The sequence below is a fragment of the Mustela putorius genome, unplaced genomic scaffold (assembly GCF_011764305.1).
Source record: "Mustela putorius furo isolate JIRA1106 unplaced genomic scaffold, ASM1176430v1.1 tig00003845_pilon_pilon_pilon, whole genome shotgun sequence".
Taxonomy (NCBI): domain Eukaryota; kingdom Metazoa; phylum Chordata; class Mammalia; order Carnivora; family Mustelidae; genus Mustela; species Mustela putorius.
The window spans coordinates 92,019,607-92,163,785 of NW_025421998.1; the positions used below are offsets into that span (position 1 = coordinate 92,019,607).

Here is a 144,179-nt window from a genome sequence, read left to right on the forward strand (position 1 = left end):
GTAATTATATTCAAAGCTGAAATTGGTTTCTAATGGAATTTTTAAGGAATTTTCCTTGTCAGTGTTAAGAATAGCACCTACTTAACTCACAGAATTAATGTGGGACCGTGCCATAAGTCTCATTTTTCTAAAAAGAACTTTAATTTTTTATTACACATTGTAGAAAAGGTAGGATATACAGAGAACCAAAGTTGTAAATATTAAAATTATCTGTAATCTCACTTGCCCAAAACAGACATTGTTAGCATTAGACTATAAGCTCTCCCAGGCATTTTTTTTTTTAAAGTATTTATTTATTTGTCAGAGAGAGTAAGAAAGAGCACAAGCTGGGTGAGTGGCAGGCAGAAGGAGAAGCAGGCTGAGCAAGGAGCCCTATGTGGGACTCAATCCCACAATTCATGACCTGAGTTGAAGTCACAGTCTTAACCCACTGAGCCCCCCAGGCATCCCTCTTCCAGGCATTTTAAATGCATAAATGCATACATACACATACCTACATATAATGCTGATAAAAAGTTGGGATCAGACTGTACCTAACATTTTGTTGCACTCAACAATATATTATGAACATCTTTTCACCTTAATAAATAATACTCTCAAAACATCATTTTTAATGGTGGCATTGTATTCCAAGATCTAACCCTATCGTAAGTTGTTCAGCAAATTCCTATTACCCTATGGTTCATCATATACCCTTCTCCACCATGCTGTTTGCTTCAAGAAGCTGACCTTTGCAAGACTGCCTCCGTGGGCTCCTTCCCCCTCTGGCTTCCAGTGCCTTTGGCCAATATGGAAGGGGGGTCGTGGAGAACACCAGCAAGAAAACTGGTAATGGAAAAAAAGGAAGGCAAGGGTATGTATTGCCCCAGTCCTCACCCTGAAAAGACTACTTGTTGGCTGTGTCCTCCAACATGAGACCTTGAATGCATCTGGTGGGAGGTTCTCTCATGTGGTCACTTCCCCTGGGTTCCTGTAATCCCCACCCCTTATACCTTCATGCCTATCATGGAATGGTGTCCCCATCACTGCTAGCCTGGGTTACAACCCCAACCTTCATCGGCTTCCCTTAACCCTGCCCATTTCTTCAGAGATAGTCCTTCATTAAATTCCCTCCATTTATCCTTTTAAGTGTTTCTTAACATGTTTCTTGACAGGACCTAGCCAACAGACACAATTTTATAAGTAAATCCCTCTATACATCTTTTATTATTATATGATAAATTTCTCAGACTGGAATTTTTTGATCAAAAAGCATGTATATTTTTAAGACCTTTCACGATACTGCCAACCTGTCTTCCAAGAGACCAATCCTCCAGCAGTGCACGAGAGCATCTGCCCTCAGACCCTGGGTCCAGCTGGATGTTGTAACTTCACATCATCTTTTGCTGCATTCGTAAGCACTGAGACACGACAGAGATCATCTCATCTATGAAATTCTGTGCTGGGACCAGATTACCCAGTAATCATCGCAGTCTGTTTGTTTCAGTTATTCTTGCATAACTTCCTTGGTGTTTTCTTCTGCTATTAACTTTCACAAATTGACATGTTAACCAATATCTGGCTTTTGAGATTTCATTAAAAATACACCCGACATCATCTTATCCATTTGTAAGGGGACCATCTCTCCCCCAGGTTCTGTCAAAGTATGTCTGTGTCACACCTTTCTATACAGAACCTTGTCACTCCTTGGAATTCAGTGAATTGGACTTATGACCTGTCTCTTTTGGGCTTGAGAAAAGTTACAGTTTTATAGGTTATCTGGTTTTTCTTGCAGTTTTCTACATCCTCAGCTGAAGTCTAACTCCTCAATTGATTTTTTTGAAAATGTAACTAAATCAAGACTATTTTTGTAAGGGACATAAAACCGTATGTCCCATACCACATTCGATGTGCACATTCTTGCTAATGGAAGAAATTGAATCCTGTCTCTCACATGGAAAACTGCTTCTGTGTAAATATTAAAGAATAATATCAATTGTTTAATGGTACAAAAATATTCCCCCACTCCTGTGTGTACTTGCAGCAAATACTATACAATTTGTGGGTACCCCCAGAGCTACTGATTAGGAGACAAAGAGGAGGGAAAATGCACGCTGGAAACCACTGGGAAAGATATTTCATTTTGTAAGAATCTATTATGTCCACACTCTCCAAAAGATAGGCCTTGACAAGTTAATTTGTTTTTGCTTACCCACTTGTTTCCACCACAGAAACCCTCCACGAAGTCCAAAACTGTATCTGTTTCCAGCGATGACAGTATTTCAAACCACAGACCTGCACAGGGTTCAGAAGCAATCAGGTTTTACGCCCTGAGGATATAGGATAAGAGAGGCGGAGAAGCATTTACCTGAGGTCTGACTGGTGTAAATCATGAGCAGAGAAAACCTTTTAAAGCAGAGGCCCAAGTTAGGCCCCTCTTGCGTAGGTCAAGGCAGTACTGATTTATTTCACCTCTGTTCTGATGACGAAACAAGGTAGTGTGTTTAAAGAATTCAGAACAATACTACACAATGGTATTATAGGGAATTACTACTACTTTCTGAATACATTCCTGTATTTTCCCAAATTTCCACAATGATGTGTTATTTTATTTTCCAAAAAAAAAAAAAAAAAAAAAAATATATATATATATATATATATGTCTCTTTTGGAAAAAATATTCCTAAATAAGAATAGAGAAATTCAAGGATATAGTAATACATTTTTTTAAAGATTTTATTTATTTATTTGACAGACAGAGATCACAAGTAGGCAGAGAGAGAGAGGAGGAAGCAGGCTCTCAACTGAGCAGAGAGCCCGATGTGGGGCTCGATCCCAGGACTCTGGGATCATGACCTGAGTGAAGGCAGAGGCTTTAACCCACTGAGCCACCCAGGTGCCCCAGTAATACATTTTTTTAAAGATTTTATTTGTTTGAGAGAGAAAGAGTGCACAAGCAGGGGAAGGGCAGAAGGGAAGGGAGAAGTAGGCTCCCCGCTGAGCAAGGACCACCCCCCCCAATGTGGGGCTTGATCCCAGGTCCCTGGGATCATGACCTGTGCTGAAGGCAGATGCTTAACTGACTGAGCCACCCAGGTGCTCCAAGTAAACATTACTTTAAAAATAAAAATGGGGGCGCCTGGGTGGCTCAGAGGGTTGGGCCTCTGCCTTCGGCTCAGGTCATGGTCTCAGGGTCCTGGGATCAAGCCCCGCATCGGGCTCTCTGCTTGGTGGGGAGCCTGCTTTCTCCTCTCTCTCTCTGCCTGCCTCTCTGCCTACTTGTGATCTCTCTTTCTCTGTGTCAAATAAATAAATAAATCTTTAAAAAAAATAAAATAAAAATAAAAATGAATATAAGGTGATAGACATGTTAACTAAACTTACTGTGGGAATCATTTCACATGATATACATGTATCAAATCATCACCTTATCGACCTTAAACTTACACAATGTTATATGTCAAATAATACCTCCATAAATCTTGGGAAAAAAATGTAAGACAATAATGACACTATAATCAATTTGTAAAACTCAGAACAGGATTTAGAATAAAATGTATACTTTGTGCATATAGCAATACAAATAAAAAGGAAATTACTACATACACATATAAAATATAAATGAATTTTATTTATTAATGTATTGATGCACATAATTGTAATAAAAATTACCAAAAAAGGGAAAAGCAATACATTGAAAGAGTATATGCCATAGTCAAGTAGAGTTACTCAGAATTTAAAATGTTTTAATATAGTAAAACCAGTAATATAATCACATTAGGTGATTTAAGTGATAAAAATTACATGATTATGCAAAAGATACCATCGTTACTAAAAGCTTCTAACAAACAATAAATGTAATTTCCCTTATTAAGTAGAGAACATTTGTTTAAAATGAACAATTAACTTGATATTTAATGAAGAAGTATCAAAAAATATCTTTTCACCACAATTTTATTTAACACAAGACAAAATAGAAATCCATAAGAATAGCCAAATCTTTTTGCAGCTATGATTTTATATTTAGAAGAAACATAAAGGCCGTCTAACACTGTTAGGACAAAGATAATTCAACAAAAGACAAATATTTTAAAAATCAATAGAATTCTAAAGACAGAGATTCCCATACAGAGTAGCAATACAGATGTATGTAGTCAAGAAAAAAAATCAATATAATGAGGGATATAGAAGGCTAGACAAAAATAAGAACAAATTATAATGAAAGAAATCAAGGAACCCATCAGCAATGAAGAGACTTAATTCCTTGATGGAAAGATTAGTATCAAGAGCATAAGTCTTAAACAGTTAATTTTAGATCTAGATGATTCAAACTGAAGTACCAAAAAGATGTTTACTTTAAATAACACATTCCTTAGGGGAAAAAGACTTTTTGAAAATGGAAAATATCAATGTGGGGAGAAGAACCATGAAGACCAATATGATACTGATTCCATGGATTCACAAAGTTTGATTCGTTATATGCCAAAAAAAATTCTTTTTGGAGACTTGTCCAAAAAGAAGAAATAATGGTTTTGTTTTTGCTCAAGGCTAGGGAACAGAAGCAGAAAGCATGGCAGAGTAAGTGTTGGGCTAGAACGCTGAGAACACTAAGAGAACCACCCTTCCTGGGGGCAGAAAAGACTAACTTAGCATTTTCAAAGAATCTGATTTTGCCAGGTTTTGAGGCAGGAAGAGGGAAGGAGTGGCACTTACTGGGAACATCATTTACAAGCACAGAGAGTCATACAATAAAATGGCACATTCCAAAAACTGCAAATAGGTCAGCACACACAATATTGGTCTGCATTTTTAAAAGTCAGTCAAAAGCCAGTATTTAAAAATCTGAAAATGTATCAGAAAATCTGGATCTGGCTTCCTTCGACTAACTGAGAAACATGACAAAAATGGGCTCACACCCCCACATGAGCACAAGAGGCAGGGGCCCCACTCAGATGGGACAAATTGTTATGACACTTGCTCTTTTCCCCCATTTCTTCTACATCCGGCTCACATCGTCCTGGTCAGCTCCCCCTTCTCATCCAAGAAGGCGTCTGAGTTTATGCCTCCTACTTGCCTTATGGGGACCCATGAAGGTTATGGCAGAACAAAGCAATGTGATCAGGTCTGCATTTCGAAAGATCCACCAGGCACAGGACGGAAGGCAGGGAGGTAGAAGGGTGGCAAGAGATCAACGAAATCCATAAAAAGCCCATTTGACGAAAAATTTAAAACGGGACTGCCATCACGGAAGGAGAGCAGGGGGCCACCTAGCACGTCCTATAAAAATACTCTCACGAGACACGACTGGAAAACCAGTGAATCGTCCATCTGTGCAACAGATGCAAGAGGCGAAGGGGGTTAGAAAGAAGGCGGTGTGTCCCGGAGGGAGAGAAAGAGGCAGAGGAGGATACAAATTTGAGATTCTTTGAAGGGAAACTAATCTCCAACCCTGAGTAATGGGTTTGACCCCAGGAACCAGGAGAAAGAAGAGGACAGGGCACTTGGCAGAGTTTTGGGTTAAGTCCTAGGTGGTGACAACTCCGAAATAAAGCAACCAAAGGAGGAACAAGACTGTAGGAAAGGTCATCATTTCCCGTAGGGTATGTTGGACCTGCGGAGCCCACAGATGCGCAGCTTCACCTGCGAAGCCTTGATAAATGACCAAAGAAAACCACCTCCCCCAATTCCAATGTGAAACCATTCGAACAGCTGAATCATGAGATGAAAGAGGGTCAAGCAGGGTTATATGAAATATCTTTACAGAATGCATACTAACAGAACTAAGCTTTAAATGGACTATTAGAGAACTGAAGAAAACATTGCAACAAAAATTACAGAGGGTCGTTTTCATGCATATAAAAGCATAGTAATAAGATACATAACAAGAACACAAGCCTGTAAAAGTCCACCAAGTCTCCTAATGTCCAGGATATACATGTGTACCCTATCTGTTCCCATTAAGAACTAAACATGGCTTACAGAAAAAATACACATGGTAAAAGAATAAAATGTGAATAACAATAAAATATTAAAATAATTTTTTAAAAGATTTTTATTTATGTGACAGATCACAAGTAGGCAGAGAGGCAGGCAGAGAGAGAGGAGGAAGCAGGCTCTCTGCTGAGCAGAGAGCCTGATGCGGGACTCGATCCCAGGACCCTGGGATCATGACCTGAGTCAAAGGCAGAGGCTTTAACCCACTGAGCCACCCAGGTGCCCCGTCAAAATAATTTAAAAAAAAAAAAAAATTAGCACCAGGAGAAATCAGAACTAGGAAAAAGGAAACAAAGTATGCAAAACCTAAGGGCTTTCAGAAATACTGTTGTGGATGGCAAAGGTGAAAAGGTTCACAGAAGCAGCATGATCTTACTGCCCGTAGGAGAAAACACAGCAATTTCTCACTTTGCAAAGGATATTTTGGCCCACCTCCCCCCAGCAGGGAAGATAGCATTTCGTGATAAAATATGGTTCTACGCTAAATTAATTCAGCTTTATGCAAAACTCACTCCCTCGTTCCTATTTCTCAGATATTGTGTTATTGCAGGAAAGTCAAAATGTAAAAAAAAAAAAAAAAACCACTTTACACATCAACATTTGGGAATATCACAAAAGCAAACACAGAAAAAGATGTCATAATGCAGCTTCTCTGCGGTACCCTTGGTTGAAAACAAAGAACCAAACATCCAAGTGTAGCTGGATGAAGAGAGCCAGGTGGCGGGGACAGAGAGAAGGAAGGAAAGTCAACATGAGACAGACAAGGTCTACAGGTTTCTGATAGTCCCCCCAGATCCGCAGAAAGAATGGATACAACTTTGAGAAATGGATGAACGACCCTATCACAAGGGGGGTGTTGGCGAAAATTTTAATAAGAAATGCAGAGTAGACACAGTGAGGTAGAAATCTTTGGTGAGCACTCGACAGTTACACACTTTGTGGTGCGGCTGAGGGATGTACTCAGGAGAGCTGGGTATCATGTGAGCACGGTACGACTCATATCCTTTCATGAAAATTAAGGAACCTAATTAAATGCCATCCCACATCAGCCCCAGGAGGGCAGGCACAAAATGCACACACACACACACACACAGAAAGCACACATCCTGGAAAAAAATTCCCTTGCATATACTTAAAGAAATGCAATCACTTGATCTTAGCCAAAAGGCAATATCATTTAGCACCAACAAGCTAAGCAAAAGAATACATTTAAAAATTCAATATTGCGAGGATTTGAGGAAGAGAGTTCCATTCAAAATTGGTTAGAAAGAACAGAAACATCCAGAATAAGGGAAGTCGTTAAGTAAATGACTGTATGTTAGTGTATCTGTGCATAAAAATGATTATATACGATAAAATGTGAATAGGGAAAGAGGCTTATGAAATGTTAAGAACAAGAGGACTAAGTGTCCATATATGGTCTCTGACAACCACTATGTAAACCGTGTATGTGGGTGCAGAAAAACACTGGCCGGGTCATGGAACAAGGCAGCCAAAACCCGCTCCTCTTGGAGCTCCCGCCAGCCTAGGGGACCTGACAGGGACTACAGGCAGAATCTGCCATCTTCAGAGTTAGCCCTGGACTGACCCCAACCGTACTCACGTCCTCCCCTCTCTGCCTGCTCCACGTCCCACCACACCCCAACCACCCATCCCCAATGTCATCCACGCAACCTGATGCTCTCCCCTTCTCCGTCATCTTTAATCTTTATAGCAACGTGTGAGGTAGGTATTACTATGACTGTTATTGATAAGTGATTACACGAAGGAACTTAGAAATAAAGCTCAACAGAAGCTTTGTTTTCAGACCTTCTGACTGGACAAGCGTCTTATTTCACGGACATCCTTTCCGGTTTCCCTGTGTGTGGCTTCTTGGCTGACGGAGCAGGGATAGGAGCCACAGGACCAGCCTCTGCAGCACCAGCCATATGTCCGCCTGGCTTCTGGAGGCCCTGGGAATACTCAGCAGGAGAAGCGGCATTACCTAAAAAGAAGAGGAGAGAGATGAGCTTTCCTGAGACACCCTTTTTAGAGCTCTCAATTTCATTTTATGTCAGCAGCATCAGCCCTGCTAATCAGATCTCAGACAAAAGTCCCAACACTGTGAATTTAGAGAGTTTTGTGTCCTCTGGATTTATTTGACACACACACACACACAGAGCAGAAAGTCACTATTTCAGTGACTTCAGCTAAAAGAGACTTCAGTTATGAGAGACTCACTAAAGAAGACCAGAGGAAGGTAATGACAGGCCCTGTGCCAGTATAGATAATTCCTGCCACCATTTGGGGTCCTCTAGACAGCTGCCTGTACTCCCTCCAGACCACCTGTGCAGGAAGTCAGCCACTACCATCCCAACATAAGAAAACTCCATATTGAGGGGCGCCTGGGTGGCTCCGTCGGTTAAGCATCTGCCTTCGGCTCAGGTCATGATCCCAGGGTCCTAGGATGGAGCCCCGCATCAGGTTCCCTGCTCAGCGGGGAGTCTGCTTCTCCTTCTTTCTCTGCCTGCAGCTCCCCCTGCTTGTGCTCCCTCTCTCTCTCAATCTGTCAAATAAATAAATAAAATCTTTAAAAAAAAAAAAAAAAAAAGGTAAAATAAAACATATCAAAAGCTTAGAGATATTGGCTTTCCTGATTTGGTTTTCCCATCAACAATTCCCCTAAGCCTACCTGCCACTGAAACGGATTTTGAGCTATAAGCAAATCTAATAAGTTAAGCAACCTGAATGCACTGTAATTAAAAGTACACCAGACCACAGTCAGCAGACCTTAAAAAATGAGAGACTATGTAGCAATATGGGAAGATGTTTATGAAGTGGTATAAAGTGAAAATTTAGATACGAATGCATACTGCAACCACAAATGGACCAATATTTGTAGAGTAACAGGAGGGAAGGGCCTGACGTTAAACGGTACTTATGATTATGGATAGAGAGAGTGGAATCATAGGCAATTTATATCTCTACTCTCTTATTTTCCAAATTTTTCTGTCACATGGTTAAAATTTCTTAACAACTGAAAAAGAAAATACTTTTTTTTTTTTTTTTAAGATTTATTTATTTATTCCAGCGAGAGAGTGAGCCTGAACACAGAGCTGGACCCCATGGCCCTGAGATCACCACCTAGTCAGAACCAGACGCTCAGCCAACTGCACCATCCAGGTGCCCCCAAAGAAAATAACTTTCTTAAAAGTTCTCATTATAAGAAAAACTGTGTAACGATGGACGATGACAGATGTTAGCTCAACTTAGTGCCATCACTTCGCCATGTATACAAATATCGAACCATGCTGTACATCTGAAACTTACATAATGTTATATGTTAATTATCTCAAGAAAAACAAAGAAGAAGAGAATGCTTTAATTCAAATTTAATAAAAGAAAGCTATTCCTATGTCTTCCTTCCCTTCTTGTCCACTGGCCCACCCCCCTTCTCTTTCTTCCCAACAAAGCCGTGAGGACAATTGTATCTACTTCCTGGCCCCCAGCTTAGCAAGGAGCAACACTGTTCAAACCCTTGGGCAGGTGCTATTGGCTGTCAGCACTGAAAACAAACTCTATCCCGTCCCTCCTTTGGTTAGAAGCACAGTTTTCTATCATAAAATGTTGGTGGTTCTGCTTCCCCAAGGACAGAGCATGAGCTGCCACCCCCTAGACTGACTTCCAGGTCAAAACGACATGTGCTAGTGCTCTGTCTCCCTCTGATGGTCTCACCTTGACTTTCAAGCATCTTGTGCAGCTTCATGTGCTTGTAGGTAGAGATGATCTGAAAATTTACGACGCTTGGAATATTCAGTCCTTGGTCCTGCAGCAGCTGCAGCGATGTGGCATGAATGAGCTGATGGGACCGTTTGCATTTCTGAAGTCTGCACTCCCCTCTGACAAAGGATTTGCACACGTGAAACTTGTTGCATTTATCCTTGAGGTTGCAGTAGCCATAAAGTGCTTCACCTTTGTTGTACAGTAAACAGACCTGGTCCAGAAATGAAGCAAGACTTAACACATTTGTTTTCACTACATTTCTTAAGGCAATTGATTGGAGAAAAATTTTTTTTGTTTTAAGTCATCTTTACAACCAGCGCGGGATTCAAACTCACAACCCTGAGACTGAGTTGCATGTTACACCCACTGAGCCAACCAGGCACCCCAAGAAATAATTTTGAAAAAGAAGTGTAATGGGCACAGAATCTTGTACCATCATATATTATAATACTTAAACTACATATATTAAAACTACTTAAACAGTAGGATACTGATTTCAGAATGCATAGGAGATCAAGAAGAGGAGAACCCTAGACCTAGTCCCCAAATCAAAATAATCCTTTCCTTAAAGATTTCATAGAGTTCAACAATAAAACTATATGAGCCTAATGTTTTCTTGTAGAAGACATTTAACTAATACTCTAGTTTTGGGGTGTTTTAAAATTTTCATCTTAATGCTTCTGTTGTTCAAAAATAAAGACTATTCTGGCTTTCTACTTTTTTCTTGAATCAGTTTGGGATTTTTTAAAGATTTTTAAAAGATTTTTATTTGACAAAGAAAGAGCACAGGCTGGAGAGGCGGAGCAGCAGGCAGAGGGAGAGGGAGAAGCAGGCTTCCCACTGAGCAAGGAGCCTAATGCAAGGCTCAATCCCCAGATCATGACCTGAGCCAAAGACAAATGCTTAACCAATAAGCCACCCAGGCCTACCTTCACTCAGTCTTGACGGGCTATATTTTTTCTAGAAATGTGTCCATTTCATTGAAGTTTTCAAATGTATCTGTATCACATTGTACGTATTTCCAATGTGTGTTTCTTTCAACACCACCAAGTAATTCTCAGTGGACAATGACCAGGTGTCTCATAAATTTTAATTCAATCTTAATATTGTCTACCTGGAGATAAAGTCAGATCCCATAGGCTAAGGGCTCAGGCCAACCAGGCTGCCCCCATTTGAGATGCCCATCGCGGGTCGAGGCTGCCATCCGCCACTGGCTGAACTGCTACAAAGGTTCTCCCCACCTCCTCCTCTGTTAGATTAATGTGCTAGAACAGTTCACAGAACTCAGAGAAACAGTTTACCTACTAGATGACCAGTTTATTATAAAAGGATATAACTCAGGAACACGCAGATGGGGGAGATGTACAGAGGAAGGTAAGGGGGGAAAGGTGTGGAGCTTCCGTGACCTCTCCTGGGATCCCACTCTCCCAGCACCCCCAAGTGCTCACCAACCTAGAAGCTCTCTGAAAGTCTATCCTTTTGGGGTTTTATGGAAGCTTCATAACATATCCATGATAGGTTAAATCACACTGGCCACTGACGAATGAGCTCAATCCCCAGCCCCTCTGCACTCCCAGGAGATGGGAGAGTGGGGGGCAGAGGGATAAAAGTGACAACTGTCTAATCACAAAATTGGTTCTCCTGACAACCAGCTCCCATCCTTAGGTTACCTAGGGGCTTTCCAAAAACTCACTATTGACTTAACAACAAGACACTATTACGGCCCTCATCGTTTAGGAAATTCCAAGGGTTTGGGGAATTCTTTGCCAGGAATGGGAATGAAGACCAAATATGTTATATTTCTCATTATAAGTCACAAGATCACAGTGTCTGTCCCTACTGTCTTTTTACTAAGTGGTATATCTGTATTACATACTGTGTCTTTTGGAGGGTGATGAGAAAGGGTCATGGGGCATTTTCATACCGGAGATGTGAGGCACCATTCCTGCCTCATTCACTGTGCTTGTCCACGGTCTCTGCTACCTAAGCGGCCATGCTGCGTGCCACATGACATACACCTCTCCAGTCCTGGGTGACGGGACCAGGAGTGGGCTCCTGCCGTAAATACAGCCAACCCACTGGCTGCTCACAGAACACGGCGGTGGGCTGACATGACAAGATGAGGCTGAACCCAGACAGGAGGGAGAAGCCATAAAGAAAAGCGTTCAGTAAGTTAAACAACGTAATGATGTTAAACTTCTGCAAGTTAAATAATATCTTAAAAACTAAAAGGTTGTAACTACTAGAAGTGTCACTGCCCCTTCTCTCTGAGAGATGAAGGACCGGACCCCGCTGCAGCCTTTCTCCTCTTTCTTCCTGCCAATAACTTGCTCCGGATGCTGCTCGGAGTCCTTTTGGCAGTATGGCTGGAATGTATCGGTTTATGATAACCATGACTGACCAAGCCTGGCTTCAAAGTCTGAAGAATGAGAAAAGACATGGGTGTCAAGAACAAAGCTCTTAGCTCTTAAGGCTGACTCCGGTGCCGCCTTCTGTATATGGATTCTGCTGTCCTGCTGCCCTCTGACCCTAAGGCTCCAGCTCATTCCTCCAGCCTTGTGACTCCGTTCCCTTCCAGGGCCTGAAATACCTTAGCATTAACAGGGGCCACAGTCACAAACTACCCTCGATTTTCCCAACAGCCTCCCTTCTTCCCACTGCTCTCCTGGCAACTTGAGTGTCTGAGACAGCATCACTGTGCTAGAGCAGAAGATTCGTTCAGCTGGTGGGCTCCTGTAATATTGTCTTCTGGGATTCCTACTATTTTGCTTTTAAAAGTTCTTCGTGTAGGGACACCTGGGTGGCTCAGTCGGTTGTGCATCCAATTCTTGGTTTTGGCTCAAGTCCTGATCTCAGGTTGTGAGAACGAGCTCCATGTTGGACTTTGGGCTCAGTGCAGAGTCTGCTTGAGATGCTCTCTCCCTCTCCGTCCACCCCTCCCCCTGCTCTAAAATGAATAAATAAATCTTTAAAGAAAATTCTTTTTGTGTGCAGCTAAACAGATACAAACATGCTAATTTCACCAGGATAGCAATTCTAATAGGCACTTGTGAAGCATGTGGAGCTAAATCATTTCAAAACAATTAAAACTAATATCTAAGGCCCCAAAAAAGTAAATGGGGGGACATACTTACAACAAATGTGACCACAAAAGGGATTGGTATCATTAAAGACATCTTATAAATAGAAAAAGACAAATGCCTCAACATCGGCAAAAGCATACAGGGGCAATTTGCAAAACATCGGTTTCACAGACAGACCTAAATTCAAATCTGCCATGTACTTTGTGACCTGGGGCAATTTAATGCATCTGAACCTCAGTTTCCTCACCTGTAAAATGGGGACACATTATTAACGAGCTGAGGTATATGGATGGCTTAGCATTCAGTAAACAATAAAAAAACCAACAGCTATTACCATCATTTCTTTATCACATGTGTCCATTACTCCCTGCGTATCAAACCCTGGTAAAATCACTGGTAAAATGACCCCACAGAGGTCGACCCTGCACCATTACCTCCACCTAAACACCTGCTGCCCTCTGTAAACAGACCTCTGATGTTCTCCAGTGAGTTCTTCCACTGGGCAGACAACATGAGGGCAAACTCTTGGTAACTCACCTCTGGTAAAAGGCACGGGTCATTCTGTAAAAGCAGGATCCGAAGCTGGGCCTCATTGAGGCCAAAAAGCCCATGGTTTTTCAGTACTTGGATGTTGACAGGTGTGTGGATGTCATGGGAAAGGGTGCAGGTAGACCTAGGAGAACACAGAGCTCTGGCTCAGGGGCCCAGATGAAGAAGGGACTGGTCCCCCAAATTCCTTGCCTCTGGTTGCTTTCAATTCACATGGAAGTTAAACAAGTTTCCATGACCCCACAGATACTATATCCTAATAAGTAAACATGGATACTAAGGCAGCTCAGTTGAAGCATCTCTTCTCCCAAGGTCATTTTCATTTTAAGTTCGGATACTTTAAAGCCAAAGGTACCCCCTCCTCCAGGCACCGACCTTGCGGGGCAGAGGATGCCATCTGTTGTTCTGAAGGGTGGTGCACTTGCCTTCTCCCCCCCAACAACTGCCCACCCCACTGTCCACCCACGTTAGGAGGAAAGCGGGCCCACACCCCGGCTTTGGGGAGCTTGAGTAAAACCAAGGAAGCCTAGAGAGACAGGAGGCGGCCTTACAACACCTCGCCCAAACCACCCAGCCCTCAGGTTCCTGGGGGATGGTTCTAGATCGGGCTTTCTAAACCTGGAGCGCACAGACTCGCTGCGGTAAAACTTTGAGGTTACGCGTGGAAAGAAAGGGCACCCTCCATAAAGGGCCCACGGACCTCATGGGTCCGCAGGAAGCCCCCAGTGGGACCCCTGGAGTAACTGAACTCCAAAGCCGCGGTCCTGATTTCCCCGCCGAGGTGCGGAGGACCCGCAGGGGCTGAAATCCGAGGGCGAGCCGCGGTGGAGAAATCCGGACTGCGACGGCTCTGGGCCTCGCTCCGGGCCTCGCTCGCTAGGGGAGCTGGAAGCTCCGGGGAGGCCTCGCCTGGAGGACCCTCGCGGCCCCTTCGCGAGGCTTCCCTGCCGCCCTCGGTGGGGGCGGCGGGGGGCTGCGGGGGAGCGTGCAGCCCCGACCCAACCAGCCCTGTTCTCACTTCTCGGGGAACCCGCTTCCCGCCGGGCGCGTCAGGCCCGCGGCCCCTCGCGCGGTGACCGCCCCGCGCCGCCGCCCCCGCCGCGCGCCCCGCCGCCCGCCTCACCAGCAGTCGCGGTTCGGGCACTTGCCCAGCATGTGGCGGCGGCAGAGGTGCAGCTGGTCGCAGGCCTGGCACTCGCCGCGCTGGTAGCGGGCGCACAGGCGCGCCGAGGACACGGCCACCACCCGCCAGGCGCAGGGGCCGCCGCCGCCGCCGCCGCCCGCGCCGGCCGCCACCTCGGCCTCGGCGTCCCAGAGGCCCTCCCTCATCTCCACCTCCTGCAGCAGGAAGCGGTCGGGCCCGGCCTGGCGCAGCACGTCCCGGAGCCGGGCCTCCGACAGCTCCACGTTGCCGCGCAGGTCCTGCAGGAACATGCGGCCGCCGTTGGCGCACAGCACCTTGGTGAGGAAGGAGCACACGGTGGGCTCCGCCATGGCCGCGGCCGAGCGCGGAAACCTGAGGCGGGCAGACTCCTCCCAGTCACGTCCACGACTCCGGCCCCGAGCTCCCCGGCCCGGCCGGGCCGAGAGGGGGAGGGCGCGCCGCGGGGACGGCGGCGGCGGCTGCAGAGGGGCGCCCGGGGGCGGGGGGACACCCCGGGCGCGGCCGTGGGGGTTGGGGGGGACTGTACTGGCCGAGGGCCTGCTCTGTGCCGGCCCCGGGTCAAGGGCGGGGTGTCCTGGCCGGGAGAGACGTGGAGAGAGTGGGGGAGTCGTGACACGCCAGCAAAGGAGAGAATCGGGGTGCTGCGGAGATGAAACAGGGTGACGAGGTGGAAGGGGCGGGCTGGGGCGCCCGAGGGAGTTGAGGGGGAAGGATTCGGCCAGCCTTGAGCCGCAGGTGGCGTCGAGGCTTTGCAAGGTTGACCAGCTGGACCTGAGATTCGCTGTAAGGGTGAGCTACACAGCCTGGATTTGGAAGATTTAGGATGCAAAGGCTCTCATGAGTGACTTGGTTAGTCATGCTCCACTGGGGCGCCTGGGGGGCTCAGTCGGTTCAGCGTCTGCCTTCTGCTGGGGTCATGATCCGGGGATCCTGGGATCTCGCCCCACATCAGGCTCCCTGCTGGGTGGGGACCTCCGTCCACCCCGTTTCTCCCTCTCCCCCTGCTAATCCATGTCTCCCCCTGCTCCTGCTCTTTCTCTCTCCGTCAAATAAATACAATCTTTCAACAAAAAATATGCTCAATTGGTGATATTTAAGTAAAATGTCCTTACAATTTAATCCATTTCTTTTACTTATCTAATGTAGTATGAGAAAATGTTAAACTACCTATGGGGCTCACTTTATTTCTGTTGGACCGCACCAGTCTAGACCTGTCTGCTCAGCAGCCATCCTTTCTGCCCAACACCTTGCTCATTTCGTGGACAGTTTTCGAGGCCCTGCTAATGCAGCGACAGAGTATGAAGTCGGGTAAGATCCGATGGAGGACTCAACCAGCTGTCTTACAGGGTGGTTGTGAGGATGACGTGAGTTGATGTTATGTAAAGAAGCTAAAGAGGAAGGCGACTGACTGGCCAGGTGCTAGAAGATCTTCTCTGCCAGGCTTAGAAATTTGAGCTTATGTGCTGAAGACGCTGGGAAACCATTGAAGGAATTTCAGATGGCAGTGGAAGGATCCCTCTGCCCAGAATGTTCCCCCCTGCTATAGATGTCTCCCTTCTGTCTTTCATCTCTGAGCATAAATGTCTTCTCTTCAGCAAGACTTTTCTGGACCTCCCAATGAGAGTAGTTCCCTAGTCTCTACATGGATTAGCACTGACAGTTTCTCTTTTTCTTTATTTCTATATTGTAGAATTCAAGCAGTAAAAGCAGGAACCTGGTTTGTCTTGTTCATTGATTGCTCTGTCCCCAGATTTACAAAACAGTGCCTGGCCATACTTAGCAGAGGTGTTTTATTTTTATTTTTTTTTTTTAAGATTTTATTTATTTATTTGACAGAGAGATCACAGTAGGAGAGAGGAAGGGAAGAGATCACAGAGAGAGAGGAAGGGAAGCAGGCCCCCTGCTGAGCAGAGAGCCCGATGTGGGACTCGATCCCAGGACCCTGAGATCATGACCTGGGCCGAAGGCAGCGGCTTAACCCACTGAGCCACCCAGGCGCCCAGCAGAGGTGTTTTAAAAAGATTGATGACTATGAGAAGAATGAGCTATGAGCTATGAGAAGAATGGATTTCTAGAAAAGCAAGACAAGATAACAGAAGAGGATTTGAGGGACTCTAACCTCTTTTTATGGTGTCCGGTCTGCACTGGACAATTCAAGGTAAGATCCCCGGTAGGCAGTTATGTATATAGATGTAGAGCCGACAAAAGATGAAGGGAATAGACATCAAATTATTCGGTAATTGAAGCTGTGAGAGTTCCTAAGCACACCCAGCAAAATGGAGAGTGCGTAAAGCAAATGTGAGACAACAGAACCTTGAAAAGGGGGAGGAAGAGAAAAACCAGAAAACCAGAGGTAGCTCGTAATGCTGTGCCTAAGTCTTGTGACACTCAGCATTTGCACCTGGATTTTCTGCTCTAAGTTCTTTCTCCCCACTGAAGGTGCATGCTTGCCAGCAATTGAGGTAGGCTGGAATTACCAAGGTATTTACATTCCAGAAGAGTCCTTGACTAGTGATGTTCAGGAATTAGTGGTGTGGCAGCCCACTCAGACCCCCAGAGTTAGTATGAAGATTAAACTAAAGACATTTGAGATTCAGCAAAAGCAGGAAGAAGCTCTCTTAGAACTTCCCTTATTTCAGTGAAAAGCAGAAAGTTCTGGAAGTGAGGCGGCCATAGATCTTCTCTCTGGGGCAGTATTATGGTCATGAAGAAAAAAATAAAATGGAGATCACTGGCACTTGCATAAATAAACATTATCACAAACTTCCATATCTTGTTCTTTCCTCCAGAAACCCATTTGCTTTTCCCAGAGAAGCCTTTTCTCCCCCTTCCTCTCCCCTATTAATATAAATATGTAAACCCCTTTCTTTAACCATTTAGGGAGACACTTCATTTCCAGATGCGTGTGATGAACTTAGGAGGGTTTTTTTTTTTTTTCTCCTACTAATCTGTTGTTTGTTAAATTTGCACTCCAGAAACTGAACCTAAAAGAATAAAGGAAGAGTTTCTCCTCCCAGATAGAGGCTCAATATCCCAGGGCATTATTTCTCAGGCAGAACAACTTCAAGGTTGTTCCATAGTCTCCCAGAGGTCCTTCAGTGGCCTTGAGACAGCTGTAACCCTCTCATTAACAAGCACTCTGTTGCCTTCCTTTCCCTGTCTCACTCCCCACTTCTCCACCTGTGTTTCCTGGAACCACCTCCCAAATAAACTGCTTGCATTCGATCCTTTTCTGTTTGCTTCTAAGGGAAGCCAGCCTAAGACATAAACCTGTAAAGAGAGGGTAGAAGAAAAATCAGAGTTATTCATGGACAGAGGAAAAACTTTCAAGGTGAAGATGGTCAGCATTATAAAATGCTATATGGGAAGTTGCCCTACAAGGGTGTTGATAAATTAGGCAAGTTTATTTTGGAGGTATAATGAGAAAAGGCAGATTTCTGTAGACTAAGAGCAAAAAAAGAATAGAAAAGTCCAGCTTTTTAAAATAAGTTATCTGGGAGGCTCAGTGGGTTAAAGCCTCTGCCTTCGGCTCAGGTCATAATCTCAGAGTCCTGGGATCGAGCCCCACATCGGGCTCTCTGCTCATCAGGGAGCCAGCTTCCCTTCCTCTCTCTCTACCTGCCTCTCTGCCTACTTGTGATCTCTGTCAAATAAATAAAATCTTTAAAAAAAATCTTTAAAATAAGTTATCTGAAAAGGTAAGGTAGTGATAAAATAATGATTAAAAGAAGACGTAAGATTGAAAGCGGTGTTTTATTATAGGAGAGGCAAGCACAGTTCCATGCCAAGTGAACAAAGCCAGTAAGAAGGGAGAGTTGAAAATCTGGCTGAGAAGAGAGAGAATTCAGTGGGAGATTTTCATAAGGCAACTGGGACAGGATGGGACACTGGAAGAATGAACCTCAGGAGAAACACCTCTTCCATTTAGACAAGAGGAAAAGAAGTAAGGGTGAGTATATAAAAAGACAGGTTTGTAGGCTTAAGACGAAGTAGAAAAGATCCAATAGCCATCTGTGGTGGTGTTAAGGGAGAACGGGTGAGGCGGCTGCTGGAGGTTTGACACAGCTGTCTTGTGGGGATGGAGCAATGTGGATGGGGAGGCAAGTGGGCAGGCAGGGAGCTTTGCCAAATTTGAGCACCAGGCATGCACAGTGCTATTAATCCAAACCGCTGATTCTCTCCAAAAGTACTCAATGTTAAAAAATAAATAAATAAAAATGAAAATACTCATTGATAGAAAGAGAATTTGATGAACCCTCTGCTAGGTTTGCCAAACGGATGAGACATCAAGTCAGCGGTTCTGGGTGATCGAAAGTTCTTAATTGAAGGAGTGGTCAGGTACAGAATGGCCTCGGGGCAGGTAAGGAAGGAATCGGAGCCCAAAAGGGGCTGATGTGTGTGGAAAAAGCAGATGTAGGAAATGTGAGATGCAAATCCAATGTGTTTCCACCTTCACTTGAATCAAAGTTATGCTGCCATCTAGGGTTCTTCCTCTTTCTTTCCACCCGAAGCTCTGTGATTCAAAAAGAATGCACGGAGAAGGGCTTTTGAAGGAAGGACTGGTAGGGTCTTTTTAACTTTTATGCTTTAGCCAGGCCCTGTTCCCACTCCTGGGGCCAAAGGAAGAAAGGCATCTTCACAGCTTCCAGCTTGCCCTTCTCCAAGCCCCGAGACAGAAGATAGGCTGACCAACCACGGGCTATGCCGTCGCCACCACCCTGCTTCTTACCGATAGCTTTCTGGTCATCAACTCCTGGAATGAAAAAGCCAGAAGGGGCAAACACATCTTCTAGCCCCCACTGAATAAATTAGTGTCTGCCGCTGATTTCCTTTTTGGAGATACCTAGAGATAAATACAGTCCATCCAGACAGCAGGGTAAAGTTAATGTTTCTCTTTATTGATAGTCTCAAATTACACTTGAAGAAGAAATACAAATCAAGGGCTGGAATGTAAACATCTGAGCTTACTTTAGTTAACACAGTGTATCCAAGGGATTCACATGTCAAACACACAGCCAAGTATCAGGTATGGTACAGTGAAGACAACGGGTTTACGGGTTGACTCAGCCCTCAAGGAGCTTACATTCTAATGCAGAAAGCAGACAGCCACAAGTTGGGCAGATGCTACACATGAACAAAGGCAGGCACACACACTTTTAAAAACTGGGGGCTTGGAAAGCAAGAATCTTATCTACTACTCCACAGAAAGACTCCTTACGGAGGTAAAAGTAAGCACATCTGAGGATTCTAGACATTAACTAAGTCAGTGGTTCTCACTGTAGTATTTTGGAAATGGATGCGTTGTTGGCTTCATCATCGGTGGGCACTATTCCTGGCCACTGAGTGGAAGCAGCCAGGGAGAACGGCTGTGCTACAGTGGATGGATTAGTCCCACACAACGAAGACTTATTCTGTACCCTATTCACCTCTTTAATGTCCCGCCGGACATTTATGTAGGACCTATGGCTCGCCAGAGGGAATCCCATTCATTTTTCCCTTGTAGACAATCTATTATCCTTATACCATGAAGGGAACTCTGCTCTTTCCCTAACCACATACAGAGAAGGTCTGTGGTCTGTTATGACTCGCCCTAACACTGATTCTCATCCCAGAGTCACCCACACCTCTCATCTGTCATTTTCCTGTACTTATCAGAAGTAGCTTCCTAACGACTCTGAAATTCAAAGCTATTCACTGTAAGTAGGAGTAGATACCTATTTCCTGATGTCGTATAGATAGCATAATCATGCCTGAGCATTTACATACAGAAACTCCTTGTATTTTAATTAGAAATGTCTTTCCTTTTGTGTCTCTATTATAAGACAGCTGGGGTGTTTAATAGGTTTTTAAAGACATTCACGTGTGTAAGGAGACTGTATCACCTCGGAGTCCTCTCAGACCAACAAACGGGATGTGACAAAATGTGATTGCCCTGGAAAGGGTGAACAGATCTGATGGGGGCTATGTTGCCCTATACCTGGGGGGAGGAGAGGGTGCTATTGGCACTTAGTACAGGAGAGCCAGGTATGCCGAATACCTTGAAATATACTGGACAGTTCTTCACAATAAGAAATTATTCTGCACCCTACACGAATTTTGAATGTCTCGCTAGACATTCTTGTATGACCTACAGCTCGTCTGCAAAAAATAGACTATTTCCTCATTTTCTCCATGTCGACAGTTTATAGATTTCCTTGTATAGTATCTTTATTTCAATGAGGGCTATTTCGATATATCTCTTATAAATACTATCATATGCAAATAAGTTATGCATCACTAGTTTTTTCCCTAAGGTCCACTCCTATCCCTGCTTTTTCATTTTCCTATACTTTGTATAAAGTCAATCTTGATCTTCTACCTTCTTGTAAATTTGCCCATTATGAGTAGATATCTGTAAACATCTGATTACTTAAATCTTCTAATATAGTCGTGCCCAAGTAATGTACCTTTTATTTTCCTTTTATGATAATGCTAATTTTAATTAATTTTAAATTTATATCTGAAATTATGTATAGGTAGAGTATATTACCACTGGATTACACTTTGAGGATAATAAAGCAGATGTTACAATGTATGTGTAAAAAAAAAAGGGCAGGCATGTTCATTGAGAACCACTGAGCTAGGGGAAAACGTGTATCAAAGAACTAAAAGTAAGCCAGAGTGGCTTAGGTAGAAGATAAGAAATGACAGAGGGCAAGGAACAGAGAAATCATATGGGGCTATAATAATGATTTTGATCTTTATTCTAAAGGCATGGTCAAATTTGTGTTTTTAAAGATTATTATGTAAAAAATGTTAAAATATGACCATTCTTACTGCTAAGTAAAGAACTCAGAAGGGGACAACGAAATATTTGAGAGAGAAAATTAGATTTGGGAATAGCTTGGGAGAAGGAGAGGAAGAAGTCAAGGATGACTTCTGGTACAGAACACTCCGGAAGAAGGTGATTCGTTTAAAGGAGGCAGATTGAGAATTCCATTCAGGACATGTTGCTTTACGGGTGTCTGTGAAATATCCAACCAGAGATGTCTAATGCGTGGTCAGAGTTGGACAATTTGCATCTCTGAAAACGTGAGAACCAAGATCAGGAAATAAAAACTGCAAAACAGAAGTACCATTAAAAAAAAAAAAAAAAAGGCAAATGAGCGTACCTATTTGTGACAAGCCTCCCAGAAAATAATCCTGCCCTAAAAAATTTCTATGCATTTGTTACTTGTGGAGTACTTTAAACCAAGGGGTTGTGGATCTACCACACTGTAGACTGTACTGATTGTACAACCTACAGTACAGATTGTACCGATTACTACCGACTAATATAAAATTACCTCTAATGCTAATTAACTTTTATAACATGTCTGCTGGCAGGAGATGAACAGAAAATTTTGGTAAACGGTATAGAATATGGAAAAGAAAAACTGAAAGGAAAAATCTATTTCCTAAGAAGGAAAGAAATCTTGGTCCAGGAACCTCAACTGCTTTAAAAACTGATTGTACTTCAATTCCATACAATCCGTGATATTTAGTAAAAAAGAAGCCCCTTACAAGTGTACCTGTTTGAGGCATTGTTCTTTCTGTTCGGATTACATGATCACGGGGAAACATATCTCGCCTCCTTAAGGGGCCCATCCTTCAGTAGGGATGGCCTGGCTCCTAATTCTACAGTGAGCCTCACCCACTACAGCGAACGACTACAAGAGCACTCAGGTTTATCAGTCATACTTCTGTGAGTTTGGTTACTGCAACTCAGACCCCCCACAATACAGACATTTCATCAAAGTCCAACCTGAAAACCTTCTCTATAATCATATACTAGAATATAAATATCTACTCTGTTATAATTATATAAAGAACCCAAATGGGCAATGAACTCCAGCTGGCTGCTTCTCTCTGAGCCCCACTTTGTGGCTCTTTTCATTGCATTCCAGAGAACCAACGTGGATGGAGCCCCTAAATGAACGCAGAGATAAAGAAATGTGTGCCCCAACTCGGTTTTATCACAAAGATATAGTACAGTCATATCCGTGATGGTATTGAAATTACCTTTTCTGCCCCCCCAACCCCCACCCCTGGATTTTCCTAAAAATTCCCCCCACAACTTTCCATAATCTTCTATCCAAAGCAGTACGGTCTTACTTCCACAGGCATTTTTAGATTTCTCTCAAATTGCCCAAATTACTTTTCTTTCAACATAACCAAAACCAAACCATGTCCTACAGTAAACGAAGAGGAGCTGGGAGAGAAACTTGTTAACAGACGTTTTAGAAATCATCTTTCCCAGTTATACCTTAAGACAGTGGTTCCCAAACTCTAGGACACATTCAAATCCTTGGGATTTTAAAAAATACCACTGCCCAAGCTCTCACACCAGAAACAGTGATTTAGTTGGCATGGGGTACGATCTGAACACTGGACTTGTTAGAAAGCTTCCCAGACAGTTCAAATGTGAAGCAAAGTTTGGGGACCACTGATCTAAGGCGTTTGATAACTAGATGAGAAATGTAAAGTAAAAATGTTACAATCTGGGGCAATCTGGCTCTGTAAGCGAACAGAAGGGTGATGCCCTTCTTCTTTTTTTTTTTTTTTAATTTTATTTATTTGAGAGAGAGACAGTGAGAGAGAACATGAGTGAGGAGAAGGTCAGAGAGAGAAGCAGACTCCCCGTGGAGCTGGGAGCCCTATGCAGGACTCGATCCCGGGACTCCGGGATCATGACCTGAGCCGAAGGCAGTCATCCAACCAACTGAGCCACCCAGGTGTCCCGGGTGATGCCCTTCTTTATGACACTGTATTCTTGACTCCTAACTAATCACGCAGCCTTTGTCTAGTTCAGTATATTCAATCACATATTCTGGGTAAATCTGATCCTTATCGAAGATAACAAAAACGGAGGGATTCGACCTTATATCCACATAGCTGTTATACGGCGGTGGGGGAGGGCTAATGCTTCCCATCTCTCCTTGAGTAAAATCTCCAACCAGGACTCGAGCTACGAACATAACGATGTTTTTGGTATCACACTGGCAATTTTTATGGGCATGGATGGCATCTTTTGTGAAGTAAATGCCTAGAAACAATCAGAAAAAGAGAAAGGGTAAAGAATTATTATGAAAGAAGGCATGTAGTTTGTAAGATCACTTATGTAACATCAGATGATAGGCGTTCCCTAAGCATGTGTTAGCAACACCTTATTGATGATACTTACCAACTTTCCTTTGTACCGAAAAAAATGTTTATGATGCAAGTAAATCTGAATCTACTATATAACCCTACTGAAACAACAGGCATGACACTGTGCAGCGGCTCCCAGGGATGGTGTGAGCAGCCCAACTCGTGCAAATCATGCAGGGTGAGCTGACTTGGAACTTGTTGGACCAAAGATCCTTCAGCAGAGGCCGTTTTCTGTTGTGTACATTTTAAGGAACAAAGGTCATTCACTACTGATGGGAAGGTCTCAGAAAATGTGAAAGAAAGCACAGCATGGGCCAGCAATGGACCCCGCAGACCTTTCCAAACCAGTTGATCTATCGTCCACAACCTTAGAACAACCTCTGTATCACTGAGGTCTCTGGCTCTTTTTTTACACTGTGTTTATTTATTTGAGAGGAAGAGAGAGGAAAAGAGTACACGCGCATGCGTGTGTGCAGCGGGGGGAGGGGCAGAAGAAGGGTGAGCATCCCGAGCAGGACTCCTCTCTCAGCACTGAGCCCAGGCAGGGCCCCATCTCACAACCCCAAGATCATGACCTGAGCTTAAATCAAGAGACTGAGGCTTCACGGACTGAGCCATCCACGTGCCCCTGCATCACTGAGGTTTCTGTACTCAGTCGATCAACAACGATCTCTTGACAAACTGAAATTTCCTATTTTAATGTTTGTCATTGCCAGATGCTTCTCTCTCTCTGAGATTTATTTATTTGAGGGCACCTGGGTGGCTCAGTTGGTTAAGCAGCTGCCTTCGGCTCAGGTCATGATCCCAGGGTCCTGGGATCAAGCCACCCATAGGGGTCCCTGCTCCCTGGGGAGCCTGCTTCTCCCTCTGCCTGCTGCTCTGCCTACTTGTGCTCTCTGTCAAATAAATAAATAAAATCTTTAAAAAAGAAAAAAAAGACTGATTTATTTGAGAGAGACAGCATGGGGGGTGGAGGGTGTGAGCAGAGGGGAAGGGGAGAAGCAGACTCCCTGCTGAACAGGGAGCCTGACACCAGGCTTCATCCTAGGACCCTGAGCTCATGACCCGAGCTGAAATTAGCTGCTTAACAGACTGAGCTGCCCAGACACCCCATATTTCTCTGTCTTTTTGAAAGAAATGTGGAGATACCTGGGATGCTTGATCAGTTAGGCATCTGATTCTTGATTTCAGCTCAGGTCATAATCTCAGGCTCAGAATTTGAGCCTGCTCAACAGGGCTCCCTGCTCAACAGGGGAGTCTGCTTGAGATCCTTTCTCCCTCTCCCTCTGCCCTTACCCCAACTGATCGTGCTAAATAAAATCTTTTTAAAAATTAAAAAAATGGGGGGGGGGCGCCTGGGTGGCTCAGTGGGTTTAGCCGCAGCCTTGGGCTCGGGTCGTGATCTCGGGGTCCTGGGATCGAGTCCCGCATGGGGCTCTCTGCTCCGCGGGGAGCATGCTTCCCTCTCTCTCTCTGCCAGCCTCTCTGTCTACTTGTGATCTCTCTCTGTCAAATAAATAAATAGAATCTTTAAAAAAAAAAAAAGTCTCTAAAAAAAAACATTAAAAAATAGGGGCGCCTAGGTGGCTCAGTGGGTTAAAGCCTCTGCCTTCGGCTTAGGTCATGATCTCAGGGTCCTGGAATTGAGCCCCGTGTGGGGCTCTCTGCTCATAGTGGAGCCTGCTTCCTTCTCTCTCTCTGCCTGCCTCTCTGTCTACTTGTGATCTGTCTCTCTGTCAAATAAATAAATAAAATCTTTAAAAAAAATAATAAATAAAATTAAAATTAAATAAAAGAAATGCATATATATTTGTGAATTCTGATTTTCTATGCAAAAGTTAATTAGTAAAATGAATTTATTTTATTTATGGTAACAAGTGCTTAGTATTTTTTCATTTACCTTATTTATTTTTTTTATTACTGATTTTCTAAAAAAATAATTTAGTTGTTTGAATTCCAGAACTACTGCTTATCCCGAAGAGGTCAGATACTGGATATTCTGGGTAAATGACGTTCAACTCTATTTGGAATAAGAAACAAAAGTCCAGGGACGCCTGGGTGGCTCAGTGGTTTAGCCTCTGCCTTCAGCTCAGGTCATGATCCCAGCATCCTGGGATCAAGCCCCACATTGGGTTCTCTGCTCAGCGGGGAGCCTGCTTCCTCCTCTCTCTGCCTGCCTCTCTGCCTACTTGTGATCTCTATCTGTCAAATAAATAAGTAAAATCTTAAAAAAAAAAAGAAAGAAAGAAACGAAAGTCCACTACACTGACCTGCCATTTCCTGACCTGCTGTCCCTCCCAAACACTGACTTGGTGGGGCTTCTCACCTGTTTCCAGGCATTTACATACATATATAACACATTTACTCTGGTACAGTTTAATGTTTTTCACTGTATGAACTGTTCTGCATTTTTTTAACACTTTAGTCCTAGAAATTTCACTGTCACCCCATTTAACCCCACCTCATTCTTTTTAGTGGCTGCACAGGATTCCATTGTATGGATGTATCATAATTTAACTCTTGTATTGATTAACATGTAGGTTATTTTCAATTTTTTGCCATTACCAAGAACACTTCTAAATAAATGCTTTCAAAACATCCTAGTAAATATGCCTTTGAGAGCCTGTGTAAGTATTTCCATGGAACAAACTAGAAAACTGTAGCAGCTGAGTCAAAGGACCTGGGCGTATTACACTTTGACAAATTATTACAAACTGCCCTCCAGAAGCAGTCCAAAAATCTTACCAGCGATGGAGAAACTCCCATTGCTCCAAACCTTGCCAACATTGGATATCAACTATCCTTTTAATTTTTGTCAATACAAAGCACCAAAAAATCTGATTGTAATATGCATTTCCCTTAATACTAGTGACATGAAGCATCTTTTCATAGGCTTATTGGCATACTTAATATGCTCTTTCTTGGAACAGCCTGTCTACATCTTTTTCTCCTGTTGTACTTTTGTCTTTTTTTTTTTTTTAACTGATGTGTGACCAAACAAGCTTATATTTCAAAGACAGTGACCATATGGACCTTTTTCTAATCTTACAAAGTAGGCCAGTAGACAATTGGAAAATGACCAAGGACACAAATGACAATCATCATCCTACCACAATTCCATTGGGCCACCTACTCTACCTCTGTCACTGCCAACAACCCTCCTCCCCAGCCAGTTTCAGCTCCTGTTTTACCAGACGACCTACTACAGATATATTCTATACCACTCTGCTATCCCCTGATTACAGAGGCTGTGCCTTCTTTATTACACTGTTATTCAAAGATTTTATTTATTGGGGTACCTGGGTGGCTCAGGGGGCTAAGCCTCTGCTTTTGGCTCAGGTCATGATCTCAGGGTTCTGGGATCGAGCCTCACATCACGCTCTCTGCTCAGCAGGGAACCTGCATGCCCCTCTCTCTCTGCCTGCCTCTCTGCCTACTTGTGATATCTTTCTCTCTCTCTCTCTCTCTCTCTGTCAAATAAATAAAGAATACCTAAAAAAAAAGATTTTATTAATTTATTTGAGAGAGAGAGAATGCACAAGTGGGGGGAGGGACAGAAAGCGAGGGGGAGGTAGAAGCTGACTTCCCACTGAGCAGGGAGCCTGACTCAAGGCTTGATCCTGGAACCTGAAGATCACGGCCTGAGCTGAAGTTAGACACTTCACCAACTGAACCATCCAGGAGCCCCTGTACCTTCTTTATTTTTATTCTCTCTCTTTTGATGGATACCCTCCACAAACTCTGTATCACATTACCCGGCTCTGTGCATCATAGTATAGTCACAAGTCATTTCTTGGTGTCTGCAAAGAGCCATTCCTCATATGTCAGTTTCTGGAACTTCTGAACAACTTAAGCTGTTTTGTAAGAAAATCTTTCTAACACACATACATTTCTCTGATGTAAAAAGCAGAACAAGTCATTTTGCCCTTTCTTGTCCTGATGCATCAGATGTAGATATTAATTCTGATATATGGTGTTACATTATAGGGACGCCCTGTTGAGTTACTAAGGGGGATGGAGCCATTTACTCCTATACTGATGGTCTATGCACAGCACGGAAGAAAAATGTTGTTTGTGTCTTGCAGATCATTCCCCCTCTTGTTCTCCACCTAAAACTGCTAATTTTCTTCTCGCTGCCTGCCTCTAGCGTCTCTTTACTCCCACTCCACACTTGCTGGGCTGAGGGGGAAAAAAAACCCCGCTGTTTGGAAATAAGACTAAATGTTTCTGAGAAGCTCCCAAGAAAAAACATACACAATCTTCAATACAGGAATTTTAAGAAAACAACGTAGGCTACTCATAACACAGTTGTTCACTCTTTCCAATTCCAAGTTGTCTTTCAGAAAGCGAATCTTTCCAGACAAGTGAACTCCACTTACGCATGTAAAAGGTGTCAAATAAATAGTATGGAGTTACTGGTAAAAATATATTTGACTTAAAGCAAATGGAATAAAGTCAACAGACAAAAATTCCATCCATATTTTTCTTGAGTGTGCATTTTTTTGGTTGAGTGTGCATTTTTATTGCTTGACAAAGCCGTAAAAACCTATTTGCAACATTCAGAGATAGTTGTACCTATTTTAATGGCACTGAGTTACTTTTGTTATTTCTTAATTAGTTGTTTCTGTTTTCTAATTAAGTCTCAGTACTGATTTGATTACTCAGCTATTTTTTTTTTCAAGATTTATTTATTTTAGAGAGAGAGGAGAGCACACACAAGCAGGGGATGGTGGGGGGAAGAGAGAGAGCCTCAAGCAGCCTCCACACCCAGAGAGACCCTGACCTGGGGCTTGATCTCACGACCCTGAGTTAGTTGAAGTCTAGGGCTGGGACATTTAACCGACTGAGCCACCCAGGTGCCCCCAGGTTGGTTTGTTTGTTGTTTGTTTTAAGTAAGTTCCATGCCTAATGTGGGGCTTGAGCTCACGGGCGCCCAGAGATTAGGAGTTGCACGCTCTACTGCCTGAGGCAACCAGGCACCCCTATTCAGCTATTTTTGCTTATCAGTGGTAACCAAATGAAAGATAAGTGAAGCCAATGATAACATACATATATAGTTACATTTATACGGTTACTCTAGGCCTTTGGAGGGAATCTTTATCATTTCCCATTCAGAAAAGAGTAACTATTACCATAAAGAACTGATATTTAAAATGGATCATCAGGTGTGTTTTTTTTTTTAATTTTTAATTTTTATTATTTATTTATTTTTATCATCAAGTGTTCTTAAAAATCACTTTTATATAATCTAGAATCTACATTTGCTTAAGTGAGCCAACCTGAAGAGCCAACCTTACAGCCCACGCTCCCTAAACCTCTTATGAGTGACAGATTCCCTGAACCCCAATATCCTCTTTATCCCTTCATCCTTCTCCTTGGATCTAGGCTGCCCTCATTTCTGGCCTGAACTCTTCTTCTTCTTCTTTTTTTTTTTTTTCAAGATTTATTTATTTATTTGGGGGGCAGTGAGCAGAGGGAGGACAGAGTCTTATGCAGACTGTACACTGAGCGCAGAGCCCGAGGTGGACTTCGACCTCAGAACCCTGAGATCAGGAGCCGAGCTGACCTCCACCAAGAGTCAGCTGCTTCACCAGCTGAGCCATTCAGGCACCCGATGGCCTGGACTCTGGAAATGACCTCCCTACCTACTCTCTCTCCCCCTATAGGCTTGACCCTGCCTATCCTTTCTTATGTGTAGCCCGAGTCCTGGTACTTCCTTCTCAAAGTCCCTGGTGGTTTGTGATTGCCCTCTGGATTAATTCCCTCCCCTTCGCATGGCCTGCGAGGTGTGTCAGGATTGGATCTTGACCTCCAGCTCCAAACTTCTTTGTCATTCCTACCAGACTTTAAATGCCCTGTGCTGTCTACAGCCCTCCTGGCCTTCGTCAATTTTCAGCCTTCATAAACACTATTCTCCCAACTGTTTTGGTTTGGTTTGGTTTTTGCCGAGTCTTCACAATATGCTATCTTCCTATAATCTATTTTATTCATTTTTTTTCATTTATTTAGTATAATTGACTTAATGGGATAATATTATGCTTTTTTTTTCTTTTTACAATTCTTTATATTATCACCATCTTTTATTTTATTTATTTTATTTTTTTTTAAAGATTTTATTTATTTATTTGAGAGAGAGACAGTGAGAGAGAACATGAGCGAGGAGAAGGTCAGAGGGAGAAGCAGACTCCCCGTGGAACTGGGAGCCTGATGCGGGACTCGATCCCGGGACTCCGGGATCATGACCTGAGCTGAAGGCAGTCGTCCAACCGACTGAGCCACCCAGGCGTCCCTCCATCTTTTATTTTAGCCAGATATATTCTTTGCCTCAGAGAGAATAAGAACCACTGAAGGTTTCTTAAGGAGAAAGAAAGAATTATAGTCAGCTTTTGATGACCAAAAAAGGATCTGGATACACACTGCAGAAAATGGGTTTTGTTAACTAGAAAGAACTCTGAATAAGACCAGGGAAAGGAACCTTGTTCTAGGCTGGGAGTCCAAAAGGGTCAAGTTGGCTCTCACTTGCATCCAGGCTCTAGCTTGCTGGGCCTGTCAGGGATGACCGACAGGAGTCCAGTGGCTGGGGAATGCATGTGTCCCATTTTAGGGCTAGAATACCACCATTCCAATTCTCCGTAGATTCTTTTTGGTTTTCTACGTAGACACTCATATTATCAAAAATAACATTTTTGGTTTCTTTATTTCCAACCACTGGGCAGTCCCTGGGTTGCAGAATCTCGGCAGATTTTATAGCCGTCCATATCTGCAGCACCCTAGATCCCAAAGATGTTCTGAGGCCTTATATGCCCATCGGGCCTCTTGAATCCAGTCTGTCACCAGGACCCCTCCTTCTTTGCATAGCTCCACCCCCAAACAAGTGCTTCTGTTTCTAATTTCACCTTGCTTCCATTTACTATCCAAATCAGAGTTTTCATCATCTCCTCTGACTGGGAGGTTGAGTGGCTTTTCCCTAACTACTGTCCTTCTCAATACAGACTCTGCTCAGGTCTGCTCCGCTTCCTGGCTCTTAGCAAGTCTCCTCCTGACCGGTCTTCCCCTCCAATCCCCTCCCATCACACGCCCTCTTCCCGCCTCCAATTTATCAAAAGTAGCCCAGAGCCCTCCTGTCTTTCCAGGCGCTTCTTACTCTCCTGATACTCTTCTTAACACAGTCACATAGGCAGAGAACAGCCTAGGGAGAAGTTTCATGGGTGCAAAAGGGGGGCTCTGTTTTCCCTTAGCGGGGAGCAGTATGTCTGAGGTCCGCTGCTTGGCCTCCCTTAGGACAACTGCCTGAACTTTTTTTAAGATAATGGGCACCACGGTTCATACCCGCCTATCTAGCCGGGACTGGTACCATCACGGGTGATGGCAGTGGCAACCTGGTATGAAAAATAAATACAAACAAAACACCAGGGCATCTGGGTGGCTCAGTGGGTTAAGCCTCTGCTTTCAGCTCAGGTCATGATCGTAGGGTCCTGGGATTGAGCCCCGCATCGGATGCTCTGCTCAGCAGGGAGCCTGCTTCCCCTTCTCTCTCTGCCTGCCTCTGTGCCTACTTGTGATCGCTCTCTCCATCAAATAAATAAATAAAATCTTAAAAAAAAAAAAAAAACACTTCCTAACTCTGGGTAACAGGAGACAGGCTGAGTAGGAGGATCACCACCTTCTCAAGGGAGGGTGGCATGAGAAAAAGGGGCACAGTTCCCGGACAGACACCTTGCCCGTCGGTGAGAACCGCAGACCGCATCTCTGCCTGTGTTTTCTTGGCTATCAGGAACTCTCTCCTCTTTTATCAAGCTAAAGGAAAAGCGATAGTAAGTAACACTATCAACTATCAAGATTTATTTCAGAGGATACCAGTGCCCTTTCATGTACAAAATAGGAAAAACAGACTATCCGCCCATGCATGTCACTATCAGAACCAATTAGGGCCAAAACTGAAGAAAACGTGTACCATATTTCCATTTTCTGCAGTAAATTTTCCTTTGAGTTCTAACATAAGAGAGACCTGTTTCACTCAAGGTGGCCATCCCGCTTTCTCCGAACTTTTCTAAGTAAGTTTTTAGTGAGGCATTTTTTTTTTTTAAGTTTGTTTATTTATTTAACTAGTCTCTGCACCCAACATGGGACTTGAGATCAAGAGTCGCATGCTCTTCCAACTGAGCCAGCCAGGTGCCCCTTCATCCATGCATTTAAACTTAATACACATGAAATTCTCATCAAGTCATTCCCCCTTAAGCTCCTTCATTAGCTTCCCATGCCCTCAGGGTCAAGTTTCAACACCTTCCTGTGGCGCCTTGCACCACTTGTTGCTCACTCCCCACAAGGACTCTGCAGTGTAGATGATCCTTCCTGTGCCTTCCCTTGGGAACCGCTCTCCAGCCAGGCTAGGTGTCCACAGAATTTGTTCACTCCCTCTACAGTAGTTGCACATTTGCCATCATTTGATTAATTATGTGAAGTGATTTTGATGGGGGCCATGTCTACTTTGTTCACCACAATATCCCCCCCATATCTAGTGTATAAAAAGCACTCGAAAATATTTTTCGGCTGACTGACTGGCTTCTTGCTTTCCGAAGTGTGTGTGAATTTAATCTTCCTTGTATGAGTTGAGCCCACTTTGAAACTTGATACACTATTTGTTGTTCTCTTAAGATGAGTGATTCGTGGTGTTTGCTTGTTTTGGGAATTACATGGACACTATGGACACTACAACCCAACACCAAAAAACAGTCTTATTTAAAAATGAGCGGGGGGGGTCTGGGGGGCTCAGTCAGTTAAGGGTCTGCGTTAAGCTCAGGCCATGATCCCAGTGTCCTGGGATCAAGCCCCACATCATGGGGCTCGGCTCCCTGCTCAGTGGGAGCCTGCTTCTCTCTCTCCCTATGCCCCTCTCCTCTGCTCACACACTCTCTCTCAAATAAATAAAATCTTGAAAAAAAATAAAAATTACAAACCATCAGTGGCAATGGCAGGCTACTTGTAGTGGCTTCGCAGGATTGGACTTAAGTCAGACAAGCCACTGGTAAAAGTGAGCAGTAATGGTAGACAATGTAGCCAACAGTTAGAAGAGGTCACAAGCATGTACGAGATGCTTCCATCCTTCTACCTCCCAAAAAACCCAAGACACGAGCAAGGATACGCTATGGCAATCAAGTCCCAAATCAACATACCCCTATAATTGGGGCAGTTAAGGTTGATATGAGCTGAATTCTCCAGGCACCCAAAAGCCCACACACGCTGGTTAGTACGCAATCATGGCTCCCACCTCGTAGCAGAGCCCAAGTTAGGACTCTACTGGTTAGGCTTCTCTATGCCAGCACAAACCTTTTCCATATTTGGGTTTACCAGCTCCATGTAAGAGCCAGTCAAAATTATCCCTGCAGATAGAATCCAGATGGACGTGGTCTGTTGCATAAAACAGGATTTCTTCCTTTCTGTTGTTCATCTTCATTTTTTTCCTAACAGAGGAAAGGTGAGACTTAATACCCAGAGCATTCCTCTCTCACTCTAGTTAATGACACTAATCCCGATAAAGTCTAATCGTCTTAAAATGGGATTCCACCCATTTTCAGAACAGAGCTCCTAACATGAATGCCCCAGGTGCTGAAAAGTAAACTTATGAGGGCCTTTAAACGACAGATACATTAAATCAGAGAATCCTAACACCGAAGCTGAGAGAAGTTCGAGTTTACAACATGAAAAGAACAACCAGTCACTGAAGAAACTCTTGACTATAAAATAAACCCATAAATAGGTTTATTTTTTTTTCCTTCCCGCCTCCCCCACTCCCGTCCCAGTGAATAGGTTTTAAACCACAGCACTTAATTAATCCTTTCAAAACTCTGTGTTTAAAAAAAAAAAAAGAAAAGAAAACCCCAGAAGGTGGCCACCAACCTTTCAAAAGCACTCAAGAGCTTTGTGTTCTTGATCTTCCTTATCCTTTCGACCTTGAAATTTTTCATGGAAGCTTTAAAATAGGTATCTATCTTGATATATTCCAGAACCCGACAAGGGATATCTGACAGCTAAAAAATTTGAAAAAAATATGTAAAATGGGAAAAGCATGTACATCCACACACGTGACCCCCTATACCATGGAGTGTCCTTGCCAAGCCTCTGATAGCAGGTGGGATAAGCTGGCTTAGGATCTCCACATCTTAATAATGAACTAGCTGGCCCTGGGCCCATCTATGCAGGCTGACTTGGGGCTAGCTTTATGCTTAAAGGCAAAGGGACACCCCCCTGAAGGTGTCAGATTTACTTGAAGGACCCGGTGAGTTCCTTGCCTAAAGCTAGAGCAAGGCACCCAAGTAGAGAGGCCTGCATCCAAAGCTGGAGCATGACACCCAAGCTAAGTGATCTAGAAAGAGTCCTGCCCCATCCAAGGTAGGTGATGAGGTGAGGCAGTGTGTGGGTCCCACAGAAGCCTGCCTTTGAACTCCAGCTAACAGACAAGGATTTCCAGTGCTCCCATCCATGAAGTGGAGATGATAATGTGTATGTCAGAAGGTTGTTGTTAGGATGTGCGGTAAGAGATGGTGTGTGGCTGGATGGTGAGGTACCCTGTGGAGGGCGGTTGTTCTCTGGGAAGGTAACACCGTTACCACTGGGATGCCACTGAATCTTGACCAGAGTTTTACAGAAACCATCCATCCTTTCATCCAAACAAATATACACATTGACAGCTAAATGCTTTCCCCCTGCCTTTAAACAATTTATACACCAGAAGGTAAAAACCAAGTACCTCATAGCCATCAGATCCAAAGTCCCACTGAGGAAGCAGTGCGGGGGATAAAGGGTCTGACCGGGGCGGTGCCAGCTGATAGCTACAAAGAAGAGAAAGAATTCACTTCGTTCCCTGTTCCATATGCCCAAGTTCTATCCCCCAAAATTCCAGCCCCGAAGCAAGGGTTTCCCAGAGAATTCTTTCTTTCCCAGAGAATTCTTTATTTGGGGTTATATTCCTGCATATTCCTGGTGTAGATGTACTAGTAATCATGCTTTTAAAAAAAAGTCATTATTCATAATTTGATAAATTAATGTTATTTTCCCACTGACTTAAAATGCAAAGCACTCATTCCTTTTTAGATTTCTGCCCAACCTTCAGAGAACCTAATACGTGAGCAATAAGATATCTTACAGCATCTATGCAAAACAATCAAGACTGAGGCCCCAGGATCAGGGGGGCGATACGCTGAGGCACGGGGGAAGAATTCTGCTGTCTTTCCTGTAGGAACTGTATTTCAGGGTATAGTTATCCAGGAGGAAAAAGTCTTCTTTATAGACAATTCATAGCTATTACCTGCAGAATTGACAGGATTAGAAAACCACCGTTTTGTAACCCTTAGTGAAATAATGGACTGAAACAATGACCCCCCCCCCATTAGCTACTATAACGAGCCAGTGAGAGATCAGATGCTGAACAGAGGGGTCACACTGGACCGACCTGAACCCCTCGGCTCATCTCCATCATTAACAACAGGACAACTAGACATTACGTACTTCTTACTATAGTGTGGCAGGAAGCAAAGTACCACGTCTATAGCTTTCTTAACCAAAAATGGAGCCTGAGTCTGTCTAATCAAGCCTCTACACCTAACCATCAACTCACAGAAATTACTTATCAGATAATTACTTATCAGATGCCCCCACGGGCATACAGTTTGATATATTTTGAATCTGGGAAATTCTATAAGGATGAATCACCCGATTTCTTAAAAAAAAAGAAAGAAAGAAAGAAAATGAGGGGATGTAATAGATTAAGAGGTTTAAGAGACAAATCTACCCAAATCCAATGTACATACCTTGTTTGGATAAAAATTTATATAAATCAACTACAAAAATGCCATGCTTGATTTTCCACCTGCCTTGAAGTCTGTTTTACATAACCACATTATTCCCCGGGGTGGGGGGGAGAGCCCATCTCCACCGTGTAACAATGTAGATTTCACTGAGTTTCCGGAGCAGACAGAGGAGGGTGACACTGAACCCCCACAGCAAAGTGTCCTTTAAACAATCCCCTTTCGTCTCATGTATCATTGTCCAAATCTCCTCCCTCAGGCAGCTAACACATCCCTCTCTTCTTCCATTTCTTTCTCTGCCGCCTCCCCTTGTTAAATCCACTCAGCTGCACTAAAGACACACAGAAGAACCCACAACAAACAAAACGCCTTTAACTGTGCACTTGACTACTCCCGAGGCTCACCCCATCGACCGGGCCATTCACGGTGAAGAAGCTGGGACCCCGGCATGGGAGGTTTGCCCCACGTGCCCTGCGAATCCCAGGGAGATGGATTTCCTGCTCGCCCACCCTTCTGGGCCCCCTGTACTGCTTCACGAGCGCAGATGATGCAAGAGGAAACCACGGTGGAATGAAAGCAGGAAGAGTTCAAGAGCACACGTTGGTGAGATCAGTGGGTGACTGTCTTGAGAGCCTGCCAGGCGCAGTGTTTCCAAACACTTACCTGAACCCACTTTTAATCTGCTCCACATCCTTGTACGACATAAATTTTGGCCTTCTGACCACACGTTTTTGGGTCCTGGAAGCTACGTTTGTCTGAATCATGCCTTTAGAGAGAGAAAGGAAAACAAAAACCAACAATTAGTCCTAGAAAATGATGTCCTGTTATTTTTTTTTTAAGATTTTATTTATCTATTTGATAGAGATCACAAGTAGGCAGAGAGGCAGGCAGAGAGAGAGGATGGGAAACAGGCTTCCCGCTGAGCAGAGAGCCCAATGCGGGGCTTGATCCCAGGACCCTGGGATCATGACCTGAGCCGAAGGCAGAGGCTTTACCTACTGAGCCCCCCAGGCACCCCTCCTGTTATTTTCCTTAGGCTAGTACCACAGCAAATATGCATGGCTGAACTGTAAAAGGTATGAACAAAGAAAATCTTTTCAGATGGGAATTGCTCATGATTAAAGACTTGTATCCTTCCCTGCCCTTCTGATAAGACCCAGGAAACAAAGAGGCAATGAGAGGAGCAGTCTGCAATTAATCTAATCTGTAAATCAAAGTCAGAGAGTAAAGGGAAGGACCAGCGCAGCCAGATAACAAGACATCCTCTCGGTAAGCTGCCCTAAACCAGGCATCAGTGATTCTGGGTTGGAATGTGGTAGCTATATCTTGAAGGATCTTCAAGTGTGAAATGTCATTGTCTGTCTTTTTTTTTTTTTTTTTAAGATTTTATTTTATTTACTTGACAGACAGAGATCACAAGTAGGCAGAGAGACAGAGGAGGAAGCAGGTTCCCCGCTGAGCAGAGAGCCTAGGGTCCGATCCCAGGACTCTGAGATCATGACCTGAGTGGAAGGCACAGGCTTTGACCCACTGAGTCACCCAGGTGCCCCGAAATGTCATTTTCAATTCATGCACCTTGTTGACCCAGGCCCAAGTTGCAGCCAGAGGGAGCTCTTTACAAAGTAAATCTTCTGGGTGTCTGAGCATGTGATTCTTGGTTTCAGCACAGATTGTGATCTCAAGATGCTGGGACTGGGCCCTACATCAGGCTCTGCTCTCGGTGGGGAGTCTACATAGGATTCTCTCTCCCTCCTCCTCTGCCCTTCCCCCGCCTACACACTTGTGCTTTCTCTCACTCTCTCAAATAAATAAAATTTAATAAAATTTAACAAAATCAATTTAATTGTATTAAATTAAGTTTAAATTAATCAAAAATTGATTCAATTATTGAATTAATTTAAATCCTTAATTAATATTTAAATTATTAAATTTAACAAAATTAAATTGATTTTGTTAAATTAATTAAATTTAATTAAAATTGATTTGATTTAATAAAATAAAATATTTTTAAAAAAAGAAATCATCTTACATTGCTAGTGAAAGTATAAAATGGAACAAACGCTTTGGAAAACAGTTGGACAGTTTCTTACGAAGTTAAACACAGAGTACCTACTTGATTGAGCAATCCCGCTCTCTTGTACTTAACCAAGAGAAATGAAAACTTACACCCACACAAAGACTTGCATTTAAATGATTCAAGTGGCGTTATTCTAATAACCAAGAAGTGAAAACAACCAAAAAGGGGTGCCTGGGGTGGCTCAGTCATTAAGCGGCTGCCTTCGGCTCAGGTCATGATCCCAGGGTCCCACTTCCTACTCTCTGCTCAGCAGGAAGCCTGCTTCTCCCTCGCCCACTCCGTCTGCTTGTGTTCCCTCTCACTGTCTCTCTCTCTCTCTCTATCAAACTAATAAATAAAATCTTTAAGAAAAAAAGAAAAGAAAAGAAAAAAAAGAACAACCAAAAATACTAAGTATGAATAGATAAAAACAAACCATGGTATAGCTTTAAAATTAAGCATGACTCAGCGTTGAAAAGGGAAGAACTACTGTATGTGCAATGACACAGACGGGTCTAAGAAACATCCTGAGTGAAAGAAGTCAGCCCCATGCAGAGCTCATATCATAAGCTGTTCTTTATATGATGTCCTAGAATAGATAAAACTAATCTACAGGGACAGAGAACGAATGGGGGTCGGAGGAGACCGACTGCAAAAGGAGCGTGAGGAAATTTTTGGGACTGATGGGAATGTTCTAGAGCTTGATCAGGAGAGCAGTTGCATCCATATGTCAGTGCTCACCCAATTGGACACTTAAAATGGATGCATTTGGGGCGCTTGGGTGGCTCCGTTGGTTGAGCCCTGCAGTGCTGGGACCAAGCCCCGCGTCTGGCTCCCTGCTCAGCCGACAGTCTGCTTCACCAGTCTGTTCCCTCTGACCCTCCCCTTAGCTGTGTGCTTGCTCTCTCTCTCTCTCTCTCAATTAAATAAAATCTTAAAAAAAAAAAAAAGGAAGTATTTTATTGAAGCAATTATGCTTCAGTATAGTTGATGCAAAGTGAACAAACATAGCAATAAAAAGATAAAATGAGGGGCGCGTGGGTGGCTCAGTGGGTTAAAGCCTCTGCCTTTGGCTCAGGTCATGATCCCAGGGTCCTGGGGATCGAGCCCCAGATCGGGCTCTCTGCTCAGCAGGAAGTCTGCTTCTCCCTCTCTCTCTGCCTGCTGCTTTGCCTACTTGTGATCTCTATCAAACAAATAAATAAAATCTTTTTTTTTAAATTATAAATAAATAAATAAGATAAAATGAGATGGTGTGGGGAGCCCAGGTGGCTTACTTGGTTAAGCATGGGATTCTTGATTTCGGCTCAGGTCATGATCGCAGGGTCATGGGATCCAGCCCCAGTCTGCCTGTGCGATCAGGCAGGAATCGGCTCTACTCCCTTCTCCCTCTGCCTGACCCTCTCTGCCCTTGCCCCGCTCATCCACATCCCCCTCAAAATAAATGAATAAGTCAATGCCCTGGTGGCACGACTCCGTTCCAACCCTTGGTGCGGCTCTCGTCTCTTACAGACCTTCTCAGTGTTCTTTGAAACCTCCAGCTTGTCCGCCGTTCACAGTCTTAGTTCCAGCCCTTCCCTCTCTTGGGGGGGGCTCGCCTTCCCCTGTGCACGGGCTGCGGCCTCCCTACCAAGGGTTCCTCCGTGGACAAAACTGGGTGCTCTCCTAGGGACTCCTCCAATTCCCTGGCTTCTCCATCACACTGCTTTGTTTTCCCCAGAGCTGTCATTACTTTCAGAAATTGCCTGAGGCCCACACCCAGAACAGCGCCTAGCAACAGAGCTGGCACGCCAATACCAGTTTAAGGGATGTCAGAATATAAGAAATAAGAAAAAAATCACCTAGAATACCACAAACTGCTCTGAACTAGTTTCTATGAACCAAGTGAACAAAACTGCAGTTCAAATTTCTCCAGGTTTGGGAACAAGGTACATTGCTGGTTCTCCTCCCGCCACCCCTTTTTTTAATTGCCAAAACAATAGGATAACCACCAAAGAAAAAAAACTTTTTTTTATTTAAGCCATTCTTAATTTCACCATCGACAGAAGAGATTTCTGTTTCTTCTTATTCCCTTCTGGCCTTGGTCCACGTGCATACACTGTTGCATTTACCATGCATATTAAATTAAAAAAAAAAACAAAAAACCTCTCATTTGAAAAAAAAAAAAAAACTTTTCATTTGAAATGCAACACCTCAAGAGAAAGGCACGAAAGTTTAAATTTGGAGTTTCTGCCTTTTTCATTTAACAACATTAAATTTTGGTTTGGGTTTTTTTTTTTTTTAAAGATTTTATTTATTTATTTGACAGACAGAGATCACAAGTAGGCAGAGAGGCAGGCAGAGAGAGAGGAGGAAGCAGGCTCCCTGCTGAGCAGAGAGCCCGCTGCGGGGCTCGATCCCAGCACCCTGGGATCATGACCTGAGCCGAAGGCAGAGGCTTTAACCCACTGAGCCACCCAGGCGCCCCCTAAATTTTGGTTTTAACTGTGCAGTTTTCATAATCATATTTTAACCAGTACTCCACCAAAATTTAATACCGCAATTGGTTTGGTCACTACAGGGCTAACCTACAGGCTGTTTCTCTACTGCAGTATGTCAAATAGGGGCTTTACTAAAGATCTTTATGCTCATTGCTTTTTTTTTTTCCCCCTCCTGGTGAATTATTTCCTTAGAATGATTCTCAAGAAAATGAAAAAGCAGGCTTCATGCCCAACATGGGGCTTGAACTCATGACCCTGCAATCAAGAGTCACATGATCTACTAAGCCAGCCAGGCACCCTAGAGCAAGCATTTTTTACTATCTCTTGATATGGAGAACCAGACTGCTTTCCAACATACAGTAATTGGTGTAACGGCCTTTCGAAGCTACATTCCTCAATCACAGTAACTGATATAGGGTACAGATGTCAGGTGCCACCTGGAATGTCAAGGACCTGACAAAGTCTTTACCTCTTTCAAAGCACCTGCAGGGTGCCCCGAAAGGGCAACCATCCGACCATATGCAAGAAAGTGTCCCAGGGGTGCAGCCGATGGGACAGTACCTTCAGAGGGAAGGCCGTTCCTGCCCTGATCTCTTACTAAACGCAACAGACTGATGGAAGCTAAGCGGAAGGTACAGCAAGGTTCTAGAGTTCTGAAGGCACCAGTGGGCCCCAGCAAAGTCTCTGCTGTTGTCAGAGCCGAGGCTCTCGGGCACAGGTCTCCTGACAGCCGCTGGCTGCCACCCCACCGTGCTGCCGGCCTTGCTGAAAAGCACGGCCTGCACCTCCGCTCTACTGCCACCGCCACGTGGACACCGCATGCCACATCCCAACAACGGGCATCACTGCCAAATGCTAAGTCTTACCCGCGAAACTCAGCTCGTAGTTCTGGGAGCCCACGTGGAATGCCACAACACCCCTAGGATGGCCCAGGAAGAAGGACTCCAGGTAGGAAGAGTCGATGCTAGAAGCTTGGTGACTGTCAGCCTAATTAAAAAAAAAAAAAAAAACAAAGTTAAAGACACTTCAGGCTAGGCTTTTGAGAAACCTCAACCATTATATCTCACACAATTGTATTTTAGCCATGGGATTTCAACAGGAATGCATCTTGCCTCCCAAACCAGACTGCAAAGGCAGCCGGCTTGGGGCCACGTCACATGGTCTCGTGGTGTCCCCATCACGGGGCTAGAAGAGACCAGTCTACTTTCAGAAACGGACCCTACGCTTGGGGGATGCCTGAAAAACAGGGTTCTTTACAATGTCCTTTTCACACCTTCTATAAAATAAGACCCAAGCATACAGAGCCCCCCAAACCCACGGAACAGAAATCATGTCTGCCGTCGCTGTCGAACAGAATCTAACACTCAGGCATGAAGTCAGACACCGTAGCTGTTTTTAGCCCATCACGTGTGAGGAAGCAGGCTGGAGTTGTCCTAAAAGGCAGGGAAGCTCCCATGGGCCCACTGTGGTCCCAGTGTAGACGACCCACCCCTTCTTCTCTGCCCTGAACCACAGTGAGCAGATAAAATGGACCACCCCCTCCCTCCAGTCGGTCAACAACATTGAAAAAGCACTTGGATTTGCCTCTCACTGGGACTGTGTAATGAACGAAGAAAGGAGCACAGCCCCCCAACAATGTGAAGACAGAATCTGGTCTCAAGGCCTGTATGAAGGGTCTGAGCCTCAGAATGAGTGGAGTAAAGGGAAGTGTGTTGATTCTGGTCAGGAGACGAGCCAGGCCACCATTCCACTGTCCACAGCCTGTGCCGGGGTGGCAGACCAGGGCGGACTGGATGTAAGCCCGAAAAGCAGGGGTTCCCAATACGTAATGGTGAAGAGACGCTTGTTCCTTATGATCTAGAATGGAGGAGCTAATGACAGATAATTCCCAGCCGGTGGCAGGGAGGGTCTCCCCCTCTCTTTAAGGACAAGACCTCAGCTACACCCACCCCTTCCCCCTTCCCCGGGGAACACACTTGCTGGATGTAAAGGGAGGGGCCACCTCAAAAGCCTCCAAGTAAATCCTCCTGGATGGAGAAGGGCCTGAACTAGGTCTCTTTAGCCTGGAGAGGACTACGGCGAGGTCAGGGAAGCTGGGTTCGGGTATCCGCACACGGCCCAAAGCGGGAATAAAGAGAATGAGGTTCAGAAGCTAGAACCAGGACAGAGGGCTGGAAGTGGCACAGAGGCAGAACTTCCTGAATGACAGCATCCAACCATGAAGCCACACCTCGAAGGGGTTTGTTGCACCAGCTGCTGGGACATTACCCACCCAGGTAATTGTACAGGAGATTGCCACCAGCAGTGGGCAGGAGGAAGTGAGACTGCCACGATTCGATGAGGGGGGGTGAGTCACATGCCCCCTTAGGATCCCAAAGAGCAGCCAATGTGGGCAAATGCCTACGGACACAGAACACAGAGGCTGGCAAGGCAGATCTGTCACCTCTGGGGACCCTGGTCTGCCACCTCGAATCTCTGTCCTAACCTCCCATTCTGATAGATGAAGTCCTGGGTCCTTCCACCACCAGCTCAGCTCAGCAGGACCCTGCTCCTGGCTGGAAGGAACCTCACATGCTCTGGGCCAGAGCCTTTCACACTTTAATTTGTGTGTGAATCATGGTGGGCGGGGCGGGGAATCCTGTGAAAATGCAGACCAAGGGGCGCCTGGGTGGCTCAGTGGTTTAAGCCGCTGCCTTCGGCTCAGGTCATGATCTCAGGGTGCTGGGATCAAGTCCCACATCAGGCTCTCTGCTCAGCGGGGAGCCTGCTTCCCTCTGTCTCTCTCTGTCTGCCTCTCCATCTACTTGTGATTTCTCTCTGTCAAATAAATAAATAAATAAATAAAATCTTTAAAAAAAAAAAAAAAAAAAAGAAAATGCAGACCAAGATTCAGGGAACAGGGTTTTTAATTCTGCTTGTCAGAGGGCTCCCGTGGTGCCCATGTTGCTGGTCTGGGACCTGACTTCAACTCACAAGGCTTTGGGGTCTGCACCCGGGTTGTCTGCTGGAACTTTCTGGAATGTTTCCCTGAAAATGTTTTCTTGCGTTTTCCTGTTTGATAGACACTAGCTACAGGTAGCTGTCTGGTACTGGTGTGACCAAGGAAATGAAGTGTTCATTTTATTTGAATGTAATGAATTGAATGAAAACGAAATAGTCACCACAAGTGGCTAGTGGTTGTCCTACTGGACAGAGTGAGGCAATTTCTGTGTCTGAGTGTCTGAACAGCCCAGTGTGCCTCCCACTTGGTCCACCTGCGGGTCCTTTCCTCACACCGTACTCCAGTTCTGAGTAAGTGAAGGAATGAATGAGCAACAAGACCTTCAATGATTTATTCTCTCAAAAGACTTGAATGTGTACCTCCATTTCCATAACCGGGTCCTGGCTTTTGCCCTGCGCCCACATCACTGCCTTGGCTTCTAGAGCGACGGCGTGCCTTCACTTTGGGTGATGCACCAACCCTTGGGTGGCCAAAGCCATTTTCCTAGTTTCTACTAGAGAGACTCCTAACCCAGAAATCTGAGTTGCCCCAACTTTTATTAAAAATTCAGCTGCAAGAAATAAAACCTGTAGGACTCTCCCCATCTGAAGGCTATACAGTCCATTCTTCTCTCCAAATAGTCTAAACTCTACACTGGATCAAACCAGGCCATCAAAGAGCTACAGACTTGACCCATTTTTACTTCACCTGGACAGACAGCAAGGAAAACATCAAACCTAGGGCCTATTTTCCTTCGTTTTTTAGTAACAGAAGAGCCGAGGGCACCCGGGTGGCTCATTCGGGTTGGTGACTGCCTTTGGCTCAGGTCATGATCCTGCGGTCCCGGGATCAAGTCCCACTTCAGGTTCCCAGCTCCACGGGGAGTCTGCTTCTCCCTCTGACTTTCTACCCTCTCATGTTCTCTCTTATTCGTTCTCTCTCTCAAAATAAATAAATAAAATCTTAAAAAAAAAAAAAACAACAGAAGAGCCAACTCAAGTTATATAATGATGGGTCTAATTAATATGAGGGAGTCATAATTTATTCACTTCACCAAGAACATATGCCACATATTAAAGGAATCCAACAACCTTCTACATGTTTGCATAAAGTTCCAGGTTACATTCCAGAACCCTGCACTTAACGCAGACTGAATGTCCCAAGGAGAACTTCGTATCAAGAGGTTCTATCAGACAGGACTCCTGGGTGGCTCAGTTGGTTAGGTGTCTGCCTTTGGCTCAGGTCATGATCCTGGGAGGGGCCCCGAGATAGAGCCCCACACAACAGGCTCCCCCCTCAGCTGGGAATCTGCTTCTCCCTCTCTCTCTGCCTCTCCCTGCTGTTCATTCTATCCTTCGGCCACCTCCCCGCTGCTTGTGCTCTCTCCCATTCTCTCTCTGACAAATCAGTGAAATCCTTTTTTTAAAAAAAAGTTTCATCAGAAGTTTCTTGGGGCACCTGGGTGGCTCCGTGGGCTAAGCCTCTGCCTTCAGCTCTGCCTTCAGCTTCAGCTTGATCCTGGGATCAAGCCCGGCATCGGGCTCTCTGCTCAGCGGGGAGCCTGCTTCCTTCTCTCCCTCTGCCTGCCTCTCTGCCTACTTGTGACCTCCGTCTGTCAAATAAATAAATAAAATCTTTAATAATTAGAAAAAAAAGAAGTTTCTCGATTTCTTGATGTTTTACTAGGGAACATGAGCACTGGAACTTGTGTACATTTAAATGTCATCTATTTCCCCACTGACAGTCCTCCTTGGCTTCTGGGACCCCTGATGACCCTAGAATGCAAATCGTTTCCAACCCTCTTCCCTCTCTTACCAAAAGCCACAAGTATTTGACATAAGAACCACTGAGGCCTACGGTTTATTTTTATTTTAACCAAGGCTAATTAATTTGAGTTTGTCGTACCTATTTCCACAGTCAACTCACAGAATCACTTTTACAGAACTGCACTTTGACATCAGCCTTGGCTGGACCATGGAGAGAACCTGGACAGTGGTTGGCATCACAGGGGTTTTCACTCCATCCTGTTCTACAAGCCACCACGGAACAGAGAAGAGTGAAGGAGACAGAGACCAAGAGACAAGGCTGTGAGCCCCTCTCCTATTTCCACAGGGCAGCTCTGCTCTACCCCCCGATCCTTCGTTTGGGTTCTGTGAGCGACGGTTTGCTGACACGGATCTGCTGCAAAGCCAGCAGGGAAACCACTGTACCACAAAGAGCGGAGCCGGGAGGGCTCCTGGGGAGGCCCTCACAGGCTGCTCCCCTCTCTGTGGCCCCAGAGGAGAGGGTCTCCTCAGGTTCCATTGACAGAAAAAAAGCAACATTTCTCCTGAGGAACTGCTGTGTTCTCCCTGGGGAGGCACAGCTGATCCTGTGACAGACGGTGCTTCCCCTCGTGCTCTGGGTGTGAGGCCGCTCACAGCCAAACTCAGGGCCCCTCGACGTCTATGCGGAATAAAACCTTTCGCTGGCATTTCATTGTCCCCACTTTGGCTCTGGCTTCATTTTTTTTTTTTACTTGTTTTATTTTATTTTATTTACTTATTTGTTTGTTTATTTTTAAAGATTTTATTTATTCATTTGTCAGGGAGAGCGAGCACACAAGCAGGGGGCAGACAGAGAGGGAGAAGCAGACCCCCCGCAGAGCAGGGAGCCCTATGTGGGACCCAGAATCATGACCCCAGCAGAAGGGGGTCAGGTAACTCCCCTATCTGAACTTCTACCATCTGTTTCCAAGTCCCTGGGGTGGGGAAGTGGGGAGGTACACCTGCTGTCTTCCAGGTCCGGTCCTGCCCATCCGCCTGATTCCAGACCCTGCCGGGATCCTGGAGACCAGCCCTCTGATCTCTCACACCCTGCCTTCTCCACGGGCTGGAAGTAGGAGTCTCTGTGTGTTTACAAACTCACACAGAGGAAGCTGGCTCAAGGTTCCACCTCAGTCCCTGATCGTGAGGAAAGAAGGGTGTGGGCCTGACTCAGGTCTCAAGCGTTTCCTTGTAAATAATTCACAGATGCTGTTGCTTCTGACAACAGAGTGTATGCTTGCTAAGAAAAATGCAAATACAGCTGTGGGGAACATGAAAAAGCACTATTGCCACTACCCTGTCCTCTTTTTTTTTTTTTTTAAAAGATTTTATTTATTTATTTGACAGAGATCACAAGCAGGCAGAGAGGCAGGCAGAGAGAGAGGGAGGAAGCAGGCCCCCTGCTGAGCAGAGAGCCCCATGCAGGGCTCGATCCCAGGACCCTGAGATCACGACCTGAGCTGAAGGCAGAGGCTCCAACCCACTGAACCACCCAGGCGCCCCTACCCCGTCCTCTCTTGCGTCAAACATTTTATAGTGATTTTTCTGAAGATGTCAAGAGCCTCCATGAGGAGAAAGGTACTCACCTCTTCTCCATATTCAACCCATTTGTCTGACTGACTCTTCCAGTACCAAATCCATCTCGTGGCAAAGACAAAATTGGTCAGCACTATGACAGACGAAGGCGTGGATATGCGTCGGATAGGATTAAAATTACAAGTCATTTTCTGGAAATCGATGTCTTTATCTCCAATAGAAAAGCTGAGAGAGAAAAGCTTAAAGTTAACAGAATATTTCAGCGACCTCCATCTTCTAAAATCTGTTCTTCCCTAACAAAAGCAGGGAATTAAGATTTTCGAGCTGACCGGGATCTTTTAATTTTTTTTTTAAGATTTTATTTATTTATTTGACAGACAGTGATCACAAGTAAGCAGAGAGGCAGGCAGAGAGACAGAGAGAGGAGGAAGCAGGCTTCCTACCAAGCAGAGAGCCCAATGTAGGACTCGATCCCAGGACTCCAAGAACATGATGTGAGCTGAAGGCTTTAGCCCACTGAGACACCCAGGTGCCCCTAAAGTTTCTTTATAAAGCTCCAGGTCATACATAAATAAGAAGAAAAAAGCTAAAATGCAGATAGGGTAGGTAAGTTACCCACCCCATATAGTTAATGATGTCACAAAATATATTCTCTCCTCAACAAATACGCCAGAATAAAGTGGACCCACAAAAAAAAAAAAAATGATTGGCTCAATATCAGAAACTCCCATTAGGTCGGATTTTTCAAGAATTATTATTTAAATAGCTACAGGAAGCCTGGAAGGTTAAAGTTCTTTTCATAATAATATTAAGACATTATTTTGCCTTTTTCACTTTCATACTCTCCCAGGTGCACAGTGGAGTTTTCCAGAGGCTACAGGATGTGTGATTCTACAACAGATTAAAGAGATTTTTCAAAATATAAAACAATGTCATTCATCTGAATGACTTTTTCTGTTTCGCTTTGGAGAACAGTATTATTTAGTTATACATACATATATATAGTTATTACATGTAACTATTTATAGTAATTATATCTACTTACAGGTAGATGAAAATATGGTATTTATGTTACCATAAATGAGTTTATTGTTATTTTTCAATGAATCCATAAATATTGAATTCTTTTCAGTTTTGATTTTAATATGGTAAATATTGACAGCTATAAGTCACATAAACAGAAGTTCTTTGGGATCTTCAATATACCTGAAGACTGTAGAGGGGTCCTGAGACCAACAAGGTGGAAAATTTATTGCTCTAAGAAACACCTCCTAAATCAGTGGTTCCCAATAAAGAAGTTTTATCCCCCAGGGAACACACAGCACAGTTGAAAGACATTTTTGGTCTACAACAGGAATCTAGTGGATAAAGGCCAAAAATACTGCTTAAACAGCCCCCCAAAACAAATAATTATCTAACCCCAACAGTGCTAAAATTTCGAAAGCCAGCTTCAGATTTACCTGGGGGGGGCGGGGTAGAAACACATCTCCAAACAAGAAGGTAGCTGATGCTGCCCCCTAGTGGCAACATGCAGTAACACAATCTCCACCAAAAATTCACTCTAAGATGATGGCATGTAAACCATTGCCCCACCCCACCCCACCCCACCTCTACCGCCGCAAAGAATTTCCTTATAACAGAAAGGAGGAGGAGGAGGAGGAAGAGCGGGAGAAGGAAACAGAATCATAAATACAGAAAACAAATCGGTGTTGCCAGAGTTTGGGGTGGTGTTGGGGGATGGGCAAAATAGGTGAAGGGGAGTAAGAGGTACAAACTTCCGGTTATAAAATAAGTCACAGGGATGAAAAATACAGCATAGGAAATGAGGGGGGGAAAGGAGTTTCCTTAATAAAACTAGGATGCACCTTATAAATATGGTCATGAGAGCTATCACCCAGTTCAACCCCTGGCAGAAACAGAAATGTAAGGTATCCTTTTAGATACCTCCAGGATAGAGAAAAGAGCAAACATAAAAGAAGATATGAAATGCTCAAGTAGATAACAAAATTCTGCACTAGAACTATATGAAATTACTCAACTTGTGTTCCACAGCTATGAAATTAAGCCAGAGGCTCTTCTGAGCTATCATCACTGGTCCTAGTGTGAGTTCAAAGGAATACCCACCGACCTCTGCAAAGTGTGTGTGTTGTTTGTTTTGTTTTGTTTTGTTTTAACTTTTTTATTTTGCAATGTGTTTTTCTGCAGGACACAGTGATGGTAACTGTGTCACTGCTTATATCACACGAGTTAGCAAACAGTCCCAGAACCCCTAGTATTAGCCAGGCTCTTTGTGACTTCAGATCTAGCTCATATTTTCCTTCATGAACTCAGCAGGCATCTGCCATCTTTATCTCAAGAGGTACCAGAAACCTGAGTGCGATTCTGAACGAAAATGGTTTTTCTCTTCTTGCCATGAGCGTAGCACCATGCTTTGTTTTGATGATACCATGGACCTCACAAGCCAGAGTCTGGCCACCAACTTACGTGTGGATTTGGGGGTCACAATAGGCCTTCTCGATAGTCTCCATGGGCTGGAAGTCCATCCAGGTGTTTCCAAGCCACATCTGCCACCGGTAGGGCAGGTGGAAGTGAACTTTGTTGCAGCTTTCTACAAAGACAGAGAGGAGGTCTGAGGGCCTCTGAGTGGGGGCTCTTACCAATTCAACCAAGTTCGCTGCTGACTCTCCCCACTGAAGGCCTGCCTTTCCCTCTCTGCCCGACCTGCATGCAAGCACATTTCCAGCGTACGCCTTCGCGCACACTGGTTCCTGCCCACACGGCCCCATATCTGTATCTTCAGCTTCCCTTGTCACCAATAGAGAGACTCATCAGAACACAGAAATTCCCCGCTCCCCAAGGAGTCACTTTATCCACATGGAAATCTGACGTCATCGTAAATGTACTAGTACTGCTTCTGGGGTACATCGTAAATGTACATCGTAATAGTACATCAGAAATGTACTATTACCCCTTCATGGTACCAAGGGGTACCATGGAGACAAAACGCTCTCTAGCGTCCACAACTGTATGCATTTCCCCGAAGCCCAGGCCTAAGATACGGCTCTTCCAGAAGGATTCCCTCACTCATCTCACTCTGCTCTGATCTGACTCGTACTTTGCATTCCCTTAGCCCTAACTCCGTCCCCAGCTGATACTTCTGTTACTTACGCATTTATTTATGTCATGCGGTTTTCTCATTAGTGGATTTTTTTTTAAGAATTTATTTATTTGGCAGAGAGAGATCACAAGTAGGCAGAGAGGCAGGCAGACAGAGAGAGGAGGAAGCAGGCTCCCTGCTGAGCAGAGAGCCCGATGCGGGACTCGATCCCAGGACCCTGAGATCATGACCCGAGCCGAAGACAGTGGCTTAACCCACTGAGCCACCCAGGCGCCCTCATTAGTGGATGTTTTGATGCGCCCTCCACCACAAACTCACAGAAAAAAAGGCCTACCCCATTGCGTGGCTTTCGTCCCCTCCACATGACTGGCACAGGGCTCTGCATAGACAGCTATGAAACGAGTGCTTGCTGGCATTAACATCAGAAGCCCGTTAACACAGGAATGCAGAAAGTAGTTCTGTCTTTAAAAATCTGCATTCTCTGAGGTTTAAATCATTTTGAAATGCTCAAAACACATGTGATTACTTTAGTATTTTTAAGATTTTATTTTTAAGTAAGCTCTACACCCCATGTGGGGCTTGAACTTACAATCAGAGATCAAGAGCCACACGCTCCACTGACTGAGCCAGCCAGGCACCCCGGCATGTGATTACCTTAAAACCAAAAGAGACAGGGGGTGCCTGGGTGGCGAAGCCAGTTAAGCCTCCAACACTTGGTTTCAGCTCAGGTCCTGATCTCAGGTTGGCAAGATCAAATCCCCCGACAGGCTCTGCACGTGGCACGGAGTCTGCTTGAGATTCTCTCTCCCTCTCCCTCTACCCCTTCCACTCACACTCAATCTCTCTCTCTCTCTCTCTCAAATAAATAAATAAAGCCTTAAAAGTGAAATAAAATAAAACCAGAAGAGGCACACTGAAAACTACAGAATCATTCATGACAGTCCACATCTCATGCCCATTCCAATGACGGCTCTAAAACCAAAGCAACACAAAACAAAAGCATATGTTGGCAAGGAGAAGGAGAAACTTGAACCCTTGTGCACTGCTACAGAAAATGTAAAAAGGTATAGCTGCTGTGGAAAATGGTGTGGCAGCTTCTTGAAACATTAAACATGCAATCATCAAAACAAATTGTTTATTTTTTGAAAAGATTTTGGTTTTTTACTTATTTGTTGGAGAGAGAGAGATTTTTAAAAGATTTTATTTTTTTACTTATTTGTTGGAGAGAGAGAGAGAGAAAGAGCACAATCAGGTGAGCAACAGGCAGAGAGACGCCCTGCTGAGCGGGAAGCCCAATGCAGGGCTCGATCCTGGGACTCCAGGATCATGACCTGAGCTGATAGCAGATGCTTAACCAACTGAGCCAACCAGGCGACCCCCAAAACAAATTTTTTGGATAAACACCAAATTACCATGATATCCAGCAATTCCACTTCTGGGTGTATATCCCAAAAGAAGTGAAAACAAGGTTCTGAGCAGATCTCGCACACCCAAGCCGTTAGCAGCATTATTCACAACAGCCAGAGGGTAAGCAACTCAAATATCCATCACAGACGAATGGATAAACAAAATGTGGCAAATACGCACAATAAAATATGACTCAGGTAATTCTCACACAGGAAATTCTCTTTCCTGTGGATGAAACCTGAGGACGCGACACAAAGTGAAAACAGGGCAGCATCACAGAGACAAATCCTGTGGGACTCCCCTCATGAGGGGCTTCTAGTCGTCCTCCTCAGAGAAACAAAAATTAGAACAGCGGCTGCCAGGGACTGGAGACGGGGGAATAAAGAGCTGCTGCTCAAACAGCAGTAGAGTTTTAGTTTTGCAAGACGAAAAAAGAGTTCTGGAAATAGGTTGAAAAATAATGTGACTCTAACCCTACTGACCTATATACTTAAAACCGGTTAGGATGGGGCACCTGGGTGGCTCAGTCGGTTAGGCATCTGCCTTCAGCTCGGATCATGATCTTGGAGTCCTGCAATGGAGTCCTGCCTCGGACTCCACTGCCCAGTGGGGACCCTGCTTCTCCCTCTTCCTCTGCCCTCCTCCCACTCCCGGGCACACGTGCTCTCTCTCTCTCAAATAAATAAATAAAACCTTTTTAAAAAATGATTAAGATAGTAAAATCTATGTTAAGTATATTTTACCACAATTAAAAAGGAAAAAAAAAGCACTTAATTTAAAGACTTAGGATTTCTAGAACACAAGGCCAGAATCTTCCTTTTCTGACACCAGGTGTTGAATCTAAGACCACTAAGGGGTCCAACAGAGGAGCTCCAGGGGATGCCGGGGCCAGGGACAGAGGCGTGAAAGTGAGCAGGCGGTCTCAGGCTACAAGGGCTGCCATCTGTCCCAGACACAGTTCCACGGGACGCAGCTCTGTAGGAAGCCTGGTGGGAGGGGCCAACGAACAAGTGTGGCTCCCAGACTGTGGCATGCAAGACTCTCAGTACATGTGTGAGAAATGGCCACAGAGAGCCCATGGCCCAGAACAGACATGGTGCCTAAAGGACAGGACATGAACTATGGAAGTGTGTCAGCTGGGACACTTTTATTTTTGGATTTTTTTTTTATTTGTTTGCTTTTTGGATATGAAAAGAGGGTCCCTGACAAAGTATATTTCACCTAAACGTGAATCGCAAAAGAAGGAAGTATAATACCACACAGCGATTGGGAACACAGGCTCGCTGGGCAATTTAGAGTCAAAACCCAACTTGGCTACTCTAACCTCTCAGTGCCTCTAGTTTCCACATCTGTGAAATGGGTTAACAACAGAACCTGCTTCTAGGGTTGTTGTGAAGTTTAAAGATGATGCACCTACGTTTCTTGGCAATGCTCCTAATATATAGCAAATGCTCAGTAAATGTCAGCTCCTAGAAAGTCCTTAAGTTACTTACCAACTTGACAGCCCCTACACAGATGGTCAAGACAAATTTCCTTTGAGCCACAATCAGCCATCCTGGAAGAGCTGGTGCTCTCAACGTCCGACGCAAAATCTGTGAAAAAAAGATGATGTGTGGATGCCAATCGTAGGACTTAGACCAAAAATCAAGATACCTGATCTCACAATGGGAGAGTGTATGTAACTGGCACCTTGTTCAAGAAAATTCCAGATTCATGTGTTGCTCATGAGAGCCGAGACAGCCCCTCCATAAAAGCAAACATGAATGTTTGGATCCTGTGAGAGGTATGCTTACTGTTTAACCCATGACCCAACTCCTCCCGTCCTCAGGAAACATGGCGGCGTACCCCACATGATGCAACTATTGGTACTTGTGTCTTCACATCAGTCTCCTCACCAGGACCACCTCTTAACCAAACCCTCTAACTCTGTGCCCTTTAGTAACTACTAGGGAACGTCCCCAGAGAAGCCACCAGCCATAACCGCTCTGCTGCCGACACAAGACATGGCACCTCTGTTGTCCTTCGGTGACTTACATGGAGGATATCTTGGGGTCCTCGCAAGCTCACTGGCGGGGCTAACCAAGACAGGGGCAGAGTTCTGACCATGACTTGCATAAACTGCGCTTTTGTCACTTGAGGAGGATGTAGAGGATGGCACCTTGGACGGAGTACGGACTTGTGGTGTGGGGACAGTGGTCTCCCAAGGTGTCGGCACGACCTCGCCTTCCAGATTCTGACTTCCAAAGCACGACGCATTTTTATCCCCTCTGGATGGCAATGTGAAGTCAAAACCAGCGGCCCCGGTTTTACTGACTCTGAAGGTTTCATCCGCAACCTGACTGGAGCTATCTGGTGTGCCGTGGACAGAGTGATTAGCCCACACTGTCTTCTCTCTGCATGGACCATTCACAGATGCCACGGCAGGGTCGTCGCCACCTGCAACTTTGCCAGTGGTCTGGACATTACCGTGAGTGGTTCTGGCGTCCTGACTCCTAGGTAGCGATTTTTCCCTCTGTCCACTGGTTGCAGTTTTGTAACTGAAAGATCTTGTGGAAGTTGTATCTGCGGCCGTTCCATCAACATTATTATTAAAAAGTGGGCCATACTGGACATTCTGCTTCCCGCTTCTGCCCCCGGCGTTCACACCGTCAGAGGACAGCAGGCCCGTGTTCTTCCAGGCCGTCATGGCATCAGGTGTCTGTGGAGAACCTGGAGGAGAGCCAGAGGCAGCCTGACTCTGGGAAAACAAACTCTCTCTCCCGGTGCCTTTGCCATTCAACGACGATGCAGGGCCCTTCTGGCTGGAAGCAGGCTTTGAATCGGAAGGGAGGTAAACACTACCTTGATTCCCATAAAACAGATCCTTTGGGCTTCCATTCTCGGAAAACCGCTGGCTTCTTCCCACTTGACTTCTTCCTCTGACATGATCCATCTGAGGCGGGACAGGGGAAGGCTGAGGGCCATCCTGACTTCCCAGATGCACGAACTTGTGGGCCAGGTCCTCTACAGGCACGTCCTCCTGGGGAAGCCTGTGGCCAATCTGATCTGCAGCGGCCGCGCAGGACTTCTGAGTAGAGGCTGAAGCCGACGGAAGAAATTCCATGCTGCCGTGAAAGGATCGGTCTCTGCTCTTGCTTCTTCCTCGGTAGGCCGGGTCTCTGCGGTAGGCCGGAGGACCTGGGGAAAAAAAGATGAAACCAGGAAAATGAGCACAACCAAGTGAGGGTTCTCACCATGGTTCCTCCTCAGCTTCTCCAAATTTGCTATCTGAGTTCTGTCAAATTAGTGTCCCCATCTAGTGTGTCTGCACCTTGAGAAGGGTGTTCAAGATGATGAAGAAATCTGTTGTTCTGCTGGAAGGGCAGGAAACACCACCCCCACGGCCTAGGTTGAGACTCAGAGTGACCCTGGATCTTCTCGACTTCTCTCCAGGGCCTCAGATGTAACCCCCAACCCCCCCAGACTCTTAGGTAGGGCTGTCTACTGTGCTTTGGTTCAAAGTCAACTTTCACCACTCTGACTGAGGGAGATGCACGTGAGTGCAAGTCAGGGGGGACTCTCCACGTCATTAAGATTTTGCCCATATTGTAACAAAGGTTCCCAAACAAATTAAAGATTCATCAATCAACCAATCAATCAATCAATCCACTGTGTTAAGGTCTGATTCCATTTAATCTGGTAGTTTTTCCAGAGTTCTTTGTCTCATCGCCAAATGCCCAAGCTTAACTGAGAAACATCAAAAAGAATTAGCCTCTCTCAAGAAATCGCATGAGTCACACTCCCTGGGAAGAGGAGGGAATGAGGGAGCATGCGTGTTTGTGAGTCTGTGTGAAGAGTGTGTGGGGGAGGTAGGTGTGTGTTTGCATGTGTGACATTTGTGTGTGGTGTGTATCATGCTGGGTGTGTATGCACATGTGAGGGGTATATGTGTATGACATATGTGTGGTGTACATGTTTGAGGGCCATTGTATATGTGAAAGAGATACACGTGTGTGATACGTTGTTGGTGTGTGAGAGGTGTCTGTCAGTAAGATGTGCGTGTGTGGTGTGTGTGGTGTGAGGTATGTGTGCATGGTGAGAATGCATGTATGTTTGTGTGTGGCATGTACAAGCGTGGGGTATGTGTGTATATGTGTAGTATGTGTGTTGTGTGTACCTGTGTGTGGTATATGAGCCATGATATTGTGTGTGGGAAGGGGGAAAGAGGGACTTTTCTCCTTCAAACTCAGAGAGCAGCAGTAATAGAGTGGAAGCAAACATCCTTCTCTTGCCAACAAAATAGTTAATTAAGTAAATTAACCAGGAGGGATAATAAAGATCTCTCTCACACACAATGTACTTATTTTGGGAAACTATGCCAGAAAACACCCCTCCAGGGGATCCCCTGTTCAGAGAGCATTGCGATGTAGGAGAAAAAACACCAGAGAGGGGACCAGAACACAGAAGCTCTGCTGTGAAACCTTGGAAATATCCTTATTTATTCACAGTGAAAAACGATTTAAGACTGCTTGTGATAAAAGTCATTTAAAATTTCTGAGACTCAGGGTGCCTGGGTCGTGTACAGTCAGTACACATCCAACTCTTGATTTCAGCTCAGGTCATGACCTCAGGATCCTGGGATCAAGCCCCGCATTGGGCTCCAAGCTCAGCGTGGAATCTGCTTGAGATTCTCTCTCTCTCTGCCCCTCCCACTCATGCTGACTTGCTCTAAAAGAAATAAATAAAATCTTATAAATAAAGAAAAAAATCTCTGAGCCTTGGCCTCCTTATCAACTAAATGAGGTTAATAATACACCTTCCTTTTTTCACAGCTTTGCTGTCAGGAACAATGATGAGATATTTTGGATGAAAAATCCCTGGTTCATAATAAAGCCTGTCTCAAATATAAGGAGGTGTAATGGTTTATTACGTATTCTAGAATCTAAGAATTATGTATTCTATTTGCTTTATAACATTCACCTCTTTCACATCCATTTCAGAAAGACTCAAAAAATTGCAAGGGTTAATATCATTGAACAATGTGAAAATGATCACAAAATGGAACTGATCCCTTCACACCCATTAAGATGACTGTTATCCTAAAAACCGAAAATAACACGTACTGATGAAGAGGTGGAGAAAATGGAACCCTTGTGCGGTGATGGTGAGAATACAAAATGGCGGAGCTGCTGTGAAAATGGGATGACAGTTCCTCAAAAAATTAAACCGAGCATGACCACATGACCTAACAACTCCACTTCCGGGCACATACCCGAGAGAATTGAAAGCAAGGCCTCAAGCAGGTATTTGTAGACCCATGTTCACAGCAGTATTACTCACAACAGCTAAAGGTAGAAGGAACTCGAGTATCCAACCAGGGATGAAGGAAAAAACAAAATGGGGCATATACACACAGTGTGGAGCGTTACACAAAGCAAAATAAGCCAGTGTCTCAGAAAGACAAACCCCATACGATTCTATTTATATTGGTCCCTAGAGTAGTCCTATTCATGGAAACAGAAAGCAGAATGGTGGTTCCCAGGGGCTGGGCAGAGGAGGAAGGAGGTGTTGCTTCACAGGTATGCAGTTTCAGTTCTGCAAGATGAACGGAGTCTTAGAGATTGGCTGCAGAACAATGTGAGTGGACTTAATGCTGCGGAACACTTAATAATGGTTCATACATTTCCTGTTCTTTGAAACATATGTTGTATTCACTCTTGTCTGATATCACTTACAGCAAAAAGATGCAATTTATAATTTTTTACTTTTATATAATGCTGTCCAATAAACATTTTTATCTTTAAAAAAAAAAAAAAGGTTCAGATGGGGGGCACCTGGGTGGCTCAGTCACTAAGCGTCTGCCTTTGGCTCAGGGTCCTAGGATTGAGCCCCACATCGTGTGCCCTGCTCAGTAGGAAGCCTGCCCCTCCCCCACCTTGTGTTCCCTCTCTTGCTGTGTCTCTATCAAATAAATAAATTAAATCTTCTATTTTAAAAATGGTTCATATGGTAAATTTTGCTAGGTATATTTTTACTGCAATTCTTAAATTATATATAATATATATATATATTCCTTTTTTTGAAAAGGAAGGATATACTAGGACATGGGTTGGACGAACCTCAAAGACATGAAATGAAATGAAATAAGCCCATCACAAAGTATATATCCTATATAACTCCCCTTCTATGAAAATGTTGGAGAGGTAAAATTCATAGAGACGGAAAACAGAATGGCAAGTTGCTAGGCGCAGGCACGGGAAGGAATGGGGTTATTGTTTACTGTCTACAGAGTTTCAGTTCCGGAAGATGGAAAAGTTCCAGGGACCGATGTGGCGATGGCCAACAACAGTGTGAACATAATACCATGATGTACACTTAAAAATGGCTAAAGGAGGGGGGGGCGCCTGGGTGGCTCAGTGGGTTAAAACCTCTGCCTTCAGCTCAGGTCATGATCTCAAGGTCCTGGGATAGAGCCCCTCAGCGGGGAGCCTGGTTCCTCCTCTCTTTCTCTGCCTACCTCTCTGCCTACTTGTGATCTCTCTCTGTCAAATAAATAAATAAATAAATAAAATCTTTTTTATTTATTTTTTTTTTTAAAGATTTTATTTATTTATTTGACAGACAGAGATCACAAGTAGGGAGAGAGGCAGGCAGAGAGAGGGGAATACAGGCTCCCCGCTGAGCGGAGAGCCCGATGCGGGGCTCGATCCCAGGACCCTGGGATCATGACCCGAGCCGAAGGCAGAGGCTTTAACCCTCTGAGCCACCCAGGTGCCCCTAAAATCTTATTTAAAAAATGGTTAAAGGGGTCAATTTTATGTTCTCTTATCACAACTTAAAAGGTAAAAATAAATACATTTTTAAAGAAATAGTATTAAGGACTGTGAATTAAATTGTGTTTGCTTTGCATTAATGCTAGACTTCCTGCATTAATTGTACTGTGGTTATGGAAAAGAGTGGCTCTGTTTTAAGGAAGTGCATGCTTCTATACACAGGTGTACATGCTTCTATACACAGGTGTGATGGCTCCTGAAAGCAGCGTACTCAAACGCTCTGCCCACAAAAAGGTTATGTGTGTGCGTGTCAGTGTTGACAGGTGCACAAAGATGGAAAGAAAGTGACAAAACAATGGCCACAAAACGCTACTGGGACAAAACGATAATAGCTGGGGTGGGGGGGAAGCTTTTGAAAAACAATAGGGACCCCTGGGTGGCTCAGTCCATTAAGTGGCTGCCTTTGACTTGGGTCAGGATCCTAGGATCCTGGGATGGAGTCCCGCATTGGGTTCCCTGCTCAGCAGGGAGCCTGCTTCTCTTTTCCCTCTGCCTGCCACTCCGCCTACTTGTGCTTTCTCTCTGTCTGACAAACAAACAAATAAAATCTCTTTAAAAAAAGAAAAGAAAGATGATAAACATTTGAGCAAACTGGGGGGTGGAGAATGCTTAGCATGCAAATCAAGTTGCAGAATTGCATATATGCTATGATTATAACGCAGTAAAAGTATGCATACGTACAGACAAGGTCTGAAAGCAGCAACAGTCTCATGTGGGGAGGTAGAATGATTATAGGCAAAGTCACACTTCCCTTGTGATTTCAGTTTGTTTCTGTTTCCTCTGTTAATGGAAATGTGAAAAGTGGAAAGCAGTTACCTCTGTGCCCGGAGTGTTTCTTTGGGCTGTGTTTGCTGTTGCAGATGTCCTGGATGTTCTGGACCACGCTGGAGCTGAGCCCGTGCTCCCTCATGATGGCCAGCACCCTTCTGTCCATCAGGTTATGGGACCTGAGGCAGTTGGGGTAGCCGCAGTTCCCTCGGGTGAAGTGCTCGCAGATGTGGAGCCTTTCACACTGTGGATATTTGTTGCAAGTCACTTTTCGACCCTCTCCCTTGTAATTTTTGCATATCTGCAGAGAAAGAAACAGACAATAGCCAGGGACATTAACCCCTTCCCGCATCTACCACAGTCATTAAGGAAAGCCTAAGTCAACAAAAATGTTGGCGGTGAGCAGAGGTACACCGAAGGAAAAAAATACATGGGGTCTTTCGCACTCATTAGATTAGTTGCATTCAACCAATAATTAATTTGGGGTAGAAGAGGACTGCCAGCTGGCTAAACGAGCCGTGAATTTAATCACCCTTTGGAAGAATCAAAGTAAGATATGGCCATGGCCAGCTGCAGAGAGGCCCAAACAAGACCCAAAAGGAGCCCTACATTACAAAGGAACCCCAAAGAGGAAGGTTATCGAGTCATTCTGCAATTGAGGGGGAGACCTGGCTAGCTCAGATGGTAGAGCATGTGACTCTTGATCTCAGGGTTGTGAGTTCGAGCCCCACATTGGGTGTGGAGATTACTTAAAAATAAAAATTTTTAGGAAAAAAAAAAAAAAAGAAAATGACCTGTGGGTCTCCCTTGCAGCTGTTGTCCCTGCAAGGCAGAACATGACCAGGGTTCTCAAAAGGTCAACTAAAGAAGGTAATTTTTCTATTTCTATGTAAATAGCCCTGCAGACATGGAGTTCTTACTGAAAAGAGGGCATACGGATTTCTCGCTGAGGTATTGTTGTGGAGGCCGGACCGTACGACACAGGACAAGAAGCAGCGGATTTCAAAGTCCAAAGCCCCAGCCCTGGACCCAGCTCTGTGACGTCACCTGAATTACCTACTCCCCGCGCCTCTGTCTCCTTTGCTGTGAAGGAGCAAAATATTTGCTCTGTCCTCCTAACCCAATGTATTGAGTGGATTACATAATAAAATATGTAAATGTCCAAAATATAAAATGCACTGCCCATGTTTGAATCGTTACACAAAAGAATCCCAAAGATCAGAACATTTATAAACTGTTCCAACAGATGGAGCAGGCCGGATCCTCCTGGTTCGCTGCGATCTCTCTGGGAGGCAAGGGCCTTCAGACTCTAGCAACGACAATTTAGGTACGCAGACAATTTCGAAAACCTGATTCAAGTAGCTATCACTGCTCTCATGCCTAGTATTCAGATTTTAGACTCTAGACCAGCAGGGTTCTAAGTGGGGTCCCTGGAAACTTGCTGGAAATGCAAATCCCCAGACCCATCCCCACGTCTACAGTCAAGACCACCCGAGGTGGGGTTCAGCACTCTGATGTAACAAACCAGGTGATTCTGAGGCTCACTACAGTTTGAGAACCAGCGTCCTCAAGGCTCTGGCAGAAAGAGAACGATTCGCAACTTCACAAATGACACCTTGGTTAATGATCCTAGGACGGTTCTAATGAGTAGGTAAGAATGCTCCTGGCCTTGATTAGGACAGGACCAATGACAGCATTTCTACGTTTAATAAGCACATTGACATTTTACAAGCTTATAAACCAGGAAGTCAGGTTTACCGGATGCTTTTATGTTCTCACAAGGCAAGGCACAGCGAGGAAGTGTGAACTCTCAGAGGTCTTGTCCACTGCTGCCTCCAACATTTAATTCAGTGCCCACCATTTGCAGGCTCCTAAATGTCAGTCGAACGAATGCACAACCGCAAATGACGTTGAGACCCAGAAGGAGTCCCTGCTTTGTGCCAGATCACACAGAGTCAGGACCGTGAAACTACTCAGCTTACTCTTGTTAAGAAAATATGTATGGACAATATGCAGATGAATGAGTGTGGCTGGGTTCCAATAAAACCTCATTCTAAAACCAGGTGGCAGGCCAAATTTGGCCCCTAGGCCATACTTTGATGAACTTGGATCTAGACTGTCAAGTGACAGAGAAATAAAATGACATTTCATTTGAATCACTCCATTTTGAGGTTTCATTGGTGCAACAGCTTTGCCTATAATCCTCAACCAATATACCCTATTGTCTTCCAAAACCTCAATTCAAAGACCATCTCCTTCCAGGAAGCCACCTAGATGGACAGCATCCCCTAGTCCTTTATCTTCAGGTCACTTCAAATAGGAAGGAAATTGCTGGAATCTTTAGGTCACTGAGCAACAGTCACCTGTTGACTGCTCTCTGCAGAGCCTGGTGGTAACTTTGAGTCCTTTGTGCTCCTATTCCAACACATCCATGACCCAACACGGCCGCTCAGACCCTCCTTGCTACTTCAACTAAGGAATCGTAACTTACCTCAGGCATAAAAAATGGGTCACTTTGGAGGAGGAGCACAGCTAATTCCTTTTGGTTCAGTCCAGAGAGCTCATGGTTTTTCAAGACCTTGAAGTTCTCTTCTGAGAGAACATTGTGAGAATATTTGCACAAATTCCTGGAAAAAGACAACAATCGTCAGTGTTTCCATGACACAGAAGTAAAGAAAACCAAATCATCCAGGGAACTCTCAGCTATTGGTGCCCACATCCTTTGGTAACTAATCCTGCTTAGAGAACACGTTTTAAAAATATAAATTGATGAAACAGTGGGGGTACAGGGGATGTATTTTTAAAAGATTTTATTTATTTGTTTGAGAGAGAGGGAGAGAGTGTGTGTGTGTGCACACTCAGGGAGGAAGACATGGGGGCTCGATCCCACAACCCCAAGATCACAACCTGAGCAAAAACCAAGAGTCAGACGCTCAACTGAACGAGCCACCAGGTTCCCCAACACTGTATTTTTTCCACAAATTATACACATCTGTATTTCAAATTGCTGCAATGCTTCTTTAAACAGTATCTCCTCCAATATACATTATTAGGGGGAAAAAACTGACAAAGAAACGAAAATCAATTTATTGGAAATGATTGCCCACTGAGGGACAAAGATGAATTAGGGAATACATCTATGGACTTGGGGCACCTGGGCTGGTTCAGTCCATAGGGCATATGACTCTTGATCTCAGGGCTGTGAATCTGAGTCCCATGTTGGTTGCAGAGATTACTTAAAAATAGAATCTTAAAAAAAAATATGTGTATGGACGGACAATAAAAGTGAATGAGAAACGAGATTCCATTTATCAGTTTTTTAATATTTTATTTATTTGAGAGAGAGAGAGCATGAATGGGGAGGGTGGGCAGAGGGAGAGGGAGAAGCAGACTCACCACTGAAGAAGAAGCCCAATGCGGGGCTTGATCCCAGACCCCTGGTATCATGACCTGAGCTCAAGGCAGACCTTTTAAAGATTTTGTTTGTTTGTTTATTTGTCTGTTTGTTTAACAGAGAGAGAAAGAAAGAGACAGCATGAGAGGGGGAAGGGTCAGAGGGAGCAGACTCCCCACTGAGCAGTGAGCCCAATGTGGGACTCGATCCTGGGACTCCAGGATTGTGACCTGAGCTGAAGGCACTTGCTTAACCAACTGAGCCGCCCAGGTGCCCCTACTTATCAAATGTTTTAATGATACAAAATTATCCATTGCTTTCTTTCTCCTATGTCTTATATACCAACGTATACTTATATGATCTGTGACTACAAAGAAATGGAACAAGCTCTTAGTTGCATGTTTCAAAACAACTCTACAGAAAAAGAAATAGAAATCCCTGCACTTTAAATCATCAACAGCCTAGCTCCGCACTGTCCAGGAGAGCACACTCTATGATCATGGAATTGTTCTATAATCTGAGCTCTCCGAATATGGCTATCAAGCATTTGAAACACAGCTAGCAATGCTTCAGAACTAAATTTTCCATTTTACCTTATTTTAATTAATTTAAACTCGAATAGCCACCTGGAACTAGTGACTACCATCCCAATGGCAGAGACCTAGGTCTTCAGTGTTCAAAGTGTAGTGGGAGAACCAGTAGTATCAACCATGGCCACAGAGCTTGTCAGAAATCCAGAGTTTCAGGCCCCACCCTAGTTACACTGAATCAAAATCTGCCTTTCAACAACATCCCCAAATGACTTAATGACATTAAGGTCCTTAGATCATTGAGAAACCCGGATAGTCATGTTGTTTTCATTAGACAAAAGTAATTGGGCAGTTATCAGTGTCCACATAACAAAATAATTCCAGTTTTTGACTTACATACACTACCCACAATTATAGCCAACGTCCTCAGCTTTATGGTTTTAATAGTTATTAATATGACAGATATTAATATTTTCTAGTTTGTAAAACCATCATCAAATTATCAGGTGGTTAAGTATGGCTGGTTTTCACTATATAAATAGCATGGCTACAATTACCTTTGTACAAATAACTTCCCATCTTCTACAATATTCTCCTGGGATTTATTCCTTTTATTCCTTTGGGACTATTGCCTCAAAGGACAAAATAATTTTCTTGGCAGCTTGTTTCACTTTGATCTACTGCTCTCCAGGAAACATACCAGCAATCTGTGAGTGTGTCTATTTCCTGCAAGCACATTAACAAGGAGTTTTATCACCTTTGCTAGTTCAGTAGGTATAAAATAGACTTGTGCTTTAAATTTGAAATTTATTTATTTAAAAGACTGAAATATTACCAAATGTTGGCTTGATGTTTATAGTTCCTTTCCCTTACTTCCTTACTATTTGTTCATATTTTTTAACTGTCTGTAGTAGGGAACGGTTACTGACCTACAGATTTGTAACTGTTCTTTATACTTTTAAAAATTATTACCAGCTTGTTTATTTCAAATAGTTTTGCATTTTTTCTCTTTTTACCAAGAACTTTAATTAAGGTTGCTGTTGCTAAATTTTTATGTGATCAGACCCTTCCAATTTTCTTTCATGGTCCTAATAATTTTTTTAAAGAATTTTTATTTATTTATTTGACAGGGAGAGAGAGAGACAGAGAGAGAGGGAACACAAGCAAGGGGAGTGGGAGAGGGAGAAGCAGGCTTCCCACTGAGCAGGGAGCCTGACGCAGGACTCAACCACAGGACCCTGTGATCATGACCCAAGCTGAAAGCAGATGCTTAACAACTGAGCCACCCAAGGGCCCTTCTCTTTCATAATTTTAATAGTTGAGGTCTTAATTCCTCCACTATAGTAGAATAACTATAGTAAACCATTTTGTTTCACTTGTAAAAGAGATATCTTCAACTATAATTCTTTAAAACATCTGGAGCTTATTATGACAAATTGTGTCAGAAAGGGAGAGAAATGCTTTATATCAACTTTTCTGAATAATAATCCTATTCTTTTTTTTTTTTTTTAAGAGGGAGGGAGGAAGGAAGTGACAGAGGGAGAAGGAGAGAGAAAATCTTAAGCAGGTGCCATGCCCACCCAGCACGGAGCCCCATTCAGGGCTTGAACTCACAATCCTAAGATCATGACCTGAACCAAAATCAAGAATCAGATACTTAACAGACTGAGCCATCCAGGTGCCTCTCAATGATAATTGTATTAAACAGGATTCCTCTCGTATTATTCTGTAATTCTGGACTATTTTGTGTTAATCTTGTAACTTAGAACTCTTGGAATCTCTATTGGGATTTTATCAATCTATAGTTCTGCTTTAAATCTAATACAACTTAAATCTCCTTTGTGCCATATTTTAAATATTAAAGAATAATTTATCACATCATTGGCTTACTCCTTTTCCAAAAACTCTTTAGTGTGCTTACCTGTTATTTTCTCTATATAAATTTTACTAAGGTTTTGTCAATTTCCATACAAATATCATATTGAGAATCTAATTTGTGTTAACTCCTTAAATTAGATCAGATATTATGTCATCTTAACTACGTTAATCTTCTGGTTCCAAAACAGAAACACTCTCTCCATTTATTCAAGTTTTCTTTTTCTTTTTCTTTTTTTTAAGATTTTTTTTTCTTTATGTAACAGAGAGAGAGATCACAAGTAGGCAGAGAGGCAGGCAGTCGGGGGGGGGGGGAGGAGGGGGGTGTAGGCGGGGAGCCTGATGTGGGGCTTAATCCCAGGACCCTGAGATCATGACCTGAGCTGAAAGCAGAGGCCTTAACCCACTGAGCCACCCAGGCGCCCCTCAAGTTTTATTTTTCTTATGGAGAATTACAATCTTTCTTTTAATAGTTTTCTTTCATTTCCCAAATATTAAACATTCATCTATTGCCACTATTTTTTAGTTGTTTGTCACCCATAAGCAGAAATGCAAACAACTTTGCAAAACCATCTTAATGAAGCTGATAATTTTTTTTTACGGACAGAGATCACAAGTAGGCAGAAAGGCAGGCAGGGGGCGGGGGAAGCACACTCCCTGCTGAGCAGAGAGACCCATATGGGGCTCAATCCCAGGACCCTGGAATCATGACCTGAGCCAAAGGCAGAGGCTTTAACCCACTGAGCCACCCAGGAGCCCCATGAAGCTGATAATATTTTTAATGTGACCATCTAGATAAAAGTTATTCTCTAAAAATTAATCTTTAAAAGTCACTTATTCTGGGGTGCCTGACTGGGGCGCTCACTCAGTAGAGCACATTTGAGCCCATGTTGAGTATAGAGATTACTAAAAAGTGGGGGGGGGGCACTATTCAAATGCTGGTCTGGGTGTAAGGCGTTTCTGAAACCCTCTGGAGTTGCCTTCAGATCTAGCTATGGAACTGCCTTCAGAAAAAAAAAAAAAAAATCACAGAATCAATGATTGTGTCTGCTACCCTCTAAGCCCTCAAGAACCAACCGGCCCTCCCATGCACTTTCCTTCATAGAGAAGTCCAGGGCAGCTGAGCAGGCTCCGGTGACAGCCTCTATTCTAGCCATTTCCTCAGGCGGGCCTTCTGCGTCTCTGGCACTCCTTGATAAAGCTGACTTCAGCTCTCTCAGCTTGCTTTGGGGTTCTGTGGTTTCCGATAAAACTGCTCCCAGCAGTCCCCACCAGGACCCTCTGCAGCTGGGCTACAACTCCACCTTATCACTCCTCCCACCCGCCATGGGAGGGGGGAATCTGGAGAGAATCGACATTGAGGGGGAGGGGGTCCTCGGCCTCCAGTCCAGGCAGAAAACCGCTCTATCACCAGATGAATGGGAGACTCCTTAGCTAGAAGGCCCCTCACTCCACTGGCCAGAGCCATTAATGATCCCCCCCCCTTGCTACTGATGAATCACAGAACTCTACCTCTGAAACTAATAATACACTGTATGTTAACTGATTGAATTTAATTTAAAAAAAAAAAATGATCCCCTTGCTGTGGAGCTGAAAATGACCTCGGTGAAATAAACACCCCACCACTGGACAGGTTTCACCCTCTGTCTCTGAGATACATGACAACTGTTCCTGGAAAGGAACTGAGAATCTTTGCTTTCTCTTTAGTCTCTAATGCAGACGTTGTCCGACCACCCTTGCCAAGACGATGGCCCCTCTCTTATGGCAGAATCAGAATCACGGAAGAGGACCCAGCCCCTCTCCAGGTCACAGCTAGATGCAGCAATGGTCCTACCTGTCCTAGCTGAGAAGAAGTAGGGTACTTCCAAGTTCCCCGAAGTCAACATTTCCTGTAAATAACTAGAGGCCACCAGGCAGCCTAATGGTTCTATCCAGAACCCCGAGTCTCCAGACTTTCCGTGCTCACCCAAGACAATCACGTCTGGCACTGAGCTGGCCGGGTCCTTGCTGCATCCTGTCTGAAGGAGGCTCAGTTTCACCATCACTTTTCACCTCTACCCTCAGGCAAACTGCTTACTCCTCTAATGTCCTCTGGGACACTCACTCTGTACCCAGCTTCAGTCGGCAACAACTACGTCTAGCCTTGGTCTCTAACCAACAGTGTCCTCCTGGGGAAACCCTGCTCCATTTTCCTACATTCCCTGGGCTGCTCCCCACTTCTCAGGGGCTTTTCTCTTTGCCTAATTTTCCCTTTGCCTAATTTCATACTGGTCTGCCACGAGGGTGGGGCAGTTCGTGCTCATCTCCTCCGGAGCCAGCCAGGGAGGACGAAACTGACGTTTATTACATGTTTACTAAGTGACAGGAACTCTCCATCTGATATTTAATAAGTAACATGGTACGCCTATGAGGAAGCAGTTTACTTTTTACTTTGGGAAACTGAGGCTGATAAAATGAGAAATCAAAAATGAAATAAAATGAGGAACTCCAAGGTAACTCAAATAAGAGGAAGATCTGATGAGTGAACCCCCATCTCAAAACAAAACAAAACAAAGCAAAAACACAGAATCTGGAAAAACAAAAGCAGATCAAAACTTTTCCAAACCAAAAAGGTGGGAGAGGAGAAGGAAAAAAAAAAAAAAAGCCCATCTGGATGATTTAAAGCACTGTTCCCAATGCACGTGAATCTGTGAAGGGTGGAACTAGGCACACGGCACGACAGAAACTACTTCTTAGGACTGGTGTTGGGGAGACAAGTTCAGCAGAACCCGCCACTATTAGGGCTTGACGGAGATCGTGACTTAGGTTGAAGGCAGCAGAAGCTTCCTTCCCACCTCCTGCTCATCACTAAGCCAGTGGTTCTCCAAGTGAGGTCCCCAGACTAGCATCACTGGGAAGTTGTCAGAAGTCAAATTCTCAAGCCCCATCTCAGCTACTGGCTGGGTCTCAAACTCTTGGGGTGCGTCAGAATCTTCTAGAAAGTTTGCTAGGACACAGATTACTGGGCTCCACCCCCAGAGTTTCTGATAGGTGGGTGGGTCTGGGGTGGGGACTGCGGATGTGCACTTCTGACAAGGGCCCAGGTGATGCTGCTGCATGTCAGGACCAGGGCTCCACCTGGGAAGATGGAGACTTGAGCTGCCTTCTCCGGGGAAAGGCAAGTGAGCGCACAGTGGCAGGGGCTCCCCCCTTCCCAATTCCCTCCCAACACCCGCCCCCAGCCTCATACAGAGAAGAGCTCTCCTACAAACCATTATGAACTGCCCAGGGGAAAACAAGGGTTTGCAGAATTCTGCCTGCACTTGGAGCAGATAAACTTCAAACAGCATGAGCTGGGATAGGAGATGATAACTTAAAAAAAAAGGAGCAAAGATGGCCTTGGAAGAACATAATCGTCTCCTTTTCAAGAATCTCTGGCCAAAACCTAAAAACAAATGACCTTTTTACGTTTCTCTTCCAGTCACAGAACAAAATGTTATTTTAACCCAGGCAATAAATCCTCCCCCACACCTTGGAGGAGGGCTGGGCAGCAGAGTGGCTCTCATCCCTGGCTACACATAATAATCAACTGGGGAGTGTTTAGAAACACCTAAGCCTAACCCTCGAAGACTGACTTAATCGGAGAGGGGGGACAGGTGATTCCACCGTGCAGCGGGAACTGAGAATTGCTAGTTGGACTCGTCCGATCAGAGTCTGAGCTCGGTTCCAGAGCTAGAAGGTCACCTCGGAGCCCTTGTGCTTCCCAAGCTGGTCAACACAGAGCCAGCTCTGGGCTCCATAACCAGACCAACTGGGAAAAGATAACAATCTTGGGGGGTGGGTTTGACAGTAATTTGTCTCAAAATACCCCTCCCCTTCTCCACTCACTCCCTCTGCTCCCCAACACCTTATGGACAGGGGCTGATAAAAACAAAGATAGAGTTGATTTGTAAAGAAAATAGGAAACAGGAAACAGCTCACCATGCTATAAACCAGGGGGGAAAGGAACCAGGAGGTGTAAAAGATAAAATCTAGCAAATGCTGGCCTAAAGAGGAAAATGTCACTGATCAAAAACAACCGTAATGAAGTATTATTTCAAAGCCATGAGACTCCCGTTCCCTATGTCTGTACTGCCGATGTTCAAGGTTAAACCGCCAGGCTACTAGAGATAGGGGTGGCTCTGTGAATCTGGGAGTCCTGGGGAGAATTGGAGTGGGCCAATAGAGAGCACCAGAAGCAGGATAAGGGACCGTGTAGGGAAAGAGAAAGCGTGGGGCTGAAGAAAGGAGATGACTCTAGCCACGACTGCGCTATCCAGAACCTACAAGGTGCAAAGAAGAGCAGGCCGGCCAACTGCGGCCACAGAGCGAACTCCAGGTGCACCTGCTACAGACAGGAATGCACCTCGTTGGCTGCAAGACTCTGGGCAGCAGAGGGCAACAGGAGAGGACCACGCCTACAGAGGATGGGGGTTGGAAGGAACCAAGGACCTGCATGTAGTCTACTGCACCAAGAGTGGGGCACCCAGAAATCATCTCTCTGTCACTGCAGAGAATGCCTCCCATCCCCAGTGCTCCAAGTTAGTGTTGCCCATTAGAATCACCTAGGGAGGGGCGCCTGGGTGGCTCATTGGGTTAAAGCCTCTGCCTTCGGCTCAGGTCATGATCTCAGGGTCCTGGGATGGAGCCCCACATCGGGCTCTCTGCTCAGCAGGGAGCCTGCTTCCTCCTCTCTCTCTCTGCCTGCCTCTCTGCCTGCTTGTGATCTCTCTCTGTCAAATTAATAAATAAAATCTTAAAAAAAAAAAAAAAAAAAGAATCACCTAGGGACTTCTAAAAAAGCTCAGTGCCCTCGTCATACTCCAGACCCAATAAATTGGAACCTGTTGCGGGGGAGGAGCCGGGCTTCGGGATTCTTTTTAAAGACTCCTCAAGTCATTCCAAAGGGCAGCAGAGTCTGGGAACCATCTCCCTAAGTCCACATCAGGACTGAGAAAAGGCGTAGGAAGCGAAGAGTAAAGGGTTCCGGGGTGCTGGTGGTTTTGCCAGAATCTTGATGATTAGACAAAGGGAGCCCCCAAGATCCTCTCCTCACAAAGGTCCCTTCCCTTCTCCTCCTGCCGTACTTCCTCAACATGAATCCTTTTGGAAGTAAAGAGAAAGATTCAAATAGACTAGAGAGAAAGACTAATAAACTGGTTTGAAGATTCCTTTCGCGGGAAAGAAAGGGGCAGAAGCCTCTAGAACAGGCTGTTTGCCACAGAGAGCATGTGCTCAATAAGTATTTGTTGAGGGAGTGGCAAGAATGCCCCACGTCCCCGTGTGTCCTGCGTCCCCGTGTGACCAGTAACAGGTCACCCTAACCTTGGAGAAAGCAATCCTTTTCTTCAACTCCTGTTTACTCTGCACAAAAGAATCCATCCCACTTCTCTTTTATGCCCTCAGAGTCCGAAGCACATATAACCCCGCTTTTGCAATCTGCCAGGAAGCACACCCCTGCAAAAGAATCCTAGGCGAGGCCGAAAATGCAGATCCTCAGGCCCAATCCACCCTCCCCAACCACCCCCCACCGCCGCCACCGCAAAACTGGAATCTTTGATGTGGGACATGGAAATCTGCGTTAAGTAAGCTCTCCCCCAAGTGATTCAGATATATATCAAAGTCTGAGACGCACTGCTCCAAAGCTGGTTACCTACCACACCCTAGGAGCTATCCAAAACTGATACCTCAGGGTACAGCCAAAAAAAAAAAAAAAAAAGTTACAACTCTTTATATACATTTTTACTTAAAAAAAGTAAAAAATTATTGCCTGAGCTATAAGAGACAGAGACGTAGGGAGGATAATCGGTTAACTCAGAAGGTGCACAAGATGACCTTTAGAACAGAAATTTTCTTTTTCCTTTTTCTAATAGAAATTGCCTGTATCCATTGGTGTATAACCAATGGGGTATATCCATTCATCAAGACTCTTCAGCCTGGAGATGCTGGGGTGTCTCATTCGGTTAAGCGGCTGCCTTCGGCTTGGGTCATGATCTCAGCGTCCTCAGATCAAGTCCCACATCCGGCTCCTTGCTCCGCAGGGAGCCGGCTTCTCCCTCTGCCTCTGCCTGTCACTCTGCCTGCTTGTACTCTCTATCTCTCTGATAAATAAATAAATAAAATCTTAAAAAAAAAAAAAAAAGACTCTTCAGCCTGGATACTTTTAAATGGGTTCGTTCTACTGTATGTAAATCATAGAAAGTTGATTTTAAATGTTTTTTAAAAGATGAAAACAAGTGAGTCAATATTTAAGATCCAAATTAAGAATTAACGTTAGTTATGTGATTTTTAAGTAAATACATACATAATCAGAGTACATGCTCAAAATGTTCTCTACGGAGAGGGCTTTAGAATCAAAATGTTTGAAAACTATTCCCCTAGGTGACCTGATGCTCTGAGTGGGTGTGAAACAGATGAAAAACTTTCTCAGGGAGGAGGAGCAAAAAAGATGGCAAAACAGGGCTCTGCTCTCTCCTCAAAACCCAAGTCCAGCTCCTCTGCTCCGACTTAGTGAAACTGACTCTTCACTGGGCCTGAAATCCTAAGTCTTCCTGGATTCTTTTACTCCTTTTCACCCTCATTCTGGGGCCTTGCCAACCCCAGAGTAGCCTATATAGGTAAAGATCAAAGACACCTGTTTGGAAGTAAATATGGCCAGGAACTATAAGCAAATTAGAACCCTTTTACAGAAGGAAAACAACCCTGCATTCATTTTCTCTGTTCACTTTGGCCATCTCTCCATTACGTAAAAAGTAGAAAGTATTTTGTTGGCAGATGCTTCCTTGTCCCTCACTCAACATTTCATCAAGATTCACACTATCCTATCACTCATAATGTCCTTACGTCCCTTAGCTTAATTTCTGCAGAAAGCGGCAGGAATTGAAAGTCAGAATCAGCCAAGTGAAAATAAACATGAAGCAAATCTAAAAAGGGAATAGAAATTCCCAAATGATTCCGATGGGGCACGCCCCCCTCTGGGCCCTGATACCGCCATCAACCTGACAGCTAGACTTGGCGGACAGAGCACACTCAGTAACTGAAGGGACTTCCGGGAAGACTCCAGCTCTGCAAATACACCACACAGATGACATGTGACATGCAAAAGTAAAAGGCAAACCTTCAAAACAAGTGTCAAAACTGTGTCTGGCTAGACACAGTAGGACAAATACTGTATGATTCCATTTGCAAGAAATATCCAGAATGAGGCAAATCCATGGAGACGACAGGTAGATTAGAAAGGGGTGGACAGGAGAGGGGAGAACAGGATGACTGCTGATTGGTGTAGGGTTTCTATGTGGGCTGAGGAGAATGTTCTGGAACCAGAGAATGGCAATGATTGCATATCATGAACATACTTATCGCCATTGAACTGTATGCTTCCCACCCACCCCCCCCCCGCCACCACCCAGTCTGGAGGTCATTCTTCTTTTTTTTTTTTTTTAATTTTAATTCCAGCATAATTAATACACAGGGCTATACTACTTTCAGATGTCTGTTTAGTGATTCAGCAGTTCTATCCATTTACTCAGTACTCATCAAGATTAAGTATGAACTATGCACTTGGAAATGGCAGGGGGAGTAATACAGGGATACTGGTCAAAGGATGCAAATCTTCAGTTATAAAATGAATATATTCTAGAGACCTAAGGTACACCATGGTGGCTATAGATGATAATACTGTATACTTGAAATCTGCTAAGAACTCTGCTACTTTCTTAGATCTTAAGTGTTCTCATCATCATCATCAAAAAAAAAAAAAGGCATAAACTTTCTTAGATCTTAATTGTTCTCATCATCATAAAAAAAAAAAGGCATAAACAGATGAGGAGATAGATAGGGTAATTAGCTTGATTGAGGACATTATTTTACAATGTACACATATATCAAAATATCACAGGGGCACCTGGCTGGCTCAGTCCATGCAGCATGAGGCTCTCGATCTCAAGATCTGGAGTTTGAGTCTCACTTTGGGGGTACAGATTACTTTTAAAAATAAAAACAAAATACCACATTGTATACCTAAGTATATACAATGTTTCTTAGTCAATGGTACCTTATAGAAGCTGAAGAGAAAAAAAGAACAGTATTTACCTCTATCACCTCTAAGATGGGGGAGATAATCAAGAAAGGGAATTCAGGCGTGTCTGGGTGGCTTAGTCAGTTAAACGTTGGACTCTTGATATCGGGGTTCAAGTCCCATGGCAGGCTCCACACTGGGCATGGAGTCTACTTAGAAAAGAGAGAGAGAGGGGCACCTGGGTGGCTCAGTGGGTTAAAGCCTCTGCCTTCAGCTCAGGTCATGATCCCAGGGTCCTGATCAAGCCCCGTATCGGGCTCTCTGCTCAGCGGGGAGCCTGCTTCCTTCTCTCTCTCTGCCTCCTCTCTTGCCTACTTGTGATCTCTGTCTGTCAAATAAATAAATAAAATCTTTAAAAAAGAGAGAGAGAGAGAGAAAGAGAGAATTCGGGGGACAGTTAAATGAGTAATATTGTATTTCTGAAGCTGATTCATGTGTACACAGGTAACTCATTGGATGCTTTATATATTTTCATAAGAGTTAAGTATCACAGGGCGCCTGGGTGGCTCAGTGGGTTAAGCCGCTGCCTTCGGCTCAGGTCATGATCTCAGGGTCCTGGGATCGAGTCCCACATCGGACTCTCTGCTCAGCAGGGAGCCTGTTTCCTCCTCTCTCTCTCTCTCTCTGCCTACTTGTGATCTCTCTCTGTCAAATAAATAAATAAAATCTTTAAAAAAAAAAAGAGTTAAGTATCACATAATAAAAACTTTAAAGAGAAAATTCTTTTAAAAATTAGAACATTAACATATCATTTTATGGCCTTGGAATTGGATAAACTAAAAAAAATTCTGATAATGCCAAGTGCCAGCCGGCATTATCTTATTATATTATCTTATTATATAAGATGGGGAAACTGGGACTCTAAAACAGGAAACTCTTTGTCAGAATCTGGAAAAGTTGAAGCTGTGCGACCATTCAGCCCAGCAATTCCATTTCCTCATGACCTAGCTACTCTGGAGAAGCACCAAGAGACATGTATATTCTTGACATCAGGATTTTCTACAGCAAAAAAACTGGAAATATCCCAAATGACTGTTCCTGGGGTCACAGGTACTGAACTATGCCAGAAATCACAGAATGAAATACTATACAGCCGTTAAGATGAATAAATTAGATCCTTATGTATCACTAGGGATATATCTCCAAAGCATAACATTGAAAAAAATTCTCAAATATATAAAACAATACTGCATTTTGTACAAGGATACAAACATGTACATGAGGAAATCATAGAATTCACGGAGGGGCAGAAGACACACCATAAATCCTGATAGAGGTTGCTTCTGGGGAGAGAAAGGAATGAGACTAGGAAATAGAAAATAATATTTGGCCTGTTATGGCTTTTATTGTATCTTAAAAGAAAAGCAAAATGAAAAGCCTAAGTATTTCTTATTCTGGGAGGTGAGTTGTAAGCTTATTTATCTTGTATTTTCTTTTATATAAATTTTGTTATGTTTTTAGAATATAGATTAATACTCTGATGCTTGTTATATTATTCTTTGCAGGGCACCTAGGCAGCTCAGTCAGTTAAGCGTCTGACTTTGGCTCAGGTCATGATCTCAGGGTCCTGGGATCGAGCCCCATATCCAGCTCCCTGCTCAGCAGGAAGCCTTCTCTTTCTCTCTCTGCCATTCCCTCAGCCTATGCTCTCTGGCTCGCTCTTTCTCTCTCTCTCTGTCAAATACATAAATAATTTTTTAAAAAGAATATTATTCTTTGCAATCTGCTTTCCCCCCCCCCAAATGTATTAAATAGTCAATTAAACCTCTTCCATCTAACTACACCACCCAAAGTTACAAGTAACCAAACAGGAAAGGCATACAAACAGGAAAGAGCCCAAAGGAAACACCCACATTGGCAAAAACCGCAAAGCTAGTTGAAAACACTAGAGAGCCTGCTTCACACAGTTAAACGGTCATGCTTGGAAGGAAAAAACAAAAAAAATACAAACAAACAAACACAAAAAAAACCCAGAAAACAAAAAACCCACTCAACTTGAATTAATGGAAGATCCTACTTCACAGAGTTACTTCCCCACGTTAAGTAGCTTGTTAAGTAATCGTGCTGTTGGATCTGGGTTCAACAACTCTGCCAGCTATCTGCTCTGTGGCCTTCTGGAAATTTCTAACAGCTCTGGGTCTGAATTGACTTCTATTAAGAAAGGATTTATAATATCTACTTCCAGAGTCATGGAAAAGACCATCTTGGACACCATCTCTAAACTGCTTGCCATCATGCTTGATACGTAGTTATTTGTTCAATAAATGGTAGTTAACTGTTTGCATCAGAACTGGGATCAGAACTCCACATATATGTGGGCATATATTTTGGCAAAGCAAATGGAAACATCCCAACTGATGTACCAAAACAAGGAAATACCCAACACTGAAGCAAGCATGTTCACTAAGGTGTACAGCTAAAAGCATTGTGAGAGGGGCACTTGGGTGGTTCAGGTCATGCATGATCCCAGGGTCCTGGGATGGAGCCCCCGCTTCAGGCTCCCTGCCCAGCAGGGAGCCTGCTTCTCTCCCTCCCTCTGCCTGCTGCTCCTCCTGCTTGTGCTCTCTATCAAATGAATAAATAAAATATTTTTAAAATTTTTTAAAAAATAAAACCCATGTAAGAAAGACTAGAACTACAGGATAGATAGGAGAAGTCCTATCTATGAATATAAAGGAATTTTTATATAAAACAGTATAGAGGAGATTTTATAAGTCCAGCAAAATGCAAACTGTCCTCAGGCAACTGATAGAAGTATCACTTGGTCAGCAGATCCCATTAACCTGCAGGAAGTCCTTAGACTCCTACATGTCAAGTTTTAGATTTTATAAATTTCTCAGAAGGGGGAATATTTCTAAAACACACTTGGGGGAAAAAACATATTTTTAAGTTTTGAGTTTAAAAAAAAAAAGTTCTCCCAAGGGCCCTATTATGAGGACAAAATACACTTTAATGGATAAAAATTTGTAATTCTAATTCAAAAGTGATGAAAAAGGAAATAAAAAAATACAACTAGATGAATACATTTAAGAAGTGAAAATTTATCGCTTCACTAAAAGAAAAAAAAAAACTTTAATGAATTCCCCAGAGGAGCCATCCAAATTTGAAAGACCGAATTAGCCCTGTATCCTATCTCTCCTTTTAAAATACATAAAAGTCCTGGTTAACAACCCAATTATAGGAGTTTAAAATGGTTTTGATGTTTCAAACCACACACACAAAAATACAATAATATCCATAAAACAAAAAACTAAAGTTTCTAAAAAAAATAAAGTGTCTAAACATATTGTGTATAAGAAATTGCAAGTTTCTTTACATATGGGTATGTAACATATTTAAACAATTATGGATTATATCTTTGTAGGTTTCTTCCTGAAAATGCAAGTCCTATCATAAGACCATCAGGGAAATTTGAATGCCAACCATATATCAGATTATATTAAAATTGTAATTGCAAAAATTTGTGATTGTTATACTATAGTTATGTTAATAATAAAACAGAGTCCTTACCCTGTAGAGACACTAAAGAATTTACGGAACACATAATCTCCGGGATTTGGTTTAAGATAACACATTAGGCGCTGGGGACAGGGATGGAGGGGGAGAAATAAATGAAACAAGACTGACCATATTTTGAAAACTGTTGACTTGAAATGATGGGTACCTAGCACGTCATCATTCTCTTTTCTGTAATATATTTTGAAACTATCTAGAGTAAAAAATTAAAATATAACATATATATTTAAAACTAAAAGCCAACACTCGTTGAATTTTTAGTAACAGATCAGAAAAGCACCAAAAAAAAAAAAAAAAGGAAGAAGATAAATCCCTTCAACTCTGCTGTTATTCAGGATAGTACTAGAATGTTCCTTCCCTTTCTATCCTCCACCCCCTGCCCTCTTCCTCCTCCCAGATTTCCTGGGTCGCTGTGATTTGGCGGATTCCCTCTATACTCATTCATAATTTACCAAAACTTAGAAACCAACTTTCAATTTGGTGCTTCCCAACATATTCAATAAATATATGTTTTTTCAATAATGGAGCACATTCAGCACTTTTTAAGAAGTTTCACCATTTTGTCCTAAAAAAAAAAAAAAAATGTTTTATCTCATCTACCTCATCCATTTAAAACACCAGTCTTGGGGCGCCTGGGTGGCTCAGTGGGTTAAACCCTGTGCCCCCGGCTGGGGTCATGATCTCAGGGTCCTGGGGTCAAGCCCCGCATGGGGCTCTCTGCTTGGTGGAGAGCCTGCCTCCCCCTCTCTCTCTGCCTGCCTCTCTGCCTACTTGTGATTTCTGTCTGTTGGATAAATAAATAAAATCTTTGAAAATAAATAAACAAACAAACAAATAAATAAATAAAACACCGGCCTTTTGTATGCTTTCCTACACACATACTGGGGTGAGTAATCCAAAGGTTTTTGCTAACAAGCACAAGATCAAAAGAGTGATGGCCACTATTTTGGACACCAAGACACCACTTAAAGTTTTTAAGGAGGGGCCAAGTGTAGAAAGTGGTATATCAAGAAAAATGATTGAGCAAGAGTGCACAGGGACAGAAAAGATGGGGAGAAAGACTATGGTCAGAGAGAATCATTCACTAATTGAACAAGCATTCAATCACAAGTGGGATGGATGAGGGAGACCCAGCTGGAAGGGGATAGGAGCCCTCAAGGAAAGGGCTCGGTACTGTGAAGGGTGAAGAAGGGATTGGGGCAGTGCCAGACACCCTCCCCTGGAGGAAAGAGGATGAGTGTAACCGGCTGGCAGCACATCCAGGTACAGATGTTGCTCGGACACTGGGGAAAGAAGAACCCAGAGGTAGCAGGAAGGCGGAGGCAGCCCATATACTCATGGGAGCCATCTTTGTAGATGTGACAGCTGAACCCAAGGGAGTGAGCTCTCCTCGGGAGAGACTGGGAAGACAGGTCAAAAGGCTTAACCCAAAACCTCGGGGCACACTATACTAAAGAGGCAACAAATGAACAAGTGGAAACCCAGAAGCAGCTGCCCGGGAGAGCCGCCGCACTCTTTCAAAGCGGTCCCAAGAGCGGGCAGTCACCCGCTCAAGCCACCACGGAGAACTTGGGGCAGGAGCGCTGGGAGAAGACACTACTTCATCGGTAACCTCGAAGAGGACCATTCTGGCCAGGTGGTGCGGACTAGCCTCAGAGATCAGGGAGGTAATAATGAGGGGCATGGAGGGGGCTGGGAACCGAAGGCCAAGCGCAGGGCCAGCTCGCTGCGGCACAGACAATCCGGGCGCGGAAAGGGACGACGGTAGCACAGAGGGAAAGACTCACGATTCCACACAGGGGAGGCGTTTCCCTTCCTTCCCAAACCTGCCTCTGAATGCTCTAGACCCAGGCTGACCCAAAACTACTGTATTCCTCTGGGGGTGGGGAGATGAGCGTGGTCTTCCCCGGGGCGATGGGGAGTTAGCCAAATCGAGGACAGGTGTGGAGGCGCTGGGCGCAAAGGAACCGCCAAGTGCAGGAGCGCTGGCGGGGCCGGGGAAGCACAGGCGCGAGACTGGAGGTACGAGGTCCCCACGAGGGCGCGCCCCTCGCGGAGCAGCACCCCTGAGAGTGCTCCCAGACCTGAGCCTTGCGAAGCCGCCACCCCCTCCCTCTCATGCACTCACCGATCCGTCTGCGTATAGTTGCACCGACCCAGCAGGTTGAGCTTGCAGAGGTGCAGGTCTTCGCAGGGTCTCTGGCAGAACTTGCGACGGCAGACCCGGGCTCCCGTGGTGGCCACCACGGACCGGGTGATCCCTTCCCTGCCGCCCGTCTCCAACAGCACGAAGCGGTCGGGCCCAGCCTCCTCCAGCACCTCGAGGAGCTGCCCCTCCGGGAGCCTTATCTCTTCGAGCAGCGCGTCCAGGGCCATGCGGCCCCCGTGGGCGCACAGGACTTTGGTGATGAAGCAGCACACCTCCGGGTCCGCCATGGCGCGCTGCGCTCTCCGGCCGAGACGCCGGACTCTGCTCCGGGGAGAATCGAAACTTACTGGAGTCCGGGGGCGGGCGCGGGCGGTGCGCGGGCGGTGCTCGGGCGGGCGCGCCCCGGGCCAGCGAGCGCGCGCTCCTCGCCGCCGTTAGCCGAACCAGGCGCTTTCGCTTTCCTGCTCGGCCCGGGGTCGAGAGGCCAGAACTCACCCACCCGAGCCCGGTGGCAGGCTGCAGGTCACCCGCGACGGCCGCCGAATGCGAAGAGAGTGGACGGCGCGCGCCGATATGCGGGCCACCGCCGCGACTGACCGACCCCTCGATCGCTTCTGGGCTCCGCGAGGGTGACGTTCCCCAGCTGGAGCCCGCGAGGCTTCTTCCGAAAGAAGAGAAACTAAAAGTGATCTGGGGCTCTGGTGGAGTTTTTATAAGCCAGCCCAAGTGGCGAATGACGCGCGTCTTGGGAGCCCCCTTGAGGAGGTTTCTGTTCTCCACCCCACCCATTCCGGGAAAGCACAGAACGCAGCGCGCAGGGCTGGGCACCCTACCTCCGTTAGAAGCCAATCTTCTCTACGACTCCAAAGCTTCGATGCTACGATCCTCGATCTGTACTTGGGGAAGTAATGCTGCGATCCTCGATCTGTACTTGGGGAAGTAATGCTGCGATCCTCGATCTGTACTTGGGGAAGTAATGCTGCGATCCTCGATCTGTACTTGGGGATGTAATGCTGCGATCTTCGATCTGTACTTGGGGAAGTAATGCTGCGATCCTCGATCTGTACTTGGGGAAGTAACCTGAGCAAACACAGCCATCAGGGTGGAACCTGCAGGCTACCCGAGGTTCCCCATATCGGGCCCCCACACCCCAGATCGTGATCCACCCAGCCAGGACCTATGTGCTCTTTCTCCCCCAGCACCATGCCGTCTTAAAGAACAGCGACGAGTGCTCTTCCTCGTTCGTTTTTGTTTTTGTTTTTTGCCTTTTCAAGGGCTTTTAGAAGAGACACTTGATGTTTTCTTGCCTGCCGTGGATCGGTAACAGGGGGGCCGCAGGCACCGCTTAATTCCCAAAAGCAAACGGTCACAGGCGTGCTTAGACGTATGCCAAGATCTCAGGTAGGTCTCTCTCTCTTCAGATATTTGGACAAGGCCTTATCCCTTGCGGAGACCCTCTTGGACCCCCAGGATGGGGATAAAGATTATTTTAAAAAGAAGACATTTGAGCTACAGAAGACGCAAAAAGAAATTTTATCTGAAATTCTCTTAATCTGAAAGCGGAGCCTCCCGAAGATACCGCTACCATTCACCCCCTTCAAAGGGAGCTTCCTGCTAATTCAGCTGCCCGGAAGAGACAGACTGACCCATTCCATTAGCATCAGAAAGCCCAATAGAACTTTCTATACTCTCCCATTGAAGCCCTAAAATAAACTCTTTTTTTTTTATATATATATATATATATATATATATATATTTTTTTTTTTTTTTTAAGATTTTATTTATTTGACAGAGAGAGAGAAATCACAAGTGGCGGGCAGAGAGAGACAGAGGAGGAATCAGGCTCCCCTTGGAGCAGAGAGCCCGTCGTGGGGCTCCATCCCAGGACCCTGGGATCATGACCTGAGCCGAAGGCAGAGGCTTTAACCCACTGAGCCACCCAGACGCCCCAATAAACTCTTTTATTAAATTGACTTAAATAAATTGACTTATTAAACTTATTAAAGTTTATTAAACTTACTTATTAAACTTATTAAAAATTAAAATAAATTGACTTATTAACTATAAATTGAGGTATATAAACGTCAGCTATTCCAGGACTTTTCCATTACTGGGAGCTCCTCCCAGCTCCCAAAGTGAAAATAAACCTCGTCCTTTCCCTGTTGATCTGTCTATTGTTAGTTAATTTGCAGATCCCCAACCACCCTATCCAAGTTGGAAGAAGAAAAAGGTTTTCCTCCCAACACTCCCAGGTAAAATAAATGGGTCATTGATCAGATAGTTGTGTTTTTTTAATGATACATTTGATTGTCAACTTAGAAATTCTTAAAAATGGGAGTGCCTGGCTGGCTCAGTTGGAGGAACATACAACTTTCTTTTCTTTTTTTCTTTTAATATTTTATTTATTTATTTGAGACAGAGAGTACAAGTGGGGAGGAGGGTCAGAGGGAGACGGAGAAGCAGACTCCTCACTGAGCAGGGAGACCAATGGGGCCTTGGATCTTGTCCTGGGTTCATGACCGGAGCCAAAGGCAGATGCTTAACTGACTGAGCCACCAAGGTACCCCAAGCATGCAACACTTTTTTTTTTTTTTTTAAACATATAATGTATTATTTGCTTCAGGGGTACAGGTCTGTGACTCATCAGACTTAACACAATTCACAGCACTCACCATAGCAAATACCATCCCCAATGTCCATCACCCAGCCACCCTATCCCTCCCCCTGACCCCCAGCAATCCTCAGTTTGTTTCGTGAGATTAAGAGTCTTCCAATCCCATCTTATTTCATTTTTCCATCCCTACCCCCCACGACCCACCTGCCCTGCCTCTCAAATTCCTCATAACAGGGAGATCATATGATAATTGTCTTCTCTGATTGACTTATTTCACTTAGCATAACACCCTCTAGTTCCATCCATGTCATTGTAAATGGCAGGATTTCAGATTTTTGATGGCTGCATAGTATTCCATTGTGTGATTGATATATATATACACATAGATAGATATAGATATAGATATAGATATAGATATAGATATATCTCACCTCTTTATCCATTCATCTGTTGATGGACATCTAGGTTCTTTCCATAGTTTGGCTATTGTGGACATTGCTGCTATAAACATTCAGGTACACCTGCCCCTTAGGATCACTGCATTTTTTTTTCATGTTTGTCTCTTTTATTGTCCTTACCGCAATGATAAGTACTAATTAATTTAGTTATGTACATATTTTCTTTTCAGTGTAACAGTATTCATTGTTTTTGCACCACACCCAGTGCTCCATGCAGTATGTGCCCTCCCGAATACCCTCCATCTGGTTTCCCCAACCTCCCACCCCCCACCCCTTCAAGACCCTCAGGTTGTTTTTCAGAGTCCATAGTCTCTCATGGTTCACTTCGCCTTCCAATTTACCCCAACCCCCTTCTCTCTAACTCCCCGTGTCCTCCATGCTTTTTGTTATGCTCCACAAATAAGTGAAACCATATGATAATTGACTCTCTCTGCTTGACTTATTTCACTCAGCATAATCTCTTCCAGTCCCGTCCATGTTGCTACAAAAGTTGGGTATTCATCCTTTCTGATGGAGGCATAATACTCCATAGTGTATATGGACCACATCTTCCTTATCCATTCGTCTGTTGAAGGGCATCTTGGTTCTTTCCACAGTTTGGCAACCATGGCCATTGCTGCTATAAACATTGGGGTACAGATGGCCCTTCTTTTCACAACATTTGTATCTTTGGGGTAAATACCCAGTAGTGCGATGGCAGGGTCATAGGGAAGCTCTATTTTTAATTTCTTGAGGAATCTCCACACTGTTCTCCAAAGTGGCTGCACCAACTTGCATTCCCACCAACAGTGTAAGACGGTTCCTCTTTCTCCACATCCTCTCCAACACATGTTGTTTTCTGTCTTGCTAATTTTGGCCATTCTAACTGGTGTAAGGTGGTATCTCAATGTGGTTTTAATTTGAATCTCCCTGATGGCTAGTGATGATGAACATTTTTTCATGTGTCTGATAGCCATTTGTATGTCTTCATTGGAGAAGTGTCTGTTCGTATCTTCTGCCCATTTTTTGATATGATTATCTGTTTTGTGTGTGTTGAGTTTGAATAATTCTTTATAGATCCTGAATATCAACCTTTTGTCTGTACTGTCATTTGCAAATATCTTCTCCCATTCCGTGGGTTGCCTCTTTGTTTTGTTGACTGTTTCCTTTGCTGTGCAGCAGCTTTTGATCTTGATAAAGTCCCAAAAGTTCATTTTCGCTTTTGTTTCCTTTGTCTATGGAGACATATCTTGAAAGAAGTTGCTGTGGCTGATATCGAAGAGGTTACTGCTTATGTTCTCCTCTAGGATTCTGATGGATTCCTGTCTCATGTTGAGGTCTTTTATCCATTTTGAGTTTATCTTTGTGTATGGGTATCACCACATTTTAATCTTTAGGGTAAATACCCAGTAGTGTGATTGCTGGGTTGTAGGGTAACTCTATTTTCAACTTTTTGAAGAACCTCCATACTGTTTTCAGGGTGGCTGCACCAGCTTGCATTCCCACCAACAGTGTAGGAGAGTTCCTCTTTCTCCACATCCTTGCCAACAGCTGTCATTTATTGACTTGTTAATTTTAGCCTTTCTGACTGGTGTGAGGTGATATCTCACTGTGGTTTTGATTTGTATTTCCCTGATGCCGAGTGATGTGGAGCACTTTTTCATGTGTCTGTTGGCCATTTGGGTATCTTCTTTGCAGAAATGTCTATTCATGTCTTCTGCCCATTTCTTGATTGAATTATTTGTTCTTTGGGTTTTGAGTTTGATAAGTTCTTTGTAGATTCCGAATACTAGCCATTTATCTGATATGTCATTTGCAAATATCTTCTCCCATTCTGTTGGTTGTCTTTTGGTTTTGTTGACTGTTTCCTTTGATGTGAAAAGCTTTTGATCTTGATGAAATCCCAACAGTTTATTTTGCCCTTGTTTCCCTTGCCTTTGGTGATGTTTCTAGGAAGAAGTTGCTGCGCCTGAGGTCAAAGAGGTTGTGCTGCCTGTGTTCTCCTCAAGGATTTTGATGGATTCCTATCTCACATTGAGGTCTTTCATCCATTTAGAGTCTATTTTTGTGTGTGATGTAAGGAAATGGTCCAGTTTCATTCTTTTGCAAGGGAATGTCCAATTTTCCCAGCACCATTTGTTGAAGAGACTGTCTTTTTTCCATTAGACATTCTTTCCAGCTTTGTCAAAGATTAGTTGACTGTAGAGTTGAGGATCTATTTCTGGACTCTCTACTCTGTTCCATTGATGCATGTGTCTGTTTTTCCGGTACCATACTGTCTTGATGATTACAGCTTTGCAATAGAGCTTGGAGTCTGGAATTGTGATGCTGCCAACTTTGGTTTTCTTTTTCAACATTCCTCTGGCTATTCGGGGTCTTTTCTGGTTCCATTTATGTTTTAGGATTATTTGTTGCATTTCTTTGAAAAAAAATTGATTGTATTTTGATAGGGATTGCATTAAATGTGTAGATTGCTTAAGGTAGCATAGACATTTTCACAATATTTGTTTTTCCATTCCATGAGCATGGAACATTTTTCCATTTCTTTGTGACTTCCTCAATTTCTTTCATGAGTACTTTATAGTTTTCTGAGTACAGATTCTTTGCCTCTTTGGTTAGGTTTATTCCTAAGGTTATTCCCTAAGGTTTATTCCTAAGGTTTATGAGGTTTATGCCTCTTTGGTTAGGTTTATTCCTAAGGTTATTCCCTAAGGTTTATTCCTAAGGTTATTCCCTAATAGGTTATTCCCTATAACCTATTCCTTAGGTTTATTCCCTAAGGTTTTGGGTACAACTGTAAATGGCATCAACTCCTTAATTTCTCTTTCTTCTGTCTCGTTGGTGGTATATAGAAATGCAATTGATTTCTGTGCATTGATTTTATATCCTGACACTTTACTGAATTTCTATATGAGTTCTAGCAGTTTTAAAGTGGATTCATTTGGGTTTTCCACATAAACTCTCATATCATCTGTGTGAGCCAAGCACACAACTCTTGATCTCTGGTGGTGAGTTTGATTCCCACAATGGGTGTAAAGATTACATAAATAAATAAAATCTTAAAAAGAAGAAATTCTTGAAAATGATCAACAGAAACTCTGCTTGGTAATTCATGGTAGATGAATAGTGTTTCTCAGGAATAGAATACTTTGACATGAAAGTCAGCCAAACATGCGGCCCTCACAGGATAATCTGACTTTTTGTTCCCTTTAGCTATTACTTCCATAATTGCCTTTAATCCACTTGGCCTTATTTGTGTTCTTTTTTTTTTTTTTTTTTTAATTTGACAGAGAAATCACAAGTAGGCATAGAAACAGGCAGGGGGCGGGGGAAGCAGGCTCCCTGATGAGCAGAGAGCCCAATTCAGGGCTCGATCCCAGGACCCTGAGATCATGACTTGAGCTGAAGGCAAAGGCTTAGCCCACTGAGCCACCCAGGCGCCCCCCCTTATTTGAGTTCTAACAGGTTCCCAGGCCTGGGATTTCATTTTCAAATAAGTTCAACATAGCATTTTCCATATGGTCTCTACGTTAGGTAGTCACTCTGAATATGCAGAAGTTAAATTTTATATATATATATATATATATATATATATATATATATATATTTCTCCTGTCCCCCCAGAACTTTTATTTGGGAAGAATTTGGGAAGATACAAAAAATAGTAAAACATAAGGGAATCAGTGGTTAAATGCTGCAGTGGGTATATAGGAGAATGGAGAAGGAAGATTTTGGAAGAATGGAGAAGGTAGGTTTGGCTCAAATGTTTGGGAAGAGAGGTCTAAAATTTTACTGAATTTGAATCCATGAAAAACAATATAAGGGATCATGAGAAGGGACAAGGGAGACTTCTGGGGAAATTTTAAAATGCGTGCTGTCACAGTTTGGGTTTCCCAGAAGGAAGATACTGATAAGGAATTAAGAGTACAGATGATCCCTGGGATGTAACCCTGGAGAAAGTCAAGGGGAAAAGCAGAATTTGTCCCAGAGAGCAGTCAGCCAAGGATACAGGCCTGACAAAGTTGGCCAGCCTGCCTGGGAGCAGGAGTCTAGCACTGGGCAGAGAAGCCTACAGCCTTGTACCACAATCCTGCTCAGTCATGGCCAGGGGCCACTGAAAAGTGCATGACTTGAGCTCAAACCCTGGAGCAGATCCTGAAGGAGCTAAAACTGGAGGCTTTCTGTTAAACACATCTTCTGGCAGTTGGGCAACAAGCCCTGACTTGATGGGGGCATCTGAGTGACACACCATGTCCACTCTAGTCTACCTTGCATACTGCGTGGATCTATTTCTCTGTCCCTATCAGGGAACATCTCTCTCAGGGCTCTCAGAGGCCACCCTCCCAGTGAGGGAACTTAGAAGAGGGAATTTCATGGGATGAACTCTAGCCTCTGTCACTGTAGTTGGCTACAAGGCCACAACTGGTCCTCATCATAGCTCTCCACAACTATCTATTCTAATTCTCCTCATCCTTCGCTCCCACCTTAGCTTCCCTGGGCGAGTACCCCAAGTCCCAGTGCCTAAGGGGTCCAAGCACCTTCTCAGGCCACAGTTACTATTTTTGTCCTCATTCACAGTCACAGGTGGGCCAACGAGTGCCAATTGAACCCAGAAAATTCATCAGAGTCCCCACAAAATCCTCTTTGTTCCCACTGTCTAATGGTTGCTCAGCCTCCCGCTGATGGGGTCAATGACCTCTGATGAGGCAGGGATTCTTTGTTTTACCTGCTAGTCTCTGACCGTTAGGAGGCCAGAGTGCTTGGTAGCAGCCATAACTTGTAGTCCAATGGGAACTTGCTGTGCCCCAGGTAAGAACGTGCCCCTTTTGGCGACCAAGTCCTCTAACTCTGCAGAACCCAGAGTTGTAGGGACAGAGAAGCCCACTGGGTCATTGGAATGATGCTAACTGGGGCCACTCATGGATTCCATTCCTTGTTTCCCAACCTATGCATTCTTTCTGTTGAAAACACAGCAACATACTAAGTTGTCTGATGGAAGGCACACACCATGATGTCCTGGGGGAAACGTCATTATTGCAGCTGGAGCTGTGACTACATCTTTAATTGGCCATTCCAATACTTTATCTATCCAGCAGCTTCTGGGTTGGTAAGGGATGTAATATGACCAGTGGACTCCATGTACATGGGCCCACTCCACGAACTCCTATGCCATGAAGAGTGTCCTCTGGTCAGATGCGAAGCTATGTGGGATTGCATGTGTGTAGATCAGGTGATATTTAAGCCCCCAGAGAATGTTGCCGGTGAGTGCCTGCAGCCAGGAAAGGCAACCACATACCTAGAAAGAGTGTCTATATCTGTGAGAGCTGGACCTTCCAGAAGAAAAGGGGCCCCATGTAGTCAGCCAGTCACCAAGCATCCTCTTGGTTTCCTGAAGGAATACAGCTTCACATTGGTTTTTACAGCTGGCAGATTAGACATTCAATGGTAGCAGTAGCTATATTTTGGTAAATGACCATCCATCCTGTTAGGTTTTTGTATCATCTCCATCTCTGCCATCATGGTTTCTCTGTTCAGGGGCCAATATGCAACAGTGAGGGTAGAGGGGCTCAGAAAAAGGTTACCTAGATTAACTGGCCAAATAATTTTATCTAGTTGGCCCATCTTCTGTAATAGATACTTACCCATGGGCCTCAACATGTGATACAAACAACTTCCCATTTGTGTCCACTCCTACATGTTCATCCACATACCTCTATTCCAGATTTTCTTGTCTCAGATTTTCCAAGGTCTGTCTTTTTTTTTTTTTAAGACTTTTTTTTATTCATTTGACAGCAAGAGAGGGAACACAAGCAGGGGGATTGGGAGAGGAGGAAGCAGACTCCCCACGGAGCAGAGAGCCTGATGCAGGCTCGATCCCAGGATCCTGAGATCATGACCCAAGCCACAGGCAGATGCTTAAGGACTGAGCCACCCAGGCACCCCTTCAATGTCTTTCATTGTGATGCTCCACCCACCAGCCAGGTGGGTGGACTCATGACCACACACCTGTTCTAACCTTGGGCTATTTTCCTGCCACACAAAGTGAATGACTAGGCGCACATCTCAAAGCTCCTCCCCCTGGGGAGAATTTCCTTCACCGCTATTTCTCAAGACCTCCCCCAAAGCGAGACACCACCACAGCCACCATTTCCAGCTTGTACTGAATCCTGAGATGATTCATTCATAACCTCCAACTTGGGCTTTTCCCCTCTTCCTTTAGCTGGTTATGTGGGACCTCCTCATGTGATCACAGGTGTAAGCTAGGAGTGGGGTGCCGGGCCAGGCACAGCGAGCAACTGGACAGGAGGGCTATGAGGGCTATGGACTCATGCAGCTCGCCTGTGCCCTCTGGTCCTGCTTGAGCTCAGTCCCAGAGAGGCCAGCTTTCTCTGATGATGGCTTCAATGCTAGGCCTGCCTGACTTTATGACTCGTCGTGTCCATTAGGACCTAGCTGGTGACAATGCCCTCTGAACCCATGATCATTTCTTATCTCTTCCAGGGCCCAGTGCCAAACTAGGAGCTGCTTTTCTGAAGGAGTGTAATTCTTCACCGCAGCTGGTATGAGCTTGTTCCATAACCCAAGGGCTCTACCTGGTGATTCTTCTACTGGGACTTTATAAATGCCACACTTACTCCATCACGGACCCCTCCAACATTACAGGCTATGGTAGATGATACAGTTCAAATAGAAGAGATGTTTGTATCACAGCCTGGATCTACTGTGGGGCTTCTTCCTGCTCTGGGTCCACTTAGAGCCAACGGCTTTTCATGGAACCCAGCATGTGGGCAGCAAGAGTTTTCTTAGGTGTGGAACGTGTTTCCTCAAGAATCCAAACATTCCTAAGAGGCTTTGGGCTTCCTCCCTTCCAGGAAGGGATAGGAGAGGCAGCAACTTGTCTTTGACTTAGGACATGTCCCAGCATGCTGCTGACCGTCAGGCTTCTAGAATCTTTGGGGAAGTGGCAGGTCACCAAATCTTGTAGGATCATCCTGCCTGAGCAGCATGGTATCATCTATGTAATCTGTCAACATGATGTTACATGGGAAGTCCAAATGCTCTAGTTCTCTTCAGGCTGTATCACAACAGAGGTCTGAAGAGTGAACGCAGCTCCATGGCAAACTGCAAATGCTTGTTAATCCATTCTGAGGGAATGGGAACTATTTTTTTTTTTAATATATATATGTTATTTATTTATTTGAGTGAGAGAGAGAACACACGTGAGCAGGGGGAGGGGCAGAAGGAGAGAGAATCTTCAAGCAGACTCCATGCAGAGTGCGGAGCCCCACAAGGGGCTCGATCTCACCACCCTGAGATCACAACCTGAGCCGAAACTAGGGAGTTGGAAGCTTAACTGACTGAGCTACCCAGGGGTCCTGGGAACAGGAACTATTACTGATCCTCTCCCCTGAATGGGATGGCAAGAAGACATTTGCCATATCAATGGCCACAAACCATGTATCTGAGGCTGCAAAGCTCTGCTCCAGTTAAGACCCCACACCTGGCACAGCTGGTATGGACTGGGATTTCTTCCTCCCAGTAGCCTGCAGTCATTCTTTGGGGTCCGTCTGGTTGCTGCAGGGTCAACACTGGGCAGCTAAATAGAGATAAGAGAGCAAAAACATTTCTTCGTCTTAGCAATATTTAAGAGTGGCCCTAATCTCTGCCGCCCCCCACTCCTGGAATGCAGGCTATTTTGTGGATACCATATTAACCTGGTGTGGGAGAGGTGTTGAGCGAGGTGTGGTGTCAGCTGCTTCCTCTTCACCTTCCCTTCTGTGATAACTCTTAAGCTACATGACAAGGAAGTAATGTGAGGGTTAGTCCAACTTCCAGGAATATCAATCCCAACTACACATTTAGGGATGAGGGAAATGGCAACCAATGAGTCTAGGGGCCCAGAGGACTCATCACGAGTTGGTTCTTTTCAGGAATCCATTTGCTCCCATTCTAACAGAGGGGCCTTGAGGTCCCCAGGTATCAGTCGACCTCTGATCTTGTGCACAAAAGTCATCCCAGTGTTGGGCGCCTGGGTGGCTCAGTGGGTTAAGCCTCTGCCTTGGGCTCAGATCATGATCTCAGGGTCCTGAGATCGAGCCCCATATCGGGCTCTCTGCTCGGCGGTGAGCCTGCTTCCCTTTCTCTCTTTCTCTCTGCCTACTTGTGATCTTTGTCAAGTAAATAAAATCTTTAAAAAAGAAGGGGAAAAAAAGTCATCCCAGTGTCTGCTATGGCCAGAGTGACTCTACCTGTGGCCTGTGATCTTAACTAGGCCAGTTCAATGGCCATTCCAGCACCCCTTGTTTCTGGCCCTCTACAGAATGATGTACATTATGTGATCACATCCTGCCGGAGAGCACTGGGAGATCTGTCATGGTCCCCAGCTCACTAACAGAGATACGAACTTCGATAACCTAATTCCCCCCTCTTGAAGCGCAGAAGATGCCAGGAACATAATTACTGTAAGCAGTTAATCATCTTCATGTATTCACTTTGATCTTACTGCTATGCTTTCCCTCACATCCTCTCTCTTTATAAAACCTGTGAATTAAACCTCAACTTCACAGAGAACAGCTGCTCAGCCTCGGATCCCCAGCAGCCCGACCCCTCGTCTGCAAGTTAGCCTGCATGCTACTCTGTGAACCATACGGGGTTGCCTGCTTCATGTTTTGGTCTTAAAGTTTGGAGGTCACTTCAGGGTTCCTCCACTCTTCACAGTCTCCCCCAGTGTTCTGTCACCCACATAAATGTTGAGATCTCTTTGGGGAAGGATTGGATTATAGTTCATTCTTGCCATAGTGTTTATAGGTTCTTCTCCCTGGGGATGGGGCCACGTCTTTAGTCACTGGCTCCTGTGTGTGAACACCATTCAGGGATGGAAACTGGGCAAGGAATTGTTACCTTTTATTGGGATGACTGTCTTCCTCCCTGTCTTGCTTATTAATCCTTGTCATCAGAAATTCCATTCTGTTCAAAGTCTCTGAAGTTCTCCACCAGTCGGGGCCACTGGATGCCACTCTGAATTTATAAACCTTTGGCTTCTGCCATTAAAGGCCATCAAGTGGGGGTATTTTATATCAAGGTCATATCATCCCCATTACTATCAGTAAGCCAAGTCCTAGAACAGCCCCTCCTTCCATCACTCATGTCCTATGGGGAAAGCACCACTGAGCTTCTTAGTGATGTTAGTGTCCCTCTCACCAGTGCATTCCCAGTAGCCCTGATAAATAGGATTCCACCTCAATGTCCTCTGAGTCTAATCATCTGCTGGGTCTTCTGCTGACCTAACACAATGGATCTATTCTGGAATGTCTATTTCTCTGAATTTTTTTAAAGATTTTATTTAAAGTAATCTTTACTTTTATTTAAGTAATCTTTTATTTAACTAATCTTTACATTCAACGTGGGACTCTAACTCACAACCCTGAGATCAAGAGTCACATGCTTCACCAGCCGAGCCAGCCAGGTGCCCCACTTTTCTGACTCTTTCAATCCTTTTATCTATTGTATGCCACAAAAATTTAGGCATGTCAACATCACTCTTCATGGGCTATCACTTTCCTCCCTGCAAGCTTGCAAGTGCATGCTCTCTCTCTAAAAAAAAAAAAACAGGGGCGCCTGGGTGGCTCAGTGGATTAAGCCGCTGCCTTCGGCTCAGGTCATGATCTCAGTGTCCTGGGGTCGAGCCCCGCATCGGGCTCTTTGCTCTGTGGGGAGCCTGCTTCTCTCTCTCTCTCTCTGCCTACTTGTGATCTCTCTCTGTCAAATAAATAAAAATCTTTATTTTAAAAAAAACAGAGACAGAGAGCTCATTTTATTAGTTGTTTAAAGATTTATTTATTTGATTATTTATTTAGAGTGCAAGTGGGTGGAAGGCCAGAGGGAGCGGGAGAGAGAATCTCTGGTAGACCATGCTAAGTACAGAGCCCGTACAGGGCTTGATCCCAGATACCAGAGCAGAAACCAAGAGTTGGACGCTCTACCAACTGAGCCACCCAGGCACCCCTAGATAGCTCTTTTTAGAGGATTGACAGGAAAGAAGAAAGAAGTTGGGAGGAGATGGGGGGGGGAGTGAGAAATCACTCAGGTAGCCCGAGAGAGAGATTTTTTGTTTGTCTGTTGACTTGTTTATTGCTGCTGTCTTCCTGGAAGATCTGGGTAGATGTGAACATTTCAAAGAACTAAATCTGGGGAGAGTGCAAAGCTGCAGTTGCCGGGGCATATTAGCGTGATATCAGGCTACGTGAAGCATTTGAACACCAAGCAGAGAGGGAAGCAAAACATACACCAGGCAGCGATGAGTCAGCTGTGCTAAGTCATAGAAATTAAAAGTGCATAAACATCAGAGGGCTGAGTCAGGTGGAATGTCCAAAGTCCATGGCAAACAGATGTTCTCTGTGAGATGTAGGAAGTCAAGGGAGGCATTAGTCAGCCAGACAGGGGAGGGCAAAGGTATGGAGCAAGCAGAGGGGAGTTCCCTGAACTGGGAGGGATGGGCTGTAGGTACAGGTGGACGGGTCAACCTGAGGTTTCTGACACCCACGTACAGAAGTTCAAGGCAGAACTGTGCATGGCAGGCAAAGAGAGGCCCAGCACTAGGCTGTATGTGGGTACCTTTAATGGCCTGGCTTCTTCCTTGGGTACAAGTCCACCAGGGATGGAACATGACTGAGGCAATGCCCTGAATCCCAAGGCACTGAGTGACAAGACCACCAGGTTCTAAGCCTTTACTATGTGTTATGTGCTTGAAATAATATGAAGGCTTAAACAAATGTGGCAAGTCCATACAAAGGAATATTATTCAGCTGTCAGGAGGAGTGAAGTACTACTACATGTTATAATATGGATGAGCCTTGAAAACATGCTACATGAAAGGGCGCCTGGCTGGCTCAGTTGCTAGAGCATGCAGCTCTTGATCTTGGGGTCATAAGTTCAAGCCCCATGTTAGGTGCAGAGTTTAATTTAAAAATAAAAAGTAAAAGGCTGGGCACCTGGGTGGCTCAGTGGGTTGGGGCCTCTGCCTTCGGCTCAGGTCATGATCCCAGGGTTCTGGGATCAAGCCCCACATTGGGCTCTCTGCTCAGTGGGAAGCCTGCTTCCTTTCTTCTCTCTCTGCCTACTTGTGATCTCTGTCAAATAAATGAATAAAATCTTTAAAAAATAAAATAAATTAAATTTTTTAAAAAAGTAAAAGGTGAAAACAGACTTTAAAAAAAAAAGTGCTAGGGCGCCTGGGTGGCTCAGTGGGTTAAGCCACTGCCTTTGGCTCAGGTCATGATCTCAGGGTCTCTCCCTCTAAAATAAATAAATCTAAAATATAAAAAAGCAATTACTATGAATTTATATGGGAAAATTTTGAGTTCTGCCAGATCTAAATAATCACCTCTCAGGCCTTTCTGATACTTTGCCAACAGATGCACAGAATAAATCTAGATAAAGCACAGATGCTTATAGACACAATTCAAAGCTCAGATGGCTTATTGCTGGGATGCTGAGTGTGGTTCCCAGGAAAGGAGCCTGACAGTGCCACTCTTCACTGCTCAAGCGTGAGCTGCCCCTCTAGATGCAAAATAAATGCTGCATGCTAGTTCCCCTTTTCTTTGTAAAAGTGAAAACACTCTTCAGATTTCTTTCAGTTGGCAAAAGCAACTACTAATGCAGCTTTTCCATAAAAGCAAAGGAGCCAAACTTCAACTTCCAAAAAGCAGGGAATATTTGTGCTTAAAGTCAGGGAATTATGTGCTTTAAAAGGATGAGTTCAATATTTGAATGACAGTGGAATAAAGCAATTACAAAAATATGTAGACTTCTTTAAAGAAGAGCTTAAAAATAATTTTGCTTTAGGGGCACCTGGGTGGCTCAGCGGGTTAAAGCCTCTGTCTTCCGCTCAGGTCATGATCCCAGGGTTCTAGGATCAAGCCCCACATCGTGCCCTCTGCTGGGCAGGGAGCCTGCTTCCCCCTCTCTCTCTGCCTGCCTCTCTGCCTACATGTGATCTCTTGTCTGTCAAAAAAATAAATAAATTCTTTAAAAAAATAATTAAAAAAATAATAATTTTGCTTTAAATCAACCAAAAGTAGACATATTTCTAACATTTGGAACCAAAAGAAATATAAGTATAGTGCTGGTGAATTTGTGCATTTCTTAAATCTACGCATGTTCCTATCTCTGAATATAAGGACCTATACAAGAGTGTATGTATCAGTGAATTATGGCATGTAGTCATTTACTTATTCTCCAAGTGATGTGTGGTAGGAGACAAGGGCTGGAGCATGAGGAGGATGCAAAAAAATCTAGGAAACCCCATGTGGCCTTTTTGAGCTTACGGTATATAGGAGTCTCTACAGGGCCAGTTGTATAGAGTGGCCTGTGATGTAATTCAGCTATGCCACAACAACCTATACACTTGGGAGAATACTCCAGATGTTAGTTCCTTAGTCTGCTAATTTTCAGGGTGAAACGTGGGATGCAAGCGCTGACAGACCCTACAGTTCAGACATATTGCTCCCAGCTGCCTCTGACTAGAGTCATGTAGTCCTTAGGCACTGTTAAAGAAACCTGTAAAATTGCCTCAGGAAATAATGTAAAGTTGCCTCCCAAAAGGTCAGTGGGATACTGTTCTGCCTGAGATAACAAACATAATGTGACATGTATGCAAGAAGAAAAACAATAATTTGCAGCTTAGCCGAAGTTACGGGATGTAGAACTTTCGCCTTTGTACTCTAGAGATGACATCACCAGTGCAATCTGCTCAGAATGTCTCGCAGTTCCAAGCCCCTAAAGCAGAACGACCAGGCCCCTGAAGCAGAACGACCACCTCGCTACAATCACACCGAAACCAGACTGGGAGACGCCAGAAGGGATAAGATGATCAAGAAGGGAAATATTATAGCTGGCCTAACCCGTAATCAACCACCATGACCCAAGGCCCTGAGACCCTTACCCTGGATTCTCGCCCTTTGAAAAACCCCTGCTTGTAAGCCACTGTGGAGCTGGGGACTTTTGAGCATCAATTCCCTCCTTCTCCGGGGTGGCGCCCCATCAATAAATAGCCTTTCTTCACTTCTGCAGAAGCTCCGTGTCCGTTGTTCCTGGCTTGCTGCCCGTCGGGTGGACGAGCTCTCGTTCGGGCGCGTTACAAAGTTCGCACTGCGTGTCCTTTAAGATTCCTTCCAGCGCTGACATAACACGATGCGATGGTTTCATCCTCCTGCAACCGCATGAACGCGGTTCAGGAATAAAGTCGATAAATTAAGTCGTCCAATCAACATGTATTTACTACAGTTCCTTATTATGTTTACGTAGGTAGATAAGGAATTGTATTTTGGTGAACTCCCGCCTAGAAACGCCAACTCCTCGGTTCAGCGATACTTTCTAAGCTTCTCTGAGTCCCGAGGCCCAGGATCACGTGCCAGTCAGCGCCGGGTGTTGCTATGGAGCCCAACGCGGTCCAAATCGGAAGTGGTCCTTCAAAATAACTTTCCCCGGGAACTCGTATTTGAAAAAAGGAATGCCGTTCGAATGCGTTTTTTCTTAAAGTAAACCCGTAAGTAGAGAAACAAACTTTCCCTCCCAGAACCCAGAAAGACGCCTCTCCTCCTTCATGAGAAGAACTTCCACTGCTTCAGCGACGGAGTCGGGCGGAACCAAATAGCCGCGGGCACCGGTTCTCCTGAGAGTGCTTCTCGTCGACGAACCAAACCCCACCCTCGCAGGGTTGCCGTGGAGACGAAGAGTGCTGTGTGCCTGCCTGAGGCGCTGAGGCTGGGCCTCTCCTGTCTGTCGGTCCCGGGAAGGGGCTCCCCGAACCAACGCCAAGATGGTTAGTGGCTCTGAACAGTGAGGGAGAACCTTGAGTGGAACCTAGGACCGGAGATCGGAGGTTCCCAGCACACGTCTGGGTGAAGTCTAGGAGTGTCAGCGGAGGATGCTTTCCCCGCCTTACGCCGGTTCTCACGGGAGACCGGGATGCAACTGTAAACACCTCGCAGCTTTCTTCCCTCTGCTTCTCTGTCTCCGCGCGGGGGTGGAAAGCAGATCGAGGAAGGGCGGAGATGACAGAAGCTGCGCGAAAGCCTCGCTTAGCCCGCGCGAATGAATTGATCAAGAAGATTAGGTGTGGTAGCCGTTGGGTTCCGCTCAAGCGCAGGGTGACGGCCCTTTTCGGTAAAATACGTGATCCCGAGAGCTTGAACGGGTTTCCCTGAGGTTCCGTTGGTAAAAGTTTGACTTGCAGATTCTGGGGCTGTCGCCCCAAGTTTAAAACTGACGGTCGGAGTTCGATGTCACTGCTGTCTTCGTTGCTTCCTTCACAGATGCTCTCAAGGGCCAAACCGGCTGTAGGCGGGGACCTACCGCACACCGACAAAAGAAAGAAGAAAGGGAGGAAGATTCCGAAACTAGAGGAACTACTTTCGCAAAGAGATTTCACTGGAGCTATTACCCTACTGGAGGTAATGTGCAAAGAAGGTTGCTTCTTAAAAGGGGGTGAATGCTCGGGCGAATGCCGCTTGTTGTGCTCTTGGAACAGGTGGGCGCTTTGGAGGGGGCCGGGGGGGGGGGGCTTCCTGTAAATTTAGTCAGGCACAGACTGCTGATTCCGTGTTAACGATAGACCTGATTAAAGATGAACTAAGAAGGGGCGCCTGGGTGGCTCAGTGGGTTAAAGCCTCTGCCTTCGGCTCAGGTCATGATCTCGGTGTCCTGGGATCGAGCCCCGCATCGGGCTCTTTGCTCAGCGGGAGCCTGCTTCTCTCTCTCTCTCTCTCTCTCTCTCTGCCTGACTCTCCGCCTACTTGTGATTTCTCTCTCTGTCAAATAAATAAATAAAATCTTAAAAAATAAAAATAAAATAAATAAATAAATAAGTCAATAAAATCTTAAAAAAAAAAAAAAAAAGATGGGGTGCCTGGGTGGCTCAGTGGGTTAAGCCTCTGCCTTCGGCTCAGGTCATGATCTCAGGGTCCTGGGATCGAGTCCCGCATCGGGCTCTCTGCTCAGCAGGGAGCCTGCTTCCTCCTCTCTCTCTGCCTGCCTCTCTGCCTACTTGTGATTTCTCTCTCTGTGTCAAATAAATAAATAAAATCTTTAAAGAAAAAAAATAAAATGAACTAAGAAGACAGACCTACTTCTTGAAGGACACTTTGGGTTACCTCTAGTCCCACTATGGTGAATTCAGCTAAAACTATGGCGGGACATTTAAAATAGCATCAGTTCGCGCAGTGAACTGATGCTATCCCGAGTGCTGACCAACTTATGTTTATTCCTATTATATGTTATAAAGTCTGGATCATTTATATAATACCACCATGCTTCATGCTTCTTGTCTAGAGCACTGTTTCTTCAGAAAATACTTCAAATCTCTATGGCAGTAGTTCTCAACTTCTGATACACATCAGGACCACCTAGGCTGCTTATTAAAATGTATATTCCCAGACTCCTGCCTTAGGGATTCTCATTCTTTCCAAATCGGTCTGCAGTGGTGCTCAGGAACCTGCATTTTTGACAAGTGGCCCAAGTGCTTCTGATGTAGGTGATCCAAGGATACTACGCTTTGAGAAGCTGCCTTGTGGGAATCACACGTTGTTGGGGGATGAAGGGGCACACCAAGGAATGAAGAGAAGAGTTTTGACAGGACAATCTGGTTGTGTGGTGCCAGTCATTTCTCCAAAGCACTACTCTGGCTATATGTAATCTTTCAGTACTTGTAATCTATCAATAATAATTGTTTTAATTAGTTTTATATATTCCTCAGTCTTCCATGTACAGTCTTCTGTTTCTCATTAGCTCTGCTATCGAGAACTTTGTTTGACTTTTTTGGTGTCAGCATTCTCATCTTCAAATTGGGGAAGTTGGGGGCACCTGGGTGGCTCAGTCGGTTAAGAGTCTGCCTTTGGCTCAGGTCATGATCTCAGGGTCCTGCGATGGAGCCCCATGTCGGACTTCGTGCCTGACAGGGCGTTTTCTTCTCCCACTCCCTCTTTCCCCTCCTTTGCCCCCTCCCAACTCATGCTCGCGTGCGCACGCTCCCTCACTCTCTCAAATAAAGAAATAAATAAATAAAATCTTAAAGAAATAAATAAAGTGGGGAAGTTGACTTGGAAAGACCTTCTAGCTCTGTAAATCAGTGGACTAAGTGGTCGTTATATATCTAATTTGTATCAGTCCCCTTTCTCTTCTCTCTTGTCTTTGAGATGATGACCACATTTTCCTTCCTGTGTAATCCCACACTGCTTTTAAGTTATCAGGGAGGCTCTGTTCTATGCTTATTCTTAGGTGAGTGGTTAAAGAGCCATGGTGTATAGGAATGGGTACTGCTGTGCTTTGGGGGAGGGGGGCCTCATGAGCTTTCCTGTGGTTCCAGGCAATTCCTGAAGCAAATTCAGGGAGACTTCGAATAAGAATTTCTTCAGACTTAAGGCACTGTCCTCAGATCCACAGCGTTTTGTGTAAGGAAGACTTGTAATGTTACGGTGTTAACTTCAGGAGTAAGTTCTTATCCTAGAGCAGGAAGTATTAATGGTTGTCTTCATCTTGTAACAGTCAAGGCACCAGTGTTCTGTAGGAATGCTCTATAAATAGGTGTTCGCTCCCTATTTAATTTTTTTTTAAAGATTTTATTTATTTATTTGACAGAGAGAGAGAGAGTGAGAGAGGAAACACAAGCAGGGGGCGTGGGAGAGGGAGAAGCAGGCTTCCTGCCAAGCAGGGAGCCCGATGTGGGGCTCGATCCCAGGACCCTGGGCTCATGACCTGAGCTGAAGGCAGATGCTTAATAACCGCGCCACCTAGGCACCCTCCCACTTCATTTTCTTTTTAACCAGTTTTTTGTGTATCAGCCTGTAGAATGGAAAACTCTCACCTTATCATGGGAGTTCAAACTCGTCCTTCAAGGCCTCATCGCTTTCCTCCAAAACAGGACTTCCGTTGGCTGGGATATTTTTTCACAATGCACATAAATGAGGCCAGTCTTCTCAATATCCTTAATTCTTATAGGCCCTGGTAAGCCTATTTAAGAGTAACAGAATGATTTAATGGCTTATTCTCAGTGAAAGGTACCCGTATGTGTGCGCTAATGGGACAGGTTTGATGTGTGCGTTGGAAGGCAGTAGAGCATGGAGGGTGAGAACACAGGTGATGGAGTCAGTGGACTGTGGTGGTCCCTGCTACTGCCCTCCCTGGCTGTGGTGGTCTTGAGTTCATTGCTTAATCTCTCTAACCTTCAGAAACTTTGCATAAATCTTGAGTTTCTTAATAGCCCCCGGAATTGTTATGGGGATAACTCTTAAATACTTTCTGGAATAAGATGTCCATTAATCCAGGAAAACAAAGGTGAAATATTTGAAAATATATGTTTCTTTCAACTGGAAATATTAAGTGAACTAGATTTTTCATCTTGTGAATATCTAAGAAATAATCTGTCTGTGCTATAGTTTTCTTGAGTAATGTACAAAGCAAACATTGAAATTCTTTTCATTCCTAACATTGAAAAGAATTGAGACCATCGGTACAGTTACACACATTGTTTCAGTATAGCCTGTTTCAGTTGCTCTGCAGCAGCCATTCTTCTAGCATTTGATGATACTTCCTGGAATAAGTGGAATGTATATTCTGTTAGTTTTTGCAGCATTCAAAAAAAAATAAACGTTTCTGTGACAATTAGAAGGAAATTGTGCTGGGGCGCCTGATGACTCAGTCAGTTAAGCATCAGACTCGATCTCAGGCCAGGTCTTGATTGCAGGGTCATGATTTCAAGCCCCGTAAGTTCAAGTTGGGCTCCATACTGCGTGTGGAGTCTACTTAAAAAAAAGTTTGGGGGGGGTAGTAATGGTGCTGAGTTCCCTAGGTATAGGCTTAATTAAACAGTATTGTCTTACTTCTGTTACTTGCAATTTCCTTGCTGATTTGTTATTGGTAGTTTAACATAGTAGTGTTGTTTGTTTTTAATTTTTTTAAAAATTTTATTTTTAAGTAATCTCTACACCCAGTGTGGGATGCAAGCTCACAACTCCAAGATCAAGAGTCACACACTCCACTGACTGAGCCAACCGGGTGCCCCAACATAGCAGTTTTTTAAATAGATGGTTTATTCAACGTCTGTCTGTCTTTCCCTCCCTCCCGTCCTCGCTCCCTCCTTCCTTCTTTTTTCCTTCCCTCCTTCTTTCTTTCTGTCTTTCTTCCTTTCCTCCCGCCCTCCCTTTCTACCCCCCCTTCTTTCTTTCTTTCTTCCTCCTCTCTCTCTCACTCTCTTTCTTTCTGAAATTTTAACCTGAAGTTCAAACGTCACGTTGGGGAACAAGAAGAGGATACTAACCTGTGGATCGGATACTGTGCTTTTCACCTGGGTGACTACAAGAGAGCTTTGGAGGTTAGTTAAAAAAAAAAAAAAAAAATGCAACACAAGGATTTTGAAAGTTATTAAGCTTTGTATTATAATGATACGTGCTCCTGGTAAAATTCAAACAATGCAGAAGGAAACAAAGTAAAAAGTAAAACATCCCCTCTTTGCCTTCCACAATCCTATTTCTTTGTTAACAGAGGCAACCACTGGCTCTTGTTTGATGTATTACTTCAGAAATCTTCTCTATAAGTTCAAATATATATATAGATATATACATATATATCAATATCTTATATATCTTGTTTACTCTTTGCTTTTAGATATATACTAATGATATATATATTAGCATTTCTTAGGGAAATTTTCAAAAGAATAGAAATAAACCCTCTTGATAAAATTTCCATGATGCTTCTCTCAAAAGAAGTTCATTTTCATTTTGCTTGATTAATTTTATGCATAGGAAATGTTATCTTTATGTTTGTGCAAGTTGAGTTTTGAAAGTTGTTTTTCTTTGTTGTTGTAAACAGCACCTATGTAATGAGCAACCTATAGGAATATGAATCTAGATAAAATTATAGTTCCCGGGGCGCCTGGGTGGCTCAGTGGGTTAAGCCGCTGCCTTCGGCTCAGGTCATGATCTCAGGGTCCTGGGATCGAGTCCCGCATCGGGCTCTCTGCTCAGCAGGGAGCCTGCTTCCCTCTCTCTCTGCCTGCCTCTCCATCTACTTGTGATTTCTCTCTGTCAAATAAATAAATAAAATCTTTAAAAAAAAAAATTATAGTTCCCTTTTGTCCAGCAGTTTTTAAAGCATGGATGAAGTTGTTTAAACATTTCCACGTATCCTTACCCCCAACTGTAATCCAAGGATATTTATAGAGCATGCATAACCAAAATGAAAGTGTCTAAGATCACGTAATGAGGAGGTATGACAAAGAGCAAAAACAGCAAAATCTGTGAGGGCAAAGAGAAGATGTGAGGACAGAATAGAAGCTGGTAGAATTTGTGAAAGATATAGAGGAGAGAGCCCCAATGTAGTAAGAAAAAGAAACAAAGCTATTTGGTATGGACTGGTAAATAATAAGAGTATATGGAAAACATAGTTGACAAAGGGAATCTCAGAAGGTGTTCTTGGCAGGAAGAAAATGTCTTTTTAAAATGTAAAGCCAAATAAATAAAGCCAGAAAACAATTAGAATGAAGTGATATTTGTAGTATATTAAGGTTATTAGATTTTAAGTTAACTGAACCTCTGCATTTCTTGTGAGGTATCCTGCTTTCCTTTTTTTCTTTAATTAAAAAAAATTTTTTTAAAGATTTTAAAGATTTTAAAGATTTTGTTTATGGGGTGCCTGGGTGGCTCAGTCACTTAAGCGTCTGCCTTCAGCTCAGGTCATGGTCCCAGGGTCTTGGGATGGAGCCCCGCATGGGACTCCTGGCTCCATAGGGAGCCTGCTTCTCCCTCTTCCTCTACCTGCACCCTCACTCTCTTTGTCAAATAAATAAATAAAATATTTTAAAAACTTTAAGAAGTAAAGATTTTGTGGGACGCCTGGGTGGCTCAGTTGGTTAAGCAGCTGCCTTCGGCTCAGGACATGATCCCAGGGTCCTGGGATTGAGTCCCACATCAGGCTCCTTGCTCGGCAGGGAGCCTGCTTCTCCCTCTGCCTCTGCCTGCCATTCTGTCTGCCTGTGCTCACTCTCTCCCCCCCTCTCTCTGATAAATAAATAAAATCTTAAAAAAAAAAAGAAGTAAAGATTTTGTTTATTGATCTGAGAGAGAGAGAAATAGCGAGAGAGAGCACCAACAGGGAGGAGAGGGAGAAGGAAGCAAACTCCCTGTGAGCCGGGAGCCCAACCTGGGGCTCCATCCTAGGATCCTGGGGTCATGACCCCAGCCCAAGGCAGACGCTTAACGACTGAGCCACCCAGGCATCCCTCTTTTTTTTTTTTTTTTTTTTTTAAGATTTTATTTATTTATTTGAGGGGATGGGGTGGAGAGGGAGAAGGAGAGAGAATCCTAAGCAGGCTCCATACTGAGCTCAAAGACAGATGCGGGGCTCCATCCCAAAACCAAAAATGGAGGTTTAACTGACTGAGCCACTCAGGCACCCCTTGTTTATCTCTTTAAGTTAGCAAAAATAAAATATTTCAGTTACTTTTCATTTCTGCAGTTTATTAGCCCATATCACTGTTAAAAGGAGGGGGCGGGAACAAGTTCAGCGTGGAAAACAGGTGCCTGGGTGGCGCAGTCAGTTAAGGGTCAGGCTGTGTTTCAGGTCATGATCTCAGGGTTGTGAGATCGAGCCCAGCGTCCAAGTCTGCACTCAGCTTGCTGTCTGCTTGATTCTCTTCTCCTTTTGCCCTTCCCCCTGGGTGTGCATTGCGCGCGCGCTCTCTCTCTCTCTTTCTCAAATAAATAAGTAAATCTTAAGAAAAAAAAAAAAAGGTTTTGTGGACAACAGCCCCACTCCCCCACCCACCATGGGTAGAATTGATTTGTAACTTTAGTATTTAACCTTAAAGGTACAGGATAGTGGAGCTTACAGGATTCCCTAAATGTGAAGTTGCCCAATCTCGGTAAGAAATTCTGTTCCATTATAGAGGAATGGGTCCTTGATTGCTTTACTGCGGAAGTGAGATCCCTGCTTAATATATATTTCAGGAATATGAAAATGCGACCAAAGAGGAAAATTGCAATCCTGAAGTCTGGGTGAACCTAGCCTGTACCTACTTTTTTCTTGGAATGTATAAACAAGCTGAAGCCGCTGGATTTAAAGGTAAAATGGCCCCTTTAATATCCAGGATTTGTCACTAATGGTATGAGTTATTTCGGAGATTTTAAAACATATTTAATTCCTTTTTTTTACTGAGGAAAAACCAGTATAATTAGAAAACTAGAAAATAGGGACACCTGGCTGGCTCACTCGGTAGAGCGTGTGACTTTTGATCTTGGGGTTTGTAAGTTCAAGCCCCATGTTGGGTGTAGAAATTACTTTAAAATAAAATTTTTTAAAAAACTAAAAAATAGGGGCGCCTGGGTGGCTCAGTGGGTTGAGCCTCTACCTTCAGCTCAGGTCATGATCCCAGGGGCCTGGGATCGAGTCCCGCATAGGGCTCTCTGCTCAGCAGGGAGCCTGCTTCTCCTCATCTCTCTCTCTGTCAGTCTCTCTGCCTATTTGTGATCTCTCTGTCAAATAAATAAATAAAATCTTAAAAAAAAAAAAAACTAAAAAATAGATTTAATCTTCAAAGAACATTGAATCTGAGCGATTTTACATTTAAAGAGAGTGTTAATCTCTGGGCTGCTTTCTGTCCCCACCCCGCCTTCCCAGAAGCTACAGCAGATAAGCAGAATGAAAGAAGCAAAAGAGCAAGTTCTCTTTCTTAGGCCCCCTCATGGTGTAGGATATTCATGCTGTTGTAGGAGTTGGAGGTAGCTGTCTAAGCCCTAGGGATGTGGATGTTATAGCTGTTTTCCCTGCTTCTGAATGAGAAACCAAGTAATTTCGGCTTGAAAAATCCAGACTAGTTGTCGTTTGCTTTTCTTGTCCTGACAGCTGTCTAAGAACTGGACATCAACTTGCAAATAAGAACAGGGCAAAGAGAAACAGGGGAGGAAGGATTAAGAATAATGAGAGTGTGCATCAAATTAAATTCACAGAAATGTAGAGAAACTGGCAAGGGACTGTTTGTTAGGAAATTTGTTAGTGAAGAATATATTCCAGGATAGAATTCTTAGAGAATTAACAGATTCATACATATTTAGGAACTATTCCAGTTCAAATTCAGGGATCACATGAAACTTGGACCCTTTCTTGATTTGTACCCAAACTGTGTCCGTGTTCTGATACAGTTTTTCTTAATGTAGTTATATAGGCCTGTAAGTTACTTATTTTTCTTATGTTTCTAGACTGTGTCTGTGCCTATAACATTGTCAGACACACAGAAAGTGATCACGGTAGCTACCTATCTTGCCATATAATTTTTTTTTCTTTTTTATGCTTTGAAGTATGAGTTTTTTCTGTAAGAAAAAATAAATAAATAAATGGGGGCGCCTGGGTGGCTCAGTGGGTTAAAGCCTCTGCCTTCTGCTCAGGTCATGATCCCAGGGTCCTGGGATCAAGCCCCATGTTGGGCTCTCTGCTCAGCGCGGGAAGGGGAAGGGGGGCTGCTTCCTCCTTTCTCTCTGCCTGCCTCTCTGCCTGCTTGTGATCTCTGTCCCTCAAATAAATCAATCAATAAATAAAATCTTTAAAAAAATGTAAGGTTAGGCATCCAGAAAATTCTTCAGCAGTGCAAACGGGATTTGTAACTTGAAGTGTTAACCTTTTCACCTGGTTGAGTGTTTAACTGTGGCCGATGATCATGCTCGAAGATCTGTGGAGTAGAGATTGAGCTAGTATCTAAGGAAATATGGCTGTATAACTGTAGAAAAGGAGATTTCAGAAGGAATTGACAAAGAATACTTGGAAGAATAGCTAATGACAGGGATTTCTACATGAATTGGGATAAATATAACTTTATTTTCAGTGTTTGGTCAGTGTGTGAGTAGCATGGTGGTGGGCCGCTACCAGAACTGTGTGTGTGGCGTCCTGTGCTGTGGGTCACCATGATAGAAGCTAGTAGAACAAGTGCTGGGGAAGGAGCGAACTTTTTTTTTCTGGTTCCTGATGCAGTTGCTGCTTCTGCAGGTAGAGACCAGATGAAAATAATATATATTATAGTCGGGACATATCAGGGTCACATAGATAAGGATTTGGGAACATTATCTGAGTCTCATATTATTCTTGTAAAGGACTAAGTGCCTTAGACAATTAATAAGCAGCTTGAACGTCTTTTTTACAGCTCCAAAAAGCCGACTTCAAAACCGCCTCCTTTTCCACTTGGCTCATAAGGTATTTATGTTCTCATATCACATTTTTTGTTTTAAAATATTTTTTCATACTTCTTATTAAGAACAATGGTGAAAGATAATGAACTAGAAATGCTTATTAATAGTATTTCTAGAACAAGTAGAATATAGGTATTGACTTTATAGGATTTTCTTTTCTGAGTGTTCTTTACTAATAAGAGATGTTAGATTTTAGGTTTTTTTTAAGTAGTAGTCATTTCAGATTAGTTTGTTTCAATGATCCTATTGTCTCTTGGAAGCAGACTCTAAGACACCTTAACTCCTAGAAACACACACTTTTCAGAATTGCCTTATAGCAGCAAGTTTTGTTTTGTTTTGTTTTTAAGAGAGAGAACACACTAGCGTAGGGTGGGGGAGTGAGAGAGAGCATCTCGAGCAGGTTCCATATCTGGTGTGGAGCCTGATGCAGGGCTCGATCTCACAACCCTAAGGTCATGACCTGAGCTGAAATCAAGAGTCACATGCTTAACTGACTGAGCCACTCAGGTACCCCCTTTTTAAGTTTTTGTTTATTCATTTAAGTAAATCTCTGTACCCAACAGGAGACTCGAACTCACAACCCTGTGATCAAGAGTCACAGGTTCTTCCAACTGAGCCAGCAAGGCACCCCAAATTTTCTTTTCTTTTTTTATAGTAAGCTCTACACTCAATGGGGCTTGAACTCATGATCTCAAGATCAAGAGTCACATTCTGTACCTTCTGAACCAATCAGGCACCCCGGCTTATAAAATGGTTTCTTAAAAATAATTTTCCATATTATAGAAGTTACACATTAATTCTATTAAATAAAATATAAGTAAGCAAAAGTTGAAAGAGAAAATAAAATCTATACCCACTAAAAAGGAGAATTACAGGCCAATATCCCTAATGAACATAAATGCAAAAATTCTCAATAAAATACTAATAAATTGAATTCAATACTACATTAAAAGAATTATTCACCACCATCCAGTGGGATTTATTCCTGGGCTACAAGGGTGGAATTTGTAAATCAATCAATGTGATACGATTTATTAATAAAAGGATAAAAACCATATGATCCTGTCAATAGATACAAAAAAAGCATTTGACAAAATATAGCATCCTTTATTGATTAAAAAAAAAAACTTAACAAAGTAGGAATAGATAGAACATACCTCAACATCATAAAGGCCATATACAAAAGACCCACAGCTAATACTATCCTCAGTAAGGAAAAATTGAGAACCTTTCCTCTATGGTCAGTAAGAAGACAAGGATGTCCACTCTTACCATTACTAATTAACATGGTACTGGAAGTCTTAGCCTCAGCAGTTAGACAACAAAAAGAATAAAAGACATCCACATTGGCAAGGGAGAAGAGAAACTTTCACTATTTGCAGATGACATGATACTCTACATAAAAGAAAACCTGAAAGACTCTGCCAAACAATTGCTAGAACTGATACATGAGTTCAGCAAAATCATAAGATATAAAGTCAATGTGCAAAAATCTGTTGGCATTTCTATACACCAAAGAAATTAAGGAATCAATCCCATTTGCAATTATGTCAAAAACAATAAGATACCTAGGAGTAAATCTAACTAAAGAAATAAAACATCTGTACTCTGGAAACTATAGAGCATTTACGAAAGAAATTGAAGAGGGCACAAAGAAGTGGAAGAGCATTCTATGCTCATGGATTGGAAGAACAAACATTGTTAAAGTGTCTGTACTACCCAAAGTCATCTACACATTTGATGTAATCCCCATCAAAACACCACCAGCATTTTTCACAGAGCTAGAACAAATAGTCCTAAAATCTGTATGGAGCCACAAAACACCCTGAATAGCCAAAGCAATTCTGAAAAAGAAGAACAAACTTGAAGGCATCATGATTCCAGATTTCAAGCTTTATTGCAAAGCTATGGTGATCAAGACAGTATGGTATGGGAACAAAAACAGACACACAGATCAGTGGAACAGAATAGAGAACCCAGAAATGGACCCATAATTGTATGGTCAACTAATATTTGACAAAGCAGGAAAGAAGATCCAATGGAAAAAAATCATTCTCTTCAAATGGTGTTGGGAAAACTGGACAGCATCATGCAGAAGAATGAAACTAGACCACTTTCTTACATCATACACAAAAATAAATTCAAAATGGGTGAAAGACCTTAATGTGAGGGACGCCTGGGTGGCTCAGTTGGTTGGACGACTGCCTTCGGCTCAGGTCATGATCCTGGAGTCCCGGGATCGAGTCCCGCATTGGGCTCCCAGCTCCATGGGGAGTCTGCTTCTCTCTCTGACCTTCTCCTCGTTCATGCTCTCTCTCAAGTAAATAAATAAAATCTTAAAAAAAAAAAAAAGAAAGAAAGAAAGACCTTAATGTGAGACAGGAAACCATCGTGATCCTTGAGAATATAGGCAGCAACCTTTTTTACCTCAGCCATAGCAACTTCTTGCTAGATTCCTCTCCTGAAGCAAGGAAAACAAAAGCCAAAGTGAACTATTGGGACTTCATCAAGATAAAAAAGTTTCTACAGCAAAGAAAACAGTCAACGAAACTAAAAGGCAGCCTACAGTATGGGAGAAAATATTTGCAAAATCTACAAAGAGCTTAATCGAACTCCATACCCAAAAAAACAACCCAATTGAGAAATGGGCAGAAGACATGAGTAGACACTTTCCAGAAAAGATACCCAAATGGCTAACAGACACATGAAAAGATGCTCAGTATCACTCATCATCAAGGAAATATATATCAAAACCATGATGAGGGGCGCCTGGGTGGCTCAGTGGGTTAAGCCGCTGCCTTCACCTCAGGTCATGATCTCAGAGTCCTGGGATCGAGCCCCGCATCGGGCTCTCTGCTCATCGGGGAGCCTGCTTCCTCCTCTCCCTCTGCCTGCCTCTCTGCCTGCTTGTGATCTCTCTCTGTCAAATAAGTAAATAAAATATTAAAAAAAAAAAAAAAAAAACCATGATGAGATACCATCTCACATGTCAGGATGGCTAAAATTAACAACATAAGAAGCAACAGGGGTTGGTGAGGATGCAAAGAAAGGGGAATTCTCGGGGCGCCTGGGTGGCTCAGTGGGTTGGAGCCTCTGCCTTCGGCTCAGGTCATGATCCCAGGATCCTGGGATCGAGCCCTGCATCAGGCTCTCTGCTTAGCAGGGAGCCCACTTCCTCCTCTCTCTCTCTCTCTGCCTGCCTCTCTGCCTACTTGTGATCTCTGTCTGTCAAATAAATAAATAAAATCTTTAAAAAAAGGGGGGGGGGATTCTCTTGCACTGTTGGTGGAAATGCAAACTGGTGCAACCACTCTGGAGAATGGCATGCTGGTTCCTCAAAATGTTACAAATTGAACTTCCCAAGGGCACCTGGGTGGCTCAGTTGCTTAGGCATCTTTGTCTCAGGTCATGATCTCAGGGTTCTGGGATAGAGCCTAGAGTCAGGCTCCTCCCTCAATGGAGAGTCTGCTTTTCCCCCTCTCACAGCCCCTCCCCCACTCATGCTCGCTCTCCCCTCTCAAATCAATACATAAAATCTTTTTAAAAATACAAATACAACTACCCTATGATCCAGCAGTTGCACCACTAGATATTTACCCAAAGGATATAAAAATATAGATTCAAAGGAATATTTGCACCCCAGTGTTTATAGCAGCATTATCAAGAGTAGCCAAACTATGAAGAGAGCCCAAATGTCCATCGACGAGGCATGGATAAAGAACATGTGGTGTATATGTACAGTGGGCTATAACTCAGCCATAAAAATAGAGTGAAATCTTGCCATTTGCAATGACATGGATGGAGCTAGAGTCTATTATGCTAAGTGAAATAGAGAAAGACAAATACCATATGATCTCACTCATATGTGGAATTTAAGAAAGAAAACAGATGAACATATGGGAAGGGGGAAGAGGGGAAAAAAGGAGAGAGGGAAATAAGTCATAAGAAACTCTTAACGATAGTGAACAAACAGGGTTGATGGAGGGAGGAGGGTGGGGGATGGGCTAGATGGCATCACTTCTGTGACAGTCCAGTGAAAGCAGATAACCTGGATCTAATCCTAAGGTAGCAGCATCAGGCAGTCTCAAATTGAGCTCCATGAGCTAAAACCTTCAAATGTACTTCAGTCTACAGTAATCTTAAAAAATGTCAAAGAAGGGTAGGGAACTATTCTACATTTAAAGAGACTACAGAGATAGTCTGTAGTGCCCCTTAAAGGGGGCACTTGTTACGATGAGCACTGGGTGTTTTAAGTAAGTGATGAATCACTGAATTCTGCTTCAGAAACCAATATTGCACTGTATGTTAACTACCTAAAATTTAAATTAAAAAAATAAATAATAAAGGAAACTGCATTTCAGTCTTTTGTTATCTTATATCTCCATTTATTTTTTTTTTTTAAGATTTTGTTTATTTATTTGTCCGAGACAGAGGGAGAGAGAGCGAGCGAGCACAGGCAAACAGAGAGACAGGCAGAGGCAGAGGGAGAAGCAGGCTCCCTGCCGAGCAAGGAGCCCGATGTGGGACTCAATCCCAGGACCCTGAGATCATGACCTGAGCCGAAGGCAGCTGCTTAACCAACTGAGCCACCCAGGTGTCCCTTATATCTCCATTTAAGATAATTATTTTTAAGGGGTGCTTGGGTAGCTCCATTGGTTAAACATCTGCCTTCAGTTCAGGTCGTGATCCCGGGGTCCTGGGATCGAGCCCCATATCAAGTTCTCTGGTCAAGTTCTCTGCTTCTCTTTCTGCCTCTCCCCCTGCTTGTGCTCTCTCTCTCTCAAATAAATAAAGATAATTATTTTTATACACATATTTATATTTTGTTCATTTTTCTGTTTTGAAGAATGAGCCTTATACCAAATATATGTTTTTGTATTCTGCCTTTTTTTTTTAAACTTAACCTTTATACAATGAGCATATCCCTGAGTCACTAAATAGTCTTTAAGACTGTGCCTTTTTTTTTTTTTTTTAAGATTTTATTTATTTTTTTGACAGAGAAAGCGATCACAAGCAGGCAGAGAGGCAGGCAGAGGAGGAGGGGGAAGCACGCTCCCTGCCAAGCAAAGAGCCCAATTCGGGGCTCAATCCCAGGAGTGTGAGATCATGACCTGAGCTGAAGGCAGAGGCTTAACCCACTGAGCCACCCAGGTGCCCCAAGACTGTGACGTCTTAAAATGGCATTTATAACATTTCATTGTATGCGTGTATCATAATTTAATGTTTCCTAGTTATTTGACTTTCAGATTGTACATATGTATGTATATGTCTATTTCTTTATTTTTAATTTTTTAATACTTACGAATCCTTATCACGTATTTAATCCATCCCCCTACCCACCTCCCCTCTGGTACCATCATTAAGAGTTTGTTTCTTGGTTTGCCTGTCTCTCTCTCCTCATTTGTTTTATTTATTAAATTCTACATACGAGTGGGCGCCTGGGTGGCTCAGTGGGTTAAGCCTCTGCTTTTGGCTCAGGTCATAATCCCACGGTCCCGGGATCAAGGCCATCGGGCTCTCTGCCAGCTTCCTCCTTTCTCTCTGCCTGCCTCTCTGCCTACTTGTGATCTCTGTGTGTCTCTGTCAAATAAATAAATAAAATCTTAAAAAAAAAAGATTTTGAAAAAAAAATTCCATATATGAGTGAAATCATATGGTATTTGACTTTCTCTAACTGATTTATTTCACTTGGCATTTTACTCTCTAGATCCATCCTTTTGTCCCAAATGGCAAGATTTCATTCTTTTTCATGGTTGAGCTATATTCCATGTATATAACATACATACATATATATATATCCATATGTATACACACACATTTTTACACATGCACAGATTCCCTCTCGCTCTAAATAAATAAATATTTTTTAAAATCATTTGAAATTAAATTAAGTATTTTAAATTAAAATATTTTAAAAATTATTTTAAAAAATATTTTTAAAAATAAATATTATTTTTAAAGCTTTTAATTGATATTTCTAAATTATTTTATGGAAACTTTATCAAATCATCTATAGGCAGTATATGAAAATGATTATTCTTAGTACATTTAAAAGTTTCATAGTGTAATTATCCATCTCTGTTTGCTTCTTTCAGTTTTTGCATTACATGTTTTTCAGACTCTATCAATAAGTACATACAAATTTAGAATTGTTCTATTCACCAGTGGACTGAAACATCATTGTGCAATGTCTCTATCTCTAAAAATTTCTCTTCACATAAAGTCGGTTTCGTTATATTTGTATACCTACACCACTCTCTTTTGTTTGGTGTTTGTCTATTATATCTCCTTATATACTTAAGATGAGATGCCCTAGTGCCCCTCTCTTCACATACTTTTAAACTTTCTACCTTAATGTGTCTTTATTTTTTAAAATGTGTCTCTTAAAAACAGCATATAAGAATGATAAAAAGACATAGGGGAAAAAATAGAAAGGAAGGGGGGGTCAAGTAATTAATATTAGCTGTGACTCAAAGGCTTTGCCTCCAGAGGCTGTTTTCATTCTTACTCTGAAGGCGAGACAGGAGAGAAGACAAGGAACTGAAGGAAAATAGGGAGAACTGAGAGACCAAAACGGCTAAAAGAGGGGGAGTTAAAATCTCTGTACCGTCGGTGGTGATTAACTGTACTCTCATGAATCTTTACATGTCTTTTTCCCTCTGTCAATTTTAGTTTAATGATGAGAAGAAGTTGATGAACTTTCATCAGAATCTTCAGGATATCACAGAAGATCAACTCAGTTTGGCCTCAATCCACTATATGCGATCTCACTACCAAGAAGCTATTGATATTTATAAGCGAATACTGCTAGATAACAGGTCTGTGTCCTTTCATGGCTACTCCAGATCTCATTTTGTTAGCTTTTTCTGTAACTGATTTGGCTGAGGACCTAGTGTTCTTTCGACCTATTATCACCATGTGTTCAAATCTGTTTAGCTAATAATGTGATCCAATTAAGAACTCCTTACTCTCTAGATCAGGGTTTCTCCACTTTTATTTCACTATCACCCTTCCAAGGAGTCTTTTTGGTCTTTCCCCCACCCCGTGAAATTTTAAAACCACAGATACACTGTATGTCCATGTATATACTGAATGTATATCTATGCTTTATACTTAAAATGAATACAATTTTCCACTTCTTCATAAGGATCTTTACCCCTTTGAGGATGATATGGCCCCTGTTGAAAATGCATGGTCTAAATTTGTCATTTCAACATTGTATTAGGTTGCAGGGAACTTGCCGACAAAATTAGAAATAAAACATTCTGAAGAACTAACATTCCAACTTTATCACTGACCACTGGGTATCTCTCCCACTTCCCAAAAATATCTCATCCACCTGCCTTCTCCCCTTTTGCTTATCTGCACCCCACCCATTCCCCTTCCTAGTCATTGAGTCTGCTTGCTTTGTGTGTCTGTCCTTTGTCTGGTACATACTTATTTACAGTTTCGCCCAGTTAGAGCATGCGTTAGTTTGGTCTTTTTAACATGAACTGGTAGGAGTTGAATGCTTCCCTTTCTCCTTTAGCTGTCATCTCTCTGTCTACTTAAATCACAACATCAACATACTATAATACAAAAGAAAAATATTGCACTGATGATACCTTGCCTTCTTTATTCAAAAGGCAAGTTCATGTCCTCCTCACCTGGCTGTCAGTTTGAGCCATTAAAGATGTCTTTGTAGTTTGACAACCTTACTATGAAGTAGACTTAAACTGTTAACCTTAATTCTTTATCTAATAGGGAATACCTTGCCCTCAATGTATACGTGGCCCTATGTTACTACAAGTTGGATTACTATGATGTGTCTCAAGAAGTTCTGGCAGTTTACCTTCAGCAAATTCCTGATAGCACCATCGCACTCAATCTTAAGGCCTGTAATCATTTTCGCCTTTACAATGGCAAAGCAGCTGAGGTAGTGATGGAAATGTGTTTTTTAATTTATTTAATTCCACTTTGAATAACCCTATACTTTTTGGGTTATTCATAAGACTCTATTATTTGTATCTCCTAATTAATACAATATCCCTTTGTTATTGCCAGGGTGATTCTGTAAGAACCAACCATATATTAATATTTATATTGATTAGATATTCTTAAAAAATGTTGATTTCTGAATTCTGTGTGTCTAATGTATTGGAGACGATCTTTACCTAGATGCTTTACGTTACCTTAAATATGTTGAAAGTGGACAGTTGTTCTTTTTCCTCTAAAATAGGTTTGTGGCTCTGTGGTTCATTGTCACCAACATGTAAATCCCATCACAAACCTAAGATTTCCATCTGTCTTTTTCTTCAGTGCCCCATCTAAACATCTACCAGTTCCTCTCAGTTCTGCATCTTAGCTATCTCTTCTCCTCTACCACTGCTCTAGTCTGGGCACTCCTCATCTTTTATTTTGGTTCTTTAAATAATTTCCCTGCCCTAGTCTGCCCTCTCCCGTCTAGCCATTGATGTTATTCCACACACCATGCTTTCCTGCTATCGTAGCTTTGCGTATACCATTCTCGTTTCCTGGAAGGCCTCATTCTGCTTGGTACAATTCAGCATCTCTTTAGGGTTACCCCATGAGGCAATAGTGGTAAATGTTTTATAAATACTTAGAAGTAAGCTAACTTCTAGGCATATGCAGAATGGTTTGTATCTATTATTTAGTTTCTCTGGCAATTCTGTGGATAAATTCTGCTACAGCTCTCTTTATATAGGAAACTGAGAGTGCATAGTAGGCCATACAAGGGACCCCCTTTTATTTAATGTTATACACACACACACATACATAAGCATATATAGAGAGAGGAAAAAAAGGAGGGCATATTCTATACTATATGTATTTATAGCTATTTATTTATTTATGTGATAAACAGGTGATTTTTTAGAAGGTTTTATTAAGTACTGTCTGCACCCGACATGGGGCTCAATCTTATAACCCCAAGATCAAGAGTCACCCACACCACCAACTGAGCCAACCAGGTGCCCTATGTAGGCTATTTTTAGATTAACAGTGTGAGAGGGGCCGTGGAAATTACTTCCTCAACCATTATTTTAGTTGATGTCAGAAACCATCAAAATTTGATGTAAAATTTGTGCATGTGTCAAAATTTTAAAATCCCACCCTTGTCCAAAAAACAGTTTCAGCTGGTATCATGCCACTGGGGGAGGATGGAAAGGAACTGAAACCAGCAAACTAACTCTATCAAAGCAAAATTCACTATGTAAATGCCATAGCAAGGGACATTATTTCCATATTTTAGCTGACAGCAGACTCAGCTCCTGAGTGAAACAGTGTTTATTAATTGTGGGAGGGGTGGCATGGAAAGCATGTGCCCTTAGCATAGGCCCAGATTGACTTTTTGTGGCTTATGTTGATAAAAGTGATCTGTTGTGGCAATACAAATGCCCACCACTTCAATTGCTTAGTATGCAGTCGAGCAGTCCATTTATATGTTATGTACAATACATTCTTGGGTGTACTCACTGCAACTACAAAGTCCCCCGGGTCTGCCTAATTGGCTAATTTCCAGCTCCAGCAGTTTAATAGTAAACTGGTAGAGTTTATGGTCTTTGGTAAGAACAAATAAAAGAAATATATTCTTGCCTTTCTATCTTGAGTTAATCTTGGGAGTTCTTCCAAATTTTTTCCAGTCTATTAAATGTTTACATTTTGTCTGCACATGTTCTTTCCATAGTCTAATATGGGTAGCATGGTTAACCATATTCTGGAGGTCTAGCATGATGCAAGTTAGGGCACCAAACTGTATTACCTGTCACCCAAAAGACATGCTTTTTCATTTGAAATGGTGTCTGTGCAGGTTGCATATTAATTTTATAATGTATTTCAGCAGTCAACAACAATGTCAAATGTACCCTGACAAACTTTTTTTTTGGGGGGGGGGTGTTAGCAATAGAATATAGTTTGTGTTTGCCCATAATTTTATTAAGCCACTTAAAAATCAGGCATTCCTCCAGGAATTTGTATAATACATCCAATATTCTATGGCTCCTTCTCTCATAAACACCAGTAGCACTCTGCCCTTCTGTAGTAAGCATGACATAATGTGTAATGATTCACTTAATTCTTGAGGTAATTTAAATAACTTGCCCAAAGCTTTACACCTAACAAGTGACAAATTCAGATCTCAAACCCTTGTCTATGTGACCCTTATGTCCACAGACTTGACTGCAAATTTAGGGCTACTTTCTTCTTTTCTCTTATGTCTGATTATATATAAATAGATGAATGGATAGATAGACAGATACATATAGGTATATTTATAGATATATATATAGGTATATATACATACATAAAATAGCATGCGTACTATTTGATAGTTGCCTAATTATCTTTCATCTAGACAAGCTCATTGAGTATTGAAACTGTGTCTTTTGACATGTGTGTCCTGGTACCTGGCACAGTGCACACACAAAGCTCTCATTCTTTTCACAGATATGTGCAATCATCAGCTCAGTTTTAGAGCATTTGCATTACCTCAAAAAGAAACGCCATGCTCCTTAGGAACTCCATCAACCCCCGGCCCCCTATCCCCCCAGCCCAAGCAATTGCATATCTGCTTTTTGACTCTAGATTTGCCAGTTCTGGATATTTCATATAAAAGTAATATACAACGTGTGAACTTTTATGACTGTCTTCTTTTACTTAGCATGTTTATAAATTTCATCATGTTGTAGCCTATAATGTACTTCATTCGTTTTTATGACCAAATAATATTCTATTATGCGGATACAGTACATTTTGTTTTTCCATTCATCAGCTGATGGACATTGGGTCATTTTCACTTTGGGCCTATTATGAATAATGCTGTTATAAGCGTTTGTGTACATGTTCTTGGGCATGAGTTGAACATGTTTCCATTTCTCTTGGTCTTATGCCTAGGAGTGGAATCAGTGGGTTATATAGAGTTCTATATTTAATTGAGGAACTGCCAGGCTGTTTTACAGAGTAGCTACACCAGTTTACATTCCCACCAGCAGTGTATAAGAGTTTCGATTTCTCTACATCCTTGCCAGCAGTTATTATCTGACAATTTTTATTGTGGCCATCCCGTTGGATGTGCAGTGGAATCTCATTGTGGTTTTGATTTGCATTTCTCTGATGACTAATGATGCTGAACATCTTTTCGTGTACAGTGAGTGCTGCTTTCAGTTCTGTGCCCTAGGCATCTCACTTGGCCAGCCGGAACTAGGGCTTAAATAAGAATTGTCCTTATGATATAAAAGATTTTGCCTTTTCACTTTCCTTTGCTCAAGTGTGCAGTGAAGCTTTCCAGAGATAGCATATTTCAAAATACATCAAATGCAGATAGAGACATACTAATCTAGCTGTCCTCTTTTAAGCCAGACATTAAAGAGATTTGCAAAAATATAAAACAGTACTATTCTTCTCACTAAGTTTTTGTTCCATAAATGCAGTTTTCTTAAATGAAAAATATTTATGTTAATGTGTAGTGGGCTTCTTCTTATGTTTGATTAATTGAATACTTTAAAATTTCTTTTTTAACTTCTAATACAATATATATTATACTATGGGCTATTTATATGGGCTGTAACCCACGTAAACAAAAGCTCTTTGGGATCCTTAACAATTTTTAAGATTGTAAAAGATATCCTGAGATCTAAAAGCTTGCAAACTGCTGATCTAGCCTAATATTTCCAAACACTTTAGAATTGCTGCTGTGGACAAGAGAAGGGATTAATGAAAATTTTGCTGAGGGGGTGCCTAGGTGGCTCAGAGTTAAGCCTCTGCCTTCAGCTTCATTCATAATCTCAGGGTCCTGGGATCAAGCCCCACATCAGGCTCTCTGCTCAGCGGGGAGCCTGCTTCCCCCACCCCCACCTGCCTCTGCCTACTTGTGATCTCTCTCTCCCTGTCAAATAAATAAATAAAATCTTTTAAAAAAAAAGAAATTTAAAAAATAAAAAGTTTGCTGAGGTAGATGCTCAATTCCATATGTGATCAAACAGAACACGTTTGTAGTGGTTAGTGAGAACAATCAAGAATTTAATTATTTTATCCTGAGAAACTTAGCTACCTAACTGATGGAAGTAGAAAAAGGAGGAAAGGAAGATAACTCAAAATTATAGATTGGCGGGTAGGAATAACAAAAAGCTGAGGGAGGATAGGTGAGTCTAGGGTATTAGCGAAGATGCTGGAAATGGCTGGCCATTTGTTCTACAGGGAGTGAAGGGGGTGAGAGAATACAGAAGAGATCTGATAGGTCTAATAAATGATAGAAGCTATTTTAATTGTGCTATATAACAGTGCAACTGAAAAGAGGTACTAAGAGAATTTGAGATGGGTGGAATGGTCAGATTGAAGAATCAGCCCCAGTTTTAAAAGTTTAGCTCCTTAATCACCTTTGACTCTGCAAGAAAAGATTAAGTAGGAGTCTTCAGACGTGAGCTCACCCATTTCAAACTTGCTGCTTTGTGTAAGTTTCAAGTCATTTATTGTTTATAAGCCTCAATGTTCTCATCTGTAAAATGAGGTTAACAATCACACTGACTCTTCGAGTCCTGAGGAACAAATGAAATACGAATGAAATGGCATGTTAAATTCTGTGTAAACTATAAAACATTGTGCAAATATGTGGTATAAGTACTATACACTTGTCATTTTCCTAAGCCTTTCCTTTTTTAATTTCAGGCAGAACTCAAAAGCTTGATGGACAACGCTTCTTCTTCCTTTGAGTTTGCTAAAGAACTCATCAGGCACAATCTGGTGAATAGCAGTTTCCTGTCTTGACTGAATTGAGTCTTATAGTCCATTTTGGTATATCTCAGCAGTTAGAAGGGGGAGTGAAGGGAGATATTGCAAGAAATACTTCTCTACTCCAAGTAAACTCTTGTTATGGAGAAAAGAAAAACAAGTTTCAGATATCAGGTTCTTAGCTCCAGGAAATCCTTACTGGGAGGGCAGTAACACATGCATAATGTTTAGAAGTGCAAGGCAGTGCAGGGCCCAGGTGTTCATTTTGTTGGCAAAGACCAAGAAACATGTATCCTTGTAGGCTACAATAAATGGGAAGGATTTTTCTGGTGAGGTCCAACTCGGGTTCACCTTTGAAGGATGGCTGAGATTTAGAGGGTTCACGGAAAACAAGGATATGGAATTAGAACAAAAATGACATAAAAGAAAAGTCATGAGCAGGCTAAGTTTACTAGAACAGGAAGTGTGCCTGCAGTATAGTGAAAAGGAAAATCTTAGTGGAGAAGTAAAAAGGCGGTCAGGTTGAAAGCTGGACTGTGATGACCATTGATTAAAAAAAAAAAAAAGTGTTCGTATTCAAGTTCAATTTAATTGATCATGCAATATTGTGGATACGGAGCCCCTTCTTTCAACTCGGACACCTGGGGACACTGGGAAAATGCCATGATATTGCTGAGTTTCAGATCCCTCATGTGAGAATGGCATCAATAATAGCTACACCTGCTCCTTCTGATTTCTCTGTTCTTTTTTTAGCACCAGTTCTGCTTTAGGCTCTCTCCTCCCCTTCCCCTCTGATTTCTGCTTGGTCACTTAATCCTGTTGATTCTTTCTTGGCAAAGTCTTATATTTATTCCATTCCTTCTCTAATTCAGGCCTCTATCACAGATATAATTTTTTCTGGATAATTTCTATTATGAGCTTCTGCCTCCTTTCACTTCTCATCTAGTTTATCAACTTAAATTTTTGTGGAGAGTGATGTGTTAGAGATAGTAGTCTGGAAATCAAGCTTGGAGAGAGATCAAGACTTGAGAGCAGATTTAGGAGTTTTATAAGAGAAATGATAGCTACAGTCCTGACAACTAAACATGGAAGAAAGCGAGTAAGTTGACTAGTGTACTGGGAATAGGAGTTAAGCAGTGAGAGAATAATAAGCCACAAAGTTTTGAAGTGTGGCATTAAAAGGAAAGAGAAAAATAGGGCACTCTCCAGGGGGAACAGTACACCAAGAGAAAGATTTTTCAAGAAAGCAAAAACACTTGTGTATGTTTAAAGCTGAGAAGTAGGACCAGGACTAATGAAGATAGAATAATTAATAGAGAAATAAGATCCAGATTGAGTTAAAAGTTATGAGATCCATGGACTGGGAGAACAAACATTGTCAAAACGTTTGTATTACTCAAAGCAATTGGGTAGTACAAGCCCAATATCCAATTAATTAATTAATTAATTAACCCAATTAATACCCAATTAAATCCCAAATAGGGATTTAATGCAATGCCTATAAAAATACCAGCAGCATTTTTCACAGAACTAGAGCAAACATTCCTAAATTTGTATGGAACTATAAGAGACCCCAGATAGCTAAAGCAATTTTGAAAAAGAAAAAAGAACAAAACTGGAGATAGCACAATCCCAGATTTCAAGATAGAATACAGAGCTATAGTAATCAAAATACTGTGGTACTGGCATAAGAACAGACAGAACAGAATAGAGAACCCAGAAATAAACACACAATTATATGGTCAATTAGGAAGCAAGAATATGCAATGGGGAAAATTCTCTTCAACAAATTGTGTTGGGCGGACTAGACAACAACATGCAGAAGAATGAAACTGAAACACTTTCTTATAACATACACAAAAATAAATACCAAATGGATTAAGAACCTAAATGTGAGACCTGAACCATAAATATCCTAGAAGAGAGCACAGGTAGTAATCTTTCTGACATCAGCCATGAAACATTTTTCTAGATCTGTCTTCTGAGTCAAGCACAACAAAAGCAAAAATAATATTGGGACTACATCAAAATTAAAAACTTCTGCACAGCCAATGAAACAGTCAACAAAACAAAAAGACAACCTATTAAGTGGGAGAAGATATTTGCAAATGACACATCCCATAAGTGGTTAGGATCCAAGATGTATAAAGAACTTAAACAACTCGGGGTGCCTGGGTGGCTCAGCTGATTAAGCGTCTGGCTCTTGATCTCAGTTCAGGTCTGGATCTCAGAGTCATGAGTTCAATCCCTGCCCTGCACTCTACACTGGGTGTGGAGGAAAAAAAAGGGAAAAAAGAACTTCTACAACTCAACACCAAAACTCCTGAATAATCTAATTTAAAAATGATCAGAAGACATGAACATTCTCCAAAGAAGACAGACATAGAGATAGCCAACAGACTATGTAAAAATGTGCAACGTCACTGATCATCAGGGAAATGCAAATCAAAACCACAATGAGGTATACCTCACACCTGTCAGAATGGCTAAAGTCAAAAACACAAGAAACAACAAGTGTTGGCAAGGATGTGGAAATAAAGGAACCCTTGTGCACGATTGGTGGGAATGTAAACTGGTGCAGCCATTCTGGGAAACAGTAAGGAGGTTCCTCAGAAAATTAAAAATTGAATTACCATGTGATACACTAATTCCACTACTGGGTAATTACCTGAAGAACTTGAAAACACTAATGCAAAAAAATACATTCATCCTTATGTTTTTTGCAGCATTATTTACAATAGCCAAATATGGAAGCAACCCAGTGTCCATCAATAGATGAATGGATACAATAGAGTCCAATGGCTACCGTGGAATACTATTCACCCATAAAAATGAATGAAATCTTGCCATTTGGGACAGCATGGATGGATCTAGAGAGTATAATGCCAAGTGAAATAAGTCAGTTAGACAAAGACAAATACCATATGATTTCACTCATACATGGAATTTAAGAAACAAAATTAAAAAAGACAAACCAAGGGACGCCTGGGTGGCTCAGTTGGTTAAGCGGCTGTCTTCGGCTCAGGTCATGATCCCAGCGTCCTGGGATCGAGTCCCACATCGGGCTCCTTGCTTGGCAGGGAGCCTGCTTCTCCCTCTGCCTCTAGCCTGCCACTCTGTCTGCCTGTGCTTGCGCTCTGTATCTCTCTCTCTAACAAATAAATAAAAAATCTTTAAAAAAAAAAAATAAATAAATAAAAAAAAATAAAAAAATAAAAAAGACAAACCAAGAAACAGACTTAACTATAGAGAACAAGCTGGTGATTAGCAGAAGGGAGGCGGATGGGGGTAGGGGGAAGTCGGTAATGGGGATGAAGATTACACTTACCATGATGAGCGCTGAGTAATGGAGAGGATTGTTGATTACTATATTGTACATCTGAAATTAATAGAACACTGTATATTAATTTGTACTGGAATTAATTTTTTCTAAGTCTGGAGATCAAGAAGACAAAAAAATTAACCTTAGCAAACGAAGGGAACGTCTCAGACAAAGAAGAATCAAGAAAGCTGACCAAGTGGATATTTTTTAGTTAGAAAGGAGAGATTAGGTAGTTCATATCTGATGGCCTTGATTTCTGTATATTTACTTGTGAAAAAACTTGCTATGTGCTAGACACTGTCCTAGGTTCTGGGTATACAAGAGCACACAAACCTGCTTTACTGAATGGTATTTTGTTTTAGCTTTTCTCTATAGCATTTACTGTCAAATGAAGTAATACTTATGTGTTTGCTGTTTGAGGCTGTCTCCCCACTTGAGTGTAACCTATATAGTGACCGGAGTGATTATTCCTGCTGTAACCCCAGTGCTTACTACAATCCCATGCATACAGTAGGTGCTAATGAGTGTTTACTGTGTTAATTAAATATTACCTACTATGTACCACACATTTAGCCCACTTTAACTCATTCAACCCTCATTAATAATCCTGATAGGTAGGCATCATTAATGCCATTTAGAGATGAGGAAACAGGCTCAGAAAGGTTATATAAATTCCTTCATAGAGTTTGTTCATTTGTCTTTAGAAAAAAAGAGACAAGAGAGCAGGGAGCGCCAGAGGGAGAGGGAGAGAGAGAATCCTTGGACTCCATGCCAGGCGGAGTCCGTCGGGCTTGATCCTACAACCTTGAAATCATGACCTGAGGCAAAATCAAGAGTTAGATACATGGGGAGCCTGCCTTTGGCTCAGGTCCTGATCTAAAGGTGCTGGAATCAGGCTCTCTGCTCAGCAGGGAGTCTGCTTCTGCCTCTTCTTCCTCTGCCTCTAACCCTGCTTGTGCATGCACGGGCACATTCTCTCTCTCAGATAAATAAAGCCATTTTAAAAAAAAGAAGAATTAGATGTTTGACTGAGCCACCCAGGTGCCCCATTCTTGGAGCTTTTGATACAAAATATCTGTCTAGAAAAATGTTTTATTAATTTTGGGGTACTTTAAAGAGTTTTCTGCAGTTCTTATGAAAAGGAAATGTATACAGGAGGCTTATGCCTTTGTTCTGTTTTTTACACTTACTATAATTAAGATAATAGCCTGCTTTCAATGGGGTCAAGGTGGTGTCTATACTGAGAGCTTCAAAAATATATTGAAAATATAACTGAGTACCCAGTTATAAGTGGCAATTCCTTAATTAAACTTTTCCACCAATAAATATATTCATACTTACTGCCACAATAACTGACTTTCTCTATCTTTAGGTTGTTTTCCGAGGAGGTGAAGGGGCTTTGCAGGTTTTGCCTCCCCTGGTTGATGTCATTCCTGAAGCTCGGTTAAACTTAGTGATTTACTACCTTCGTCAAGGTACGAAAAATTTGTCTTGGTCTTGCTTATAATGAGATATTTTAGAGCATTTAACCTCTAACTGAACTACTTGCTTAACTTGAAATCCATAATACTTCCAAAAATATATTTGCAACAGGTTCGTAGGAGAGAACAAATTTATTGGTGCTTATTTGTTATGTCTTTTCTCTTTATCCTCTCTCTCCTCTTCTTTTGCTTCCAACCTTCTCCCTCATTGTTTTTCTTTCTTCCTCTTCTTTTTCTGTCCTTTGTTCTCTACCCATTCTATTTCAGTTTTTCTACTGTTTTTCCTTCCCCTTCCTTGTGGTTCTTTTTCTTTGTATAATGCACATCCACATTTTCTTGAGTTTTTGTTTTTGTTTTTTAATGGTGTTTGCTCTAATTGTCTGCCTTTCTGTTTCTTTGTACTTCTGGCTTCTTATGAGAAATACTCTGATTCAAAGAGACTGGGATATTTACTCCCCCCAAGTAAGGTTAAAATTGTTAGACATGCACCTAAACAGTCTTGGCTCTAACAGTGTTGAGTACAGGATAGGAGCTAACATGCATTGGTGGTGGCACTGTGTTGTGGGCCCTGGACTAAGAGTGTGGGCCTTTTTAGGTGCCCTCATTGAGGAAAATGTAAGTGTATATTAAAATAACATGAACTTGCAAAGAGTTCTATTTGATATGTAAGCACAAAGAAATAGGCATTTGGACCAGAGTTAAATATTTTATATATTTCAGAAATTAATTATTATAAACAATTTTTCAAACTAAGCAAAATACTATGAACACACAAAATAAATCATTCCAGATTCAGCAGTCTTCACAATATTGCCATTCTCTCATCCATCCTGCCTGTCCCTTTTTACTGCTGAAATGTCTTAGAGCAAATCCCAAACTTCATGTCATTTCACTTCTGCATTCTTCATATATATTGTCTTTTTTCAAAATCAATAGTTTTACTTATATAACTACAACACCATTGCTTTATAATACTCAGACCGTATTCTTAGCTTGAACATTTTTTTAGGTACTTCATGACTTACAGTTTTCCTAAGATACTTGGTTATCTTTAGGATAATTATTCCACATTGACCTTGATGGAAAGTTAGAGGACAGATAAAACAAATCATACCTCCCATGAATGTTTGAATGCTGAAGGATCTTTTCAGGACTGTTTCAGAAGGGTTTGCTGTGGAATATAGACTAGTATAGCTACTTATTTCTTGCATTTCAGATGATGTACAAGAAGCTTATAACTTAATTAAGGATCTGGAACCTACTACTCCTCAGGTAATTGAAAATGTGTTACCATGTTGCTAACCAACTTCTGTTGAAAGTACAATTTCAGAAGGATATCAGGAAGGCATGTTAGAGAAGATTCTGACTTGTAGAATCTCAAGAAAGACCATATATATTGATTTAGGAATGTCCTGTGAGACTTTCAATATGAGAATGAACATTCTGCACTTTTTCATGTTTTTAAATTCCCTTATATGTAGTCATTTCCTCTGAAGCGTTGAGGTTTGAAAAAACTGAAATCTAAAATGCTGATGGAACCAACAAGATATCAAAGCTTATCTCACTGGTATAATTGCAGCCTCTCTTTCTCTCCTACTAGATTGTTAGTCTTTGCAGTCAGGGCCTGTGTCTGTATTTCCAACACTGTGTACACTAAGCATGTAACAGACATTGCACTTACTAAATGAAAGACTGAAAATTTTCCAGACCCCATGAAATCTAAACAGATATATTTCTCAAGTGTATTAAAAGTTTCAGCATCTTTAGTACTGCTCTTTTTATGAAACCTCTTACATAAAAACAGTACCTACATAAAAAATTTATAAAGCTGCTAAGGAAGGTGTCTGTTAAAGAATAGAGCCAAGTCTGAAAGCAATAAAGGTGAGACTCCAGGGCTCCAAAAGAGATAATATCTTACAAGTGGAGATCAGAGGATACTTTTTTTCTTTAGGAAAAGGATTATTAGCAAATAAAAGTTATTATATGATTAGAAGTGGAAAATGATATATATGATGTGGTTATAAAGAATGGCAGTGGCTAATAAAGTGATAAAAATTATTACATAAATGTTTTATTGTTAATTTTTTCCATTGAGTTGAAATAAAACTTAACTTCTCGAGGTTTCCATTGAGTTTTTCTGCTTAAGACTTTACAAATTTACCAGTGTGGTGAATTTACAAATATGGCGAATTCTGTTATATGGACACTTTCCTGAAAACCAAATGAAATTCTCCTCATTCTTTCATTCAAGCCAGGGATGGATCAGAGAAAAGTGACTCTGGGTAACTTTTGATAATATATGTAAAGTAGCAAGTTGAAATTTATTTGAAAAAGATTTCATAGCTACATATTCTTTGGGAATTAATTAGTGTTATTCTATGTTGGCAGGAGTATATCCTCAAAGGAGTGGTCAATGCGGCCCTTGGCCAGGAAATGGGTTCGGTGAGTATGAAATCACTGGTAATCTATAGTTGCAGTTATAATGTATGGAAAATATCAAGATGAATGTTCAAGTTTAATCAGCAGTGAGCTTAAAAATAGGCTTATCTGCAGTTCCTTTCCTTTCTTCATATTCCCCAACCCAGGTTCCATTATAAAAAGAATTATGTTATTTAAAGACAAAAAAGAGAGAGAGAGAGAGAAAGCTTTAACCCTAAGAATTGCTGCTTCATCTTTTAAAAGCCCAAATTTTAAGCAGCATTTATATCTAATAATAATTGAAAATCGTTGCATAGCTTCATTCTTATTTTTAGTGAGTTTGGTTAACCTTGCAGATCCCTGAGCTATAATTTTGGCATCTGTAAAATGGAGATAATTGTTTCTTTGGCAAATACTTTATAAATATTTTAAAACGCTGTTTAAAATTAAGTTCTTATCCATCTGACTATGGCACATTAAGTCCTTTTGGGAACAAAGTAGATATAAATAAATATTTTTATGTTTTGCTCACTCTGCAGTGCCTCATATAATGGATAGGCACTAAATAGTTATTGAATAAGTGAATGAGTGTATTGAATTAATAGTCCTTGTTACAACCATGGCTCCTACCACAAGATCTGATGTATGATCAGATCATACATACATACAAAGAACAGTAAGTAAAAAAAAAAAAAAAAAAACAATAAGTATCTGTTGAATGTGTGAATGAATGACTAAATGACTGAGTCCTTTAATGAAGTTACTTTTTGGGATAGAGTTTAGGGAATCACATATTTTTTTCTTCTTTTTTTTATCTGACCCAGGGTAGGTTTAAATTTAGTTTCAGGTTATGATTCTCTAGTGCTTATGCTAATAAGAGTTTATTTGGGAGAGGATGTAAGACAAGGATGTATCTTAAATCCTGGCACATATTTTAAAACTATAATGTGTGATACAAATAAAACATTTTCACCTTCTGTCAGCTATCTCAGCTCTGCTTTGTTTTTCAGAGGGACCATATGAAAATTGCCCAGCAGTTCTTCCAGCTGGTGGGAGGGTCAGCGAGTGAGTGTGGTATGTCTGAAATCAATACTCATTCACATGATTCATAATTGGAGTTGGTCATATATTGACTGGTGAAGTCTGAATCTCTGTTCAGGGTTACATGTGTCAGCCTTGAAAGCAAAGTATCAAAGTATCAAGTAGGAAATTCTGTGGGAGAGACAGAGGAGAGAAAATTGGGTTAGCTCTTCTCAACATCTCAGCTCAAGTGGGATGAGAGATTGTATAAATAGAAGAGAATAAATGTAATCTTTACTTCATGTGGGTTTTTAAAATTTGATTCTGTTTTTTATTTGAAATTTTAATTTTTATTGATTTTTCAAGAGCTCTTTATATATTCAACTTTCATCATGTCATGAATATTTTTTCGTGGATCATTTGCCTTTTAATTTTGCCTATGCTATCTTTTCAGATATAAAATATTTAAATCTTATTGAAGCTTATCTTTTTTTTTTTTAAAGATTTTATTCATTTATTTGACAGACTGGGATCACAAGTAGGCAGAGAGGCAGGCAGAGAGAGAGAGGAGGAAGCAGGCTCCCCGTGGAGCAGAGAGCCCGATGTGGGGCTCGACCCCAGGACCCTGGGATCATGACCTGAGCCGAAGGCAGAGGCTTTAACCCACTGAGCCACCCAGGTGCCCCGAAGCTTATCTTTTTAAAATGATATTTTACATTGGTATCTATTTTAGAAAGTGCTTTCATGCCCCCACAGTTATATAATCTTCACTTATATTTTCCATCAGTAGTTTGTTGCTTTATTTTATTATTAAAGTATTGATTTAATCAGTCAAGATTGAGTGTAAGATTTCAGAAAAGGCTATTAAAAGGGCTGATAGCGGGGCGCCTGGCTGGCTCAGTGGGTTAAGCCGCTGCCTTCGGCTCAGGTCATGATCTCAGGGTCCTGGGATTGAGTCCCGCATCGGGCTCTCTGCTCGGCAGGGAGCCTGCTTCCTCCTCTCTCTCTCTGCCTGCCTCTCAGTGTACTTGTAATTTCTCTCTGTCAAATAAATAAATAAAATCTTTTAAAAAAAAAAAGTGTTGATAGTTAGCCAGTATGAACTGGTATGACTGTTTGTACCAGTTGTCTAGGGCCAGCATCTACTCTGATGAACAGTATTTGTGGTGAACTAGTTGTGAAACATTTTTATCACCCCTGGATATTCATTTTCTTTCAGATGTTTCACCAAAACCATTTATTGAATAATACTTCCTTCTTCATTTGACTCATTCATACAACAAAAATTTATTGAAGTGTTGGGAATATAGTAAACAAAATAAGTCTTCCATCCTTGTAGACATACAGTCCAGTTGAACAGACAATAAATACAATAAAGAAAGCAGTTATATAGTATATCTGACTGTGATAAGTGCTACGGGGGGAAAATTGAACAGAGCAAGAATGAATAGGAGTGCCAGTGCCAAGGGTGAGGGGCTATACTCATTCTCTACTATCTGAAACAGGAATCTAATAACAGACAGAAAGTTGGACCAGATGGTTCCGTGACAAATGATTTCTCCATTTGAGACTGGAAGTGCTAAGTTGTCTTAGATGAGTGATGATGGAGACGAAGACATGATAGTTGAATGTGCATGTGTCAGAGTGGGTAGGAGACTCAAAGCCTTGGAAGAACATCTGAGGAATACTGTAGTCTGCATGGTGTGTGTTCATTCTGGAGTCTGTGAGTTAGCCCCGAGAGAGATTATTGGTTACTCTCAAGTACAGTAACCTCCATTATATTGAGGTTTTGTCCCCTGAATAGAATCTATAATTTCAGAATCTGGAAAGATGTCTTGTAGTACATTCCTATCTCTAAATTATAAAGTAACCAAAATTTCAGCCAAAGAGAACTTTCAGTTTCATGAATATACCTGAGTAAGTTTAATAATAAGTTTCTTTTCCCATTCCATTTCAGATACAATACCTGGGAGGCAGTGCATGGCTTCCTGTTTCTTTCTGCTGAAGCAATTTGATGATGTCTTGATTTACCTCAACTCATTTAAGGTTAGTATAGAATTTTTTAGATGAGTTTGTCTACAAAATACTATATATAATGTGTCAGAAGTAAGATATTTTTAGAGGGGGGGGCGCCTGGGTGGCTCAGTGGGTTAAGCCGCTGCCTTCAGCTCAGGTCATGATCTCAGGGTCCTGGGATCGAGTCCCGTGTCGGGCTCTCTGCTCAGTGGGGAGCCTGCTTCCCTCTCTCTCTCTCTCTGTCTGCCTCTCCATCTACTGTCAAATAAATAAATAAAATCTTTAAAAAAAAAAAAAAGATATTTTTAGAGGGATGCCAGGGTGATTCAGCTGGTTAAGAGTCTGCTTTCGGCTCAGGTCATTATTAGTCCTGGGATCAAGTCCCATATTTAGGATCCTTGCTTAGCAGGGAGCTTGCTTCTCCCTCTGCCTGCCACTCCCCCTGCTTTGTGCTCTCTCTCTCTCCCTCTGATAAATAAAAATCTTAAAAAATAAATAAATAAATAGGGGCGGCTGGGTGGCTCAGTGGTTTAAAGCCTCTGCCTTCGGCTCAGGTCGTGGTCTCAGGGTCCTGGGATCGAGCCCCACATCGGGCTCTCTGCTCAGTGGGGAGCCTGCTTCCCTCTCTCTCTCTGCCTGCCTCTCTGCCTACTTGTGATCTCTTTCAAATAAATAAATAAAATTTTTAAAATAAATAAATAAATAAATAAAATCTTAAACTTTTAGAGATGTCCCTTTTACTTCAGTGTCATCGATGGTGTTAGCTAATTCCTTAAAATTATTTTTGAGTTTGTCTAGTATAACTGATATGTTATATTGGTATGTTAATATTCAATGTGACCTATTCTTGGGATGTTTTTCAGAGTTACTTCTACAACGATGACATCTTTAACTTTAATTATGCCCAAGCCAAAGCTGCCACAGGCAACACAAGTGAGGGTGAAGAGGTGGGTACATGCTTTTGATGCATTCAAATGTTTCTATTTAAAAACATGATTATCCTTTAACTTTTTGAGGAATTCCCATACTGTTTTCCAGAGTGAAACAAAATAGATGAACATAGAGGAAAGAAGAAAAAAGAGAGGCAAACCATAAAACAGTCTTAACAATAAAGAACAAACTGGGGATTGCTGGATGGGAGGGGTGAGGGATGGGCTAAATGGGTGATGGGAATTACGGAGTGTACTTGTGCTGAGCACTGAGTGTTGTAAAGTGTTGAATCACTAAATTCTACAACTGAAAGTAATATTATACCATATATTAGCTAACTGGAATTTAAATAAAAACTTGAAAAAATATAAAAACATTTTTATCTTTTTCTCACTGAAATAAAATGTTCAGGGGCAAATGATTATGAAAAGTTCCTTTGTCCTTAGGTTACATTAAGAAATACAGTGTGAGGGACATATAGATTTTTTAACCATATTACTATTTTCCTTTTTCTGCTATATTTTATAAAAGCATAACATACATTGAGAAAAGTATCCAAATCAAAGTATACAGTTTGATGAATTTTTAAAGTCAACATACCCAAATAATCCATCCTTAGATCATGAAACAGTATTACCTTAACCCTGTAAAAACCCTGTCATCTTACTGTTTGAGTCCGTCCCTTTCTCCCAAGGCTAATCACTATGACTTCTAACTCCATGAATTGATTTTCCTGAATCATTCAAAGCAATTCCATTGAATTATTCAATTAGATTTTGTTATTATTTAGCAAGTTTTTCCTTTTATTATTCAAATTCTAATTTTTACCTTACATTATGTCTTCTTTGTGAGTTATTTTAAAATGTGTGTCATAATTTTCAAATGTGTCCCAGACTATTTCATTTTGATTTATAAGTTAATCATATTGTGGTCATCCAGTGTGCTCTGTATTACACCAGTCCTTCAAAATTTGTTGAGACTTGCTTTACTGCCCAGTAACATGATTATGTGTCCTTGAACAAAGTAGGTGTTATGTGGTTGTTAATTATTCTGTTCATATCTTCTTTATCCTTACCAAATTTCTTCAGCCAGCTTCTGAGATCAGTAACTGAGAGTGGTGTGTCAACATCACCACAGTTTTGTCCTTTTCTTAGCAGCGTGAGGAGAATTTGACCATCTGGAAGGCAACACTAAGTATTAACCTAAGGCAAGCCGATAAGGTATTTTTACGACAAAAATATCTTCATATTTATTTCTTTTCTTTCTTCTTCTTGCAGGTTTTCCTTTTAATCCAAAGTGAGAAGATGAAAAATGATTACATTTACCTCAGTTGGTTGGCTCGGTGCTGTGAGTCTTCTTTTAAATGTTACAGAGGAATCCTCTTTTTCTTCTCTGTTGCATAATCTTCTGGATGGAAATTACAGTGAAGAGTTCTAATTTTGTTTTGTAGAATGAGTAAACCCTGAAATTGAGCATTGTTCATGCTGCTCTGTGAGGATGGTCCTGTTCATGTATTATGTACATTTACCTTGTGATTAGTTCTACCATACGATGTTGAGCTAGCATGAACAGTCCTGAAAGATGCCAAGTTTTTCTATCAGCCCTGTTAAAGTTTCCAGAATGTCAGTTTACAGGGTTCTTTGTTAAGTGATACTGTTGCTAATTTTACCTTTTCGTTATGAAGCAGGCCTGAGAAGTGATAAAATGTCAAAAACATAATATTTTGTATGTTTCCCTGTCCCTTCATTATCTTTTCTTGCTTCTTTTTTTCCCCTTGCATTTCAAATGTTCACAGAGTGTTTAAAATCAGGAGCAAGCAGCAATTGGTGTTCTAAGTGAGGCTGAAACTATATAAGTAGGATTGAATGAATGATACATGACTTTTAAGCAGATGAGCAAAGGGACCAACTGGAAATCAACCCAGTCTAGAAAGATATAATTATGTAAATCCTAACTTAAGTATTGTACATATGGTAGAGTTCTGGTGGAGAATCAGCTTAATGCTAACATTGCAAACTTTCTACGTGAGTGATGTTTACCATTTCTCTGTCTGTTTGGAAACTAAAACCAAAGCCAAAGAATAGCAAGATGCAGAATTAGATTTCCTATACATTTAAGAGGCAAAAATCTTTCCGTCCTTTTGTAGATATCATGAACAAGAAACCAAGACTAGCCTGGGAACTTTATCTTAAGATGGAAACCTCTGGCGAGTCGTTTAGCCTCTTACAGCTCATTGCTAATGACTGCTACAAGGTGAGTCTGAGTGAGAGCTAAAGGGAAAACTGAAGATCAATGTCACATACTACACTAATTAATTATTAGGGAGAAGTGTCCTAGAGATTAAATGGCCATTGGTAAGAGGATTCACATAGAACTACCAGAAATGTCATCCCTGGGCTCTAGCTGGCTCAGTTGGAAGAACATGGGACTCTTGATCTCAGGGTTGTGAGTTCAAGCCCCACGTTGGGTGTAGAGATTACTTAAAAATAAAATCTTTGGGGGTGGTTGAGTGGTTCAGTGGTTCAGTGGGTTAAAGCCTCTGTCTTCGGCTCAGGTCATGATCCTGGGGTCCTGGGATCGAGCCCCGCATCAGGGTCTCTGCTCAGCAGGGATCCTGCTTCCCCCCCCACCCAGCCCCACCACCTGCCTGCCTCTCTGCCTACTTGTGATCTCTGTCTGTCAAATAAATAAATACAATCTTTAAAATAAAGTATTAAAAAATAATAAAATAAAATCTTTAGGGGCACCTGGGTGGTTCAGTTGGTTTGGTAGCTGACTCATGATCTCAGCTCAGGTCATGAGCTCAGGCCCGTTTTGGGCTCCATGTTGGGAGCTTAAATAAATAAATAAAATTTTTTAAAAAATGGAATGTCATCCCTTTTATGAACAAAATGAGCTCAGAGATAGCATTTCAGGGTTTTACATGTATATCAAGTATGTATACATAAAAATGAAATATGAAACAATATATATGAAACAATGATTTAGAGAGGTGGTTTTAGATTTCTAAAGGTCGTGTGTGAGTCTTTAGATACCATCCAAGTAGAGATATTCATCTGGTAGTTGGAAACTTGGTTCTGAAGCTCAAGAAGGATGTCTCCTCACATCTAGAGACTTAGATTTGGAGAACTCATCAGCATTTCAATAGTAATTAAAGCCCTGGAAAAAAGATTACCCAGGTAGGGTAGGAAAGTGAGAAGAGTATAGAGTTGCAAACCAAACCTTGGGGAATACTTAAGTGCAAATTATAGACAGGAGAGACAAAGGAACTAGAAAAAGAATAAAAAAGCAATCAGATTTAGTAAAGGACTGGGACTCTATGTGTGTATGCGGGAGTGGGTCTGTGTATGTGTGTGTGGCGGTGGGGGTGGAGTTGGCAAGGAAGGGAGAAGGAGGGAGGACTTTTGGGTCCTAACCTATAGATAAAAAGCTTTTTGACAAATTAGCCTCAAATTCTGGAGCTCAGGTATTCATGTGAAAGGTCAGGGTTAGAAATGTAGTTTTAGAAGTTAATAGGGGCACCTGGATTGCTCAGTCAGTTAAGCATCCAATTCCTGATTTTGGCACAGGTCATGATCCCATGGTCGTGGAATTGGCTCCGCATGCTGGGCATGGATCCTGCTTAGGATTCTCTCCTCTCCTCTCCTCTCCGCCCTCCTCTCTGCCCCTCCCCTTTCCCCACCCATGTGGGGAAAAAAAAAAAGAAAGAAAGAAAGAGAGAGAGAGAGGAAAAAAAGTTAGCAGTAGTTAATGGTGGAGGTGGTGATAGTACTAGGAGTAATAGGAGTAGCAGAAGCAGCAGAGGATGGGAGAGAATGGAGGTTAACCAGTAAATGGGATGAGGAACCACATGGACACCAGTACTTAAAGGATAGGTAGAGTGACAGAGACAGAGGGTGAAGATGGACTTAAAAGAAAGAAAAGAACCAGGAGGGGGAGAAAAGTACTCTTCATTCCTGTTTTTCTTGTTCCTGTTATATCAAAAGCCAAGGAAAGAGGATGTCAAATATGCAACCTGATGGAGCTGTATGAGATTTGAGAAAACAATAGTGGGTAGAGAAGAGAATGAGATTAGAAAGCAGATTCAGTGAGTATAGACCACAGTAAGGGAGAAATGTGTTGCTAACTTAAAAGGGAAAACAAGGTTATGGGTTTGGGGTTGGGAAGTATTTTTGCAGGTGGAGGGAGAGTTTTTTTCTTTTAGAATATAAGTTCAGAGTGTATCTTTATGCAGAGGAGCTGTTGAACAGTGAGTTTAAAGATCCAATAGAGTAGGAACATTTCTGATGGAGGAAGACCCTAAAAGAGATGAGAGGAAGATGAGGTAAAGATCAAAGGAAGATAACGACCTTGAAAAATAATTTAGCATAACCTACTGTCTCGGTGGTCCCATGGCCACCCACTGCTTTGGTGAGTCACTGGAAGGGTTCACATGACTCAGAGTTACACTTGTGGCTAAGACTTATTATAATACAGAAAAAGCAGGAAAAAGACATGTATAGGAGAAGACTGGAGAGGTCAAGCCTAGACTTTTTTGCCCTTCCTCTCTGCTAATTGCACAATCACATCTTTCTCCAGCTGCAAACTACAGAGACATGTGCAAGATATCTAGGAAAAACAGAAAAAGCAAATAGGAAAAAAAAAAAAGGCAGAATTAAGTCCTAACATGGCAATAATTGCATTAAATGTAAATGGTCTAAATATACCAATTAAAAGACAGACATTGACAGAGTGGATAAAAAACCATAACTAATCTATGTTCTTTTTACAGAAACTCACTTCAAATACAATGACATAGGTAGGTTGAAAGTAAAAAGATGAAAAAGATAATATACTGTGAAATAGGTGGTTTTGTTAACAAACAAACATATGCTTAACATACGATCCAGCAATCACTTTCCTGGGCATTTATCCCAAAGAAATGAAACCCTGTGTCTGCACAAATACCTATTCCCAATGTCAACAGCAGCTCTATTTGTAATAACCAAAAACTGGAAGTAATCCAAGTGTCCTGCAGTAGTGAATGGTTAAACAAACTGGTTTGGCATGGACTACTATTCATTAATAAACAGGAATGGTGATGATAAGCCTGACTCCATTTCTCGATGTTTGACTGTTGACAGCTTTTAAGCCTCACCCTTTCCTCTTCCTCTTGTGCCCCACATCTGGACAAAGTGATAAGAAATGCTAGTCCCTTCTCTGATGACATCAAGTGGTTCAAACCACACAAGCCCCTGTTCCTGCTTGGGAACCTCATCCCAGCCCCACCCCCAACCACAATAAAAACCCAGCCAGTCTTCTTGCTTGCTCTCTCAGGCCATTTTGGACCTGCTTGAGAGGCCTGGCCTACTTTCCCCCACGGGCCTCAATTATATAAGTAATAAATCTTTCCATGCTCTCTGGGTGTGGCAATATCGCTCTTGGCATACAAACCAAACTTTAGGTGGAGGTCCCACCTGCTTTTTCAGAGTTATATAATAGGAGCAAACTATTGGTACACACAGTAACTCGGATTTATTTTTTAAAGATTTTATTTATTTATTTGAGAGAGAGCACCAGTCAGGGAGCAGCAGAGGGATATGGAGAAGCAGACTACCCACTGAGCAGGGAGCCCAATGCAGGGCTTGATCCCAGAACCCTGGGACCATGACCTGACCCGAAGGCATATACTTAACCAACTGAGCCACCAAGGCAACCCCAACTATCTTTTTTTTTTTTTTTTAAAGACTTTATTTGTCAGAGGGAGAGAGAACGCACAAGCAGGGGAAGCAGTGGGTGGAGGGAGAAGCAGGCTCCCTGCTGAGCCTTATGTTGGACTCTATCCCAGGACCCTGGGATCATGAGCTTAGCTGAAAGCAGACACTTAACTGACTGAGCCACCCAGGCATTCCGTAACTCAGATTTTTTTTAACTGAAGTATAGTTATACACAATAGCACGTTAGTTTCAGGTGTACAACATAGTGATTCAACAACACTATGCTCACAAGTCTAGCTACTATCTGTCATCATACACTCTTATAAACCATTGACTATATTTCCTATGCTGTGCCAAAATAACCTGGATTAACAAGGAATAACAAGGACATTATGCTGAGTGAAAAAGCCAATCTCAAAGGGTCCCGTACTGCTTGATTTCATATATATATGTATATATGACATTTGTGAAATTATAGAATTTTAGAGATGTAGAACAAATTGGTTATTGCTGGGAGTTAGGGCTGGTGAGCAGGGAGGGGAGCACACATGACTGACTATTTACAGGTAGCACAGCCTTGTGGTGATGGAATAGTTCTGTATCTTGATAGCAATGCTAGTTACGTGAGTCTGCACATTTGATAAAATGACAGAACTATATGCACGCACTGTAGCAATGTCCGCTTCCTGGTTTTGATCCGGTGATATTGCACTAATGTAAGCTATAACTGGGGGAATTGGGTGAAAGGAACATGGGACTTCTTTGTACTATCTTCATAATTTCCTGTAAATCTAGAATTGTTTCAAAATAAAATGTTCTAAGAAATGAACCAACCAGAGTTATATCCAGCAATATAGATGCATATATATGTTAAGATATTACATCTTAACATATGTAAGACAAAAAAGAATATTTATGGTATTCTTAGAGATAAAATTTTGAGAGGCAAAATTTAATTATATTGTCTAAAGGTATATACATAAAATTGTAAAAAAAAAAAACAACAAAGATTTTGACAGTCAAAAACTGATGACTATAAACGTTGGAATAGTAGTTGCTTCTGGAAGGAAGGAGAAGGTTGTGGTCTGGAAGGGAAACACAGAGCTTCTGTTTTGCTGTCAAAGTCTTGTTTCTTGACCTAGGTGATGGTTACATTTGCATTCAGGTTATAGGCACTGAACTGTACATTTGTGTTTCATACACCGTTCACATTGTTATTTTACCAAAAGTAATTTGAATAGATCATAGGAAGAAACCTTGAAAAGTAATAAGAACACTTCTTCCTGTGAAATGGGCAGAAATGAGGGAAGGATCAGTGAGAATACAAATATAACTTGAATTGGAGGGAGGAAAGTTGTGTTTTCCCTGAAAGAAAAACGCTAAGAGTACAATAGAGATTTTCAGGAAATTGGCAAAGGTTTAGGACAACAGTTTACAGGAATGGAGAGGTGATTCAGCCACCCTGAACAAAAGGGATGGCCTAGTAGTTTGAAGCCTTCAGTGAAATGGCAACACTACATTTATAATGGCTGGTCAACAAAACTCATCTAGGGGCGCCTGGGTGGCTCAGTCAATTAAGCATCTGCCTTTGGCTCAGGTCATGATCCCAGAGTGATCCCAGAAACCCTGCATCAGGCTCCCTGCTCAGCAGGGAATCTGCTTCTCCCTCTCCCTCTGCCTGTCACTCCCCTTGCTTGTGCTCTCTCAATCTCTGTCAAATAAATAAATGAAATCTTTTTTAAAAAAGAAAGGAGGAAAGAAAACTCATCTAAAGAGAATTTAGTGGTATTAGACATGCACTATGAGGCCAAGGAAATGTGTCATGTATTTGGGAAAGAGGTCTGTCAAAATGAATTAAACATTTAGAAGATTTGGTGTTTAGTAGTATCCATCTAGGCATTTTGAGAATTTAGGAACAAGGTCAGGGAAAATCATGTTCTCTTGGGTTGAACATGATCAGATTAGCATAAAATGAATGATAGTAGTTATCTACAGAATGTATGAAGGAAACTGGAATGATACCCTGCTCAAATCACAATTATCACTTTATCAAGATTATACTATAATTAGAAGAAATGATACATGTGTTGATTACAGCATAATTTGACTGTATGTAGAAAAAAATGTTATATTGTTGAAAACTGGATAAAGGTAAGTTGGTGTAAATCGAACCACGTCTCAAATTGTGAGTTTCCTTTTTGTTTTAATAAGAAATTGAAGTTCTATCTAGTTTGCTAACTGATGTTATCACTAACCATACATTTTTTATACTGTTCTTTTTAAACAGTATCTTTACATTTAGTTTCATTCCATGCAATCTTTTGAATATAAGTATTATCACAATATTTTCTTTTAATCAGATGGGCCAGTTCTACTATTCAGCCAAAGCTTTTGATGTCCTAGAGAGGCTGGATCCCAACCCTGAATACTGGGAAGGCAAGAGGGGTGCCTGTGTGGGTATTTTCCAGATGATCTTAGCTGGGAGAGAACCCAAGTAAGTAATCAGACAAGAGACACTACCTCTGTTCTTTTGCAGGTTTGTAAAGGAAAAGAATTGCTTTCTTGGATGCCATCCTCTAAAAACCCAAAGCTATAATGATGTTTATGATGAACAGAAGATTAAGATGTTTCATATTTCTATATGACCTTTTTGCTCCAGAAATTTTTCATGTTGTAAAATCGGGTCATTCTTAATCATATGTACTAGGGACATTGAACATACTATGGCTTTCAAATATAAAAGCAATATCTATATTTGGATCCAAATGAATTGTCATTTTCTTTTTTTTTTTTTTTTTTTTTTTAAAGATTTAATTTATTTATTTGACAGACAGAGATCACAAGTAGGCAGAGAGGCAGGCAGAGAGAGAGGAGGAAGCAGGCTTCCTGCTGAGCAGAGAGCCCGATATGGGACTCGATCCCAGGACCCTGAGATCATGACCTGAGCCGAAGGCAGCGGCTTAACGCACTGAGCCACCCAGGCGCCCCTGAATTGTCATTTTCATAGAAGTCTTTTTCAATCTCTTCTATTCTTTCCTTTACCTATTGGCTTTTTCATGTCTTTTAATTTAGGCTTCAAAGAATTAGGGATGGAGTGGGTATGGTTGATCATTCTTTTTTCTTTCACCTTCCCATATTCCAGGAAGTACCAAGACAGTAGATTATATAAAATTAAATAGCATACAGCTCCATTTGTAACAAAAATGAAAATACTTAAAACTAAATTTGTTTTGTTTTTTTTTTAAGATTTCATTTATTTATTTGACAGAGATCACAAGTAGGCAGAGATGCAGGCAGAGAGAGATGGGGGAGAAGCAGGCTTCCCGCATCGGGCTCTCTGCTAAGCCGGGAGCCTGCTTCCCTTTCTATCTCTGCCTGTTGCTCTGCCTACTTGTGATCTCTCACTCTCTCTGTCAAATAAATAAATAAAATCTTTAAAAAAAAAAAAAAGAAAGAAAGAATTCCTGTTTTACTATGCCACCATAAAAATGGAAGGCTTGGAAGTTCATCACTGGCTTGTGAATATGTAGTGACATAGTCTATCACCGAAGACGTCCTGCTGGAAGTATGTGAGGAACAAGTACGAGTTCATTTTTCCTCTTAGTTCACACGCTGTATTGACACACTTTGTCCTTTCAAATCTTTTCCTCAGAGAGACCCTTCGAGAAGTGCTCCATTTACTGAGAAGCACGGGTAACACCCAGGTGGAGTACATCATCCGGATCATGAAGAAATGGGCCAAAGAAAACAGAGTGCCTGTCTAAAATAGCTCCAGAGTCTGAGGGAACCAGTCACCACTTGGATGTGTAAATGGAAAGCATTTTCCTCACGTTTAATATGAAACGCAGGGCTGTTCTCTGACATTTTCTTCCTTGCCCCTCGACCCTCAAGATCAGTGACTGACTTGCTTAGAACTAGCCTCCTGGCTGAGCTAAATGCCATGGTCTGCCCTGTGGCTCCTGTATGATCCAACTAGCAATAAGACTTTGGACTTGTCTGGTGCCTTTCTTCCAAAAATACTCAGAGAACTCTTACATAATTAACTGACTTTAAGGAGAATGGAATAATTTTTTTTTTAATATTGGCATTCTGGCATTTTCCTCTGGCTGCAAGGACAAATGCCTTTAATGCTCAAGAGTCACCATCATTCTGTCGTCTTCATCTTAGCCATCTGTACATTATCCCATTTTACTGGGGAATTCCATTAAGAATTTCATGATGCATTTTTGAATTGGGAGAGCAAAGGTTATAAATAGCGCTATGATTCTAAGAGGGCCAGTAAGATCCTTTATCAAACTCGTTAATAGATAATGGATTCTGGGGATTACTCTTGCAGTAATTCTGATGATAAATAACATGTTACAGTGGTAACAGGAGTAGTGGAGTTTTTTAAAAGGTGAGTACTATGAAAACAGTCTGTGTGGTACATTGAAAGGTATTCAAGAAATAGTATACAAATTGCATTAGTCACTTCTCCATTATATTTTAGGGAACAAAATAGGGACTTTTTTCATATATTGTGCTGAATAAATATCAATTTTGAAAGGAGGGCTACATAGATTATATGTATGCAGTGTGGCTGTTTATTAATGTAATGATAACTAAGCGTGAACTCTGCAGAGCTCTTTGAGGAAGGTCCTCATGGCCGGACTCTATCCTAAGTCATGGCATGTTCCAGCCCCATGTTTCGGAGCTCTCGCAACATATACCTATTATACAGCTGAGCAGTTTTAGACTCAACAACTGATTTTTCAGAAAATAGACATACATGTTTTTCTGTACCGGATTACCTTTGTTCCTACACCATGTATTTTGTTCCTATGAGTTTAAGGTCCGCAGAGTTACAGGTGTACCAAGTATAGAGCCATCCCTATCCACCGTGGAACTGAAAGTCCGTCCTAGTTCCTGGAGCACAACAGACAGCTTCGAGACCTCACGTAAGCATTGCCTCGGTTGTTGGACCCACGCCGCGGCATGCTCTGTGGCTGAGCTGTACAGAATGGGGCCAGGGACAGGGCCAGGGGCAGCTCAGGAGACATCAGTGACTGCAGGTAGCCTCTACCTTCTGGACATTTGCAAGGGGTCCTTTCAGTTCCTGTCTTTTGTCTTAGACCCAGTTCTAATCAGTTCAGAGCACAAGTCAAAACAAACTGGCGTGAATAACTGAATTTTAGAAAACAAAATTACATTATTTTTTGTATGCCAAAGCTTCTACTTTCTCATTAATGTTGTTCCTACTTTTTCAGTAGTTGGTTCTCGGCATCTAAGGTACTTGGTGGATCAGAGCTGGGCAGAACCTGCTCTAATTTTTGAATTATCTTGTGATTCTTACTTAACGCTCACTTAAAATACTAGTAAACATAGTAGTGGAAAAAGATAGAACACCTCTGTGGCTTTTGGCAATAAAATTTGTCTTCCGGTTAATTGCGATTATTTTCAAATCTCCTATACTTGATAAGCTTTTCTACTGATGGTGATTTACTTTTAAATGAGCTTTTGTTGAATTTAACACTCTAGCATCTCCCAGCCATTTCCCAGTCTTTTGAGAAAAGCAGATACTCCAAACATAGCAATTCCTGGAATTTTAAACTGATTTTTAGAAAGTGTTTAATCTATAGAAGTGAGCCAAAAAAGCATAAGGACTAGTTTAAGAGGGATACCATCCAATTCTGTAGTAAGGATAGCTACTCCTGAAACATGTTGGCAGAGTCTCAAGATTGCAGAGCCGTGTTGCCTGGCGGTTTTATTCTGATACGTGATGACTGGGCAGAGAAGAGGGTGAGGCTGAGAAATGTAGCGTCATGTGTACAGTTCAAGACATCCATGTTCTATTTATAGTTGGTAGCAAAGATGAATTGCAAATGGAAAAACATTTTTAATTATTTTTGTACTTTAAAAGAATTATTATATTGTACTGTAATATACTCAAATTAAAGTTTATTATTTGGTCTTATTACGGTATCCTGTGGAGTGCGTTGAATGCAGGTCCTGGGTGTGTCATGTGCCTTCTCCCCTTTCTTGACCCCAGACTGGAAGGAAAAAAAAAATAAAGTCTGGGGGCGCCTGGGTGGCTCAGTGGGTTAAGCCGCTGCCTTCGGCTCAGGTCATGATCTCAGGGTCCTGGGATCGAGTCCCGCATCGGGCTCTCTGCTCAGCGGGGAGCCTGCTTCCTCCTCTCTCTCTCTCTGCCTGCCTCTCTGCCTACTTGTGATCTCTCTCTGTCAAATAAATAAATAAAATCTTTAAAAAATAAAAAAAATAAAAAAAAAATAAAGTCTGGAGCTCCACAGGTACTCCTTATGAGAGAGGAAAGTAGGTATTTTTTTAGGAGCTTTCCACTAAGGCTGTGGTTCCTGCTGGGTCATATTAGGTTTGGCTGTCTGCTGAGTCATAGCTCATTTCAAAAGTGTTCTAGCCAGTGCGTGGTACGACACCTCACACAAGAAAGCTCGCTGATACTTGGTCACTGAATAATCAAGCATACCGTAGCTGGTGGAACAAAGGACTTGTGAGACCTGACCTCATGTAATTCTGACTCATCTAATTATTGCTTTATTGTGTGCCAAGCATATCCTGGGAGTCAGGAATGCAGAGAGAGATAATGAAAGTCCTGACTTAAGGAACTCAGTCCAACTGGACTATATACAACTAAACACAATAGTGTGTGCTTGTTGTCGGCAATAGGAACAAAGCTTTGAGAGAAAATAAGGCAGTGGGTTGGGGCTCCTGGGTGGGCCAGTCCGTTAAGCATCCAACTCTTGATTTCGGCTCAGATCATAATCTCGGGGTTGTGGGCACATCAAGCTCTGTGCTCAGTGCGGAGTCTGTCCTTCCTCTGCTGTTCACTCTTGCTCGCTCTCTCTAAAATAAATAAATAAAATCTTAAAAAAAAAAAAAGAAGAAGAAGGCGGCAATGGAATGTTTGTGTCCCTTATAAAGCGACACCTCCTGCTTGTGTATTGAGTGTGTAGTGTACAGCCTGATTGATGCTTTTTGTTGCAACAAAACCATTCCTTGAAATAAAATCTGGATGCCATATACAACTAGGAGGGACCACCTTGGTGGTTGGGGCAAAGCAGGGGAAAGAAGCAGATGTAGCAGGGCCCCCACTCAGGCTGCCCCTCTCAGGGTGACACATAGACCATATATGGAGTGAGGCACCTAAACTGTGCCTAAACTATGGCTACATCTAATTTTATTCATCATAGTTTTTGTATATCCATTCATGTATTCATGTATTTATTTGGTAAGTTACTTACATCCCACTGTGTTCCAGGAAAGGTTGGTGATAAATTACCAAAATACATGCTACAGAGTATAAATAGAAGGCATTTGAGAGTAAAAGAAGCCAAGACTAGAGTTCATACACAAAAGGGCATACCAGAATCACTAGAGATGGGCCAGAAGTTCACCTTTAGGGTTCCTACTGACTAAAGCAAAGAGTGAAATATAACCACATAAAAAACTCACAGTCCACCTATATGAATGAACTCCCTATTGGGAAGAAAAAGTTGGATTCTCAGTGATCTCTGATTGTTTATGGGATTCTAATTAGGGTTTCTGCACTCTGAGACATGACTACATACTTCACAAAAATTTCAAGGGAGTCCTATTGCTTCCTGAAATGTACGGGTCATTCCTACTATGTACAATTAAATAATTACACTTGCCCTTGTTTTTTATTTCCTCTAGAAACATATAATTATACTCTCCTTTGCCATTTTTTTTCACCAAGGAGTAGTTATTAATATGGTGGAGCTGAGACATGTTATTCACATTTTTAAAATTACAAGTTGGAGTGCCTGGCTGGCTCAGTTGGTAGAACATGTAACTCCTGATCTCAGGGTCGTGAGTTCAAGCCCCATGTTGGGTGTGGCGCCTACTCGAAAAAAGAAGAAATTACAAGGGTGTGTTGGGGTGAAAATGTGGGTAACAGTGACCTAAAGAATAATTGCAAGGTACTGTAGAAGCAGTGGAATGATGGGATAGTGTAACTTATACATTTACTGAGGGGATTCAATAAAGAAATTTAGGGGGGCGCCTGGGTGGCTCAGTGGGTTAAGCCGCTGCCTTCGGCTCAGGTCATGATCTCAGGATCCTGGGATCGAGTCCCGCATCGGGCTCCCTGCTCAGCGGGGAGCCTGCTTCCCTCTCTCTCTCTCTGCCTGCCTCTCCATCTACTTGTGATTTCTCTCTGTCAAATAATAATTAAAATCTTAAAAAAAAAATCTTAAAAAAAAGAAATTTAGGGATATTTGTTTTCCCTCTTGTCATGTAAATAGCTACATAATATTCTCAACTTTGCCTCTTGGCCTGCAATGCTTAAAATATTTATGATCTGGACCTTTTCAGAAGAGGTTTTCAGTTGAGCTCTGCTCTAGAATATTGCCTTATGAGCCTCAAGTGAAACTTCTTGCAGTGGAACATTTAAGAAGACAAATTGTTGGGACATAACTGAGCTGCCACACTCTATGTGCCCACTGACATGAAGTATCTAAAGTGTCAAATTAAGGTTGCCTGGGTGGCTCAGTGGGTTAAAGCCTTTGCCTTCAGCCCGGGTCATGATCCTGGGATCGAGCCCCACATCAGGCTCTCTGATCAGCGGGGAGCCTTCTTTCCCTCTCTCTCTGCCTGCCTCTCTGCCTAATTGTGAACTCTGTCAAATAAATAAAATCTTTAAAAAAAATAAAGTGTCAAATTCACAGAAGCAAAAAGTAGAATGGTGCTCCCCAGGGACTGAAGAGAAAAGGAAAAGAGAAGTGGTTTAAGGGGTATAGTTTGAGCCCTCCAAGATGCAGAAGTTCTAGAAATCTGTTTCACAACAATATGAAGATTGATTAAAACATGATTAAGAGTGGCGCCTGGGTGGCTCAGTGGGTTAAGCCGCTGCCTTTGGCTCAGGTCATGATCTCGGAGTCCTGGGATCGAGCCCCGCATCAGGCGCTCTGCTCAGCAGGGAGCCTGCTTCCCCCCTCTCTCTGCCTGCCTCTCTGCCTACTTGTGATCTCTCTCTCTGTCAAATAAATAAATAAAATATAAAAAAAAAAAAAACGTGATTAAGATGCTAAGTTTTAAGTTATGGGGTTTTTTCAATCACAGTGAAAAAGTAAAGTTATGTAAAAATCTATGCCCTACAAATACTAGTTTTCCAGAACAAAGGTGGAGTGACTGGCTAGCTGAAGAAACAGACAAAGACGACTCCAGAACAAAGAGCCCAGGAAACCACCTGAATCGTTCGCCTCGGTTTTCAAGTATCAATGTTACTCCCAATATCCCCGGCTCTTTGAACAACTTTTCTTGCCAAAGGCTAATTTATTTTCTTTGGATACTTTCATCAGCTGCTGCAAGCCAACAGAATTTAATTAACTCACCATTAGTAAAAGGCTTTCCTTGCTTGTTTAACAAAGGAACTACTCAGAACCGGGAAGCAATTCCGTTGTGATTTTTTTGACCTTTGTTTTCCTGTGAGTTGGGATGGCTGTAATGAATGCTTTGTCTAGTCACGTGGCCTGTACTGCATTCTCTCCCCACTACCACGGTGTCATTACCTAGTAAGTAAGATGGGTCGCCTCCTAATTGGATACAAAAAATACTTCACACCCCACAGTGCCTTAAAGGTTCTACTACCACAAGATGATTACTGGAGTTTCTCTAATTATCAAGTGTGTGGATCCTAATTATATATTAAATGAAGGGAAAATGTCCACTAGAGAGATCTGGGGACCCATGAGGGGTTGGCCTTTGGCCAGAACTGTATTTATTACCTGGGGCCCCCACTCCAACAGTGGGGTCATGGCACATTCTAGGACCCTGTATCTCGGAGTCCTCAAAAGAGCTGGGGATTCCTTAGTGTCCTGTCACCTGAGTAAATGGCCAAAAGTCCTTTGGGGGAAAGGACTGGAAAAATCGTGAAATATACATGCATATATGAACTAACAGTTCTATGAGTTTTAGCAAATGCATACAGTCATGTAACAAGCACCAGATAGATAGATAAATGATTTGGTGTTGTACAATAAAGTTATTTTTAATAAAGAAACCCAGATTTAAGTTTATGCTCACTCTCTAAGGTCACAAACACTATTCGGAGACTGGGATTTGACCTGGGCATCTTTCCAGGGTGGCAGAGGAACTAAAAACGAAAATTAAAGGAACGCTGATGACAAAGAGAACTAAAGCTGGGGCCGGTGGGGGAGGTGGAGACAAATTGAGAACAGTCAAAACTCGAATCAATTAGAAAAAAAAATCTGATCGATAAATGGCATT

General features: G+C 42.6%; 3 protein-coding genes across 6 annotated transcripts; 1 reads left to right on the forward strand and 2 right to left on the reverse strand.

Moving 5' to 3' along the window:
- Positions 1-440: 440 nt before the first annotated feature.
- On the reverse strand, positions 441-15,000 carry ZC3HAV1L (zinc finger CCCH-type containing, antiviral 1 like). The gene is made up of 5 exons (XM_045063027.1): positions 14,491-15,000; positions 13,356-13,491; positions 9,688-9,946; positions 7,783-7,957; positions 441-2,274 (listed from the first exon to the last, which is right to left on the reverse strand). The coding sequence occupies exons 1-4, from the start codon at positions 14,859-14,861 to the stop codon at positions 7,803-7,805; spliced, it is 921 nt and encodes a 306-aa protein (XP_044918962.1). The 5' UTR covers positions 14,862-15,000; the 3' UTR covers positions 441-2,274; positions 7,783-7,802.
- Positions 15,001-19,409: 4,409 nt separating this feature from the next.
- Positions 19,410-78,329, reverse strand: ZC3HAV1 (zinc finger CCCH-type containing, antiviral 1). The gene is made up of 13 exons (XM_004741676.3): positions 78,005-78,329; positions 60,958-61,093; positions 58,515-58,767; positions 52,921-54,063; positions 52,380-52,478; positions 48,846-48,969; positions 46,412-46,586; positions 40,907-41,027; positions 36,168-36,270; positions 34,448-34,529; positions 33,598-33,728; positions 33,028-33,161; positions 19,410-23,596 (listed from the first exon to the last, which is right to left on the reverse strand). Exons 1-13 carry the CDS (start codon positions 78,310-78,312, stop codon positions 23,331-23,333), a joined length of 3,075 nt encoding a protein of 1,024 aa, XP_004741733.1. The 5' UTR covers positions 78,313-78,329; the 3' UTR covers positions 19,410-23,330.
- Positions 78,330-93,230: 14,901 nt separating this feature from the next.
- TTC26 (tetratricopeptide repeat domain 26) lies at positions 93,231-139,866 on the forward strand. Of its 4 annotated transcripts, none has more exons than XM_004741673.3 (18): positions 93,241-94,898; positions 95,392-95,529; positions 99,351-99,443; positions 102,079-102,193; positions 104,262-104,311; positions 110,980-111,125; positions 112,051-112,222; positions 116,968-117,042; positions 121,725-121,827; positions 123,050-123,105; positions 124,222-124,275; positions 125,262-125,325; positions 127,229-127,317; positions 128,151-128,234; positions 129,495-129,564; positions 130,364-130,470; positions 136,274-136,407; positions 137,566-139,866. In XM_004741673.3, the coding sequence occupies exons 1-18, from the start codon at positions 94,896-94,898 to the stop codon at positions 137,675-137,677; spliced, it is 1,665 nt and encodes a 554-aa protein (XP_004741730.1). In that variant the 5' UTR covers positions 93,241-94,895; the 3' UTR covers positions 137,678-139,866. The 4 variants fall into 4 exon arrangements, with proteins under 4 accessions (XP_012905404.1, XP_044918965.1, XP_004741730.1 ...); XM_045063028.1 differs by lacking the exon at positions 93,241-94,898 and adding an exon at positions 94,931-95,192; XM_013049950.2 differs by lacking the exon at positions 136,274-136,407 and having other exon boundaries at positions 93,231-94,898.
- Positions 139,867-144,179: the final 4,313 nt, after the last annotated feature.

Excerpts from the sequence above, each read along its gene's own strand:
- ZC3HAV1L (XM_045063027.1), bottom strand. The coding sequence starts at position 14,861 with ATGGCGGAGCCCACCGTGTGCTCCTTCCTCACCAAGGTGCTGTGCGCC. Across the intron at positions 13,492-14,490 it reads TGCCCGAACCGCGACTGCTG|GTCTACCTGCACCCTTTCCC; the intron begins GTGAGGCGGGCG and ends GTGTTCTCCTAG. Across the intron at positions 9,947-13,355 it reads ACCCGTGCCTTTTACCAGAG|GTCTGTTTACTGTACAACAA; the intron begins GTGAGTTACCAA and ends TTTCTGGACCAG.
- ZC3HAV1 (XM_004741676.3), bottom strand. The coding sequence starts at position 78,312 with ATGGCGGACCCGGAGGTGTGCTGCTTCATCACCAAAGTCCTGTGCGCC. Across the intron at positions 41,028-46,411 it reads GGGTTGAATATGGAGAAGAG|GCTGACAGTCACCAAGCTTC; the intron begins GTGAGTACCTTT and ends TTTTTTAATTAG. Across the intron at positions 33,162-33,597 it reads CTCTTGAGTGCTTTTGAAAG|GAAAAAAATGAAGATGAACA; the intron begins GTTGGTGGCCAC and ends TTCCTCTGTTAG.
- TTC26 (XM_004741673.3), top strand. Across the intron at positions 125,326-127,228 it reads AGGGTCAGCGAGTGAGTGTG|ATACAATACCTGGGAGGCAG; the intron begins GTATGTCTGAAA and ends ATTCCATTTCAG. Across the intron at positions 136,408-137,565 it reads TTAGCTGGGAGAGAACCCAA|AGAGACCCTTCGAGAAGTGC; the intron begins GTAAGTAATCAG and ends TCTTTTCCTCAG.